Source organism: Anopheles cruzii, chromosome 3, assembly GCF_943734635.1.
Source record: "Anopheles cruzii chromosome 3, idAnoCruzAS_RS32_06, whole genome shotgun sequence".
Taxonomy (NCBI): Eukaryota; Metazoa; Arthropoda; class Insecta; order Diptera; family Culicidae; genus Anopheles; species Anopheles cruzii.
Window position 1 is genome coordinate 46,650,066 of NC_069145.1, and position 144,179 is coordinate 46,794,244.

At 44.7% G+C, this 144,179-nt stretch overlaps 3 protein-coding genes across 3 annotated transcripts; 2 read left to right on the plus strand and 1 right to left on the minus strand.

Annotated features, from left to right (window-relative positions):
- Positions 1 to 41,593: 41,593 nt before the first annotated feature.
- Positions 41,594 to 63,611, minus strand: LOC128275043 (neuroligin-2). The gene is made up of 11 exons (XM_053013416.1): positions 63,280 to 63,611; positions 62,948 to 63,111; positions 51,845 to 52,006; positions 51,569 to 51,766; positions 49,584 to 49,826; positions 49,356 to 49,506; positions 49,058 to 49,270; positions 48,718 to 48,856; positions 44,651 to 44,802; positions 44,108 to 44,214; positions 41,594 to 42,609 (listed from the first exon to the last, which is right to left on the minus strand). The coding sequence occupies exons 1-11, from the start codon at positions 63,600 to 63,602 to the stop codon at positions 41,594 to 41,596; spliced, it is 2,868 nt and encodes a 955-aa protein (XP_052869376.1). The 5' UTR covers positions 63,603 to 63,611.
- Positions 63,612 to 79,321: 15,710 nt separating this feature from the next.
- On the plus strand, positions 79,322 to 90,265 carry LOC128271304 (uncharacterized). The gene is made up of 7 exons (XM_053008766.1): positions 79,322 to 80,126; positions 83,570 to 83,722; positions 83,787 to 84,264; positions 84,409 to 84,576; positions 84,802 to 84,991; positions 85,075 to 85,223; positions 87,485 to 90,265. Exons 1-7 carry the CDS (start codon positions 79,400 to 79,402, stop codon positions 89,754 to 89,756), a joined length of 4,137 nt encoding a protein of 1,378 aa, XP_052864726.1. The 5' UTR covers positions 79,322 to 79,399; the 3' UTR covers positions 89,757 to 90,265.
- Positions 90,266 to 100,560: 10,295 nt separating this feature from the next.
- LOC128269722 (L-threonine ammonia-lyase) lies at positions 100,561 to 106,462 on the plus strand. Its single transcript, XM_053007115.1, has 9 exons — positions 100,561 to 101,032; positions 102,975 to 103,266; positions 103,386 to 103,553; positions 103,829 to 103,945; positions 104,100 to 104,336; positions 104,400 to 104,692; positions 104,787 to 104,879; positions 105,077 to 105,206; positions 106,188 to 106,462. The coding sequence occupies exons 2-9, from the start codon at positions 102,991 to 102,993 to the stop codon at positions 106,302 to 106,304; spliced, it is 1,431 nt and encodes a 476-aa protein (XP_052863075.1). The 5' UTR covers positions 100,561 to 101,032; positions 102,975 to 102,990; the 3' UTR covers positions 106,305 to 106,462.
- The last annotated feature ends 37,717 nt before the right edge of the window (positions 106,463 to 144,179 follow it).

Genomic DNA, 144,179 nt, shown 5'->3' on the forward strand with positions numbered 1-144,179 from the left:
TTGTTTTATTTTCGGATTACGATTTGATTAATGGTTCGTGCTCACGTGCAAATCTACGGCTTTATTGGTTGGTCGACCCACCACCGCATAATTCTTCGAAGCTACCGCCTTCGAAAATCATCTTTAACCGGCCGAAGCCCCAGGCAGTGACTAACAGCAACATACTCTTTCGACGGTCCCTTCATCGTTGGGCCACCGTTGGCGAAAGCATCGCACGGCAACGGAAGTACAACAACATTATCACCAGCCCAGCCTCATTTCCCCTTACTTTATTTCTTTGAATAGATTATCCATATTTAATGAGTTCGTTATGTTGTTGCAAAATTGAACTACTTAATTTTGTATTACAAGCACCATGCCGAATCCTGCAACAGCTTCTTTTACCAGCAGAACATTGGGCTTTTATTATCCTTTATCGTTTGGGTGGCTTTTACAAAATGCTGGGAGCTTTTGCGAGAACACATCCCCTGTTTCAATAATGCGTTTCATTCGACGAACATCGAAAAACGGCGCTACCAAAAACGTCGTTGGTTAAGGAGCCGCTTAACGTTTCACTTTTTGCTTGGTGTTATCAATATGCCAATATTAGCATTGAAAGTGCCGCTTGCCACAACAAGGACAACGCACCCTTTTTGTCGCTAAACGCACGCTCGTTTCGCGTAGTTTGAAGCCCAGTTTTGCATTCATAGCATCTTGGTGCCTTGTGAACGCATCTTGGTTCCTCGATACGCCGAAGGAAAATGGTTAGCTAAAGGTTAGTTGACTCGTCAGCTCGGTTTTGCTTCTATCGTGGCCTTCGCCTTGTGCTTTCGCCTTCGCCTTCGCGCGACTGTGTTTACTGCGTTAATTTTTTTACGTAAATAAACGCGCAACAATCATTCACAAAATTTGCTTGTACTGGTTGAGCGGGCTTTGGGAGTATATTAAGTCACACAATGCCTTATGGTTTATACGCTTTACGATGCTGATATTCTTTAATAGAATGTTTAGTTTGGTTTGAATAGCAATACTGAATATATTTTTCGTTTCTACGATTAATGTTGGCCATTTTTCGTGTAGCTGATAAGGTAACATTCATTAAGGCAATAAGGCATTTCATTCATTAAAATTATCATTCACATTATCACTATAAAACGAGGTGAGCAAACTTCACAAGTTATGTTTCGTAGTGCACAAAAAAGCATCCGTTTCGGATAATTTGATGTCATTAAGACTTGAGCAAAAATTGTGCGTGTGGCTAAATCTGGTCTTGGAGCACACTAAAAGTGTAACGTTACTTCAGTTTTAATTGTTGGATTGTTTTAATGATGCTCCGCGTTTCGCACTGGATGAAAAATCACTGCAATTTAAGGCTTTGAATGGAAATTAGATGCATCATTGATGTGCTGTTAAAATATTTGTTTTTAAACTGACTGCTGTGATTCGTCGTGAAAAGCATAATTTAAAGAATCAGGTTCAAAGATGTCATTCTTAAAACTATCTCACGAAAGTAACATTCTTTGAAGATTGGTTCACGTAACGACGCGTGGGAAAGATGCATATCCATTAATGTATTCCAAATTTGAAATTGATGGAAAAGCGTAGCCGTGACACTCTCGTTAATAGCCATAAAAAGTTTTTAATAGCTATGAGGCTTCTAGTAAGATATCTGTAATGATATAGTTAACTGTAATTTAAATCTATGTTTCAGATTCTATTTGAAATTTACCCAGTGAATATTTCAATTGTTAATATTTAAAAGTTACAGAAGAGCATCAGAGATTAACATTGTCTCTGGTGCCAGGCCAAGACTGCTCAGCGGTTGTAGCGCCAAAAGAAGAAGAAGAAGAAGAAGATATTTCAATTGATAATGATGATTTGATATTTCCGACATGAATTTCCTGTAATGAAGTACAACATTGTTTGCATGGATCGAATCGCGCATGTGTGAGATCGTCGTTAGCTATAAAATAAAATTAAAATATATTCATCCATCCGAATAAATCTTTCCGCAAGGATGTTCTTCGGAAACCCCTTTCCGCCAGTTCGCGAATATATTCAGCCTACACCTTTTTTAATTAACACGTTTGCTTTGAAAATAAGGACATTGAGGATTTGAAATTGTCGCCCGCCTCGAGCGTGATGCTGTTGCCCTGGTTATTTTGGGCTGCAGAGTTTCGGCAACTCAATTTCCCCATTAGTTTTAGGCTAGGAGTAATGAAATACAAACAAGCAAATCTGGTTTATGGGAAAAGCGTAGTGAAACTTTGCCTGTAGAAGGAAAACATGATTATTTCATTTGCTGAATGCAGCGTGGAATTACGTGATGCGTAGAATGACGGACCAAATCCTTAACTAACACAGGGCCAGTTGGTATAAATCTTTATGTATGTTTGGTGATTGTTTTAAATATATTGTATTTTCTCAACTTCGTCTACATAATTAAAGATTAAAAGGTACTTAATAAAGAAAAATGGTGTCAAAGAATGTGACAAAATATTACTGTTTATATTTTTACTTATCATAAAACATTCGGTTTGAATGGGTCAAACGCAGCTGCAGTCGATGGGGAAAATAATCACGTTCGAAAACACCATTGTACTTTCCGACTGCATAGTTGCACGTTGGGCTATAAATTGTATGCCACTCAAGGAAAGATAATTTTTCGCATATACTACATCTTTCGCTTGTTTCAGAAAGGCACGTTTGGAAGGATGAATTTGCGGCCGCGGTGTACGGTTGCTAACATTTACATAACATCACTACAGCATGTGTTTCGATGATTTTAACAACTCGTTTCTATTGTTCTCCGAGGTCAGAACGTTGCAGCCGTCCTCATCCATCCGGAGCAGGAAATGTCACCAGCGGCTACTGGGCACCTTGGGTGCAAAATTAGCGCAAAGGAGCGCAAGCAAGCAAGCGTTCTCGTTATTTCGTGCCTTTAATCTGATTCCCCCTGGTACTGATTAATTCTTGGGTTTCTGGGAAAAGTTGGAACAAAGGTGTCTTAATTGGACATTAGATAAGCTGTTTAAGAACGTACGGATTGCTGGTTTATACTAAAGGGATGAGTACCACGACTGCTGTTACTTATGGCCTCATTGACTGTCTTGTTAACTAATACGTTCAGACGTGTCTTCGTTGTGCTCTCTGTTACACTTGCGTTTGTCAGTGAAATACCGCTGTACTGTGCCTTGTTTCGAGTTGTTTTGTTGCCTTAGTGTCATTGCTCTGTTGCCCGCGTGCGTAACGGGTTCTGTGCGTCAGGGCCCTGTTTTTTCGTGGCGAACTGTTTTGGCGTCATCAGCTGATCGCTGTCCAGCTTCAGTCAATTTGGCTTGGTGTTTCGTCGAGAAGCTCTGACACCAATACCTACACTCCTGTACACTCCAGTTTGGCGACTCTACGACACCACTACGTGCACTAAACGCGTTGCTCCTGACCGCTCATCTCACCACTGAGGCGTGAACCGCACTACCATCACTTCACTGGATCACTATCGCATTAATTCACACAGCCCAAGAGCTTCAATTTATTCACCGGCCCTGTTTTTTCGTGGCGAACTGTTTTGGCGTCATCAGCTGATCGCTGTCCAGCTTCAGTCAATTTGGTTTGGTGTTTCGTCGAGAAGCTCTGACACCATACCTACACTCCTGTACACTCCAGTTTGGCGACTCTACGACACCACTACGTGCACTAAACGCGCTGCTCATGACCGCTCATCTCACCACTGAGACGTGAACCGCACTACCATCACTTCACTGGATCACTATCGCATTATTTCACACTGCCCAAGAGCTTGCAATTTATTCACGTCTCCACTACTACTAAACACTCGACCATTATCCATCATGTCCGGCTCTTGCTCTTCCTGCTCGGGATCCTTCGCCGCTGACGAAATTCCTGTGCCATGCTTTGGCATCTGCGGAGAGTCGTTTCACGGAAAGTGTCTCGGGGTCTCTGCGACTTGCCGAAAGGAGCTTGCTCGTAACCATCAGCTGCGGTGGATCTGCCCCTTATGTCTTGGTGCGCAGAATGACGGCAGTTCCCAGCGCTTGATGACAGGATTCATGCGTGACCTTGCCCCGCTGCTCGGTGAGCTTAAACGAGACATTCTCACCGAGATGGATCGCCGCCTCAAGCTGCTCATCGGCCCGTCTCACACGTCAAATCACCGGGACCCGGCCGGAGACTGCGTTAACCCAGTTGGAGGCAACAGAACCGCAACTTATGCGTCGGCTCTGAAGGAGCCGACAATTCGACGTTCTGGTGAGAACAGTGCCCCACGCCCCCCTCCGCTGGCCGTTGGCACGGCAGCAAAGATTGCCATAGGCACTGTGGCGGCACCCACACCAAAACTATGGCTGTTCCTATCGCGTTTGGCCACAGATGTTACTGAGGAGCAAGTCAGCGACATGGTGTCAAAAAGCCTCGAAGCCAAGGACGTGCTCGTTAAACGGTTACTTCCGAAGGACCGAGATCTATCAACTGTGTCGTTCTTGTCCTTCCGGGTCGGAGTGCCGCTTTCCTTGAGGGACAAAGCGCTCGATCCTTCCACCTGGCCAAATGGAGTGCTTTTTCGTGAGTTCGTTGCCAAACCAGCCCAAGATAGACGCCCGTTATTATGTTCATCACCTGTTGCCGCTCCGCTAGCATCCGACCAACTATGCTTTCCGGACCTGAGCATTAAGGCTAGGGAGCTTACCCCTCCACGATTCTCCGAGGTGGCTCTGCGGTATGGGAATAGCTCGTTCATGTCACCACCACACCAACGCAAGAGGCCTCGTTCTGACAATACCGTAAATATCTCGCCGAATAAATAGCAGATGTCCAGATCTTACCAAAACGTCGACCACGTCGATCGCATCACGCCACGAATAGACACGAACCGAACTGACATCTACAATCTTCGATTTTACTACCAGAACGTGCGCGGCTTGAGATCGAAGCTCAACTCTTTTAGCCTTGCTCTTCAGGAGTGTGAGTGGGACTTAATTGCGCTAACTGAAACATGGCTTGATGAGTCCGTCCCATCTTCATACTTCGGTGACGCGTTCCGTGTATTCCGTTGCGATCGTTCTAACTCACTAAGCGGCCGCTCACGTGGTGGCGGAGTTGCTATAATGGTCAATCGCAACCTGGAGTGCCGGATAATTGAGTTCCCTCCCGAACCGTTCGAACAAATGTGGATCCGAGTGAAGCTGCAACATCATTCCCTCGTCGTGGGTACCGCGTACCTGCCGCCTGATCTTAGCCGTGACGTATCCATGCTTCGTAAACTTATGGACTCGCTCACTCTTGTGCTAAACCAGATCGACCCCAATGATTTAGTTCTGTTAATGGGTGACTTCAACCAGCCAGCTTTAAACTGGACACGATCTGGTCTGATGGATGTGCAGGTTTCTTCTGTTTCTGGTGCTGCGGCGTTCTTTGTGGACGGCATCAACTTCCATGGCCTTCTTCAGCGGAATATGATTACTAACGTCCTGGGGCGTAACTTGGATCTGGTTTTTGCTGATGCTGAGTTAGCCCCTGGCATCAACGTGTACGAAGCTGCTGAGGCTCTCACGCCTGTTGATACATATCACCCTGCACTGGAACTAAGCATCGATCTTCCCGCAGTACAGCGAGCAACTGCAAGTGCTGAGTCTGAGCCATGGCATTCTCGCTTTGATTTTCGTCGTGCCGACTTTGCACGACTATCATCCTGCATCTCTGCTGTCGATTGGAAGTGTTTTCTGTGTGCTGATGACATCGATAGTAACGTGAAGCTATTTAGCGATAAACTCTGCAGTTTGTTCAGTGACTCAGTGCCGATGTTGCGTCTGCGTTGTGGACCGCGGTGGTCAACTGGATTATTAAGGCGATTACGCAAGCTTAAATGTCGTCAATTAAAACGGTTCCAGCGCAACCGCTCTTGTTATAATAGGAACTGTTTTCTTCGTGCTAGTTCGCTTTATAAAAACTTAAACAGGCGTCTTTATTATAAGTACGTTAGGAGAGTTCAGGCTTCGTTGATTGTCAACCCTAGGTCCTTCTGGCGCTTCGTGAACACTAAGCGTAAGTGTAACCGTCTCCCAGTGTCTATGTGTTGTGGTAATCGTTTTTTTACGTCTGCACGTGATAAGTGTGAAGCCTTTGCGTCTACGTTTTCGTGCAATTTTGACAACTCCTTTGTTTCTAACTCTGAAATGTTCGAAGCCCTGTCATTTGTACCGGCCGATCTTATTGACGTGCCTTTACCAACTATTTCAAAGTCTGTTATACTCGAAGCTATTGACCAGTTAAAACTATCTTATATCCCGGGCCCGGACAACATTCCTTCTGCCGTTCTCAAGGAGTGTGGTTCAGCGCTAGCTGTTCCACTGAGGATTCTGTTCTCAGGGTCCTTGTCCTCTGCTCGATTTCCGTCCTTGTGGAAGGAATCTTGGATGCTTCCCATCCACAAGAAGGGCAGTAAGGAATGTATTGAAAACTATCGTGGCATTTCGATTCTTAACGCTTGCAGTAAGCTCTTTGAAATAGTTGTTACAAGGCACCTGCAGTTCTGCTCTAAGCCTTACATCTCTGACCAGCAGCATGGCTTTGTCCCGCTCAGATCCACTTCGACAAACCTTCTCACCTTCTTGAATGGTTGCTACTCTAGCCTTGACAAAGGTCTGCAGGTTGATACCATCTATACTGATTTCAAGGCAGCTTTTGACAGAGTTTCGCATCGGTTACTGTCCGCCAAATTGGCTAAACTAGGTGTCTGTCCTTTGCTCGTGAGATGGATTGTGTCTTACCTGTCTAGTCGTGTCATTCGTGTTAGGGTTAGTCAGACCTTGTCCTCTGTTTTCACCAACGTCTCTGGCGTTCCCCAAGGAAGCAATTTGGGTCCGCTATTGTTTTTATTGTTCGTCAACGACCTGACTCTTCGGCTTCCTTCTGAGTGCTACTTAATGTTTGCTGACGACCTGAAATTGTTTCTACCTGTCTGTATCCCGTCTGATTGTGTTTATTTGCAATCATTACTTGAACGTTTTGTTCATTGGTGTGATTGCAATAAAATGACATTGAATGTCGATAAGTGCAATGTTCTCACTTTCTCTAGGAAAAAGTCCCCTGTCATGTTTATGTATCGCATTGGCTCGTCTGTTGTTCCGCGTGTAGATGTTATCCGTGATTTAGGTGTAACACTGGACGCGAAGCTGAGGCTTAACTTGCACTTCGAGGACATCATCAAGCGTGCGTACAGAATGCTTGGTTTTATTATTCGTATGTCTTCTGAGTTCCGTGACGTTATGTGCCTTAAAGCCTTGTATTGTTCTCTCGTTCGGCCGATCCTTGAGTATGCTTGTGTTGTTTGGCATCCGCACTTTCGGTGCTGGATTGATCGTATTGAAGCCATACAACGCAAGTTTACGAGGATCGCTGTCCGTAGACTTGGTTGGTATGCTGCGGATTGACTTCCACCATACAAAACGCGCTGCCTTCTACTCGGGCTACGTTCACTCGAGCATAGGAGACGGTCAGCACAGGCTCTGTTTGCTTTTAAGATTTTGACTTTTCGTATTGACTCGCCAACACTCCTGTCTCGTATAAATTTGTCTGTCCCTTTCCGATGCTTGAGACGACGACCCAACCTGGAACTTAGAGTTGACGCGCGGTCTTCCCTATCGGGGCATAATGATCCATTGCTTTCTCTGTGTCGTACTTACAACAACTACTCGTCGCTTCTCGATGTTAATATGTCCCTCGATCAGTGTCGTGATGTGTTTGCTTTCATGTCTTCTTGGTAAATGTTTCGTCCTTGTTATTGTCTCCGGTGTCTTGCACAAATATCGGTTACCAGCTTTGTCGTTGCGTTTCGTCAGTTTGGTTAGTGCTAGTTTAAGTGATAGGTTAAGTCTTTTTTGTCAATTAGGCTAAGCTGCCCGTTGACTGTTTTCCAATAAATAAATAAATAAATGGCGTATACAACCCGCTCGTAAAAGTACACCGTTACAGAAAAAATTAACATTGTCTCTGGTGCAGGCAAAGACCGCTCTGGTGCAGGCCAAAACCGATAGATGCCAGATAAGAAGAAAGAATAGTTGCTTTTGTGGTTCAAAGCCTACATTTTTCAATAAAAGATTTATTTTTTTGCTTGTCTGACTTATTTATAGCCATGAACATTACTCATCCCATCATGTAGAAGTATAATATCCCATCCCATCATGTAGGAGTAATAGCAGGAGTTCTTATACTTTGATATTTGAGATGGCAGATTTGATACAAGTTCGGGGCTAACCGGGCTAACAATCCCACCCGTAAAAACGATTCGTTACGAATAGCACCAGAGATTAACATTGTCTCTGGTGCAGGCCAAGACCGCGCAGCGGTTGTAGCACCAAAAAAGAAGAAGAAGAAGAATTGAAACAATGTGCTTGCTTCACTAATAATGCAAACACATCTTCGTTTGTTATTTTATCGGAATCGTATCATTAATACGAGCTTGTTTCAATTTTTCACAATTTAGTTACAAACTTATTGGCGGGAATTTATTTCAACAAGTTTTTGTTTAAGTTTATTAATTTTTTTTAAATTAAGTCACGTAGCATACTGGAAGATGGAGACGCCAGGTGGCTAACAAGAATATAAAAAAAAACTATAGTATGTCTATGTTTTATATTCGTTTTAAATGTTTAGCATTTTCTATTGTATTAAAAAAATATCAAAAGCCAACAAAAACGTGTGTAACAATATAGTCTACAAGAACTATATAATATTTGTTAATTAATAAACTGAATCAGATAAATAAATCAGATAAACATCTGATTTTCTTGTTAAATTTTTTTATCTTTTTCGCACTTCTTGCTGGAGATGTATTGTACCGCTTCATCACTGCAGTTTTCATGAGTACTGAATCAAAGTACTGACGCTAAGGAAAAGGTCATAAATATTAACAGAAATTGAGCAAACCACCACTTTACGCGATTAAGTTTAACATTTTTGTAGCGAAGAAGTTTCACTGAGTGGGTGAAGTTTCCCGTAACCAGACATTTATGCACGCATTTTCTGAGCGCTTCGCTCAAATTTTCGAATATATTATAAGCTTCGGAGTTTCTACACTACAGCGGAAGATAATGTTTGCTTATCATAAATTTGAATCCCGCTCAAATGTTGATGTTCGTTTTTCGGCGCAGTTAAAGTTGGCTTTCAGATAGCCATGCTTGATAAAATATAGCTACGCTTGAATCAATATCCTAATGCGCCCAATTTGCCTATATCTTCATTTCGGAATGGTTTCACAGATTAGTTACGATGAGCACATGAGCAGTATTTACGGCATGGAATGTGATTCGAGCCATTCTGTCAGGGGCAAAGTCGTATAAGTTTCGGACGAGTTAGTTTTATTACCTTAATCTTTAGGAGTTGGTACGGAATTCTCTAGAAAAGTTTACAATTTAATGTTTAAAAGTGACCACCTACTGTGCATTTATATATTGTGTATTTTTGTATATTTTGCACAATAATTCAATATATTTAAGAATATCTTAAATTCAAGGATTTACGCAGCTTATAGAGATGCTTTTTTAGCTTCCATCATCTGATGCACTGTAAGACACTTGTGTCTGGGAGAAAATGTGCACTCGACCAGGATCATTCAATACGGTGCGGCTTTTTGCAACGACTCCCATAACGGCCATAACGATAATACCGGTGGCAAGTCTGCGTACCGTTCTGAAACGATGTAGATATTCATTCTTCTCTAGATACAACGAGATACGATCTAAAACGGAGCTTTTAGTTTCATTGATTTATCTCTCACAGAAGTGACGGTATGTGGATACCACTTGGACTGGAGCCCTAATCCCTGGTTTTGGGTTGGAGCTCAAAGTAATAAATCTTTTTTACAGCTTCGTTGACAGTATCGATTAGAGAAGAAGCTTTTAAATATTGTGCTAAATGGCGTAATGCTTTAAGGCGAGTTGCAGCATACGTGTCGAGCAAATAGACGGAATAGAGGAACTCAACAGTTTCACAATGGAAAAAACTTTTATGCAATCGCATTTGAAGTTAGTTCGCATTAAGCGTACAGTTATTACAAAAATTTCAACGAGATGATCTTGGTCTTTGACAACAATTTAGGATCAAGCAAACAAATTTACGACGTGAGGGATGTTTGTTTATTTCTTTTATGGGTACTTTTTTGCTATTCTAGAGCTATTCTGTTCTAAACAGCTATTCAATTATAATACCAAACAAATACCTTCAAGCATAAGTAAAAGTAAACAAGCCATTTCAAGTAAGAGTTATTGTGTTATTTCTACTTGAGACAGTCTTGAAATCTCATAAGGCCATATCTAAAATATGATTTGGATTTACTCCAGGACTGTTCTCTGTTGGAGTCTAATCAGATGTGTGTTAGTAGAGTTGATCAAAACAAACAGACGAATGATAACGGTCGTGGTGGCAGTGTCAAAGAAATGCTCCGTTTTCCTCATTTGTCGTTTGGACGAAGTGTTCTCTTTTAATAAATTCTTTTTCTAGTGATAGTCCAAACACTTATGTCGCGCATCGCAATAGGAAAGGGTGATGGTGCACGCCGCGAACTTAGCAAAATATTTTTATCCCGAACTTCATTAAAAGTTTCGGCTCCATTTCTTTGCTCACTATATCGTCTTCATCTTCGTTTTCGAAGAAGGAAAAACCAGAAAAAACAGAAAATGAGAAAATGCCTGAAAAGACGTATTCGACGAACTATAATTAGCTATCGTTTGCATTTTCCATTGCAAAAAACTAGCCAAGCATCGTGGACACTTGAGCTTAAGATAGCTATGCTACTCTATTTTCTTCGAGTTGCGGAAATCGCCAAGAAACCGAGATGCAATAAGAAAGTACTTATAGTTTACGAAAAAGAGTAGCGGAAGAAGACCAAACTATTTTTCTTACTAATGATTTCATCCGAGTTCTTCACACAATTCGTTGCAGTCGGACAAATTAAATATCATTTGCTTTATAACGTTTTTTGTGCACAGTGTCATGGATTCTGTTTTGTGTTAAAGTCGCAAGGCTTTATCAGCAAGAGTTATACACATTTTGATTTGACAGCAATCTTATTAGACAATTTCAAAAGTTTGTCAAAGTAAGCATAAACTATGTACGAAGGAAACTATGTGCCGTACATGAAAAGAAAATTGAGTATATTAATCTAAGCCCTATATTTGAGGTGGATTTACCGCCCACCACAATTTCATTCAGGGTGATCTCAAGCTTCAATAGAGGTAAAATCATTTGTAACATTAATTACTAAAACATTTCCTAACCCCTGCAGTCGCATTAATGTCGCCATGAAAGTATAAAGAGGGGCAAGGGAAAACCTTTTACCTTTGCATCAATGGACTTTTCACAAGCTTCTAGGTCAGGTTTGAAAGAAGCGTGAATGAAGTAGCGCATGGAATAAAATTACAATTATTCAACTTTAGAACCATCCCAAAACCCACCACTTCCGGTGTGTGTGTTTGTGTGTGTGTGTGTGTGTCTGCTGTAGAATGCGTTGTTCGGTTTTGGACCAACGCAACAAACCATGCTTCCGTTCTGCTAGGCCTGTTGGGCAGAAAAGTATCGTCGGGAAACCGAACGGACACCTTAAGTTGGTGCACCCCTGGCTCCGTAACGGCAGGTTTAATTTCGTATTCAAATTGGCCACTTTGTTACTTACCGGATGGGACCTTTTCACTTCGATCCCCCGCCAAATCAGGTCTCGCTAACCAACTCTGTGGGTTGGGAGAGTTTTCAGCTTCCGTCTGGTTCTACGGAGAGCACACGAAGGACAGGTATGGAGAGCCGCTCGTGGACCACTCTGCACCAGTGTATTGTTGGATGAAAATTTCGTAATTATTTCGAAGTCGTTTCGAACTTTTTTTGTAATTGTACTTTTGGTTCTAGCATTGTGAGCAAAGCATTTCTTAACGGATTTCCAGGATGTTGTGACGGTCTCTAGCTTCGCGGTTCCTACCTGAGCTACTTCCGCTCTTTTGTCATGTGTTTTTTACGTGGTTTCCATTTGGTGGTTTAACGAAACGTTTTCCGGTTTCATAGTAAGTCGCTCGGGCGATCCTAAGCTAACAACTTCAAAATCTCTTTCGTTCAGACATAATGAGAGTTTTACTGACGATGGTTTAGTGATAGATTTTCATCCAGTAAATATTTTCACTGCTACATGGTAAATTTAGGCTTTTTCTTCTGTGAAAAGAACAAATGCAAAAAAACGTACATATCAGAATAGTTTTGTAATACAAAGATAAGTCTAAAATTATTAAGTAATGTCGAGATTTTCTTTTAACCATTGCGAAAATGAATTTACTACACAATTTTTTTTTCTTGAGGCATCCGAAAGAACAGCAATAGTCCACTTGAAACTGTGCTTGTTTAAATTTACCACGCTGAAGAACTTTGCTCTAGCTTTAGTCCTAATGTGATGATGGCTGGATTCAGGAGTTACGGCGCACGGTCACGTTCCGCAGAAAGTGTGAAACGACTATGTGAAACACCTTGACCTGCTTTTGTCGGCTGCATCTCTTTTCAATCTCGTCGGAACCTGACCAGTTTCACGTGCCGCATTTGGCCGCGTAGTCCTACGGAGATTTGTGCTCATGCCTTCCATTTTTTAAGTTGGTGGTGAAATCATTTTCACAAAACAAACTGGCTCGCAGTGTGAGCCATGCTCGGCCGATGCAACATATTGTGCTGCTGGTCGTTTTCCGTTTTTGTTGCCCTTGGTTTTATATCCGAAACGCGCGAGTTTCACTGGAACGGTGCTCTGCTCTTTCCATTACAAAGTTTCATTGCTATCGTAAAACATTGTTCAGGTTATACGGAACACACCACAGCCTGCCGAACGGTGTCCGTGCCCGTGCGGAGGATCCTTGGCACGTTGGCCATACAATGTAGTGAAGAATACAGCGAACCGAAATTAATCTGTGAATCCAAAACTTTTGCATTATTCTCTGAAGTAGTGCCCATCACACGGGATCACGGGGTTGCTGGCGAAGCAAAAGAAACGTTTTAGATTGTTTGGGAAACCGGACAGCATAAAATCTAACCGCATCGAAATTCCTTGTACCGACTCACTTTAGTGGGCAATAAAAGTACGCAAAATACAAATCTGCCAGAACACCAGTTCGCCGTTCGGTATTGAGTAAAAATGTTGTCATACCCTTGACTCAGAGCCCTGCCGGGTGGAGTCATTCAACGGGCGAATTTGCCGACGAAAGATAAAAGGCAGCTCTCGTTGGCCAACTCCAACTGGGCATTTTGGGCTAAGCTCCGTAAAGCCGAAAGGCTTCGAAAGGCCTCGATGTCAACTTTCTGAAGCCTTCACCAGGGGGTACGAACGGTACGGGAAGATTCAACATTATCTTTATTTTCCCATTTTGTTTGCATTCTTTTTCGGCTTACGGTGGATCTTCAGCTCGGATTGGTTTCACAGGGCCTCATCGGAAGTCGGCAATAGGATCTATTTCTTCATTCCAAAGCACCGCTTTTTTTTCTCTTAACAATAGCTCTTGGCTGTTCTTTTGCTTCATTCGTTCGTCGATATGTATTGGTTGTATTTCCATGTAATCGTCATATTCTTTAGAGGATGCAACAATCGTTGATCTAACTAGTAAAGTAGTGAGTAGGAAGCATATGTTAACCTAGATTGATAGTCTCAATTCGGCTTAAAATGTTTAATGTTAAAAGGGAATATTTATTTTTCTAAGCTACTGGCTTGGAAACAAGTGCTGAAAGTGTGTTGATTTGTAATGGAATGCGCACTGATGGCACAGCCGGTAAAAATTACGCTGCATTCGAATAAGTCGGCGATTGGTACACCATAAGTGAGACAGTTTCCTGGTACATTCCGGCCGTAGAAGAGTGGCAGCATGATTTGAACTTAATTGAATTTGATACGGTATTTTAACAGCCAGCAACAAACTGGCTCCATTGCCAGGGGTGCGCCATCCGGCGTTCCTAATAGATCGACGGCCTAAGAGAGAGCTGTCAGTCTGCGAGAGACCTCTGTGGAAAATTCATGAGCAGCGTCCGAGCGTCTTACGGCGTATGGCAGAAGAGTGCTTCTAAAGCATTGCACGTACGTTACAACGGTGAGGCTGTTGCAGCAACCATAAAATTGTAATCTAAAATCTAATATATTCTATAATGAGAATCTTGCCGCGGGTTTCCCGACGGCTCTCCGACTTCGGTTGCGTGATTTTGCTCGGTAAAATCGATTACGTCAGGTGACGACAGTTCCAGTGTATCAAATTACCGGATGAGCAGAAAAGCTAATGGCCTTAAACGTTGGATGGTAAAGCAAGGCAGCAAATTGGATCCCGGCTTCACTTGTTTGCTCTTTCGTGGAACGAACCTGCAGGAATGATGAAACTTTTCTTTTAAAGAGGCCCACTTTTCTAGTTAATTAGACTTCGGCAAAATAAATCAAGTACTCTTACTTCCATTGATACACTATACTACTATATACACTACTACTACTATATTTTCGATAAGATGCACGGAATTGAACACACTCGCATAAGCTTGAAAGTTAATGTCAGCTTTCGAATCAGCTTTAATTACTAGAGTCCGACTATTTACGGGCATGCTATTTAGGTTTACCATGGATTGAGTAATAGAGTGGAGTAAAAAAGCGATGGATCCGTGAATCACAGCTACGGACGATGCCCACAGCAATCAATTACTTCCACCATTTTACCCACTTCAACCCCGCGACGTATAGCACGGCAACTAGCCATTGAAGGCAACCTTGGCGTTTTCCTTAACAAAGATTTTGGAGGAAAGAAGGAGTGATCGATGATCTAGTGAGAATTTTCATCCAACAAGTCGTGTGAACGGTGAACCAACTCTTTTGTGACGTAAAGTCTTTCTTTCAAACACTCCCGTTGGGCAGTGGTTTCTCTATAAGATCATTAGAGCACATTAGCCGCAGCTCGTCTGTAACTGATGCTCATTCATTCGTTCGCCATTTGCAGGTTGGCAATGCAATAATTATTCGAAAAGCTATTTGAATCTCACCTTCATTCGATTGTATTGTTTCGAATAAAGCAGGTGTCGTTGGGAAAGGTTCGATGATATTATTGTACTGGTTCCCATATTATTTAAATTTCTACCCACTCTGACCGTACGCATGTTGAGCAGCGCTGTAGGGACCTTACCCACCATCACCACAATTTGTTTGCTCACTTTGACGTACTGCTGTTATGCTGCGAGCCATTTCCTTTCAAAGTAGTCCAAATATGAGGCTGATGGAAGATACGCTTCAGTGGAAACCGTACGATCCGTATCCGCTTCTGGATCCGATAAGAACCAATCATGATCGTGCATAATCAGTGTTGCGTCAAGCGTTGAAGGACGTTATGCTCGTAGATGTGTTCTTTCTGCCTTTTGCAACCGGGTTTCCTAGAACTTTTGGAAGCATTCGCTCGAAACGATGATTGAAAAGCAGAACCTTTTTGCCGCTGCGCTGTGGACATACAAATTGATCAATCCGACATTTATCATCTGGTGGGATTGTCCGTATGCTTGTGATTTACATAGGGCTACCAGAATCCATACCAGTAGTGAGAGCGATGTTTCGGGTAGCGACGTATAAAATTAGATTTTTAAATAAATGATATCCTTAATGATATTCCTCTAATGCTTTCAGAACAGCACAATGTTTCTCATGGAACTGGAATGCATTTGTAGCTCCATTTGCATGAAATTTTGGAAATCATTAATTTATCTGCCCCCGGGACAGGGTGTCTCTTTAATGGAGCCATTCCGTGGCATAACTTTGCTTGGATGAAGGTTTTACGAACAAAGATTACCCGTTCGCTGCTCAGCATCTCTGATATTGATCCAATGTTTGTTGTTTTTTCCAGTCCAAGCCCGAGAGACCGGGCCGGGCGTCTGAAAGTATCCCTTTTAGCAAGCCTTTTTTCGCTCACACCGAGTGACAAATAAGACCGCTTATTCTCAGATAATAAATCGTTCTGACCACCCTTAGATTCACCTTCGCAATTTGCAACGTATAAGCGGTGTTATGGTGCTGTGGCAGTAGCGCCCCGTGGGTAACGGTGGCATGGGCGCTAAGCACGAGTGAGTGTTTGAAAAATTTCTTCGTTAAGTTCCGCTCTAACAAGCTTCATTTATCACTTACCGGTTACCGGGCCCCGTAAAGGCATTCCTGCAGCACAAGCGCAAGGCCACTGGTGACGATGTTGGATTTAGGCAGTCAATCACTTTGGCAGGATGATTGTCGTTTGCGGTCACTCCACAGGACAACCTCCACGGGCTGGACTAACGAACCCTTGGGGAGTTCGAACAGTTTGCCGTTTCAACCCTTTCGGTGACGGTAAATTCCATTACTGCAGCGCTTGTTCAACTTCCGCACATCCCTGTGCATCCCTGTGCAAGTGCATCGCCACAATGAATGGATGGCGTTTTCGTGTTTTAGAAAAAGCGTTTTCTGACATTGATTTCAATCCGCTATCAGATAAGTCGCAATGATTTACTTATGCTGGTTAAAAACACTGTTTGAATGTTTGTTGCTGTTGTTTGATGGTTTGTTTTTTGCTGCCCAACTTTGACACGGCAGTCAAAACGGTCGGTTCACCGGACTGCTTTGATTAATTCGGCGATATTACAGCTCCGCTCAGTGTTTCATTATCATTTAAAATAGGTTATTCATGGTCCCGGTTTCCATAGGAGTAGGAAGCATATGGAAACGTCTGCACAAACGGTGTTTAAAACGATTCGATCAATAAACATGAATAATTTCATATGATGGTGGACAACGGAATCCATTTACTTGTCGTAGTTTTTTTAGCGCAGCTTATTGGCATTATAATATCTGTAACAGATCCGTTGGTTTGGACGCTTTTTGTTGGGTTCGATGCCGTGATTTGGACACCGCGATACCGTGAGGTGTACGACAACGGGTGCACTGAAGAACACACTCACAGGATGTTCGCAAATATGGTGACCGCGGAACATTGGTGTGGTCTAGGGTGGGTGTTTTATTACCGCAACAACCATAAACCAAATTGAATGACTAACTAATGTTTCACAGATTCAATGCTGAACGATGTGTTGCGATGTATTACGAATAAATATAAAATGCACCGGATGGACAACACCGGATGGTGTCGGACGTGGTGTGTGTTGCAGTATAGATCATTATTTCGATTTAATTTCGGCTACACCGCCAACTACACGGTGAGGCTCACAACAAGCGCAAGATTTATCTGATTCGATAGATTATAATAGTTTCGGGCGCATTGTATCACAACCAGGCTATATTTGTCGAGTGCAATAAGTCCTAGTTCATGTTGCGATATTGAGGTTTAAAAAAGAAAAATAATCTAGCATGTTTCTAAACATTTTGGAATTCGCAGTAATGTACATGAGTACAGCCCATGACAATAGTACAGTCCACAGTATGGAACATGTGTAGATTATATTTATTCTTTCTTTTGCCTGCAATGTTAGGCTTAAAAGAGTTGTTTTTTTTAATAAACTTTAGGCTAACCACCAAATAGTAAACCTTATACTGATATGAAATATTGCATCTTATTTTCGGTTCATTTGGTTTTATGGTGAATAAAATAGGTATCTCTTAACATGGCGAAAAAGCTGATATAGTGTTAACTACTAGCATAATACTGTATCATTATTATTCGTAGCATCGTGCAATAATCAGCTTTTAGGCGTTATCCAAACTAGTGAGTTTTTGCCGAAACTTTAACTGTCGAGTGCTTGAAGAATTATTTACATACAATGGAGAATACGATGACATTCCTTTTGGGTCGATGGCACCGATTCGAAGATGTCATGGTTGGCCCAACCATATTTTCATGCTGTGTAGTTTTGTTTCATTCTCACTCTTTTGTTTCTGCTGTTAACGGTGGGTGGGAGTCTTGTGTTTTTTGGAACGTTTCTTTTTCTTTCCAGTTGCCGATCGATATTTTTCTCATTTATTTTCCTTTTATCGCAAGGACAATCCAACATTGGCGCGGGCTAGCTTCAGCTCCTACGAGTCGAGCCCTGGCCGGGCGACAAGTTGCTCCTTCATCGAGTTGTTGCCTTTACTGTTTTGGCTTTTCGCTGTTCATTTTCTTCGTCCCAATGCCCACAGCGATGAAGGCAGCTCATGAATATTAAAATGAAAATAGCAGGACTATCCTCAAAATGTGCCAGCAGTATAAGGTAGAAAAAAAATACATTACCCCTTTCTTTTGCAAGCCGACACATTCTCGAGGTATGACATCCGGCACACAGTCTCAATCATCGAACAATGCAGAACATTGGTGAGAAAAGTTGCCACAGCCTACACGCCTCCATGCAGCTATTGTCGGCAGGGAAACCTCCTTGTCCTTGCGAGAGACCGGTAACAAGCCTATGGATTTGCATGTTGTGCCTAATCCTTGCACATGGTGGTTTGCGGCTTTTGGTGATCACTTTCATTTCTGTGCCATTTTACACATGACGTGTTTTGGCACACGTTAATAAAAGTTGAATGTTGTGAAATATTATCTAAAATGAAAAAGAATGTTATTGTGTTTCATAGACGGACGGGCCATGACCATGTGCCACTTGGGTAAAAGGGCATAACCTCTGTGAACATCGACGCAAATAAAGATCAATCATCGGGGGCTAGAATCATTGAAATGAACTTCTCGTGACCCACACACACCAGGTGTTAAGTGATTGAAAATCTGCCACGCAATGCGTTTGCTGGCATCGGATAAGCAACACAACTCACAAAGATTGTGCAACTGTATTGCACATGAGTGAAGGCATTGTTGGGGAGCGCCGCGACGCCCAATCAGACAGTCAGATAGACGACAGAAGCCGTTGACAGAGAATTGTCGGAGCAATTCATAAACAGGGACTAGACTCGTTCGTAAATGAAGCTAAGAGACGCAATGGCGGCTCAATGGAGAAAGGCGGAAGAGGCGCACAGAGAGTAATAGAGAAATTTTCCCACAGGATGGTTACAATGTTTTTCCAGCGACTCGGAAGCTCTGCCGCCGGCCCGGAACATGTCGGCCGGAAGGCAAAAAGCGAAGCATCATTCGCACAGTCTCGCCAAATCGTACAGCATTTGGCGTGCACCGCAACCGAGAAACGTCAGCCAACGGTTGCACACCATTGCCAGGCACCCTCGATGCCATTCATCATTATGTAGAAGCGCAACCAAAGGAGTTGTGTAGCTTAAAACAATAGCACATCATTCCGATACCTCTTCTCTGGACGCAGAGTGCCCCGGTTGGTTCCTGTTTCTCACTGGAGCACTGAATTCTGCCCGTTCGGGTCGAAGCGTTGTCTGTGCTCGGTGGGCCAGCCTAGAGTGAGAAACATAGCAAATGTATGATTTTCATTTGCGAACAGCTTTGGTGCGATGGCGACTGGTTTCGTCTGATTTTCATCAGCTTGTCTAGCGTGGCTGTAAAGTTGCCAAAACCGTAGAGAAAAAGCGTGGCTTGGGGCGAATTGAGGAATGATACGCCAGTTTAACGGGTCTGTGTTGTGTTTTTGTGGTCTATGAATTAAGGGATTAAATCATAGTTTTGAAGCATGTTTCATTACGGTAGATAGTTGAGTTTAATTTTGTTTCTCTTCACAATAATCCATTGCAAGTGCAATGTTGGATTGTGAAGAATGGTTTTCTACGGTTAAAAACGCAGTTAGTGCAGGCCTATTAGGTTCGCCGTGACTTGTTTATTATTGAAAAACACGGCCATTATTGAAAAGCACAGGAAATACTTTGACTCGCTCGAAGTTAATCGCACTGATTAGCACTGTGGGACATTCGGTGGGAACTCTTCAAACGTGCCGATAAATAGTATAAGCCGCAGCTAAAACATTGTTGTCTTGACAACAAGGGAGGATTCTTGCCTGTGCTCCTGTGCACTGAATTGTAACCAACACAGCGAAGTAAATGACGATCTCTGGAGCTTTCCGCTGGACATCCGGTTTCAGAGCTGTACGCTTCTTCCGCCGGTTGGTTGGTTGGCAAGCGAACGAAAAACAAAGAAACGGATATTCAATTACTTTACTTAATCCCTATCATTGGGATGATCGTTTTTCTTCTCCTTGGTCTGCTAGTACGCTGATTGGGATTCTTGACTCCTGAAATGGCAGGAAATTTATGATCACATTACGTGTTTTTATTATTTTCATTTACAATGAGCTTGCAGGGAAGCCTTGAAGAGATAATTGAAACGATTTTAAACAGTATAAAGTTTGTCAATGAAACATCGAACCCAATGTTCATACACAAAGACAATTCACTATTCTGAATAGGTTATTGCTTTCAATATCTCGCATCTCACTTGGTTAGAAAGGTGTAACATTAATAACAATTTTGTTTCGTATATAAAATAACATTTGGTGATTCTAAACCATTTCCCGTTATTTTGGACAGTAGCATAACCTTGAGCGGATGGGCCTTCTAAGTTGAGCACGTTTCTGCGTCAGCGACCGGGATATTTTAGTTCGCAATCGAAGCACATGCCGTCATAACTCACGAGCAATTTATCAGGAAAGTGGTTCCTTGCCGCGAGCCTTCTACTTAGGTCTCGACAATTTGAATATTACGGCTATGCCCGTATACCGCTGTTTTCTATGGTGCTGTAGGATTTTGGTCAATAAAAGGAAAATAAAATGCCAACAAACCATGAGCGTTTCATCTCGTAAAACCGATGCCGTTGAATAGTGGACAGGAGAGCCGCACTCGCCGTGACTACAACCTCACTGACGGTGTTTTTGGCCACCATTATGATATTACCGTTGGTACATCTACACCACGGAACGAGCGCTGGCCGTTGTTTATGTCAATGCGGAAGCATGTGAAATAAAACGGTTGCGTGCATTACAACCGTCCCGAGGTCTTCCGAAACCGGAAGACTCCGATAACAACGAGAGCGGCCGTTCGGCTATCATTTCCTCGACTGCCATAAAATGGAAGGACATGAATAAATAGGGGAAGAGAGAAGGTATGATGAGGAAATAAAACAAGAATAGCACAGCACGCCATTCAGCATCATTAGGATATCGTAATGTAAATTCTTCCGTAGCTTCCTACCGATTTATGAATGTAAGTAGCAAATATTTACTCTGTACAAAGAACGATCAATAAATACGGCCTCTCAAAGGAAACAATATGTGAGTGACCGTACTGACAATCTGCTTTGTGAGGTAGTATTCAAATTTATTCACATTGCATGCAAATTGTCTATTCTATTGTTCGTTTGTTTGATTGTTGTATCCTTTAAATTTTTTCCCTAACATGTTTGAACTGCAGGTAGACGTTGGTTGTTTATGAATACTATTTTATCTCGAATTTGCATAAAAGGGTTACAAATAATCAAAGCGTCTGATAATTAAAATTAATCACATATAAGTGTTTGGTTCTGTGTTCCACTAACTTTACACTAAAAACTCATGCTATAAACACACACCGTTTCTTCCTAGTCTGGAAAAGTACGTAGTCCAGTTGTAAAAACGCTTTTTCACTGTAAAGAAAGTCAACCGGATGTTGAAGCTCTGCAGTCGGCCCAGTGTTTGTTCAATATTTTATTTCATTAGTTACAACCTAAAGGCTACCGGTTGGCTTGCCGACAAAAAGGTACAGGCCGCAAACCATCTCCAGGGAAATCTACCACGTCGCAAAAAGGCTAGGAAAATGCTTCATTTAAAATCTGTTCTCAAACAGTACGACAACGGAAACAATCTGTTAAATTATGTATGCACTTCTGATTTTACTTTGTAGCCGTGCCAGCATACTTTCAGCCGGATCCGTGGCCGATTGCACCGTTCGGAGTGACTGTCCTCAGCCGGGGGCCAGCGAAGAGAACATCAAGCCCTTCTCAGACGACGAATGGTGAGAAAATTGAGATAAAAAAATGGTAGACAGATCGCTAGCGACGCCGAATTTATTTCACCAGGTCAAAAGTACCATAAATTTTTGCGAGTGCCTGTTCGGTGGACCGATGCTGTGGAGGACGAAGGATCTTATTAAATGTTGCACAAGCATGTTCGTCCTTCCGATAGTGCCGTAATCGTTGTTAGGTGTTTTTCACTCGACACTCGGCAAGATTTACGTTCTCCGGCCGCTCATTGATATCGATTGTGGTATGTTGCGGATCGTCCAAGGCTAACCATCTCAATAAGGCCGGATGGTAGTGGCAAAACATCGCCAGTGTGGCGAAAAACCTACCCAGCCGATCAGGAGGCTACATCGAGCAGGGACGACATGCCAGATTCCAGATTCTTGGTTCTGTCATTAAAGCGCAAAATAATTTACCACGATCCGCCTTACCATTAACACAATAAATGTCTGCTGAAAAGGAACCCATTAGGTAGGCTACACCCACCGGCTAGTGGTGAAGTTGCCCTATGGTGAAGGTGGAGTAGAGCACGAAACTGTCCAGTAGTCGGCAACTTTTCTCCCAGCGGCATATTTTACCGGTGATGCTTTCGTGAAAAATTGAATTTCAAAGGCCCTACTGAAAAATACTCGCCTCGCTACAGGGTACAAATTACCATTTTATCCCTTTGTACCCCTAACTCTGCTGGAAACGGGATAAAGGATGGGTGAAGAATCGGTGAACGATCTTAGGTCGTGAAGTGCGAACGGGGCGGGTTTTGGGATTTATTGATAAATTTCCTGTCTACTTCCGGCAAGGGGCGCTAGGATTTCACTCGAAAAATAACTTTGGTCCGGCTTTTTCGCATCCCTTTGGAGTTCATGAGTGCTGCATACTTGTTGGAAATGGCTGAGGTCGAAAGCTTTATATTAAAAATTTCCAATTTTTGCTCAATATATGAAATTTATGTTTTATACTTTTATGAAAGAATATTTTTAAATTTACAGTAACACAATCATTTACATGAGTAGTTGTGTGAACAAACTAAAAAATGCTGTTAGAATAAATTGAAAACACACCAAAGTTAAATACATTTGACGGGTTAATCGAATTTGTTCCCTCGTTAGTTTTAAAAGTTTTAAGTTTGTAAAATTAATCCCGTCACTTTAAAACTCCAGTTTTTGAGCTATATGAAGTACAATTTTGAAAGCTCTTAATCGCTCTGCATAAAGTCACGCTTTCCAAGAACGGATTGTGCCTCCCTTAGCAGAAGTTAAAACTAAGTAGAATAAATTTAAAAAGCATTTGGAACGTGAGGAGAAGTTGCGATAGCGTGAATACGAGCACAATTTGCTATAAGAATAAATTCCCGTCACGTCCTTGTTCAGGATTGTCCTAATTTTTCACAATTTTAATCTACTGTAGATTGCAAGCACAGAAAATCGGCTCGGCCCCAAGCTCAAATTCGTTTCCATCAACCCGTCAGGGTGTCATATCTCGCACAACATAAAATACGCTTGGTTAAATTTGCAAATGGTTTATCGACGCAACGCTAGTAGTGCTCCCGGCAGGGTCTCATTTAAAGCACCGTTATCCATGGTTGGGTTGGTTCGGGTCAAAATTTAAAGCTCAGCCCTCAGTTTTCTAAAATTAAGTGAGAACGCAGATCTGACGTAAGATAGCACGCGATACGAATACAAATCACAGTAATCATAGTTAATTTTAATTTATATCACACTCGTCCTAACAACCGGTACCAGCCACAGTTGCAAATTCCCCCGAGGCTCATACCGTAAGCAAACATAATTAAAATTGATTATCAACCATCGTCTTATCGTTTGGCTAGCAATGCACGGTCACGAATTTTGATTTCGTCGCGTTTCCGCTCGCCGAGAGTATTGATTCAAAAGTTAAATCAAGCTCGTATCCACGTTCCGGGCTCCGAAGTTAGCGATGGCGGTGTGCACCAGCATGCATTAGCTACCGACGATTGTACTTCACTGTGTCCAAGTGCTAATGAGTATCGATTATCTAATACGCTAACGTCAGGTTGGGGTGTTATGAATTTCTATCTCCTGGCTGCACCTGGTAAACTAGCGCGGTGCTCGTGCAGAAACTGCGAGCAGAAAATGGCATCGGAGAATGGTTCGTCCCGTAGGTTAAGCATTTTATAGTGGCATTATAACCATGCACAATTTATTGGCTTATATATTTTGCCACCGTAAAAGCATCGATTTTTTTGGCGTTTTAATGATTTTTTGCTTGAAAATTTTACGAATCATCCTCGAACCAACCATAAAAGTTTAATCTCATCATCAGACTCAGCTTTCAAGGTGCCCACGTACTGCAAACATTTTACGACACGCATCGTAAGCGCGAAATCACGATGATGTTAGTTTACGAGTGGCAGGCTTTGGAGTTTCCTTTTGCTGGCTGACGATAAAACAGTAATGATGGGAGACACCCTTCATTTGCATTAAATCAAACAAGTTTGAGATAAAGCACTCATCCTCTCGCATCCGAATTGAAAAGTTATGTTTGCTTTAAACCCAAAGGGCCCTAAACAGGTACTGTTTTAGTGTTATTGCACTGCCAATAATTTGCATTCTTCCCGATAGGTGTTTCCGGTGTTGTATGATTTCCGTAACAGCAGCAAAGGTAGCGAAACCGTAGATAGCAAAAGCAAAGCAAAACGAGCTGCAGTATAACAGTTGTGTTAGGTTAATTTTGAACTCTTGATACTGTAATATGGTAGATTCATGGTATTACTTTATAAGTATAATATCTGTTTCGATTGAATGCGTTGTTCAGTAACATTAACAGTTAACGAAAATTTGTAAATTGTTTGTTTCGGATCAGTTGTATTAGTTGTTAAAGTGTTGATACTTCTGGAAGAAATTTATGTTTTAAAAGCTCAAGTTTGGGTGTTGTAAAAGGACATTGAAGTTGAAAGAAATCTATCGGATGTAATGAATTTATCTATCGATGGATCTATTGAAAGTAATGAAACATTCTCCATGATGGATCGTTGTGCCCCAATGATCCCCAAGGTTGGCAAAAAATGTCCATTTTTGTATCGATCTACTGCCATTGCAACTGCGCAGGAGAAGCGTTTTACAAGCGGCCCACTGACGCTATAGTTGCAACAGAAATCATTTCATATCATAAGCGCCATTTATTTTATATGGCGCAAATGTTACAGTTAAGTACTTACAGATAGTCCACGTGCTGGCGCGTCTCCATTCTATCGGCTGCCGTCCAGCATACAGTATCTTTGCATCGACCAATAAGAGTATCGTTGCAATGTCGGCACCGATTGGGTTGATAGAAAGGTTTTATGTGCCCCCTGGCAGCATTGGCCGAGGCCACCGTCGTACATCCGGGTCGCGTCGTAGAACGTGGTTGTGGCAATGTTTTTCGGTTAGTAATACCCGCTCCATCGTATTATTGCTAACGACCTTCGTAACAACTTTCATAAGTTCATTATTACCGATATGAAGAGATCTTTGAAGGAACGGGCAACCGTGCCGCCAAAAATATGTTCCCAGAGCTTCAGGAGGTTAAAGGGTCTCACATTTTGTGGGATTCTTCATGTACCGCTCACTGCCGGAGAAACGGTTTCTTGGAGCCATTTTATTGATTTTTGACTACATGCTGCGAACGGTGCTGCTTCTGAATTTCGTAAAGCTTCTGATACCAGGAAAATAACGGAGCTCGAGCAATGAGTTCAATATTGTTTCGGTATTAAAGTTATGTGGGTTCTACAACATGCACAGCAAACATGTCTAATACATCAAACTAGTTAACCACACCCTTGAAAGAACATATAACTATTGTTTTTATTCTATTATCTTATTGAACAAAGCTGAAGATCTTTGTGGTAACTTTCTCAAGCTAGCATTTAACACAGATACGAGTAGTAACAGAATATTTACTGGATATCCCTCCAAGCCATACTTTTCGTTAGTTGTAGCTAGATAACCTGAGTTCCTTTTGCCTTTTTCGTTGAATTTAGACGACCCACACGTAGCAGCTCAACGAGTGGATGACCCAATTTTCGAAGCATACCGTTCTCTTGTTACGTCCAGAAATGATTCATTCTATAGAACTTTATTCTACTCGCGCAGTGAATATGTGAAGGCTGTACTCGTTAGTGGTAAGAGCATTAAACTTGCCTACCGCTTTGAAAGCACCGTCAAACATACCTGTGCAAAAGGAGAGGCGTATAGTGGAAGCTACGGTGATGGCGTTCAATGAAAACCACCGTCAAGTGGCGACCAATGGTTCCACAGATTAAACGGAACGGTAGAGGAACGGCAAGTCGAGTTACAACCTTGTCACCTCACCATAAAGGCCCAAATGATGATAAAAGAACGAAATGAAAATTAACAACCTTACTCAGTTGGCATCCGGTACGGGTTTTCAAATTGTGGCCCATTCTCGTGGCGTCGGTAGCAACCCCGAACCGATTTGAATAAGCTACAAAAGGTAGGCGAAAACGGCTACATCCGGTGGGTTCGAATAAACGGAGCGAAAGCGTGCCAGAGACCCAAATTTTCCATAGCGCTCTATATCTCTCCACAGCTGAAGTGCTAGCCTCGTTCGGTCCCTCTTAAGCGGCCGTGGCTATGAGTGTTTTCCATCAGCGATGAGTGCTGCCGGTACGTCACTTAAGCGGGTTTTCACCGCACACCGGATGTGAGATTTACACGTAATAACCTAAATATGACAAATGATAATTCTGCCACATCCCCTGTTCGCTCTATTTTTCTATCGTCCTTCTCCAGTTCCGGTGACATTGTCGAGCCTTTGCTCGGGGAGCTACTTTATTTCTCTGCATTTCAGGTGTCATCATTTTCGCTAAATTTTTCGGTTTTTTCATCTCCCGAAAATTTGCTCCCAGGTACATTATGGATGTTTCTTTTTCATTTCTCGCACTAATGCGCCATTTTAATTTGTCATCCTTTGTTGGCTCACGTGCGGGGCTCGCCACAGGCCCTCAGGATCACGGGAATACTAATTCGACCGAAGGTTATTGGGTTCCATAAATCAAGAGCATTATTACACCGGTCGAAGCGAAAGCCTGACGATCTCGTGCTCTCGTGGGCAACGTGTCATGGTGGATTGTAGTTCAGGGATAGTGTTAATAGACTAGAGTACTTTCTGTACCAAGCAAACTGTGAACTGTGTTGATATTTGAGTTAAACTAAAATTAAATTAAAGATAAATAAAATCAAATTTTAAAATTATTAAAATTAAAAACTAAATTCAAGTTATGTAGTAATGTGTGCTGGTATGTGAACGGTATGGGGGTAAATGAATAAAAAGGTTGTTAGATAAATCGTGAAACTTTTGAATAGATCAAATTAATTTCATCCAAAACTTAGTCATGTGACTGCAATACACACATGTAGATACGGCGTGGATGAACCAAAACAGACAATTTTTTGAAAAGCAAAACTAAAAACTCTAGGATGCCATTATTTGCCTCTGACGTTATATTAGACCAACGAATGTAAAGGAGCAACGGAAAATCGACAATTATTCGTTGGCCTGTGTTGCGTTGGGTGTTTTCTACGTTTAATTGCAACCCATGTGTCCAGCACAGTCCGAAAGTTCGGAGACGGTCTAATTGCTGCACATTGCCATTGCCGTGGGCGGCAGCCAAAAGTGTGTCGACCGGAATGCTTCCGCAGTCGGTCGGCATCCGGCAGCCGGTGATGGCATGGGCGTTAATCTGATGGAAAACTTACCTATGCAGGTTTGGCATCTTGCGCAAACAGTGCTCAACTCAACGGCAAACACAGCTAATGAAAAATACGCTCCCTGGCCTTGCACCGAGCAACACTTGAAGCAGAATGTAAAGAGCGAATGGCAAAATTACACAACTGTCTGAGAGCCAGAGTTCAAGGATACTACTTGCTTGTAACAGTCTGTGCGGGCTACGCCAAGGCTTTCAACTGGAATGTCCACGCACACACACACTCACACACAGGAACATGCACAAAATCCTTCCTGCTCCATAAAGCTTACGGCAAATCTTGGAACATCCGTTTCCGACATTTGTAACATTTGCACGGTTCCTGTTGCAGGTCCAAGCGGAGCATTTCGAAACCAGTTTACCTCACGAGGCTGCCGGCAAAATGAACAGAAACGTGAGGATGCTCTTTTTGGTGTTCTTTTTATTTCTTCTCCATAGCGCCACTGCCTCATCACACAATCTGTCTGTAATGGCAAAGTGATAGCGAGATTGCTGGCTCTTTCAACCGGTGTTGCTCATTTCTCTGTACGAGTCGGAGTCTGTGTGTTGCTCAACTGTTCTGCATAATCGATATATATTTTTGACAACATTCGTGAGTGGTAAACCCGATAACGCACACAAAACCGCACGACTGTCATGTCCTAGGATGTAGGGGCTGGGAAATGGATAATTCTATTCATAAACCGTTTTTACAACTGGGGCGATGTTATTGTGCCCATCGAATACTGAGTCTCAATTTTGCCGACATGTAGAGAACGTCAAACCGGCTTACAATTAGTAGGTTTTTCAGTAAGCTTTTAGGACCTTAATTTAAACTCTTTCATTTAATGTTTAAGAATAGCAAAAAATCGTTCTTTTTAAAACGTTATTAGTTTATTAACTGTTTGATGCCTTGTATACGTTCATGCCTACCATAGTAGTCGACAAACTTATCCGCGACGCCTAGTTCTGCTATGCTGTATCAATGCACATGAAATGTAACGGCGTGCGTTATTGTTTTTTCCCCGTTCCGTGTCATGATTTATGTAGGAATTAATTTGCATATCATATTTCGGTGTAACTATTTTTCACCTACTTTACATGCCACCGTCCCGCGAATTCGACGACGACAATTGGCCCGCGGCACGCACGCACGCACGCGGATAGGCCACGAGATTCTGGGAATAAATAAGCGGCTGCATTCCAACTGTACAGCTGCACCACAGTAGTTCGCAGCTAGGTCCTCGTGTGACATAGTGTGAGAAAAACCCACGTGTCAGGTGAAGCATGATGTTACCGGCGTGTGGTGCAATCCCATTTCCCAGCCCATAACCGTCGTTCGGACCTGTTTGAGCCGGGAACGAGATTTTAATTAATACGTATCCAAACCGAAATGGACTGTAACCCACAATATTAAGGACGCGAGGGCGCTTTAAAGCGGGTACGGGGCCCGGATTTGGTGGCCGGTGATTGAAAACCGTGTACGGGCGAGTAAATTGGGGCACCAGAACCGTACACACCTCAGCAACCCGGTGCCTGGTGCGCTATTGTAATTGTGGACAGTTTAATTAGATTGCACCATATGGACCGTTGGGGCGGCCCGGGGAACGAATGTTTGCTAAACACGCAAACCGTGGTCTGCGGGAACGGCCGACCAGACGCAACCCGGAGGGGTCCTTAAGTCTAGCATAACATTCGCAGCATGAAATGTTACTTATTCAACAGACCAAAACAGGGGTGGTGCACGAACTAGCACAACTTTGGGCAGTGGGTGAAGTACTGGCACCGTTCGGGATACTTCGGGCCATGGGAATTGTTTACTTAGTCCGGGACTGTCAGGACCTTCGCTGTAGTTTTGCAAACGAAACGGAATACATGCAAATGTAAGTCGAAGCTGGTCGAAACCCAAACTGGCCGCAATTTGTTTAATTACGATTAACGGAAAGCTCGTCATAATGAGAAAGGTAAACACATCATTTCAAAGTTATGGTTCCACCCGCATTAAGGGCCGCATTTTGAATGATATTGCTAATCCTACAGACACATTTTGGTCCAGCCCGAATGCGCAGAAACTAACCGGATGTGAGTTCTCAAAATGTTGACTCTACTAATGCTTGCTTCCAAACCGGGACACAAAAAACATGCTAACCTTCCGGCTTTTCCTGGCACGCAAAGAAGAACTTTGTTGAAACGAAAAACACAAAAAAAAACCTGGAAAATACCACGACATGCCAAGGGTTCAATCAACCAAATGATTTCCTTCATATTCATGCTTGATGGCACATTTTCAGTGAACACGAACTGTTCGGCTCGGTATTGGAGATTTTGGCTGACTCATTGTGGTGGTTTTGTGGTTGTTGGTAAAAATAAATCAGCTTTACCGTTCGGTTCTACGGTTCCCGAAGAATTTTCACGCCGGGAATTCAGGGTATTTATGTCAAATTATCACGAACTGCTACTCTGGTCAAAAAATAACAGGAATTTGCTTATAACTTAAAAATTCTTTATTTATTCTTCTAAAATCATGTCATCCCCCTAACAGTAGTCTCCCCGGAAGGCATATACTTGTGATACCTTTTTTCTTTCTCGTCTTTTATGCTTTTCAGACCTTATTTGAATATTTGGTACCACTTATAAACTCTTGTTTTCGATCACACTTGGTCATCGAAGGGCTTGTGCCATATTTTCAATGTTTTGGCAGAAGACATTTCCTTCTGCTCCTCTTGAAGAAAGCTGCTTCGGAATCGCACCAAATGCTTGTCGGGACTTGGTTTTGGAAGATCGCACTGCTAAAAGTGGTTTAAAAAATTCAAAATGGCGATTTTGACTTAAAAAAAACCTTTAAGGACTCCAAAAAACGGACTTTCTGGTGGGACAGAAAGGTGTGGTGTTTCACAAGCTTCTAAAACCTTATGCAAATGTTAATTCCGATCGCTACTGATAACAAATGCCCTATTTGAACCATGCATTGATCGAAAAACAACCAAAAAGCCGTTTTGTTATCAACAATGGGGGCGCCTAGTTGCCCGTGGCAACAAGCACTAGGCGCTCCAAAAACAAAACTGTTTCAGGATACTATCAAATCACTTCGATGGGAGAGGTTATTCCTCCCCGCGTTATTCACCATACTTGGCTCTTTCCGAATATCATTCTTTTCCATCGATGGAACACGTATTTGCTGAGCAGCTTTTCGTTTTTCTACGAGGACTTCGAAATTGAATGACTAACTAGTTTACTTTTGTGTGTTAAAAAATTTTGTGTGTGTTAAAAAATTTTGTGTGTGTTAAAAAAGTTACGATTCTCAACGTATAGACCTAGTATTGGCTAATCCGTATTTTGGCGTATAATTTGACACAGATATTGGTATTGGACAGTGTTGCCAGCTGAGAAATAAAAACATCTGTCTCTATAGGAATCACAAACAAGTTCGAGATCAAAATTTCCGTTACTTTTTTGGCCACAGTGTTAGGTGAGGTTGCAGAAGGTGGCGTGACAGGGTAGGCTCAACATTTCTTCACATCACTTGCCGTATCCGGTCGTTGGCCATGTTTGGCATATTTTAAACTTCCATCATATAATCCTGACGGAACACGATGCACACCTGTTTCCCGCAGATTTTAATTTGCAAACGGTGAAACACGAATTCCTTCGGTTGCGAAACTTAGCGTGTTTGGTATTGTGCCACGGAGCTACGGGTTCAATGTTTTAATTCTACGTTTTCCGCATCCCCTTCTGACTTCCGATTACTGTTCCCGAAAGCTGTGCAACCATGGCAACTCATTGTCGGTCTGGGACAGACCGCAACACAACGCGGGAGGGACAGCCCGCCGGTGAACCGCGCAAAGCCATCGGAGATACCACGAACACGACAGGCATCGTGCATTATCTCTAAGGAAAGATAAAATTTTCCGAAAATAATTAAAAGCGATGCGGCCCTCGGTGGATTACCGTTATCATCAGCAGTCGGGCGTCGATAGGGAGACCGCTGAAAAGTTACTTTCATCCGCAGTTTACATACACTGCTCGATAATTGAAAATTACAATCGATCTTATCACGGGCGGTCTCTTTCGTGCGGTTGGCCCCTCCCCGATGGGGGGAGGGTGGCGCTCGTGGAAATAATCGAGAGCTACTGGTGGAATCAGGGAATCTATCGATCGATGGAAAGCCCTTTTCTGTCATAGCTAACGTCACTAAGCATGAGCAGCATTAACCGAGCATTTGATAGTCGGTAACGTTAGTCGTCACGTAACTGGCCTGGGTTCGATTTCCAAGACCGGCGTGACAGAAAGGTTGGCGAGCGACTAACAACACCGCTCGTCAAAAAACAACGTTACAGAAAGCAACAGAGATTAACAGTGTTACTCCGGCAGAGGTCCGAAAAAGAAGCAGCAGCATTGAGCAGGAGCTCGTGGTCATGCTTTGGCTTGAAAACTTTTTAAGGTACCGCTTCGAATGTGGCTTTCAGGTAGATGGTTTCGTCCATTAAAGAGAAATGGTTAACAATAACGTCCATCTATGTCCCATGAATGCGTCATGGATGTGCACTTTGTGGAAGGTCGATTCTTTTCTGTGCTGCACCCCCAATGGGAGGGGCGGACCTACACAGGCACCTTAGCTGAGTTGACCGACGCAGGAAGGGTCACGCCCCACGCTAGATGACCCCTCACACGATGCCACGGCGAAAGAAACGAAGCTTTTATGCTGGTGACAGGATCAGGCCGCATTGGCCTACCCCGTCCCATCCTTCCTTGACCGGTGTAATTAATGATATGTTTATTAGCTATCAGAACCAACGCCCTAAAAACGGCGCGGTAAACTGTTTTGGCACCGACCAGATACACAGGGCAAATGATTGATGCCATCGGGCCGACCTTTTCGCTGTTTCCGGACAAGCAACAGTTAATGGAGCCGGGCCGGAGCCGACACGGACACGCACCGGATGGGCCACCGTGCGACGCAGTTCGATTTAATGATCCTGTTTGGACCGGAGGGCTCGGCTAAATTGGAGTACCGTCGTCGGAACAAGAAGAAACAAATGGCCACTAAAAAATAAAGGTCCGCCTGTCGATAATTTCGCTTAGCTCATGCGTTGGGGGTTCCGGGTTTTTCCTCAGCTGCCATCAATAGGGCCAGGTAATTAGGGCGCCACTTTGCTCGGCCGGTGTACGCGGGAGCCCCAATTTGCGGGCTTAAGCTGTGTCGAAGTAGAAGTTTGCTGCCAGGGGTTTTTTCGCGTTCGCCTGGCTCGATATCGCACTAACCTTTTGCTCGCCCTCAAGAGCTCAAGGACACTCGAGTGGGTGAAAAGGCAGAACCCCACCGTTTGAAAGCTGGCTACCCCCATGGGATAGGAAGGGCTCCGTAACGGGGCTCCGTAAGCTGGCAGGCAAGGATTGTTTTATGCTGCTTATGCTACTTGAAAAAATCTCATCACCGTTTCACGCGTGCTCCGGGTTTCTAGTTTTGCGGTTTGATGTTAGGCTCATCCACGTTTGAGCCCCGACAACCGTCGTTTCTCCCGGTGGGGAAGGCGAAGGGGAAATCACGGGGCCACGACCGATCAGCTAACCTGGACGCACGTACGCCGATTCGTTTCGATCGCGTTGCTCGGGGTGAGTGACTGGAAATTTCTTTCGAAAGGAGATTAATTAAACATCACTCCAGGCGCTTCTTCGCCAGCTTTTTCTTCGCTCTGCTCGTCCTGTGGATCCTCCTGATCCTGGCGGAAGGATTAGCGCAAACCGGCGTTGACTCGGCGACCACCGGGAAACGGCACTACGTAGTGGTGGATTTAATTAATTGCATTACGCAGCCGATCCTGGTGGCCCTGGGTTGTGTGTCTGTATGTGTGTGTGGCCTGAAGTGGAGTGGCTGAGCGCGGCTGGAGATGGATGGATGGCACCGGGATAGGCTTGCGATGGGTTTTCATCGTTTGAGCACGCCGCAAACCCGACACTAATGGTTCGCGGAACGGATTTAGTGTTTTGACGGTGGATTTGCTGCTTTCTTAATCTGGGGCACGGCAACCAATCGGATTCGGAGCGCGGATCGTGACTGATGTGTTTTAACGTTTTTAGGGCGCCACCGTTTGAAGTCAATCCTTAACGACGGGCCCAATTAGGACGGGCCGGGCCGCAGTGTGATTGTTTGCGGTTTGAAAACGGTCGGTGGACGGCGCAAGGACCTCTTAATCGCATTCACGTGTGACCTCGGTCCGTTGTTGCGACTCCCTGTCGACATTGGACGGCTTGCGGAATCGATCCGCGCAAGCCGTCTCACGTCACGGCTGACCTTCGGACTTTGGCGCGGCGGGACACTTGCGCGGGACACCCCACATATTCCAGACAAACGAGCAATTTGCACCGGATAGCTCCAGCTGGGAAAAGTGGCTGCCATCGCATGCATCGGTCGTGCGATGGGTTCTGTTTTCGTATCATTTGCTCCGCTCGTGCACGAGGTTCTGTGTCGTCAGGCGGTCCTTCTTCTTTGCGCGACCGCCTCGCCCTTCATTCGCCTCTTCGATCGAACGGGCTGCCTCAGCTCAGCCGAGTCTGGCTCAGTGCAAAAAATGGGAAACATTACGATGCAGCGTCAGTGCAGCTTTGCGCTAAGAAGCGCCTCTTGACGTCGGTTCTCAGCTGCGACGTCCTCGGCGTCGCGGCGTTAAGGACACTTACTCGTCGCGCAAAAGCTCTCTATCAAAATTATCCGACACCACGGTGAATGACGTGAGCAATGCATAAAAGCGGTGTGCTGGCCGTTGTTTCGCTGCTTGCGATTAACCTTTCTTCACGGTTTCTCGGAGGAACGCAATGAGACATAATCTATGCTTTACTGGGGCTGCAGCACAATATTTCCACTCGAATGGAATTGGGTCGACATTTTTGCGTCGTCTTTGCTGAACCGCCCAATCGGCGGCTCATTTGCCGCACTGTAGGTGGTTGCAGGTTGGTCCCGACAGCGCTATGAAGAATTTACTGTGGGACAGGCGGACATTGATGATTTCCAGGAAGAATCTACGGGCTCTTTTATGCTTGTTTGTTTGCTTTGCATGTGGTTTAACCAAATTGAACATTTTATCACTAGTATACGCGTTCAGGAATAGTAAATCATCCATACTTCGATATTTTCAAATATTTTAACGCCCGAAGTTATGCAATCCGCATGACAACTGTGTCAGATGTCTAACCATATTGAAAATTTGAATTTCTGATAAAAATCTCTTCCCTTACAAAATAATATTAATACAAACGGAATACAAAATAATATTAATTAGTTGATTACGTCATCAAAACTCATATCGATATTGTCCACTTCCTAACAAGTTGGGTCTGAAAATTGTATTCTTTTAACACCATTTTTCCTGCCAATTCCAGCACTTCTTCCTTCAATAAATCCCTCCAGTCTTTTAATAAATTGTCCAATTCACTTGTTCTGCGCCGCTTTTGACACTAACAAAGCTTCTCCAAGGATATCCGTGCTCTACTTGGGCTCGGATCAGCGTATTCGATATTTTCTATCTCAGAATTTATCTTCGTTTACATTGATGAATTCATAAGTGATTCAAGTTAGAAATCATCCACGTTCGTTTTACATATCCTAAATTAAACAAAGGACCAATGTTATGCGTACATTAAGTACCAGGTAAAATCTTTTTCCATGAATAAGGCACATTCGATGGTTCGAATGAAAGTTAAATATTTTAACTATTTTACCTCAATAATAGAAAAAAAGGATCGACATCACATTTATAAAAGTGAAATGACGGAAAATACAACTGCTGAAATTCATTACGGAAGGAAGAATGTTTTGTAGGCAAAAGGCTGAAAATTCGGAATGGTCACGCTTTTCCTACCTATTTTATTCAACTGAAATCCTCAAACATTGAAATTGCCCAATGTACGCCTTTTCTCCATATTTGACAGGAGTGTACAAAATTATTGAATCACTGCAACCGTCCGTGATCTCTTTGTGTGTGTGTCAAATGAATCAGCGGTGCCGTTCCACTCACGCTCAGTTTGTGGTTCATTTTAGTAGATAAACCACAATTCATAGTTCGCAAACCACAAAAACAGATTCGAAATGTAATTAGATTTTGAAGCCTGGTGGAATGGATGCTAAGTGTCGTGGTGACTGGTGATGCCGATCGATGTGGTCATTGTACGTGTAAATGCGATTTAATTCCTCTTGCGCTGGTCCGTCGGTGCTTCAGCCTCTAACGATAGTCTGTTAAGCGATATGCTGCCCAATGTGTCTCTTCTGGATCTACGTGTTTGTTGGTGTCGTTATGTTCGCGTAGATTGGATCCCTTTAAATTTTTATGCACGCGTACAAATGAGTGAACTTTTGAATAAAACTACTGAAATTATAACATTGGCAGCAAATGGGCGTAGATAATCAAACCCCAAGCTATCGTTTCACTTTCTCGGGTGATAAATTACCTTTTGCAGCCGACGAAGAATGTGCCATCACTTTTTGGAATCCACCGGGATGGCTTCACTCGTGAAATTGAATTGTTAAACATTAATTAAGACGTTCGCGTAAAGAGAAACTTCCGCAATAGGCAATCAAGTTGCGAACCTACAATAAACCCGATAATAAAGCTCGCCATGTGTATTTAAACACCATTTATCACCGGCTGTGGCAAAACAAACGACTCAACTTTATAGTCCTTTGTATAGTGCCTTCAATTGTAATCCTCGGAGCTTGCTGTGGGGCCGGTCGCGTAATCTCGGCGCTTTGCGCCGGCCGAGAGATAGGAAGATAAGTAATCGATTAGGGCAGAGGCCTGAAACATTCAACATTGTTTTACAGCGCGTCAAATAAAACCGGCTAAACTCTTTCGCCAACCGCAGGAAGCCCGCAAGGACGCAATTTAGAAGTTTGCCCACTGTCACGGTACGAAACAATCGTAAATCACGGCTTCGCCACCGGCACCCTTCATCTCGGGACCGGACCGGGGTGAAACCGGATTCACATCCCGAATTAAATGTCTCATAAAAAAGGAATAAAACTCAGCGCCCCCCGTTTTGCCGTGAGACGTTGCCACATTTCTTCGAAAGTAATTTTCCGCTTTTCTTACGTATGTTAGCCACAGCGTTTGGCGGCGGGAAGGGACCGAACCCGCGGGCGGTATGAATTTTCAATGGAACCACGCGCATCCCGTTCGAGGCAGTCCGTGTTGCTAACCCTCGGCACGGTGAAAACATTGTTATCGGAACCCCCTTTTTTGCCGACCGAACGGTTCTCTGGACGAATCGGTTTTTATGCTGAGCGGCCCCCCATTTCCGGCGATGTTGTATGTTGCCGCTAGCCCTTTTAGCTACGCGGTAGGTTCAAGTGGCGAAGGAATCGCGGCGAAGGAATCGGGCCGAAAATCGGGCCACCTGAAGCGGTGGTAGCTTGCAGAAAACGTCAACGATGAGCGGTGCCAGGCGCCAAATGGTGGCAGTCAAATTTACGAAGAAAAACAAAATAAATAATTCACTAGTCACCCGGGAAAGCATCTCTCTGTGTCGCGCGCCCATGGACGGAAAAGTTGTGCGTCACGCTCTCGAGGTCGATGCGTGTGTGGGTGGGTGTGTCCTCGAACGTGAGTTCGCGTCAGGCTACACCCCGGGGGTGCGCTGATTGTATATTTTGAGTTATAAGTCAGATTTCGGACCAAAACGTGTCTTATTTGCGTACGCGGTCCTTGACAGTCGGAGAGTTTTGCAGTTCAACGGCCAGCTTAGTGTCCCTTCGGTGTGGCCATTCGGACCGAAGTAGACTTGTAGGCTTTGAGTGTTTTCTAAATCACGGGCGGGCGAAGATTATACTTACGCGACGGAAGGACCCCTGAATTTCTCGGGACACTGCAAAGTTCAGAGATTGACAACACTGGGCGCGTGTGGAAATCGGTTTTAACGTTTGTTTCACTTTTATTTGGCGCAACCATCGCACACACGCACAGTGTTTGCTTTACCTTTTACCGGGGCTTCGGCACCCTCGGTGGTTAAAACACTCGTCCTACCCGTCCGTCGTGCCAGCGAATGTTCCGCGAAAAACAAGTATCCGCCACAGGGATCCGTGTGTGTGTGGTTTCGGTCGAACCTTTAGCACATCCGATCCGTTCGCTAGTGTCAACCGTGGGTTTTGTTTAGCTCGTTTAGTGAAGATTTATATGTACAGGTTTAAAAAGAAGTTGCGTAGCGCTGTCGTTACGATGTCACTCAGCACAACGCCTCCGTCAGCAAGACTTTGGGCTTTGTTTTGATCTACACGCATTCAATCTCTAAAGTTTGTTCAACCTCCACACTGCATCCGAAGTAATTTTCAACGATGACACACCAAATTAGCTATTTCCCAACTGCTTTTCGCATCATCTCGTAATCCGTCGAGTGGGCCATGATTTATGAGTTCGAAGGAGAAAACGGAAAACTTTTGGTCGTAAATAAGACAAGAAACCTAAACAATTCATCGGTACCTTCGAAGAACGGCGCTGTTTGTTCACTTTAGTTCTGGGATGGTGTTCGAAATGAGCGCCACTTCTACGTACCACCGAGTCCTCGGTACTAATCGGCTTGTTTACACTCCTACTCTTATGCTACTCCACTCCATTGTCTCCCACTCACTGTTCGCTTCGCCCTCAGAAGAAGCAGAAGTACGGCTAGAAATGTCAGTCTTTAGAAATTCTATTAAACTCAAATCGATCATATTCAACACAGATAAAACTTTCCTCCGTCAACAGCGTGAAACTTTCTGCTCTCTGCTTATTATTTCCGTTAGTTCGTCGCTAGCTGGTTAATTTGTTCTCCTACGGCGCGTCTCATCCCGCCCTGTGCGCCTTTTTCCGAACCACTCTCGTGCGCTCCTGCTGCGTGACCAGTGAATACTGTTTTAGTTTTCGTGTGATAAGGGGGTTTGCTGTGCCAAGCCAAACCCGATCGAAGTCACCCTGATTGGTGCTGATAACGTTCGGGTACTTTCGGGCGCCTCTACTCTTATGCTAGGTCGGAATTGTTTTATGTTCTCATGTCGTTTTTGACTTTAAAATGACCACGGGGACCGGGGTTTATTGGGGCTACGCCCCTCTAACGTGCGCCGTTTATTATACTTTGCCCGTCTTTCCGCATGACGACGACGACGTGACGATTCCGAAGTAACAAAAATAAGGACCAAAACCCCCCGAACCGAAGGCGATCTTCGAGAGTGTAGTGAAAATTCGGAAATTGCGCCTTGACGATGGCGCGAACGGGACAAACTGTTAATCGGCCGCGGGTCGGTTATGTTCCTTTTCCTAATTATAACGATTCGCGGTCGCCGCATGCCGCAACTCTCGAAACGAGACCCGCGGGTGGCATAACGGACGCAGAAAAATTATGCTGTCCCTACAACCCCAGGAATGCCCTCACGGGAAATATGTTGAGGCGCGAAACAAGAAACATAGCACTAAAAAAAGAAATGCTCTCCAACATTCGCCCTGCGCTCGTTATCGTCGGCTTATCGAATACTTAATCAAACGGGGAATCCACGTTGTTTTGGCGCCGTCGCCATCGCCATCACCGTGCGTTGTCACCGGAAGAGCCTCCGAGCCGGGGCGTAAGGGCTCACCGATCGGAAGGAGGATCGGATCGGAAGGAGTTTATTATGTACAAAGAGATTTTTATTGTTATCGTTATTATTTGCTACAATTTATGACGCGCCATCTCCTTGGTCCTATGTTCAAACAATGGGAGCATTATTTGCCTGCGCGCTCCGCTCCCCGCGCGTAGCACACCGCGGGCGAGAAAAGGGCGAGTGAGCCAGGAACCACCAACCCCGGGTCGGAGGAAAAGATCAAGATTAAGACAAGAGGCTACAGTGAGCCGGAAGCGAGCTCGCAGATGGATGGATGGGCGTAGTACCCGGGCCGGGCCGGGCCGGGGCCGGAAGGTAATGAACTGCGACCGGAGCGAGGTAAAAGAAAGGAAAACACCCCGCATAATGCTATCAATCATTCGCGGCACAACAACAATGGCGGCGGGTCGGTGGGGGTGGGGGGAGGGGGAAATAAATTGCCCGAGGCCAACCAAACAGTCCCCCAACGATCCCGAACGTGTGCCAAACGTCCTAACTTCGTCCTGCGAGCCCCACACCCGTTTGAATGGAGCCCGGCAGCAGCTTCCGGGTTCCGGGAAGGAGGCGAACTATTTTAACGCACTTCGATTAAGTTTGATACCGGATGTGGCCCCCGGGAACGGTCGCCACCCGGCACGGTAATGGAAAGCTGTCAACGGGATGCCGGCGACCAAATCATGCCGAAAATCAAAATATTTTCCAATTACCGCGCTCCTGGGGGGGAAGGTCACAGATCATCCGTCCGCATGGGGTCCTGGAGGCCGCCCGGTCTTCATTAGGGAAAATGTTTTAATCATTAATTTGAATCTGGCGACACTGCACAGTATCCCGGGCCGTGGTGCTTTTTGGGCATCTTTTCGGAAAGTGGGTAAGTTGCTGACCTTCAACCTTTACGGCCCAGATCGGTTCAGCTGCTCGAGCCCCTCGGGCCATGAGACGAAGCGATCTGAAGGGGAGCGAGTCCCCGAGCCACCAAGTGGCACCTGATTAATCATCGGCGAACGGGGCGCCTCTTTTGTTGTTTCGGGCGCCCCTTTGGAGGAGGATACAAAATTAATGTTTTAATTTTTAGTCATCTCCCATCGAAAGGATGGTGAGGTGGCTGGACCAGTCACTACTACTGGGGTGTTCATTAAGTTTTGCGGATCGGCACCAGAGGGCGGTGCTACGAGCCCAAATTTGTTTTTTGTTATATTGGTACACTCTTCATATGAACGTGTGTGAAGTTTCATTTCAATCGGTCGTCTAATTTTTCGGCATCATTCGGCAACATTTTGAGCTTTTTCGAAGTGGATTTTGTACGTTGAATCATCACTGTGGATGAGACTTGGGTCTATCACTATGATCCTGAATCAATACAAGAGGCTAAAGAGTGGTGTGAACCGGTCCGAAATAAGCTCGAGTCCAGAAATCGCCCAAAAAGGTGCCCAGCGGATTACTTGCAAACTGCTAAAACGAAAAATTTCGATTGTTGTTGTAACCTTTTGGATCAACTGCAAGAGAAAATTCGTGAAAAAAGACCAGAACTGCAAAAGAAAAAAAAACCTCTTTCATCAGGGCAATGCACAAGAGCATTTTGAAAATGGCAAAAATCCATGAATATCAACTAGATTTGGACTCCTGTTTCCAGATAAAAAAAATTCAAGTGTAGAAAGCGTTTTCCATCTAATAATGACGTCATAACAGCTGCGGAAGCGTATTTTGAAGGAGTTCCTGTTTTTCACTTCAGGGATAGAATTTATAAATTGGAGTCTCGTTGGAACAAGTGTATTGATGTTCAGAGTAGCCATACTGAATAATAAAGTATGTTTCTAACCATAAAAATATGTCCTTCTTATCGAGCCACAAAACTTAATGAACACCCTAGTACAAGAACGGTCCGGTGTGCCCGATTAATTACACCTGGCACCGGCGCCGGAGGACGAAACCTAAAACACGGGAACGACATTCCCCACCCCCGGGGGGATGTCCTGGACTCACTCAGCTCCCGGATCCCTCGGACCATCGGTGACGGTCTCCTGCGACGGGGTGGCTGCTGCTTACTATTCATAACCTATCGAAATTCATCATTAACATTCGCTCTCTCGGGGTTTCGCGTTGTCTTGCCCGTCCGCCGCGTTTCTCTCCATGTGTGTGTGCCAAGTCGTGTGCTGTTCGCAAAGTTTTTTTTTATTGTTGTACACCCCAGCCATTGTTGCCAACCGGGCGCGCTGTGGCGCGGCCCGGGAAGGGAACAAAAAACACCGTTTCCGACGCCGACGCCGGACGACTTCGGTGCGGTTAGAGGGCGGTTGTGGCACCGTCTAGCGAGAGCGCAGGAAGTGGCCCCACCCCGCGGCCGTAGTCACCGCTGGCCAACGTCCGGACGTCCTCGAGAGCGAACGACACTTAACGTCACACGCGCAGCTCGTCCATCGTGACGACGTTCGGTGTGCCCACCGGATGGCCACCGGGGGTCAGGTTGGCCGACTTGACGCAGCTCTTCTTCGTCAGCGTCCCACAGTTGCTGCCGATCAGTTGGAGCGCGTGCGCCGGCAGCATTCCGCCACCACCGCCACCGTCCGGGACCGACTTGAGATGTTTCGGCGGTGGTGGCGCCCTCTGTGGGAGATCGGCAAACTCCGGTGGCGGCATCTGGTGGTGGTGGTGGTGATGCTGCAGCATCGCCGGATGATGGTGGCCCAGGATGGTGGCCGGATCGGACTTGGCGTGAATCGTCAGGGCTTCCAGCTCGCCGCAGATGTTGTTCGGCATTTGGCCGTTCTCGGTGCGCTTCTTCGTCGTGATGGCACCCCCGGTGCCACCGCCGGCACCCCCGCCACCACCTGGGCCCCCTCCAGGCCCGGCCCCGGTGCGGGGCTCGTGCAGGCGCGTCTTGTCCCGCTGATAGTAAACCCCGGCGAAGATGAGCACGTTCAGGATGAGCAAACTGCAACCGATCGCTATCGTCACGCTCAGCGCCGTACTGTACGCGGCGAACCCATCCTCCTGGGACGCGGACAGTCCGGCTCCGCCGGCCCCCGCACCGCCGGCCACCGACCCGCCACCGCCGGCCGCGTCGTCGTCGGGAGCCTCGGATGACTCCGCCATCACGGGCCGGTGCCGGGGGATGGCGGTGCCGTGGTGAACCCGGGTACCGTTCGGCAGGATGCCGTAGGACGAGAAGTTGAGCAGCGAGAAGACCTGGGTGGTGAAGAGCGAGTAGTTGCCGGAGTGGGTCGGATCGCGCTGCGGTGGGTTGAGCGGTTTCACCGTCGGGAGCACCACCGTCGGCTCCTCGTCGTCCGCTTCCAGCTCGTGGTGGGCGGCCGGCACATCGTCCGTCCCCGGTTTATGCAAATCCGGCACCAGGTTGAGCCAGAACGACAACCGGTGCGCCCGGTAGTGGTTCTTCAGCTTCGGTTTCGTGTCTGCCGAAAGTGGTGAAAGATGACAGGGGGGGCAAGGTGGAGGAAGGAGAGTTCCATTAGGCCGACGTTTCTTTGGCATCGTCTTTTTTACCACCACACTAACGATGCCATGAATATTCGAGTCCGCCCGGGAGTGAAGTTCCCGGGGCTCTTCGGGCTCGGGGAAGAAGGACACGGGGAGCCACGATGGGATGGGACGCGGTTCTAGAGTCGGATTTCCCGGAGGTTGCGTGGACCCCTTTTCGGACACCCACAGAACGTGACGATCCGATGGCACCACATCGGGGCGTTGGGAATTGAGCGAAAAAGGACCTGCCCCCAAAACGACAATGCATTCGACAACGCGCGTCTCCCCCGCAGGGAAGTGATAAGTCCACCGAATTGTCCCCGTGTGGCGTGAAAATGGTGGCCAAATCCTGGCCGACCTACGTGGTCTGATCAAAAATTTTCGCGAAAATTATGTTTGATTTTCGATTTCTTTTTGTGGCATTATGTTGCTACACATGTCACTCACTTATGGTGAAAAGTTCGGCCATTTTGAGTTTGACAAGTGACAGCTGTTGTTGACAGCAGTAAATTTTTGACAGCTGTTTTGCTGGGACAAGTTTTGTCTTCGATGCCGTTTTTATCTCCTCAATCGAAGCGTAGCGTCGTCCTTTCATGGCCTCCTTCAGTTTCCGTAATAAGAAAAGTCACAGGAGACCAGATCTAGCGAATATGGTAGCATCACTAGAGTGTTGTTTTGACCAAAAATTCAGGCAGAAACCACGATGTGTTAGCAAGAGCGCGACAGCTAATTTTGGGTTTCCCAAAATCCGGGCGTTTGTCACGGATTGCTTCGGCCGAATTGCGCAAAACTTGCATGAAATATTGTTTTTTGACCGTTCTATCCTTTGGCAACAACTCATGATGCACCACGACCCTCTAATCGAAGAAAACTGCAAGCAAAACTGTTCACATCCGACCAAACATAGCTTTTCGACGTTCACATCTCGGCATCTCGGCCCGCTGAAAATATTTTGATTCAATACCAATTTTATTTTGGTTTTAATAGCTTCACCATAAACCACAGTCAACATTTCAATTGCGTCCGAGCTCTTCATTTCGTTTTACACACAAAATTTTATAAATATTCTTTGCCATCCATTTTTTGGAAGAGTCAAACATCGATGATGAGCCAAATCTTGCCCAAGCAAAACAGCTGTCAAAAATTGACTGATTACTCAAAATGGCTGAATTTTTCACCATAGGTCACTGACATGTGTAGCAACCTAACGCCACAAAAAAATCGGAAAATCGGACATACGTAGCCCGCGGAAATTCGAATGTCGCGAAAATGTTTGATCAGACCACGTACGTCAACGTGGGTTTCCGCAACGTTCCGCCCGTTCCTTTGGGTCGCATCAAAACGCGACCTTAAATTGACGCGAGTCGCGAACGGAAAAGATGCTCCCGATTCGCCTGTTGGGACCCTCGGTGGGTCATGGGGGGTACTTACCGAGATTGAGATACTTTTTGTGCACGCTCTCGTACGGCGTCCACTCGATGTTCTTGAACCGCGTCCGGTCCCGTACGTGATCATTTTCCAGTTGTTCATTGGGGTTCCTATTAACACGCGTATGAGCAATAAACCGAACCCGAGGCCCGAGAGAGAAAGGGAGAGAGCGAGAGAGAGAGAGAGTGAGAAAAGGGAAGAAAGGGCAGCAAAAAATGAGGGCGATGAGTCAGTTGAGAGTGCTCCAAAACGCTCCGAGTGCGGAAGAGGAACACAAAGCGGACATTCGAGTGCATCCGGTCCAGAGTCTGGAGTCTGGGGCCGACTGGCCGTGGTATAGAGTTGATGGCGATGTTGGACACGAATGCTTGCCATAATGCTGACAGTGGCCAGAGTTTGATGGACCCAGTGGCTGGACCGGAGTTTTTGCGAACCCACCCGCCGCCGGCCATTCGCTGGTCAAGTGAGCTGAACCGGTCGTGGGACGAGGAAGTGAGGGGTGGGGGTTGATGGGGAGGGGTTAAAACAACAACTGCGAGCACATACCCGGCGCGGATGAAGTTGGACCAGTAGATCATGACCGCTTCCGAGAGCGCAATCTCGGACTTGGTGTAGTTCCGCGTGAAGTGATTGAATCCTCCGACGAGCGGCGCCCCGAACAGGTACGGCAGGTCCTCGCCGTGGATGCAGCCTTGGCGCTGTGGAAAAACAAAAAACCGGGGGCATCGTTTGAAACATTGTCCGAACGCCGGCACGGTTTTCGGGGCGCATAAGTTCCGATTACGAGGCAGGACCTTCTGCTGCCGTTCTTTGTGGCCTTATTGGTGCCGCGTGCCATTTCATGCTGTGCGGTTATCGCTACGCTAGCGCGATGATCAAACGAACGGAATGCGAAGCGACGGTGGCCCGGACCCTAAGCCACCCGGTTTTGAACATCGAACGAAATCGATGCACGGCGCATCGAAGAAAAAAGCTCAAACTACCCGGCCGAGGTCACGCGACCGATGGCAGGAAGGCCCCCCCGGGGGGTCCACGCACCGCTTCCGGGCGACAGCGAGGAAAAAGAAGGATTATTAACCCGGAACGGACGTGAGATTCGCCTCACGCGGGTGACCTTTGGGCAACACGCGCCCCGGTTCGTATTTTATTTCGCTGAGGTTTCCCGTTATCCTCGCTATCCTGCTGTGCGGGTTGCGGTCACGCTAAATCCGCAAACCGCCGGTTCAAACAAACACACCACACACACGGCGGGGAGCTTCGATTGACATTCAAACTTAGCACACCGGGCGCGGTCAGGCCGAGTCGATTCTGGGAAGCAAAACACCGACCACACAAAAAAAGCGATGGCTTCGAATTTTCCCTCTCGGGTGGCCACGGTCAGGACGTGAATTCTGACCACTGACCGGGACCAAACAAGGGCGGAGAACACAACTCCGGTCAACCGCCTGGACACAAAAAATCACAACGGGCGTCCGGGTTTTTGGTTGCAGATTAGTTGGTCGCCGTGTTCTCGGTCCTTGTCCTTTGGTTGTAGGATTGCGCCTCGGTGGAGAAATAAATTCGTTTGTTTGCTCATTAAATCGAGTAAAACAAAAGAAACACGAAATGCACACGAAACCATGACGATGAAACTGCGCTCCGGTACCGGTTGCGATGGGAATGGTAAAGCGAACGGCAAATAATAGTTTTCCCGGCGGAGTTTCCATGGAGTTTCCATCGAGATGCCAGCGCGGAACTGTAAAATGGCGGTCGGTCGGACGAAGACGAAAAGACGGCGACTCCCGAGGCAACTGGCTCGCTGGCGTTGGCTTCACGCAGGCGTACATTCCGGTGGTTTCGGTCCGATCTAAAAAGGACACGCGGCCACGCCCGCCGGCCCCGAAAGGATCCGTGAGATGGGAAACGGCGTGGGCGAAGTTCTGTTGCCGTGGCAGCAATCGACGGTGGATTAGCTCGGAGAGCTGCTGGACAGCAAAAGTATTGCCCGCAAACTGGATATTTAATCACGGCGTGTCCTCGGGCGTCCTGACGGGTCACGCGGATGATGCGTGTGGTAGTAGTGGGGAACAACCGGCTGCCGGATAACATTTCCCGACCGAATCGAACTTGTTATTTTCGGCCAAACGAGTCGGGGGCGGGGACGTTTAACCCGCCGGCGGTGGGGTCAGTCGGCGTCGGTGCTGCGAACAGATTCGGTGTAATAATTTATGGAAACACGAGCTTTTTTGCGGGTGCCGCCTTCCCTCCCCCTGGGGGGAAAGCTCTTGATTCCAGCCCCGAGGGGCCCGTTTGACAGCGGGGCCCCGGGGCGGGGCACGAAACCCGAGGAATTCCAATATCTTGCGCTCCCGAGGGACAGCGACCGGGCATACTGTGGTTTGACTGTGTGTTGAATTGTTTCCTTTACAAGAGATTGAAAAATAGCTAATCGGGAACCAGCGTATCGGTGGAATGTTTTCTCTATAAATTGTGGATGCTTTGCGGCGTGGTCCGAAAGTGGCGCGGGGGAGACCCGATACTGAGAATGTGATATTGACTTTCTAGGGTCCACTACGCGGCACTGCCACTACTAAATATTTCAGACGTTTCAGACCCTTTTTCTATATACTACACTCACGCTCCACTCAATCAACGTGTTCTGCATTTCGATCAACATATGCACCAGATTCTACGTTTCGAATTCTCAACAATTGACTGTAAAAGGTGTCCTCGGATCTGCCTCTTGAATTTTGCGAACAGTCAGAAATTACAAGTCAGGCGAATACCGTGGTTATATTATTGAACATAAACGAAGAATTATAGTCCAAGAATTGTCTCTCCACGAATCTGGTCTTTTTCTCCACGGTCTCCATCGCGGCTCCACGGCGACAAAATCTATAACTATAATCTAAATCTAGGCAAGGACTGCAAACATCCTGCCACCCTCTGCTATGCTGTGCTCGGATCTTTGCAATGAAAATCTTTCTGGAAAAGAGGGAAACCCTTCGCCGGAAGCTTTGGAAACACCATTTACCGTTCTAAAACTTAAAAATGTTTTCAAAAAAATCAAATGTTTATAACATTGAAATGAAAATGTCTATTTTATTCAAAATATGTGCCAACGCTAGCTATACATTTCTCCTATCTCTCTTTTAAATCGTGGACTCGCAGACGAAAGAATTCTTCGTCTTTTAAAGTAAACTAATTAGTCATCCAATTTCGACTTCCTCGTAGGAAACGAAGTGCTACTCAGCCAATACATGTCAGATCGATGAAAATGAATGATATTCGGAAGGGGTCAAGTCTGGTGAATAAGGTGTGGCGAGATAGCAGCTTCCATCCAAGTGAATTGATAGTATTCTGAACTAGTTTTGCATTGGGGGTCATGGAGACGCCAGGTTTAGTGGACATTGTGCCCCACCCGGCGTCTCCATTTCGGACAAGAAAAACGGCATTTTCGTCGTTTTTCGATTAAATGGTGGTTGGATCAAACGATGGTTCAAATTGATCATTTGTTCTCAGTAGCGATTAGAATTAACTTTTTAATCAGGTTTCAGAAGCTTGCGATAAATCACCACTTTCTGGTGCCATCAGAAAGTCCTTTTTTGCAGTCCTTCGACGCTCTTTATTTGTTCGGTGAAAGCGAACAAAAATTTGAATTTTGAAATTTTTCAACCACTTAAAGCACTGCGTCACTCCAAAAACAAGACTCGACAAGCATTTGGTGCGATTCTGAAGCAGTCTTCTGCAAGAGGTAGCAGAAAAATAATAATCCCCGCCAAACGTCATTTTCATGTACAAAAGTTGACAATGTCTAACCCTTTCAAAGATCGGTTGCAAACGAAATTAATTTGTTTTCGACCTGAACTCATTTACCTGATGTCAAAACAAGGTAGTGATGTATAAACAGCAAAACTGGGAAGTCCAAATAAACAGGTAGAGCTATCTTTTTAACAATCTGAAACTCAAGTTTTAGACCTGTAAGTCCTACGATGATCCCGTCTGATCAGAAAAAAAAACATTTATTGAAGAACGGTACACGTTTTTTAAATGTTGTCAACGGTCCAATTTACTGTTGTGGCATGTGGAGAGAACTAGTACATAGCACAAGAAAACGATCAGCAGCAAAACATATTCCATCTATGGTAAGGTTTAGTCGAATCGAGCTACGTAGTCACAACTATGGTCTTCTAGGACATTTTCCTCTTCTTCAAAGAAAAGTTGAAGTCATCGAAGGATACAATTCAGTAATGATGGTTGTGTGAATCAAAGGCATGTTGAACTGATGCTTCAAAGGCACCTTCTACTTTTCGAAACTTTTGCTAAAACATTCTATTATTCTGACAGGTAATTCTTGTAGCTTCAGCTTCAAGGACTATGCTAAATGAAGACACGACCAGTCACAGCCAATGGGAAGGAAAAAATAAAAGACGGTTGATACCGTCCACGACCGTACTGCATCATTTTGGACACTGAAAAACCTATTCCCACTCTGCACTGGGAACGAAAGTGGAAAACAGCCCAAAACCCCAGGAAACCCGGTCCCCTCCTCGTGATTCGTGCTCTCCGTCGAAGACGTTGGAGCTAATGAAGCAGATCATTTGCCACGTTATCGGCGGTGTGGGGCGCCTTACCTGGGGAAAATCGCCAAACTTCGTCTGGTAATCGAACACGTACAGGAACGAATTGCGATGGTCGGCCGAGTGCAGGTCGGCCGTCTGCACGGCGGGCGCCACGTGCCGCGCGTCGCTGAGCGCCTCCAGCGTTTCGTCCCTGTTCCGGTCCGGTGGCCGGCCCCCCGAGATTGATGGCGTGTAACGAGGAAAATAAATGGCTTAAGTCAGACCTGGACCTTTCGAGAATTCATCCGATGGGCTGCGTTTCTTGGTTCTTGGAAAACGCCGGACACCCGCCGGAACCCGGTGACACGGGTGGGGATGGGCCAGCGGGATGCCGACCTCACGTCGACCTCACCTGATATTGATGGGATGCTGCACCGGGCGCTCCCAGTCGGTGTACTCGTTCACGATCGTGGCCAGGATCTCGTTCAGGTGGAAGCTGTACGTGCTCTTGACGTAGTTCTTCAGAATCTTCGTCCGCCGGTCGGCCTCGATGCCGTACTGGACGTCCTCCGAGTTAAACGCAAAGTATGCTTCGGCCCTCGTCACTCCCACCAGCAGGTCGTACCTGTGGATGGACCGCGTATGGACATAATTAGCCCGACGGTCGACTATGAGCGATCCCCCGAGCGCGCTCCCGCACGGAGACTTACTTGGACAATTTGTTAATAGCTAGTTTGCGCAACAGGATCGCGTTGATGGTGTTGAGCGTGTTGTGGATATGAGCGGAAGGCTTCGCCGCCGACGGCATACCGCTGTAGTCGCTGTAGTGCGTCCCGTCCATCTGCTGGATCTCGCCGGTATCTAAGGGTCGGGAGAGAAGAAAGGGCTTGCGTAAAAACCCGGCCCTCAGAAGCCCCTCGTCCTCGCCAGGCGCTCACCTATAACAACACCGTCGACGCTGGGACCGAACGCGTTGCCAAAGTCCGGGGCCCGCACGCTGGTGGACAGGATGTCCTCGAGCGGCTTGTCGCGCAAACACTTGAGCAGCAGCTGGTGAGGTAGGTCCGGCGAGCAGTTGACGTGGTGCGAGACGTACGCGGCGAATTTGGCCGGTTCGCCGACCAGCGACCACGGTGCCAGCCCCGAGCCGGACATCATGATTGCGCGATGAAACAGCAACCCTGAAAAGGACGGCAGGACATGCAAATGAGCGCGCTCCTACGGCACAGACGGCACGGATCTGAAACTGACATTCCGGGGCCCCGTTCCCGGGTCACCGTTTGCTGCAGTCTAATGCATTTGGGAAAACATTTGCAAACCTAGTTACTGGCGCAAGCTTTGATCATAAACGATGACACGCCACGCGGGTCAGGCACCTGGTCAGCCCCAAAGGCCCCAAAGGGACCACGACCACTGGGGTGTGCGCCAGGATTCGGAATCGAAAAAGAAGCGTTTCGCTGGCAATGGCAATTGAAACGTCACTCAAGTGCACGCGCCATCGCCATCGACCCTACAGAGGACGAGCGAACGAATGTGTGTTTGTTGTTGATCAAATATTAGCCAACCGTCGGGCGCATTAGGGTCGCTTTGGGGTGGGAGCGCCCGAGCGCCATCTGGCGGGTGTCTGAAAAACAACTTTAATCATAAATCCTACATAAGGCTCCCTGCGGTGAACGGCGTGCGGCGTTCCCAATCGTTCCGCTCCATTTTCCCAGCCGGCTGCTGCCATAATTTGCATGTCAAGCGAAGGACCGCGCCTATGCCGCCGCCATGTTGGAACGCACACGGGTACACCGGAAACTGGTGCTAACTCCTGGGCCCGTGGGGTCACATAAATCAAAAGCACCAGGATCGGGAGTGCAGTTAATGATGGCAAATAATGTTTTTTTTTTATTTTCAGGTCACCCTTTCTCTACGGCCAGTAGTTTACCAATCAAGCGAGGCGAGCGACACTCGACACCGCTTTCCCTTCGGTCGAAGGGTTTCCCAACGCACCGTGTGATGGATTCGATGCGGGCAAAAAGTGGAAAATAGTTTCAAATTCCAAATGGAAAATGTTACCGTAGTATCGTTCGATTTTCCACCGTTCCATGCTACTTGTCGAACAGTGCCACTCGCAGGACCATTAACGAGTATTCGCGGAAAACATGGCGGCAGAAGTTATTGGAAAAATACTTTGCATGCATTTGAGGGGCGAACAGTAGCGGAATGCTTTCTGCACTCGCTAAAACTATGAAATATGGCCACAAAATGAATGGACACGCGCGTGTTGCTCTGTGGTTGCCACAATTTCCTGTCCATTTGAACTGGCGTGCCCCGGTTACCTATAAATGATCAGAATGAAACAACAAAGTATCTCCGCTACGTGAGAAAGCGCACGGCTCAGGGTGTGAAAATTGCAATCAACGATGTGAAGTTGTTGTTCGGGAAAACGGCTAGAAAATGCTGATAGAGAATGCTTTCCAAATTAATTGAAATTGAATACCGTTGCGTAGAGCTTCGGTCGGAAGCCATCGACAATGCAGCAGTTAATCGGATTTCGAAACCGGAAGTATGCTGCTGATATCTTGAACGGGGCAATCTAATACCGGGCGATAAATAAGATCGAAAGAGCAAGCCCACTGAGCAGGCAGGTTACGCCTTGCTGGGAACTGGCTTTCCAAGGGCTTGACCATGGGTTTGACCAAAATACTCGATAAATCTCGATCGGTGCCTGTGTGCGGAGAACACGCGGCTGACGGGGCTGCCGACAGCGGTGGTTGCAAAATTGAATTGGACGAAGAAAAGTGTCGGCTTCTGCGAATGGCATCCTTATCACTGGGGGCCGATCTGCCACTACCGGTATCCAGCGCCCCCCGTCGAGGCGCAGAATGATGCCCAGGAACCCCCCCCCAGGAATTCGTGGGAGTCAAACACAACCTACCCTCGGGAACCGCTGCCGACGCTATCAGAAAATGAACACATGCGGCCCCGGTACCGTGGCCGGCCAGGGTCACACTCTTGGGGTCTCCACCGAACGCTTCAATATTCTCCTGTATCCAGTGCAGCGCGGCAATGACGTCCATCAGGCCGTAGTTTGCCGGAGCCTTCGAGAACCGGTCGACGTTGGCATTTAAAAATCCTGCAAAGTACAAAATGGGTTGTTTGTGTGAATAAAATGTATTGTCTAGTGCTAGAAAATTGTGGCATTGGGCCTTACCTAGTATTCCTAAACGATAATTGATTGTAACTACTAAAATTTGTCCAAAACTGGCTAGAACGGACCCGTCGTACGGATTGCCGCTGTTCCACGTGTACGACTCGCCGTGGACGAACACCATCACGGCGAACTTCTGCGAGTTGGAGCTTTCCCTGGAGCCGGCTGTGAAAAACGGTGAGAGCGAAACACAATGCGCCACGTTAATGGATCGCCGCCGATGAAATTCGATTCACGTTTCTGCAATGATGGATCTTCTGATACTTTTATCTATGCTCCAGTAATGGCTTTTCGCCGTTTCTTTATCGTTGCCGTTTAAATGTTCGTCGGTGTTGGAAACCCCCCTCCCCCCCGTCTTAAGTGTTTGAAGAAGTGCTCTCTATGTATGTAGTATGTAGTAGAAGTAGTAGTAGTAGTAGTGGAAGAAAAAGCTATAAACCTAAAGACCAATGGAGCAAACATAATATAGATCTATGCGTTGAGAATCGGGATGTTTTTAACACACAAAAAACGTTTATAAAATTTTAATGCGATTTTCTATTTTATTCAAAGTATGTGCCATCGCTAGCTATACATTTCTCCTATTTTTCTGCTAAATCATGGATTCCCAGACGAAAGAATTCTCCGACTTTTTAAGTAAACTAATTAGTCATTTCATTTCGATTTCCTCGTAGAAAAACAAAGGGCTGCTCAGCCAATACGTGTCCCATCGATGGAAAAGAATGATATTCGGAAAGACCCAAGCCTGGTGAATAATGCGGGGAGGAATGGCAGCTCCCATCTGAGTGATTTGATAGTATCCTCAAACAGTTCGGCTTTTTGGGGACATGTCAGGCCACGGGGCACCAGGCGCCTCCATTTAGACAAGAGAAACGGCTTTTTGGTCGTTTTTCGATCAATGCATGGTTCAAATTGATAATTTGGTCTCAGTAGCGATCAGAATTAACGTGTTCATCAGGTTTTGGGCGCTTATGAAGCATCACACCTTTCTGTCCCATCAGAAAGTTCGTTTTTGGAGTCCTTCGAGGCTTTCGTTTGTTATGTTTAAATCGCCATTTTGAAATTTTTTAAACCACTTAAAGCACTGCGATTTTTCAAAAACAAGTCCCGACAAGCATTTTGTGCGAAGCAGTTTTCTGGAGAAAATGTCAAATTAAGGTAATGATAAATGAAGAGCAAAACTGGGAAGTCCGGCAGTCCGGCAAACGGTAGGTACAGCCATCTTTTTAACATTCCGATTCTCAACGTATAGACCTGAACATGGAACATGGGACCCCATTTAATTCTGTAGAATTTTATGTATAACTTAGTTCAATCCGCGCTCTTTAAGAAAAGTTGAATTGTGTCCCCCCGGGTCCGATTCGAGCCTTTCCAAAACCGATTACAATATACTTCAAACATACTTTCCTGCTTCAAACTCGTTCACAATCCCCTATGCTTTCGACGCAAATATAGACGAATATTTTTGACAGGCATTAAGCCGGAGGGGACACGCCACAACCAGACCGGTGCTCGTGTTGGTTTTGTTGCCTATTATGACAGGTGAACAGACATAAATCACACCCGGTGTGACGGAAAATGCGAACACGCTACACCGGGCATGTCATGGACACAGAGCTCGGCAAAAGATGGAGAGTGTGTTTTTTGTACGATCGAAGCAAACATCGTCCTGTTTTCGCCGCAAAACACTCGTGTCGACCATTGCGAATTGAATTTTCCATAATCTGTATCGAGTACCTTGCGGCAATCCGATGCCGAGAGTAGGCCGTAGCATGTCGAGCGAATCACTGGATCGGGCGGCACCGAGTGCGTGTGCCTGTTGACCCTAGGGAGCGACGTGGGAGAAATCGAAAGAAAATTCAAAACTTCCGAAGGCCCGCTAGGTAAGAGGGTGCCAATACCACCGTCTATTTGCACAGTTATTCAGATTGTTGTCGATTCGTTCACCGTGCGCCGTGCGGAGTTCAAAATGTTCCTCGCTTCTGCTCGATTGTGGCCCGGTGCGCGTACACGAAGATTGGTTCCACTTTACGTTACATTATGCAGCATTAGTGGCGACGAATAAATAAAACGCAATTCATCACATAGGCCCCTCATGTTGGACCCTCAGGCGCAACACAATAAGAACGGATGCGGACTTTGGTACGGTTGAAAAAGTCTAATCCTTTTCAAACAAGACGACGGTAAGATGTGCCAAAAAGTCCTCTCGAATTATCGTACGCGTGGTAGCGGCAGGAACATGGTCTAAGACGTGTGTGACAGCGGATATCGCACCGACCGCATTGTCTTGTGTACCGGCGACGTGCCGGCGAACCCCTTAAATCCTGGCCCGACAAAGTTGTCAAGCGACATGCGCGCTAAGGTCTAACAGCCGACTGGCGCGCCCCGACACACTTACAAGGCTTTTCTCCAAATGAGCTTGTCGTTCACATCAATGAGAATTAAGCGTCCGATGGGAAGGAAGTGAGCAGCCACCGAAGCCACCGTGACCGTTGCCATTTCCGTCGAAGATCCTCCAGATGGAGGCAAGCGACGGCAAAAAAAAGCAAACCTATCTGTCAAACGAGATTCGAAGGTATGCGAGCTTCGGTAAGCTTCTAATTGGATGCTTATGTCGTATAGTAATCCGCTCCTTCCCGTTTTGCTCCATTGGGACCGGATTTGCTACACGTTTAATCCATTAGAATCTTCGTCTGTATGAGTGGCACCGTCCGCTGCTCATTCGCGCTGTGTTGGGCGGCATTCGAATGTGTTAGTTTTTGGGGTCCATTCGCCCACCCTTCTTTCCGCCCGTTCGACGACGATAAGCCCAGAAACATGATATCTTTGCCCAGGAGTAACTTGATACTTTGTCTGATGATTTCTTTGTCGACTCTTCGATACACTGGCGCTGGAGGAGTGGGAGTTTCTGGACAACTTGCCCCAACGGTCGTCGTTGGGACACTGTTGTTATTCGGTTTTTCTCGATGCCATGTGTGCAGGGTGTTTAAATTAACGCTCGTTGTACTGGCTGGCTCCAATTCTTGTTTTTTTTATTCTACTCGTATTTTAAAACTTGCATTCCCTGAACGTTCCGCCCCAAACGAGGCCAACGCACACAATATTTCACTAGAAAGCGCTTTATATTTACCATAAATATTGATACAACTACATCAATGGTTGTGATTTTCGACCGTGATTTAGCTGACCTTGTCAATATTTCATAATCTTGATTCAAAATGTAAGCCTGACGTCCTGAACCTGCTTCGTCTCTGCGTCAACTTGCGCCGACCCCGTGACAATGCTCCCATTCGTTTCGGGGGATCGGGTGGGGCTAAGCCCTAAATTATGCCGCATAAATCTGCACCGATAAAGATTGTTGAATATTTGGTCTATAAATTTCAATATGCTTCCCGCTTTGCTGCCATTCGCGAACGCGGATGTAGGAATCGGGCTTCACTCTTGGCACCGGTCGGCACGGTCGGTAGCGCGACAAAATAAATACTCTCCCAGCGCAATAACCGCAGGCGACCGACGATTGTTTGAAGAAGTTGGCCTTTTTCCGGTGGGCTTTTCTGGTTTCCTCGCAGCCTACGCCCTAGCAGCCCGGTAGCATACGGTTCGGATATGGAAGAATTTATGATTGGCATTGGCATAAACGGTGCGACGGATCACGATCGATCGCTAAGAAGGTGACCGAGGAGGTCACCGTGAGTGGATGGCAGTAGGCACACCAGCACCAGTGTGGCCAATTCCCCACACTAATACGCGCAACGTACTCGTCCGAATTCAATTTATCTCCATTCAAGTACGGATTGCGTCCCGTGTGACCGGCGGCCAAGCACTGCCACTTGAACACGTCCTGCTGGTTCTGCTGCTGGTTGCGGAATTTTGTTTTGGCGCCTTCTGGCCACGGCGGCCCCGAAGATGCTCGAACCGGAAGAGGTTCCCCCCTGGCCCCTGGCTGAATGCTAAATTCGAGCCGCTGGCACACACTTCTCGCATGGCTGCGGTTTTTGGGCGTTTCGTTGCCTCATTCGCATTCCCGACCGTGCGTTGCCGTAATCAAAATTCATCTTTATTAAATTGCTCCATTAATAAGATATTCCACTGGATCGAATTCAATTGCTTCTGCTGGCCGTATGGCTGGCTGAGGTGGACCAGAGTGGCCGGCTCGCCGCTAAAAACCCGCCACAGGCCATCATCTGGCCAACCTTATGGGCGGATCTATTTGGACGCCAGCTAGCTTGGCAGCTTGTGGCCGAATAGCAATTTAGGCACTGCGGAGTGTGCCGCCTTCAAGTAGGCGTTTGTACCTTCGGCCAACTATCAGAAGTGGTCACCGGTCCTGCAACGGAACGGGTGGGCAATTGACAAAATTTCAATAAAAACACAACAACGGCACAGCATGTTTAATAAGTGAAGCGTCCATGTGTCCGGCACAGGTGTGTCCTTCGAAGGAGTATTTAGTTCTTAGTTTTATCGATGTTACAAGAGCAAGCCAGCCCCGGCGAGTCGCCTCATCCTGTTGTCACAGCATGGTTCCGACGGGGCACCATCCGGTCCGCACGTGCTCACACACACGCGCAGCGTACGATACGGAAACGGCCGAGCATAAATATAATCAGTGGCCGTAGGAGAAAGAAGACCTGGTCGCTGGTCAGGCGCTGGTCATTTAATATTTATAAGACTCTGCGGACCTGCCTGAAACCGGCCCCGTTCGTTGGGTATTGTGAGAGTAAATAGGCTGCGTGCCGGTATCTGCCAGCGCCAGCAGCGACTGTGGAAACACGGAACTGATAGCATGCATTTGGCAGGAGGTCAGAAGATCACACGGGCCGTACGTGAGAGCTTTGAGAAAAGTTTGATTAATTTGGAATTGCCGGAAAAAGCCGTACTCAGTGTACTGCTCCTACGGGGGTTTTCGGTAAAATGAGTGTTTCCGCGAAAGTTGTACAGGGTGTCCAAATTAGCGATCTTTTTTTCATTTGGCTATAAAAAATAAACAGCCTTATATTTTTCGATGCTTAAACATTTATTTGAAAGGTTGATTCTAATTTTTTTTATGAAAACGTTCACCACGATTGGCTTGGCAGTAGCTCATTCGATCAACCTATTTTTGAGTACATTTTCGATTGTATCTGGTTCTATTTCGACAGTAGAAACTTGAATTTGGGTCCTGCGGTCGTCAATAACACATCGCTCAATAAGTCCGTAGGATAGCTTATAAAACAACAATATTTTGATATAATTTGTATTTATTCATGAACATAGTCTCCTTTTAAGGCGATACAGTCAGTCCAACGCTTTTCTAACTTTTCGATATCATGTTTGTAGAACGATTTATCTTTCCCTTCAAAATATGCCTCAGTTTCGGCGATGACCTCCTCATTCGATCCAAATCTCTTTCCCTGGAGCATCCTTTTGAGATCCGAGAACAGCCAATAATCGCTGGGGGCCAAATCTGGTGAGTATGGTGGATGGGGCAACAATTCGAAGTGCAATTCATTCATTTTCACCATCGTTTTCATTGACTTGTGACACGGTGCATTGTCTTGATGAAAGAGAATTTTTTTCTTCTTCATGTGCGGTCGTTTTGCGTCGATTTCAGCCTTCAATCGTTCCAACAATGCCATGTAATATTCGCTGTTGATTGTTTTACCTTTCTCAAGATAGTCTATGAACAATATACCATGACTATCCCAGAATACGGAGGCCATAACCTTGCCAGCAGAAGTTTGAGTCTTTGGGCGCTTTGGGCGGCTTTCACCGGCTGGTGTCCACTCAGCCAACTGCCGATTTGACCCAGGAGTGAAGTGGTAGATCCATGTTTCATCCATTGTGACGTAGCGACGAAAGAAATCCTTTTTATCACGGTTAAATAGGGCCAAACATGCCTCAGAATCATCGATTCGTTGTTGTTTTTGGTCCGGTGTTAGCAAACGCGGCACCCATTTCGAACAAAGCTTCCGCATACCCAAATGTTCATGCAAAATGGTAAACACACTGCCTTCTGATATCTTTACGGCCTCAGCAATCTCCTTCAATTTCAATTTGCGGTCGGATAAGACGATTTTGTGGACTTTTTGTATGTTTTCTTCAGTAACTGCCGAATTTGGGCGACCGGAACGTTCAGCATCATCGGTGTTCGTACGACCACGTTTAAAGTCACCAAACCACTTCTCAACCATTTGCCTCGATGGAGCAGAGTCATTTGTCAAGCCACTGTTTAGTTTGCACGGTATTTTTTCCCATCACAAAGCAATGCTTAATGAGCACACGAAATTCTGATTTTTCCATTTTTTTCAATTTACAAAAGTTGATTGAATTGTTCACACTGTAACTTGGTAAATAATAGTCCGAATGTCATGAAACTTTGACAGATATCGTTTGAAGGTTGGTACTGTCTAAAAATCATAAGGATTTTGTATTTGTTTCGCCATCTATATGTCATCCTGCGAACTTATTGAGCGATGTGTTAGTTGCTGGTTTGTACGCATAACATAAATATCGATTGTGTCTGTCGCTGTATGGCACGTGGCGCCGTCCTGTTGAACCCAAATGCCGTCCAAGTTCTCAGCTTCATTTTCGCCAAAGAACCAATCGGCCAAAATCCGCAACAGTTACTCGTTGTGGGTGCATTGGCTTCTCTTGCACGATGTGTGGGTTTTCAGAATCACAATACTGGTTGTTAAAGTACAAACTGAGGTGGAAATGAGCTTCAATGAAATGTGCTTTTGACGAATGAGTTGACGACCTACCACTTTGGAAATATTTTTTTTATATTTCCCAATTTTCTCCAACCGAAATTATATATGATGCATAAATTTTAAAAATCTTCCTTTCAAATAGAAGTTCAAGCATCGAAAAATATTTGGCCTTTTTTTATAATAACCAAATGAAAAAAGAACGTTAGTTTGGACACCCTGTATAAGTCTTTCAATTTCCTCCAACAACGAGAACAAAATTCGCCTTTGGGCAAAAATTTACAGTTTGCTGTGCATATTTAGATAGTTTGGGTTTGCTACGAGTTTATGGTGCTCCTTTATGGCTTGTGTTGTAATCTGGTTTGAAGTTCATGCCCCGCCCGTTGGTTGCAGAACACTTTTCGAAGTTCGGCTCAAATCAAAACTGGCGAAGAGTGCAAAAAAGTTGGGTATGCATCAGTTTTCCATTTACGACACAGTCCTTGACTTCCAGATCAAGAATGAGGCCCCAAGCTAACCCAGCCACAGGACGGGTTTCGCCTCGTGCCGGCAAACTACTCTCCGGGATAAATCAATCAGTATCCGTCTTGTGTGGGTTCGACCGATCCGCTGCGACCGTGTGCCAGACCGTGACTCGAACCGCATCTCATTGGTTTTTGGTTGAAAAATATGTAAAGTGTGCTTATTTTTCACCACTCATCCGCCCAAGCAGTCCGCACAGCACATCCATCATGCCGTGTCCGGGGAAGAGCACCGACCCAGAACACGCACACGCACACATGCGTCGTACGTAGGCGCTACACACGCAAAACGTGTTTACATACGCCAGGCGGGAACAGGCGGGTGGCGGAAGTTTTGAAGCATCACATCGTGAAGTGGTCCCGACATCGTGTTGAGGCTCTCCGGGCCCTGGACGGGGCTGGACGGATGGACGTCACGTAGCAGCGATTCGAGCCCGGCGAACGGGCAGTTCCGTCCTTTGGTCTGGCCGCCTGCGCCAGACGTCGAACCCGGGGCAGGAAGTGTCAAGTCACGGCGTGCGAAACAATTTGGCGCCTCCCGGTCCCGGCGCCTCCCGGTCCGACGACTCTGTTTGTCCAGGGAGTCTGCCGGACCGCCGATTGGCAAATGAGTTCTGGTACACAGACCGGGGATGTGCGTGAAAAGGATAAGACACCGGCGGGCAAACAAATCGGAATCGGTTTGGTCCGCGGGCCGCCCTGTCATGGGCCGCCCCCCACGCCTGCCCCCGGGTGAGATTGAGTGCTCCACGGAGTGCTGGGATGGCGAAGATTTATTGATCAATCAAACAAATGATTAATTGTTGGTGGAAACTGTCAGTTACGGGCAAATGCGTTCCACCGTTCGTCGGGCCACGGGGAGGGACGAAGCTTCCTTCCGCCTACGAAGGCCATCGACGAGCGTGCGTGAGGGGATCGCATACCGAAGCACTCGAGATATTTGGAAATTTAATTTATAGAGCTAATAAGATGAGACGTCACATTGGCCCCGTTAGCCAGGCGGCACGTTGCCGTGCAGGATTTCCGCCCAATACCCGAAAGAATCTCAGGCAGGCAGGCAGGCGGGTCTCCAAGGTTTATTTCCCGTGGCCCAGGACCCTTATGTGTGCGTGTGTTTATACCACACGTCGCATTAGGTGCTGGCTCATCAAAGCCCTCGCAATACCACGCGTGGCACCGAATGGCGGGTGTATAATTAATGGCGGGTTTTATGTGTGTTATGATAGCCCGGAACATGACGGAAAACGGAAGCGAGTCCCAGCTACAGCTCGGCTGGAGCAAACGACAACTCCGTCTTCAGCTTCGTCGCCATCCCGGAAGATGTCACCGTAAAAGACACATTTCTTCGCGAAACGCGGGGGTTGAAGGCTTTTAATGGGGGAACCACCGGACTATGCTGCCGGTGTCCCCTGGCGATTAATACGTTTCCATTGATTTATTGTGGCCGTCGGCGACGGTAAAGGGTAAGTCGGCCCTTCGTGGTTGGCATCGAGAATCGTGCCGGGCGACATCCATCACCGGAAGCACCCCCGGACCCCGGACCAATGGACCCCAATGGAGCTAATTTTATTTATTCGGTTTGATTTGAAATACTGTCCCGGGCTTGTGTCGGCCAGGGACCGTCTCTCGTGTGGCTTTTGACATATCCTGTCCCCGGCTTTGTGCCTCCGTTATGTGTGCGTGAGGCTCGTTTGGCTTGTCAACTTGTTACGCCGTCCCCGGCGTTGTTGATTGCTTGGAAACCTTGCCCTATTCAATGTCTAATAAATATTGGACCAGTTCCGCAAATCCGGGCCCTTTTGCTACCCAGTTAATAAAGTACGGCGTGTGTTTTCCCCAAACGCTTACCTTGCGCGATCGACCGTTTCGTTCGTTTTTTTTTGCCGGTGCTTAATCTAAAATTCGCACGAAATCCAGAGAAAAATGGGAACCCACCACATCAACGGTTCTGGCTGAATTTCGAAAAACATTACGGTTTCTGAGATCAAAGATAGCCGTGCCAGGGGTTGGTACCTGCCAAAGTCGGCCCGCTGCCAAAAGGTCGGCCATCGGCATCGAAATGCAATGATTCATTGACTCCTACGGCAAAGCACACATGGGTCAATAAGTCCACATGATGGCTACCACTGCTCCATAGACAGAAATTATTTTCACAAAATCTTTTTAATTTTCTTTGCTACTTTTGCGGTACCACGTTCTCTTTGGCAACGTATATTCGAGCAGTCGAGCAGTCGAGATTGTGAAACGTTTTGATAAATCAAAAAGCCCTGTTTTGTGCACTGAGATGTGACAAGGTACACCATAGCATTCCAGAGCCTAACAGATAATCTTCTGGGCCCGATGAAAACCACCTGAAGCGACCATAGAAGGAAACATCGGTTGAGATTTTAATGGCTTCCGTTCGTGGGGTGTGTTTTTATTGCTGAACGTCTGAACGAACTTTTGGACTCATTGGCCCGCACAGTACACACACACACACACACACACCCACACACACACACACACGTCAGTTTCAACATTCTCCGAAGAATGTTGTTCATTAAACGGGGATGCGAGCGCGGAAAACTCTCGGGGTTTTATTTTCCCGCCACTTCCCGCTGCTGCTTGCCACGTGCAGGAATTTCGTGAGTTGATTAGGAATCACCGGCATTTTAATGTCGATTGAAGAATGTGTGGCATCGGTCCGCCCTTGCCCTCGCCCGGCCCGACCTGCTGCGATGATTTCCGGCGCCCACGGCTGACGGGCACCGTCGTCATTGGAATGAAATATATCCTGTGGTCGGTCTCGTGTGTCAAGGATTTTTTTGCGGTCCTGCCTTTCGCTCGCTCTCTCTGTTTCTGTTTGCCTCTATCTGCCTCTCTTTTTGCTTTATTAGGACTAGATTATGATTTCATTGGGGCCCACCCGAGGGAAGGGTCCGCCGCCGCCGGCCGGAAGAAAGCCGTAAAAAATACATGAAATGAACATGAGCTTCCGCCCATTTACGGGTTCGGGCGCGTACGGACCCTGCGGGGTAGCGCGCCTATCAAAAAAGGATTTCGGTTTTATTCGCTTCCCTAACCACCCGCTGCTGCTGCTGCGTAGGGTTTCCCATTTTTTTTTCCCGAGGGCCTACAGGACGGAAGTGGTCAAATGTTGGTTGGGTCGCTACCGATTAAGCATGACGATGACGCGGACGCGCGGACAGCGAACGATGTCCTTCCGTTGGGTTTTGTTTTTTTTTCTTCTGTGTTTCACCCCCTAACGGTGCGCGCGCGCCAAAGAGGGTGGGTGGGTGGTGGATTTTGCACTCCAAACATAAGAAAAGACCCTCCGACTTTGGGCGTGGTGATGATGGCCCAAATGGCGCTCTGACGAAAAGCTGCTGATGCGCGGAGCTCGAAGTTTTTTCGATCGCTTTTCAGTGTGTGCCAAGTTTTTCGATGTCACAAAATCGATACGCTGGGCCCGGGAGCCCGGGAGTTGGGTTTGATATATTAAAATATAATCTCCCGTTCTTGCCGCCGACCATTCGTCCCCTTCGGGCGTCTGATGGCTGAGGAGCTCAAGATGATGAAACGCTTCAACTTCTCCGGAGCACCGTGGCCGACCGAACGAAGTGTCCCGGGGTGCTCCCGGGGACTGCAAATGTTGCTTGAAATCGCTTTCACTTCAGACGCCCGCCCGGTTCGGTTTGTTTCATTCGGTTTGTTTGTCTTTCTGTTTTGGCCATCCCACGAAAACATCCAAAGTGACACTTGGCAACGACGCGTCGATGTGTGTGTGTGTGTGTGTAGGGAAAGAAGATCCTTTGTGTGTTTGGGGTTTCCTTCTATTTCTTTTGTCGCACTTTTTGATGGACCACGGTGAACTTCCTAAGGATGCGAATCGCGGAGATTCGCACTGTCACTGTACGCACCTTGCGTCGGGACGTAGATATTCAGATAGAGGCAGTCCTCTGACTGATTGCGCAGGTACGGCAGCAGACGGCGGAGGTACTCCAGCCGGCCGCGCGGCATTCGCTCCAGGGCCGCCGTTTCGTTGTAGATGTCGGGAAGCCACTGCGGGCAGACGGGGCTGAACCTGGGCATCGGGTGGTGTGTGGTGGGGAGGTAAATATAGGAATAAAAGAACATCCGGTTAGCACCGCCCAAAAAACACCAACCCCAACAGGATGGTTTTTTTTTTCGTCACTGCCACTGTGAACGGCATTCGGCTTCCGGTAATGATCCCGGGCCCGGGGTGTCTAACCTGTCCGCCTTCTTCACCCCCGACCACAGGGCACCGGTGACGGGGGGCATGAAGCGCAGTATGCCGACCGGGGGCGACGCGTACGGGATGCCGCGGTACGCCTCGACCGGATCGAGGTGCCGCCCGTCCAGGTGCTCGATGGTGCCGGAAACGGCCCCGTACTTGGTGTGGACGACCCGCGAGCTGGTGGGCTTCTTCGTGAGCGCCGGCTCGCCGCCGTCGTCCAGGTGGTTGCCGGTGGGGCCGGCGGTGCGGATCGGCGCTACGAGCGAACACACGGCAAACACAACCACAACAATCATCACCGTGGTGGCGGGCAGCATGATTATTTGATGCGTCGCGCCGTCGTTGCGTCGCGGCCGTCCCTGCCGTCGCCGTCGTCCTTGGGCCGTTGTCGTTGCTGCTGCCGTCGGCAGTGGGCTGGCCACATCGCACTACCTAGCACCTAGCACACGCTCACGCCACCCACCCGCGCACGGCTCCACGGCACGGCCGCGAGCATGATTTCATAATCATATTTGTCGGGCGTCGCCTCTCTGGTCACACGCACACGTTACACTGTGAATTCTGCTCCTCACGCGGAAGAAGCTGTTTCCGGATAGACGAATTACTTCCGCGCCCACTCACTCACACCGGCCCCGGCACTTGCAAACCCCAAAACGGCTTTCAACACCCGGCCAAACCGCGCTCTGCGGTCTGCATCCTTGCGGCACTTTGACGAACACCGCTATTCTGCTCCGTAGAGCTTGCCTCACTCACACACGCACCACGCACTCTATTCACGGTTGGCAACACGGATTTCTTTCTTAAGAACGGCTTCGACTTCTTTCAAGGATCCGCCCTTTATTGAGTGCACTGCCGTGGTTCGGGCACCGATGACGTTGACGTGCAGGACTTCCGGCCTCTTTGAAGGAAGTATCATTTTTCTCACCAACCCACACACACACACACATGCCCGATGGCCACTTCAACGACTACTCGGCCTTATTTGCTTTACATCACTTCACGGAACCGGATCGGTTGCATCCGGATCAATACCTGGTTCTAGCACTGCACTCGAAGTGTCCTCCAGTTAGCGCCCCCTCTCCCACCGAAAGCACCCGTTTAAACGGTGGGCCGATAATCCAATCCGTATCCGACCCCTATCCGTAGCCTCCGTAGGTTTGTATCCAGCTTGCGGTAATCCTCGGTGTCACGGGTGCCATCGCACGGTCGCCAGCCAGAACCACGAAGCGCACTAATCACAAGCTTCGCGACGCCACCGATGCACCGCGGTCGTTCGGGCCGTTCGGCTGTCCCGCCAGGCGTCGGCCACGAATGGCGACTGGCGCCTCATGCTGATTGCCCCCGACCCGCGGCCTCAAACGCTTGATTTCTGCCCCGTCGGTCTAACGATAATAATTTGGCTCCATTCACAAACACAAACGGTACCAGGCGATCGACCGCATCGACAACGAGACGGAGTACTTTTTATGCCGCACGGGCCATCACCGTCATCAGGATCATCTGCGAGCCCGACAGCGCCGCCGACGACGACGACGTAATCACCGCCGATGGAGACGCCTAGTCCCGCACGGACAGCACGGCCGATAATTGCTCGTCCTTCCGCCTAAAAAGCGACACGCTCTCGCCTGCCGTGCTTTCACTTGTGTCACATACACTCGCACACACACACACGCCGTCACTGTGACGTGCCGTTGCCGTCGCCACTGACCACCACCACTGTTTGCAGATGATTAGTGCGGTATCCTGCGACGTACGGGACAACACCCACACGGCACGTCCATCGGTTGTGGGTAGTCCAGGGACCACGGGGGCTGGGGGTGTATCGAGGTGCGTAAGGTGTATCCGTTAGTATCCGTCCGTAGGGCGACCGAACCCGAACCCGAACCGCGAACGTAATGCGTGCCTGTGTGTGCTCGATGCCGTCTCGTGTCCCAACTCCGACTAACGGTCCGTGCTCTAGTTACGCGGATGGCATCGCAGGCGAGCCGGCGAGAGGTCTACGCCCTCTACCGGTGGGTACGGCACTCGCCGGTGGCCGTCCGGCGCATGTCCGGCGCCTGTGTGAGGTCGTGGGTCCTCGCAGCGCAGCATGCCGAGCGCGCGGCTGAGTGACTTTTCAGCTGTTCCGTGAGAGGCACTCCAAACGGGGGTTGCCATAAAACAGGCAGGGCTGGGGCGGATCCTGCTGAGTCGAAAGTGTAACGGAAGTTTTCGAATATTTAAACCACAAATGAATTTTGAGCACAGTAAGCGGTGAGATCGACAGTGAGCGGTGCGAGCTGAAGGTGGCTTAACCAACAGTGGAAGTTAATGAAAGTAGGAATCCGTCCATTCCTGACGATTAATTAATTAGTAACATCTGGTTTTATCATGTTCCTTTGAGGACTGGGCTTCATGTTCTATTCTGAACCGATAGCTGTTGAACCATTCTTCTCGCTTTGATGTAGATTGGCTTCCAAGTCATTTGGTTTTGTTTGTTTTTATATACCGTTTCTATGTTTATGCTGTTTTAAAGTTTATACACGTGTATAATCGATTGATTTTATGTTTTTGTAATTCTCTTTTGTGCTGCAGTTGTATGAATGTAATTGTATATTTCATCGCAGACATATAATCTTCTCAGTGCATGACTATTTAATCAATTTAACGATCATTTAACTAAAAATAACAATATCGATTTAATGAAAAATAGTGTTAAAATGAGGAACACATATTGTTTTTGCCGTGTTTTTCTATTACAATGTACGATAGCCGTGACATCTTGTATTAGACTTGACTGTACTTTTCTTCAAAAATCCATACATATGGTCATAAAATACCCGTCTCTAACAAAGCAAATGCGTTTTTTGTGGTCAAAATTGGCTCTTTTCATCAACGTAATATCCATCAAGAGCCACAAAATCATTACAGCGCCGTTCCATCATTTCAATACCACTTTTTTGGAACGATCTTTATCCTTTGCCTCAAAATAGGCCTCACTTTGAGCGATAACATCTTCATACGAGCAAAATTTCTTACCGATGAACATTTTTCATAGGGCTGCATAGGTAGTCGTTGGGAACCAAATCTGGCGATTACGGTGGATGTGGCTGTAGGCTGGTCTCCCTGAGCGAGGTGCATCTTTCACAGCAAGAATGCCAGCACGTAATCGAAGAATCCGAATTTTGCACGCAATTAACTGTTACAGTATTGGCACCATAAAAACTATTCACAATTTCAATGACCTAGCTTGAATTTTCCCCTTTAACAACGAAAAACTGCAAAGTGCACTTAACTTTCTCTTAATTAACTTCCGTGGTGAACACCCTGTAACTCACAAACGAATGAAACAAACATAAAACAGTCGAAGCACTTCCTACAACTTCCTGCAACAGAGATCACTAAAGCAATTGTCCGAGAAAATAATGAATTTCTTTTTAGCCAATAAATAATACAGCACCGAGGACACCTTTCCAGCCGATTTTTGTGCTTTCGGGCGCTTTGGATTTGGTTCACCAGTTGTTCTTTACTCAGATGACGATCGTTTTGATTTCACAGTAAAGTGATGAATTCATGTTTCATTCATTGTCACATAGCGAAGCAAAAAATCCTGTTTGTTTCGTTTAAACATACTCAAAACTGGTCAGAATCATCAACACTTTCTTTTTGTTTATCAATAGGGAGCAAACGCGGCGGCCACTTTGAACAAAGCTTTCCCATAGTCAAATACTCATACAATGTCAAGCCAACACGTCCTTTTGATACCTTGATAAAGTTAGCTAAATCATGCAACTTCACTTTTCGATAATTTCGAACGATTTTGTGTACTTTTTAAAATGTTTGCTGTTAGTTTTCTCTTTATTTGGACGTTCACTACGTTCTGCTACATCCCTGTCTCTACGACCAAGCAAACCAACGAGTTATTGTTCTTTCTGATAGAGCGGAGAACTTTTCAAAACTATTACTGCGCTGGAATGGTCTTTTTTCCACTTAAGAAGCAGTGTAAAATTAAAACAAGAAATTGATTTTGAACCATTGTTTAGAAAATAAGACCAGCGACATCTACGGGTTTGGCCCGAGACTTTTCAGCCCATGTGTTATAACGTGCACATTATAATGATCATTGAATTAAAACAAGGACTTTAAACTAATTTTTGAAATTTGATATCGAGCAATTTTTATTTCAGCCAGATCACAAGTCAAATGAACAGACCACGCCACGCCGCAGAGTGCTGAGTAGGGTTGTGGAAATATTTCAAAGTTTGTCACCGCGCAAATCGGGACGCGCCAACGCGTGTCACGACAGCACACGCGGAGCACGCGAATGGCGTGAAATAGATTGACACTGAACGGCACTCCGTCGGCTTCGCGCATAAGTCAGTCTGTGACCGATCGTGGCGTTGTCAGCACGCGCACCCGCACACGGGGCCGTAGATCCTCGCGCACCAAGTGTCCCTCGACAGGAGCGACATTCCGCGTCAGGCTCGCAGAGTCGAAAAGTGGCCGAATAAAACCAAAAAAGAAAAAAAAACACGAGAAAGCATAGAAACAATCTTAAGCGAATACAACACCGAAATACGACGACGACGACGGTGTGTAAAAATATTTCTCTTCTTTCGGCGACCTTGCGGCACATCGAAGGAAAACGAAACGAACCGAACCGAAAATTTCGAAAAATTCCCATTGTGCGTGCCCGCGTGTGTGTGTGTTAATGCTGCTTGTTAGTGCTCCTAACGTGCCTTAAGTGAACGGAAAAGGTAGAATTGCAACAAACGATCGGTGCGTGGTCAGGATCGAGCGTTGGGTTCGTGAATCATAATCTTCCGGAGCGTGTGGAGCGATCGCTTGACGCGACCTTTTGGTGACATTTCGGGTATTTTACATTTACGGCCGTTGGTGATCGCATTGTTCGGATCTGGACGACCGGAACTGGATGGGCGGAACGTGCTGAATATTTAAACATCGGTTGGGATCGCGTGTGCGATAAGGCGATTGAGCACAGCGCATCTGCTTTCGTTGTTGGTTGCGAGCAAAAGATCATCTCGACTGAGGAGGCACGGTCCGTAGTAGGATCGGGTCTTAGCCTAGGTTCACTCACCTGGTGCACGGATCAGTTCGTGTGCACTTTCGCGCTACATAGTTATGCGCGCCCCCTCCCTGCGTTTATGGGAGGAAGGCCGATGTGAGGCGCACAACGTGCACGCATAAGTAACGGCCGCCGCCAACGACGACGACGACAACAAGCGGGCAAACGAGGGCGCACTATGGCAAAACAAGATCGGCCTCTTCCCTTACGGCGAGGCATTTTATAAATAACACACCAAACGATGTACGAGGTGTCTTGGGTGTAGTTGTTGTTGTTGTTTTTTTTCCTCTTTCCTTTCGAGTTTTCCCCGAGATGCTCATATTCCGAGAGCGCGCGCGTTAATGTGCGCTGCCGAGGAACGATCGCACGCGCATCGCAACGCGGCGATGCACGACGGAAGAACCCACCTCGGAAGGCGGTCCGCATCCTCGGATGTGGCATCTGGTAGGCCAAAGTGTGTGTGTGTGTGTGTGTGTGTGTGCGTGTGTGTTGCCAGTACACACCTTTTTGGCCTGGCAGCGTCCGTCCGTTGAACGCGCGTTTCGGGTTTGGGCTGCGCTAAATTTATAAAGTGTCACACCGTCAACTCCCCGATGCTCTTCGATGGCGACGTATCGAAGACGTGAAGACACCACGGAACGGAACGGAACGATCGCTCTTAGCAAAGTGGGCGAGAGAGAGGGCTTATCCGGATCGTGTGCGCGATGTACATATTGGGCCTCGGATGATGCCGGTGACACTACAGGAAGTCGGTGATTCGGGAAAGGAATCTCGGGCATAAAATGTTTTCTCGGTGCTCGGGCCCCGGCTGGGCTACCGATAGATCCACGTGCTTGTTATCGGCCACCGGGCAGCACGCAAGTCAAAGGTCGATCGTGTGTGCTGGGGCTGAACCCCGTTTGCCGACGTAACGATCAGGAATGCAATCACGCGGACGTCGTTTTGTTTCAACTGTCATCAACATCGAACGACCACTTTCACCACCGCGAACTGCGAAGGATGTGTTCAACAATCGTGACCCGCAACGCAGCAACCCTGGCGCAGCCCCCGTTTTGTGGCCCGACCACGGTGACAATTATTTTTAGTTGCCCACTACAACTACTTTCGCTCGGTACGCTGCGATTGGTTTGTCAACAGAGAGAACTTGCCGTACCACCACGGCCAAAGCCCAAATGTCGCAGCGCCCGTTGGGTGGGACATCTGGGGTAGGACACGCTCATTGCGTGGCGCGAAAAAGGAGTCAGAGCGTTGTTCGGTGTGAATGCACGCGCCTCGATGGGAAACTTTTACAGCTGCCCGGTTTTTCGGTGCGGTTCCTACAGCATAACGGCCGTCCTGCTAGGTGTTGAAGGTTAGGGAAGAAAAGCCGTGTGACTAACGAGCAAAATATGCCGGGAACCGGGAATTACCGGGCGCTTTTGTGCTTCTTTTGTCACGGCTCCTGATTATTGACTAGAAGTGGCGGTTGAATTGTGAAAGGCTACGAAACGTTGAGGATTTTTTCCATTGGTGGCTGACAGAACCGCATATATTTTCAAACATTTGCAAGATTGTAATCTATAGAATTGTTGACGGAATGTGGAAGCCAGACCATTTTTTTACCCATGCTTAAGTATTAGTTCATGTGAACATTGTGGGGCTCTTTTATTCTATTTATTATTTTATAATTTGAACATTATTTTAGTCCAGTATCTTATTACAATTATCACTAATGATCTTCGTGATGTTATGCCAGCCACTACTCCGAAAGCGGACCTATGATGGATTATTACCGACAATTTTCTTTACTTTGTCAATTTTTTTTTCAACAAGACATTTAAAGAAAGGAGTACAACATTATATGGTTGAACATATTCGCTGGATGTGGCTCAAAACCAAACCACATTTTTTTTAATTAATTTAAAGTGATTTCATATTTTGAAATAGATAATTTAAAGTATTCTCAAAGTTGGTCATTACTTGTATTAAAGTAATGATATTTTAATTTTAAAGTTGGTCGATATTTGGTATTAAATTTTTTTAAACGAAACGAAACAACTCGCTTTTGAACTTCTTTTTGATAATAACAAAAAAATATACAGGGTGTTCCATAACAATCCAACTATTTAAATGTTGAATAACTCCGGCATTTGTAAGTCGATTTTGACAAATTAGCCAGATTGTAAAATTTCAGTCTATGCCGTTTTAGTTATGGATTTACAGTAAAACAGCGGGCTGAAATTGTAGCGCTCTACATTGAAAATAGTCGTTCAACTGTGAAAACTGTGAAAACTGTGCGTGCCTATTGATAAATAATGTAAGGTTTGTGTTAGCCAACCGAAGACCATTGAAGAACTGAAAGCTAACATCACAGCGGAAATTGCCGCTATTATGTTGTCGATTACCGGAATGTTGTCAAATACAATGTAAAATGCCCAAAAAAGGCCGCTTTTTGTGTGTCTAATGGAGGCGGTCATTTGATTGATATTGATATTGGATGAACGGCATTCTATACCCCAAATAAATCATGTTCATTTGTCAAAAAATGGACTGACAAATAGCGGAGTTATTCAACATTTTAATACTTGGATCGTGATGGAACACCCTGTACAATTTTTACATAGCATAGTTGACGTGTACTCCTAATGTGTAGATGACTTGTAGACTGTCTAGACAGCCAAACTAGTCTAATGATTTCATGGTTAAGGAAATATTTCAAAAGATTATTATCAGATCGTTGTGAGCACATTAGCGTTACTGTGAGCTTAGCTAAAATGTATCTTAAGTTTGTTATGAAAATTTAAAAGCATAACAGATTGTAATTTTTTTTTGTCGAAATCTCCCGCCGTTCATCGTTTTGCAATTCTAACATCACAATTGGTAAGGCGTTTGCTGTGTTAGCTTCAATGGATATTAAGGAATTAGAAATCGGAAGCCCCGCACGGTATGCGCTGATAGTTCGAACTGTATGCACGCCAAACGAACGCCAACCACCGGCATCTGCAAAACTGCAAAACCCGAGGAAACATTGTACCGTAAGGTCATAGGTAATCATCGTGATGCGTTCCCGTTGATGCGTTCCCGTTGATGGGCGGCAGCATGAATGAATGATGGAACGTTTCAATCACGTCTACCGATAATTTTAGACCATCAAACAACCGGCGGGAGGGGGGGGGGGGTTCTGGACATGGTCCCGAACCGGGCGGAAGAGTCTTCCCGCATCCCATTGCTGGCTGGGAAATGCTAACGCGTACGCCCAGGAATCGTTGCCACAGACATTGCTCGAACGCATAGCACACGAACGTTTCACTATTAGAGTTGATGATCGCCAACCGACGAAGCGGGCCTGGCGTAAGGTGGAAGCCATTATTTTTACATTTCTCATACTTCCGACAAATAGACGCGCAACGAACAGATGTTGGCATTCCCACCCGTCTTGTGAGGCGTCTTGTGGGGCGAAAGCTAAGCGAACGACAGAGGACAAGACATGCGCTACCGATCCGAAATCGGGATGGTTTTGGATTTCCGTTCCGAGTGCAGGGAGGGGGCTGCCGGGGGGGGGCGGTGGTAATACCCCCCGCCGTGAAGGGCTGGGCACTGGGAGGGCTGGACTGATTTTGCACCGAACACTGACAAACTACCCGGGAAAGGTTACGGGATATTAATGACCAACTAATAGCACCAACACAACACCAGTGGTCCTGCAGATGACTGGCCCCCGATTCGATTCGGTCGATGAAACGGTGGATCGCACATGGACAGAGGGTACCGCAGTGCGGACCGACTGGCAAATGCCTCCGGTTCACGGAAGCAGATGATAGCACAGGCACGCATTAATTAGCCGGCCGTCTAGCCGGTCGTCATATCTGGTCTGGGCTGGGCGACATCTTTCGGCATCGTTCGAACCATTTCTTTTTTGGTCACCCGTACCGGTGACCAGAGTCCCGTTCCCCCGGGTTTCCCTACCCCGGTGGGGGGACAGGCCAAAGTGATGTCCGAGCCGGGTAACGTTACTTCCGCCCATTAGGAGCATCTGGCAAGTTGGGGCGTTTTCTTTTCGCTGCGCATCGCCGCCGCGGCACGGGCCGGAATGTCACTTTGCACACTGTCTGTCTGTGTGTGTCTGTCGGAGTGTGCCGTATGCCCGACCGGGATGATGAGCATGCAGCACGTGCGTGCATATCTGCAACCGTGCTAATCCCATAAAAAGTTCCCAAGTCCCCAAATGACGCATATGGTACCGGGACTTGGAACTGGTGATTGGGCGATTCCGCATCTGCTGTCCTGTCCCGGGCAGCTGCTGCTGCATGGTTCCCGTGCAGTTCACTCCCGAAACCCGGAATGGAGACCCGGACGAAACGACTCCCAGAAGGGGTTTTGCCATTTTCTTGTCGTTGTGGTTTTTTGTGTTCATTTTCCCTTACATCTCGGGCATCCATCCCGGGCCGGGTTCCTCGCGTGCCAATCAACTCCGAATGCATCGCTGCGCTCCCTCTCGGAACACATTCGCCCTGCGGTAATTAAAGGAACAACGGCGCACAATCGTAACGCAATGCATTTGCTCCAGCACGGAACGCGTTTCTTGGAGGAGTCTGCCAGAATCTGCGGACGGCGAAACACGTATATTGCCGCCAGGGGACACGATCCGGGGCTGGCCAGCATGCGGGTCTTACAGCGCACCAGGTACCGGCTGCGGCTGCTGCGGCAGCAAACCGGAGACGAATGGTACCTCCGGGACTTCTTCGACTGCGGTTCGGACGGGGACAGGACGGGGACAGAGAGACGGGAACAGATGTTTCTCGGGTGGCTAGCTACCAACGCCATCAACGGATGCCGGTACCGATGTACCGGGCGGTGTTTTTCCTTCACGCACCGCAGCTGGGTTCGGGCCGGGAAGATGATGGATTTTGACGCGGAACGTTTCCAGTGGCGAAAAGAGTCCGACGAGCGCATCCCAGGGAAGGAGTTTAATTTTAGTCCTTTCCCTGCGTTGGACGGGGCCGGCCATCAATGAACAGTCTCGGGCCCGGACTCGGACGGGCTGCACTCGTAATTAATTGCTCTCGACAGGCGCAGTTTCGGGCGCATCGTCCGACGGGACGCCCGACGCATTTGATCATGAGGATGAGAAATGGCCCCGCGCGCACCTCGGGCCGGCCCGGTTATCGCCGGCGTGACATTTGCCGGACATTTCCTCGTACGAAACCGTCGTACGGAAATTCGGTCACTCGAAAAATGCGTCTCCTGCCATGGCGGAAGTCCCGGTCCGCATTGCTCGATCCGGTCGATCGGAACGGTCGGACTTCTTAATTAATAAAGTTTCGTAGCCGGAGCGAGTGTGGCGCTGATTTCCGGTCGGGAAAGTTGACCGGGAAAACGGAGCCTGGCTGCAGCGTTGAGGTTGCTGGTGTTAATGTCTTTTTCTGCAACTCTCGTTACCATCGGACCGAACTGTCCGGATCGGGCCGGGCCGCGGCGCTAGGATGAGCTACGAGCGCTCCCGCCGGGCTGTGGCAATAAAACTCCAAGATACGCTCCGGCCCAAGTTATGTGACCCCCGGGGGCGTATGCGAGGAGCGAAGAGCACGATGTTCCGGTTCCTCTTACGCCTCGGCGCGGTGCGGCACATGCTGGTTAAGTATGTTTACTACAGAACCGTTGGCCGGAGCGCCGCCGGAGATCGGGCGCTCTTTTGTGGGCCGGGGCGGCCGGGGGGAACGGGTGTTTTTCTATTTATACCTGGCCGTGTCGGGGTATGTCGGGAAACCCCGGCAGCGCCGCCTGCGGCACCAAGTGCGATAATCGGTGTACGGACGAAGGCTGGCAACCGTTGGCAGCCGGCTCGCCAGCTTCAAGTATTACGACCCCACGGAAAGCACTCGGAAGTAATTGAAATAAGTCCACCTCAAATCAATTGATGCAGCGCGATCGGGATGCGTCTGAGTAGCAATAAATAATTACGAGCCGCAAAACTTTCAAACCGCCGGGCGAGTGAAGAGTTTTCCGGGTTTTTTATGGGCGATTAAACGGGACTCAAAATAAGTATAGTTTGGCGAGCGAGCGTAACGTTTGCTGCTGAAAGTGTATTACTTGACAAAGAAGGACCACTTTTAGGGCTTGATGTTTCTATTTTGCACTGCGTCCAACTTTACTTTCATAACTCGTTTGCTCAACATTTATCAATATTACTTTGTAATGCAATATTGCAGAACGTACCATATACGAAAAGTTCAAAAACATTTTTTGTGGGATTTGGTTCGCTCCTGCGTCGATGCCGTCTTTATCTCCTCAATCGTAGCGTAGCGTTGTCCTTTAAAAAAAAGTCACAGGGAGTCCAATCTGGAAAATAGGGTGGGTGTGGCACCATTTGTGTGTTGGTTTTGGTCAAAATTTTGCACACAAGCAGCGATGTGTGAGCAGGGTCGTTATCGTGGTTGGAAAAGCCTTTTTTTATTTTCCCACAAATCCGTCCCTGTAATCGAAGAAAACTGTAAGCAAAACCTGAAAAAAGTAAAAAGCAAAAGTAATCCTTACTGTATGCAGTATACAACTATGTCTACATTTGCATCCATTTTCGAAACGGTTCGAAAAGTTTGTTTTAGGAACACTAGCCTTCAACACATTCTACGTTTTGGCTTCTATCTCAACTATTGACTGTGAAAGGTGTCCACGGAGCCTTTTGAGCTTAGCGTAAGTCATGAGGTAAAAACTAAGAATCGCCCCGCTACGAATCAGGTCTTTTTTGACTCACAACCCGTAAATAGTATTATTTGCTGAGAATCAAATCTGTTATGTATATGAACTCTGTATATCAAATCTGTATTGTTATGAGTGGATTTAAATATAACATATCCAACATAACATATCATATTTATATTTATAATATATCCAAAACATCCAACATAACCTTTCGTGTATCGTGCGAATCGTAATGTCCTCCCCTATGTTTCCAATGGATGACTTTTTTATTGTTTGACGTTATATTGTGATGTCTATTTTGTGTCTTCAGAAACTGTTAAAACGTATATCCGCAGACTGGATTCTGCAAAGGCGGATTATTGGCTTTCTAAACATTCTTCGACATTCTAAATTCTGGTAACGTGCCAGTTTTTGGCTTTGTGGTTTTCCTATTGGGAATGTTTTCCTGATGAAAGAGTTCGGGTCGAACACCGGAAGACGAAGATCCCGGAAGACTTCTCGTATTGATTCGCCAACACTCATTGGTCGGTTTAACTTATCTGCTCCTGCCCCATGTTTGAGTTAACGACTCAGAATTGATGCGCGGTCCTCCGTTACCGAACGTATGACTCGTCACTAGCTCTCTGTCGTACGTATTTTTCGTCACTTATTGACATTAATATCTCTTAATAAGTTCCGTAATGTTTTTGCTATCATGGCTTCTTAGTGACTGTTTCTTTCATGTTACTGTTTTGTTCGTGTATCTCTTTATGTTCGTATCTCATGTGTATTCCATTAACTGTGTTTTTTAAATGAATTAAATAAATACTAAACAGGATAGATAGTCATGAACTGAAATTTCTTTTGTTAATCGCTGGTGAATCCCAACAACGTTAGCTAGGTTCTGCTTCTCCTACTCCATACAAAAATAATAGAATACTCTCGACATTTGCAAATATAGCTGATATTCGTTAGTTCGCTGACAACATTAACGTTTCGTGGCATTCGTGGTGTTGGACGCTACTAACTGGAATGTAATGTTTTCTCACTGTTAGAGGTTTTGGTTAGGAAAGGAAATTCCTTTCAAGAACTGCGGATGGTGGCTGCTGTAGGTGTTGTTTTAACGATTAGTAAACATCTTTACCGCAATGTCCCTTTATTAGATCAGTTCTACTTCAGTTTTATGCCCAACCGACGCCGTCCCACCAGCGACAACCTTCGTCGTTTCTGGTGCGACTGGGTGTAAGGTTCACAGTAATTGAATATAACATCTTAATAATTTCCGTGCCAAACAAACGACTTAATCATCGGCAGCATCGTTTGCCGCGGTCCCGGCCGTCCGGCGGCCAAGTATATGACCGCATCGTGCGGTTCAGCGAAAAATAGCTTTATTCATCCCCAACATTCCTCGGTGAAGCCGGCCTAATTGCATCAGCGCCAAAGAATGTCCGCTGGGTCCGTGCGGGTGTCCGCTGGGTGTTTCGGGGCCGGGACTGCTGGGGTGCTGCTTCCGAGAGAAAGTGTCTCCCCGTAGCAATTGCGGGTGCCGGCGAACGTGGGCACACGTGGCGCGGATGGCGGACACTTTATTTCTATCGGCCTGATCGGTGCCGGCAACCGACACGCCAACACACTCCCATCGAGTGTCCTTCGCCGTAGCATCCTGTTGCCGATCGGGGGGAAAACTATTAATTTATCAAAACAAACGTCACGGCCGTGCGGGCCCACGTGCTTCCCAACATCAAAGATCCGGCTAACGACATAGTTGGGTTCGGTGCCGATAGATCTTCGGGTCTGGCTTTATGGATTGCAACTGAACTGTTAAATGAGTTGTTTTTCCGAGCGATGAAATTAATACACTTCTCGCGTATCGCGCGAAATCGAGAGATGAAACACGCGCCAGTCATCGGCAATCGGGTATATAGAGGGACATTAAACGCAACAAAATGGCCCGGGAATGGGTTGTCGGATCGATGGAGGATGGGTTCTGCAAAACTTCTACGCAATACTCCGGCCGGCCGGCCCCTCGCATCTCCCAAGAAGTTCTTCGCGGCCCGGGGCCGGGGTGTGCGTTACCGTTTGCGTTCGCTCGTATTAGGTGTGTGAATTAATTATTGCGGTTTTACAATAGATGGCATTACTCACTAAATATAACAATTTTTTTTAACGCCTTTTATAAACATCTGAAATTGTCGAGTTTTGATCCTGGTAAAGTGTTTTAGTGGGGGGTATTTCTTCATTACTTTATTATGAAGAAAACTGAAGAAAGTAATCAATTTGTAATGGAAGTTTATGGTGAACTTGCTGTTATTAACAGACTGTGTCGGATGCACGGTTAAAAGAAGTGATTTTGGCTTCCAAGACCAAGAGCGACCAGAGCAGTCAAAAATGTTGTTGATGAAGAATTGTTAGCATTGTTTGATCGCAATGCATGTCAGATGCAAAAATAACTTGCAGAAATGTTAGGAGTTAACCACACGACAGTTTCCCATCGCCCCTGGGTGCCGTGCGAATGATTAGAAAAATGTCTTATGGGTTCCACATGAATTGGTAAAAAGAGAAATTAAAAGAAGGAAAACCATTAGCGAATTTCTGCTTGCGCAGCTGAAAAGAAAGGGGTTGTTGTACCGAATCGTCCCTGGTGATGAAAAGGAGAGTTGTTTTAAGAATCCTAAATGCAAAAAGCCCTCGATACAGCCTGCTGAACCAGGTACGTTGCTACTAAAGCGAAATATTCACTGCGCAAAGGCTATGATGTGCATGTGGTGGGATATGAAAGGTGTGGTGTACTATGAGCTTTCAGAACCTAATGGAATTATTAAACAACAATCACATCAACAACAAGTAATCCGTTTGAAGCAAGCTTTGGCCATAAAACGACCAGAATGGGATAAAAGACATGATAAGTTGATTTTTCAAATTGACAACGCTCGACCCTACATCGCAAAATCGGTCAAAACCTATCCCGAAAATGTCGAATGGGAACTGTCAACCCCCCCGCTGTATTCACCAGATGTTGCTCTTTCGAAGTAGTATTTGTTCTGTTGCATGAGTAACGATTTGGCAGCACAGCGGTTCACTTCTTATGAAAGTATTGAAAAATGGGTCTCTGATTGGATCGCTCCTAAAGATAAGGAATTCTATCGACACGGAATCGAGGAACTACCTAAAACATGGAAGAAAGTAGTAGCTAACCACGGACAATACTTTTATTGAGGTTGTCATACGTTTTGTCGTTGTAGTTAGGTCATCAATGTCGAATAAAAACGGCATGAATTAATTCAAACACCTAATAATTTCCCAAGTCAAGAGCACGAGGTTACCGGCGACGGGGCCGCCCGGTGATGGAGAGCGTGGAGCGCGTCGGCTTAAAAATAGTCCACACGCTAGATGTGGCCAATCCGTTTTTTCCGTTTCGCCTTTATTTTGGGTTGTCTTCCATCGTTTTTTTTTTCTTCAATATCTTCGCCCTCACTACTTTGCTTTCAATTTTAGCGACCATTTCCCCCCCACGACCACGGTCCTTCCAATCCGCCCGTCAGCTTTGTTTATCGCTTGCCACACGTCAAACGTCGCGAGCGCCATTAGCCGCCGCCTCCTTGCTCACTTACGTCCGTCGTGGCATAAACATCGGCGGTTTGGGGATCGGATTTTATGCTGCGGTAGTCGGTGCGCCGAGAACGGGGTATGTTTTGCCTCTGGGAGTCCCGTTCCCTGACGCCTCCCATTGCCGCCATGTTTGACTTCTTAAGAAATGGGCAAAAAAATGGGGTGGATTATCATGTTGTGTCATCCTGGGTTTGGCCCACCGTGGGGAGCTCTTCCTGCCTGCCCGACATTCCGCGTCTGCCAGTTGCCCTTTTGGTGGTGCCCGTCTGACTGAGCAGCGGATTGTCACCTTTCTCACGATGTTCGCGTATTGTTATCGTCCTTTCTCTTTTCGCCCTCAGCAGGTTAGGGCGGCGGAACAGCTGCGACGGCAATAAAAACAAAATTAAAACGATCGCCTTCCGAAGCGATCGTGCACCTCCCGTGTGACGGAATTGCGTGACGGACACGGCCCGGACCCGGTGTTGCAGTGTTCGTGAACGATCGTCGTGCAGTGTGCCGTGAGTGATCATCACGGGCGGTGCGTTCTCGTGCGTGCCCCAGTCGATGACGTGTGTTGTTGAGGGTCGATGTCACCGCAGGATTGTGTGGTTGAGGATCCTTCGGCCATCTTTCGGTGTGGTGTTCTGGAATCCGGCGAGTGATGCGTCTGGTGTAACAACGTTCGTGACCTTGTAGGACGGGTGACCAAAAATTCCCAAAATCCTTGCCGTGTCCCGAGTGTGTGTGTGCAAAGTGATATCGGTACTTCTCCATGGTAAACAGTGGTAGCGGAACGCCGCAATGAGCAAGTTTCTCGCGGTGCTGTCGCTGGTGCTGGTGGTCTCGGTCAGGCGATGCCACCAGCAGGTTGAGACCATTCTCGACAGCAGCGAGTATGACGATCTGGGGATGCCGGCGACCACCGGCCACCAAGCGCAACCCAAGCCGCAGGTCGCCGGTTTCCTGGCGAGCGACGGCAGCGACCTCTACCCACTCGCCATGGCCAATGATGGCCCGTCGGTACCGTATCAGCGCTCGTCCGGATCAACCTACGGTCAGAATCCGTTCCTGGCACGGCCCGACTACTACCGGAAGCCACACGGCTCGGTCCGTATCCCTCAAACAACGCCTCAACAACAGCAGCAGCAGCAGCAGCAGGGATACGATCCGCGCGATGGAACCCCCTATACTCGGGACATTGGCGTCAAGCAGGGGATCCTGCGCGGAACCGTGCGTGTAATGCACCCCCAGTCGGGACTGAAAAATGTCGACCAGTACCTTGGCATACCGTACGCGGAGGCCCCGGTCGGATCGCGCCGCTTCATGCCCCCGGGTGCCCCGATTCCCTGGAACGGGCTCAAGATGGCGACGAAACTGTCACCGGTGTGCCCCCAGAACTTGCCCAGCTTGAGCAACACGAACAACAACTACTCGAAGGGACGGTACGATCAGATCAAGCGGTTGCTGCCGTACCTGAAGGTGGAGAGCGAAGACTGCCTTTACCTGAACCTCTACGTTCCCAGCTACGGTAAGTTGCCACTCCGATCCGCTCTGATCCGCGGTACGTGGGAAGTCCGACGCGCACCAGGGTGCACCAGGGTGTAGGAGCTTCGCGCGCACATAACGTGGGAAGTCCTTGAGAGAGCGTGTGTGTGGACGTAAACGGTGCGCGTTGCGCGGAAAAGTGGCGCCAACTAGTTTTTCTCGCTACCGACGAGTCCGACGCGATTTGACAGAAGGCCAACGGGCCAACTGAATCCGATCGGGGGCTGCTCTTGGAACGGTTCCATATTTTATTCTCCGCTCGATGGGATTTCTTGTGTTAATTGGACCAACCGGCCATTAGGGCGTATTTTTTATTAATCTTTTCACTTTCAGGGCGAACGGGGTGTAGTTATTAGGTCGACGAAAGAACTTGCGGAATTTTATTGGTTGCCTGGTCAAGCGCTGTGTCCTGTATTGCTGGACTGGATGAGGTGCTATTAAAGTGTCGACCTTCACGTTGAACACCTTAAAGCATGCAGTCCTGAAGTCTTCTCGTATACAGGGCTTGTCGCCATCGATATCGAGATGTTTCCGAGGTTCCTTCACTCACTCGCTCTCTCGCTCTCTCGTTCTCTCTCTCAAGCCGAGTCCTTTCGAGCGGTTTCAACGGAAAATCAACGTCAAGACTTTGGACCTCACTTGGCCGGTTTCGGGAAGCGCTTAAAATGTGGTTCAAGTTGTAACAGTCACGCCGGTCGGGGTGGGTCGCCCATCGAACGGAAGCCACCTTCGGTGACGGTCGGACGGTCGTCGGGTGGGGCTGGGGCTTGTTTTTCCACTCTCAGGAGTGCAGTTGCAGTTGCGGTGCAGAGGCTGCCAGAGTGCCAGAGGCTGCAGCTCGACGCGCTGCTTCTATTTTGATCTTTCGGATGAAAATTTATGTCCGTATTATTTCGCCAGCAGTTGCAAAATGAAATTAATTTTCCCCGGCGCCCTAGGCTCCCCCCCCCCCCTCTCTGTCTGTCGCGCTGTCACTCGCCCGGTGTTGGCCCGGTTGTCCTGGGGCTGCGACGGGTGCCGTGGAGCGAGCGGGAAAAGTGTGAACTTTTCAACACGGAAAGGAACCTGCATCAAAACACAGATGCAAAAAAAAAAAAAAAAGGAGGCGAGAGTCATGCCCACCGGGCACTCTACCTTTGGGCTGTAATGAGGTTGCGGGTTTGACGCGGAGCGCTGCGCGAGAAATGCGCGCGCAAAATGGAATTAAAATAAATGAAAAACAACGCGCCACGGTCAATTTTATTACGACGTGCAAAATTCAATTACTGACCCGTTTTCGCTAAACGCGAAAACGATCGTGTGCGCCGCGGCCCACATCGGAGGGGGGGGGGGCACTCTCGGCTGCTGCGGAGAAGAGCAATTCGACGGGGAAACTGTTTAAAGTATGAATGAACATTGACAGGGCCCGAGCGTTGGGTTGGTCCTTTTTGTTTTTGTTGGGCCGCAACGACGCAAGGATGAGGACGCAACAATTTTCGTAGATGGAACTGCGCCAGGCGATGGACGATGTGATTTATTGAAATACTCAAGCGAACGGTAGCGCGAAAATATTTTTATTGCATTTGGCAAAGTTTATATTCATTTACTCGCGATTCTCTATTCTGGAGAAAACGGTGTACCTCGCTTTACGGTGTACGACACTCTCGGTGGCTACCTGGTGTAGAAGTTGAAAAGGAAGTAGAACTTACGGGGTTGATGTTGCTGGCCCGGTTTTGTGCATATCTGTTTTCATTTGACGTTACAGAAAAGTTTATGTCACTCGAGCAAAGCGTGTCAAACGACGACGGTGATCTTGGTCCAGCAAAAAGGTTTGAGGACGACGAATGGCAAGAGTTGTTGGATGTAGACCCAACCCAACACAACAACAACTGACAACTGAATGTATCCCGAGCTGTGATTCTCAAACGTTTAAAAGCTATACGAATGATCCAGAAATGCCCAAAATGCGTACCACAAATAATGAGCGAATTGTCGCTTTTATAACGGTCCTAAAGGAAGTAGGTTTTGAATCCTATTATCACTGACGATGAAAAATTGGTTTCTGGCATCTGTTGAAGCCAGCCCAGTTAAAACGTTTCGGTAGAAAGGCTCGGTTTGGTGGGATCTGACGGGTATGGTGTACAATCTATTAAAACCAGGCGAAAAGTTAAACACAGATCGCCACCAACAAGAAATGGTAAATTTAAACTTTGCATTGGAATGAAAAGGATCAAAGTAAACCTTAAGACACGGTATAGTGAAATTACAGCACGACAATACACTGGTGTATACCATTGAAGCCGTGAAAGAAGCTATAAAAATTCCTGTTTGGGAAACGTTATTGAATCCGCTGTATTTTCCAGGCCAGGCCGCCGTCACATTATAAGCTTTTTGCATAAATGGGACATGTAGTTGCAGGGCAGCACTACGCCGCAATATAAAGATGTCGAAAAATGTGTCGACGAATGGTTTTCGGAGAAGCAAAAAAAGTTTTATTGAATCCGGAATCCGAAAAGGAATCCGCAATTTACAGCGGGCGCTGGGCGGAATGTGAACCATCAAACGCGGATTGCTTCGAACAAAAATATTTTGAGGTTCGCCTGAAGATTGTATGTTTTTTTCGACAAACAAAACCGTGTCTCTTTTCATCTTTTGTACCTGTCACACGATGAGCCTATTGAGCTAGGCGCCGCCGGCTTCATTTGAACAAATCATCAGACATACATTTAAACAAATAAATATAACACTTCAATTTAGTTGAAGCCTGCCATAAAGCGCATAAAAAGTCAGTATATGACAGCGTTGAGATGGTTTTTAACACATTTTAGCGTGTTGAAAACAAATTGCAACAACCACTGTTTGACTCTAAAATTAGTTTTGGGTCTCATTAAATTGTTACCCACCCATTGGTTAATGGACCTTTGCACATGGCTAATGGTCAAATCAATGTCATGGTTTTGTGCAACTTCAAACGTCACTCAGCATCCGATAAGTGGACGCAAAAATTATTGCCCCGAACGAACATTCCGAGCCTGTTTCGAATGAAACCCTCCCGATGATATAGGGATAATGGGCTACAGTTTCCGGCACTTGCTACATTGTGGTTTGTAAACTTTCAGCTATAAGCTGCCACGCCCCGTGGTCAACGGTGTTGTTTGCAGGTTCGATATAATGTAGTGCTAGTGTTTTGGGCAATGTTTGTGTCGGCAACGCGATATCGGCAGCTTCCGGGAGATTTGCGCTTCGCCAGCACACGCTGAAGGGCCTTCCGAGAACGGGCAACTCAAAGGCACGCGCGCTGCATTTGTATCGAATTTCAATTAGGCCGATTGTGCATAGCCCAACACTTTCGCCCGGCGGCGGCGCTTTTCCGGATCGCCCGATTTTCCCCGACCACACGATTGCATAATGCACTGCTCGTTGTAATGCTGTTATCCGATTTTCCAGATGGCATTGGACCGCAAGCTAAATACCCCGTCATTGTGTACATCCACGGTGAGTCGTACGAGTGGAACAGCGGCAACCCGTACGACGGATCCATCCTGGCCAGCTACGGCCAGGTCATCGTGGTTACGCTGAACTTCCGCCTCGGCATACTCGGTGAGCTCGCCCCGTTTCGCCCCTTTGCCCTCCAAAACTGATTGATTTTCTCGGCCCGCCGCAGGTTTCATGAAGCCCGGCATCAGCGATCACACGACGAGCAACTTCGGGCTGCTGGACCAAATAGCGGCGCTGCAGTGGATCAAGGAGAACATCGGTGCGTTCGGCGGCGACGCGAAGCTGGTGACGGTGATGGGCCACGGGACGGGAGCGGCCTGCACCAACTTCCTGATGGTGTCGCCGGTCGCGAAGGGTCTGTTCCACCGTGCCATCCTGATGTCCGGCTCGGCCCTGTCCGACTGGGCGCTCACGCAGCACCCGCTGCAGTCCACGATGCAGGTCCTGCAGGGCCTAAACTGTCCGCTGAACGGCGACGGCGACGAGGTGACGGCCTGCCTGCGCCGCAAGCGCTACAGCGAGATCCTCGGCGTCAAGACGGCGTCGCCCCAGTTCTCCACCCGCTTCGGCCCGATCGTGGACGGGCTGGTTATCCCGAACATGCCGCACAAAGTTATGGGCCAGTACAGCGACATTTTCAGCGGGTAACGTCCGTCTCCGGCATGATTTATCTCGACCGCACCGGCCCCGGCCCCGGCCCTGGCCCCGGCCGACGGGAGGATAAAATTATTAATTTTGATTTATTATTTTTCACGGCCACCCGCCACGGGTCCCACCCCCCCAAACAGATACGATCTGCTGTACGGCATGACCGAGCTCGAGTCCTATCACATCCTGAATGCGGTCGCGCTCACGTACGGCCTGCTGGAGAACGAGCGGGACAATTTATTGCGATTTTACATGCAAAATCGTTTCGAAATTCGACCGGACCTCGCGCTGGCCGCCACGCTCCGAGAGTACGTACCCGGCACTCCCCCCAGGTCCACAGCATTCCCCCCCTCGGCAGTCCGGCGGTGCAGCCATGTGCATGTCCCACCGGGTGGGCCGGACGCTGTGGGTTGGGAAATTAAATTAAAAAACGGCTCAATTGACTGTCGGGGACAGCAACAGGGGAAGCCCACCGGTTTTGGGGAAGCGTTTTCACATCTCGATCCCGTTTCGTTTTTGCTTGGCCCTCGCAGATACACCGATATCTATATGGACCCGAACAAGGCACTGGCGGACGAGCACCGGGACAATCTGCTGGAGATCTTGTCGGATGCCCGGGTCGCGGCCCCGATGGTCCAGACCGGACTCTACCTGTCGAAGGTCAACCCAAAGTGCTACATGTACGTGTTCGGCCACAACAGCGAGGCGGGCGAGTACGGGCGGGTAAGTTTGCGTGGTTGGCCGCGCCAGGACGATGCGCCTAATTTGTGGTCCCATTTGTGTGGCGTGCGTGACGCGACACGCAGCTTTCGCAGAGCGTGGTCGGCGAAGACCTGGCGTACGTGTTCGGGGCCCCGCTGGGACAGGTGGGTCCCTTCCAGCACCACTACAACGCCCGCGAGCGGCTGTTCTCCGAGGCCATCATGAAGTACTTCAGCAACTTTGCCAAAACCGGGTAAGCAGAGGGCAGACGAGACGCGGCAACATAGAGTTTTAGTTCGTGCGATAACGGCAACCTCTAGGTATTAGACGAAGCTGCTGGACGATTTTTTTCCGGTTCTGAAACTTTGTAATGCTTAACCTAAAGAGGGTAGGAGCCCAATCAATAGTGATCTTTTGAATCAAATGTGTTTGTTGGTGTGTTCTTGGATTCTACGCCTTTTCGAACAGAGCTACAACATAGTGGCGGGAAATGTTGTCGCAGCTTTACTGAAAGTACCATACCTCAACAAATATAATATTAGGTTGGCTAAAAAGTAATCCATCATATTCTCGGTAGTTGCCTTTCTCGGTAGTGATCGATATCTCGCGAAGTATCGATTGTACAGTTTCAACTTTAGGCTCGTTTTAAAGCTGGAACTTTACACTTAAAATAATGCTTTCACTGTTTAGTGTTTGTTCCGTTCGTTTGTGCGTTACAGGCTGTAAAAAGAGAAAGTTGGTTAGATTATAGAGTTTTTCTTTGAAAAAGGCGAAAATACAAGCTAGGCCGCTCAAATTTTGCATGGTGCTTATGGTGGTGATACTCTAACAGATACTCTACGAGAAATTTTGGTTTCGTTTAAACGGTTCAGTTATTTTTTATGTTAAAGATACACCTCGCACTGGCAGACACGTCGTCGAAAACGTCGATAAAATCACAGAAATAATCAAAGCTAATGGGCATATTAGTAGTCAGAGCATCGACCAGGAGCTAAAGATTAAGCACCAAATAGGTTTAAGTCATTTGCACAAAGCTGGATTCACAAAGAAGCTCGATGTTTAGGTGCCACACAAAAAAAAATGATCGAATTTCCATCTGCCAAGTTTTGGCCAAACGGAACGAAATCGACCCATGTTGGATGGGATGGGGGATTGGGGATGAGAAATGGGATACATACGACAATACTGGTTGAAAATGATCGTGGTCTAAGCGTGGTGAAGCATCTTGAGGCAGCACCCGCTGGTCAAACCAAGACTTACGGTCAGTAAGGTTCTAGTGGGTTTACGGTGGTTCTTGAAAGGAATCGTTTATTATAAGTTGCTTCCATGTAGCCAAACACTAAATTCAGATCCCTACTGTCAATTACTGCACTGTTTGATGCTAGTGATTTACCAGAACCGACAAGAATCGGCCAACGGAAGAGGTTTTGTGTTCCACCAGGACAACGAAATGTTACGCACGTCTTTAATGACTCGCCAGAAAGTCCAGGAGCTTTGTTGGGAAGTTTAAATGCATCCACCGTATAGTCCGGACCTTGCACCAAGCAATTGACACCTTTTTCGCGCATTACAGAATTTCCTGAGTGATGAAAAACTGAAATCAAAAAAGGATTGTGAAAAAAGATTGTTCAAATTTTTCACCAATAAAAACTAAGTCTACAAGTGAGGCATTATGAAGATATTTCTAAAAAGGCAACACATTTTCCAACAAAATGGTGCATATTTGACGCAAATCGGGTCATTGCAAACCTGTTAAATATAGTTTTGAATTTCACCCAAAAATAATGGATTTGTTTTTAGCCAACCTAATATTCAATGGCAAGAGACTAACTTAATTACCGGTGTCCATCAACAACGTATAACGGACTATTAAACTAGCTACAAATATTAGAAATGTAGTATTTTAGAATTCAGCTTGTACAGACTATGGGCAAGCAGTTTCTGAAATAGTTTCACTCCAGGAAAGACTTGGTTATACCTTGTTTGGGTATACGCTCTTTGACTTAAAGTAAACGAGGCCCCAAAAAGGTGGGATAAACGTACTCTTTATGCCAGACGAATACTACATCTAAATAGCGTTAAAATGGTGAGCATCTGAAGCCCGATAACATGATACGCGTCGGTTCCCAGTTACAATATCCGCACCGAAATCTGCCTGCAGGGCTGCTTAACTTCAATCCATTAAGTAATCAGTGAACGGTAGCCACGCTGACAAACAACTCGGTCGACCATGTAATCACTGTAAAATGGGTCGACGGTCGTCTTCGGGATACGTGCCGAGTCCTGCAGTCAGTCGCTCGTTTGGGCACATTCGATCGATATTCACTTGTTTATGCTTCGTGAACTGAAAATCCCCGTCAGTTATGCCTCCGTCCATTAGGACAAAGAGCCTTTTGAGACGCCATTGCATCGGGTCTTGTGTTTCGATAATGAAATCTCCCGGTTTTTCATTTGAAACCAGTTTGTCTTCTGGTGCTGCAAACTAACGGTGTTCGTGCTTTCCTTACTTGACAGCAACCCGAAGGCACCGTGGAAGGATCTGTTTCTGAACCTCAACCCGGAGGACTGGTCGTACTACGACGTGGACTGGCCGGAGTACAACAGCGTCAACCAGAGCTACCTGCATATGGGCGTCACGCCCGTCGTCGGTCACCGGTACCGGCAGAAGTACATGAAGTTCTGGAACGAGGAGCTCCCGGAGGAGCTGAAGAAAATTACCACCTCCAAGTCGTACGCTCCGTACCCGGACTTTTTCAACCCGACGGCGGGCACCGGTTTGGGGCGGGCTCGGGGAACCACACCGAACCCGGAGTTTGTCACCGGCCACATCAACATGTACCCGCTCAAGGTCGAGGTCGCGCGATCGACCGAGGACCCCTTCAAGGCGCTCGTCTACCGCATGAAGGATCCGTTGACCGGGCCCGGGATGTACAATGCGCCCGCTACTTCGGCGCTGCCGGAGAAGGGCGCCCCAGGTCCGCAGGCCGCCAACGTGGAGCTGACGCAGCGCCACGAAAGGCAGCAACAGCAATCGGCCAAGGAGCACCGCGAGGCCAGCGGTGCCGACGAGGATGGCAGTGCGGAGATTATGAAGAGTGAGTCCACGCTGACCATGCTGATAGCGGTGGCAATCGTGTTTCTGGTGTTTAACATTTTCGTCATCGTGGGATACGTCGTACGGCGCCATCTTGGAGCTACCGGAGCGGGTGGCCGGAAAGCGAAGCGCAAGTACGATGACGTAATGCTGGAGAGTGCTGCAGTCGTCATGTCCGGTGCGGTGTCACTTTCTGAGAAACCGCTGGACGATGCTGCCCATCATCCGGTGCACCACGCGCACCACCATCACCCGCACCACCACCATCACCACCACCATCAGGGGCAGCCACACGGAGGCTATGGCTTCGATGGCGATGGCCTCACCGGGCGGAAGTCCAATTCGTACGAACCCGTGGCGAAGCAGTTGCTGAATCCCATTGCGGTGGACACGGTCGATTCGCACACCAAAGTGTACGACTGGATGGCCGGGTCCGGGTGTCGGATGGTGGCCGAGCCGACCGCCGAAGCACCGGCGGTTCCACCGCACAAGATTAGCGTGGCCATTGACGCTACTCCTCAGGCACGTAGCAATAGTGTCCTGCGACAGGAACCCATCGAGGTCACGAAAGCCAAGTCGTTCGAGTACAGCGATGGCGGCCCGGACTGTCTCGAAAGTCCCGATGAGGACGACGAGCGGCGGGCGCTCGAAGGATCGTGCTCGTCGTCGGCCAGTGCCAGCACCGGTTCGTCCTACTCGTCGGGCTCCTCGCTGGGAACAGCCGGTCGTCACGGACTACCGCAGGCGCAATCGGCAGGATTTGGTACGGCTCCGGTTTACTACAACTACGCCCCGGACAAAGGCCATCACCGAGGAGTGGACGTCGCCATCGGGGGCGAAGAGGAGGTCACCAGCTTTATCGAGCCGGCCGAGCGGATCGACAACGTCAACGTCACGTCGAGGGACGACAGCATCGAGAAGGATCCGCTGACACCCGAGGAAGCACTTCGGGTGATCCAGCGAAGGAACTTTCCCAAGGTGCTCCCGGACCATCCGCGCGGTGGTGCGGCAACGATCTCGGGTAACTCGGTGAAGCGACGCTCGTTACCTCCGCAATCGCTTTACGCACCGCTCCACAGTACGCACAGTTTACGCCGCGATCTGCCGCCAGGACTCGGTGGTACGCCAGGTGGGCGCTTGGTGCCAGCACCGCCACCAAGGATTTGCTCTACGCTCGGCCGACCGGGCACGGGACGTCAGCGGACGAGCCACAACTTCATTAGCTCGCCACCGATCGTCGCCGAGGAACCACCGGTGACCGAGGATCCTCCGATAGCCCTCAACACGCTGCACGTCGGACCGCTTTTGCCGACGCACCAGGAGAGCACCTACATGACGATGTCTCGCCAGAACTCGACGGAAGACGAACCGTCTCCAGAGTCGCCAGAGGCCGGAGACTGCGATCTTGCGGAAACACCGACCACGCCGGTCGACATTATTTGCATCGAGCACAAGCCCGAAAGTCACTACAGCTACATCAGGCCTGCCGGGTTGATGCGGACACCGTCGTCCTTTAAGTGCCCGGTCGAGCTGCGGTCGTCGCAGGGATCTCAGGCGGTGGAAGGCGAAGACACTAAGGATACACCACCACCGACACCCCTGTGGGAGCTACCGGAACGGGACAAACTGAGCTCCGAATCGTCGGCCACCGACACGACGTCCGGAAGCACTGGCACGATAAAGAAGCTGTAAAGCTGGGTAGCAAACCGACCTATTTAGAGACGCCCACGCGGTCCAGGTCGGTCGGGTCTCAACGAGAGTTACGCCACTGGTTGGACCGGGTGTGGTTGTTTGTCATTCACTACGAGTTGCGAGTATTTAATTTAAGGATCACGTACAGACACGGACCATATCGTCCAGATATGCTCACAGGGCTTCTTCCGACACACGCAGTCACACGTAGACACAAGCACACACACGCACATGCAACCGGTTCCTCCGCCGGCCGGCCCCCCGCCTGCGGGAGAACTCGGTACATAAGCAGTACGAAGATTCCATTTATTGATTACATTAATCCAGAAAACTAACTCAAGATTCGCACGGCTCGCTCGTCCGATCCGGCGATGGCGGCGAATCGTTTATTTATTTATACTATATTTGTACAAATAAAGTAGGGCGCTAACGACTTATGTAGATGGTAAGCAACATTTGTAGTAAACACGTCGCCGGTACGCTATTGTAAGACAATAAATATCACTCCTACGGACAGTACGGAACGGAACTTTCGGTCCGTCCGTCGGTTGTAGTCTCCACATCACTAAACATTAATGTAATGTTTTGTTTCATAAGGAGCTATTGAAAACCAATCCTGAACGAATAAACAGAAGCCTCTTTGGTACTAGGCCGATTTTTTATGTGTATGGAGGATTGAATTTCGCTAATGGCGTAATGAAATATGTTTTAATTTGCTAACCTATCTTCGCATGGTTGATGCTTTTCAACATGGGTTCTCTTCTAATATTTTCATATTGTAATTAACACTTACCAAATCTGGGCTCCACTTTTTCGCTTCCACCGGTAATACTATTCTTCAACGGCCAAACCAAAAGAATTACGAAATCTCCCTTGTTTCTCACAAGCTTGCACACAATCGTAAAAGGCTGAAATATTTCCTAATATGCCCGCTGAAATCTTTCACGAAACAATAATTATAGCTGAATATATTTGCTATAAAAGTAACATGCGGGAATTTTTGAATTATAAATTTCTCCGTTTGTTTTAGGGACACGAAACCGGAAATAACATATCAATATTTTCATAATGCTTTGATAAATCGTCGAGATCGTTGCATTATGGGTTATCCTTTCAATTCATTCTAATACTTCGAATTACTACAGAATCTTTATCCTGCATTCTTGTTATGCACTTGGTACATGCTAAAACTCACTGCAAATTAAATACTTTAACATATAAAAAGGGAAACATAAGGCAGAGAAGAAAACGAAAATAACATTTGCTTAAGCGTTGCAAACTATATAAGCCGCTTAGATGCATGTATACGGCATCGTGGGCTACGGGTTTAAGGAAAGGTATTAAACTCGCATTGTGGTTGCGCTGCAAGGGGCTATTGTTTTACATTTTCTTGCCAGACTGTTTCTAGGGAAATCCTTTTTCTGCACACCGTTTGTACACTTTACCGACTTTCTCACTCACCTTTTCAATCCCATCTCAAGTCCGTGGGAAGAAATCTTCTGCGGAAACTTTAAACTTTACTTCACCGTCCGATCGCACACCGACCCTTTCACAGTGAGCGCTTTAAATTAGCTGTACAACAATTCCACCTGCGATACGACGTGCCCTTCCCGTGTTTTGTGAGTTACATTTCGCAATTCTCGCACACAACAGCGAACCGAAGCGTAATAAAGCAAAAGTTTGGCACGAGGAAAAGTTTTTCTTTCATTAGACTATCGCAGATGGAAAGTTGGGAAATTGTTATGCGTACGGTGTGGTGGTAAGTTATGTGCACAAAGTACTGTAACAAAACAACAACCAAATTGCTTAGCATGCCGGAAGATGCGGTGTCTGGTCGAAAGAATGCGAATCGAAAAATTGGGTCAAACGAGATTTGAATAGTGTGTATTAGTTGTCGCAACTATAAGATGTATGTCACCAATCAATTAAGGTTCCGAATATGCAGGACCAAGCGCTGTAGTCCATTTCACCACAGATCATTAATTCGCTGTAGATCACTAATAATAAGCGTCCGGTATGTCGCCATGTAGCGTAACTTTCGGTGACGTAATGTTAAACATGGCGCTGGTAAAGTTTTCAAAAACGCTTTAGGCTCTCAAAGGACACCCTTACAGTTCAAGAAAGAAGAGGGAGTGTTACCGGAAACGGGTGGCCGCTATTTTTCAGTGGTTCCGCTTGGCTTAATACGCAACTTCTAATTTAATGAAATCAGAGTCAGCCTTTGCAGAAGTTGCAGCAGATCGTAGGTCGGACACGGCGGTGACGGGTGAATAATCCTTTCCCAAAGCCGACATAAAACTATTCCCCGGGATCGAGTGCTTTCGGAGGAAAAGTTGATTACCGACGAGTATTTCCGTTCCGTCTGGGGAATTCTTGTTCATTTGTTCTCTAGTTGCTCGCCTGGCACGGTCCGATCTTGCTGCTGCTCTGTACCTGCCGACCCAGGCCGTATTCCCCCGGCACATCTTTGCACTCCACCGAGGGCAACATGCAGTGAATTAATTTTTAATTGAGTTTTCCCGATTTTCTCGACAGACCGTTCTTGATACCACCTTCAGAGCCATCCGTACTCCACAGAAGCACTTGCAGCCGTTGGACTTTTCGTTGCTCATTGTGCTTAGTTACTGGAGCGAAAGAATTCACAGGACCCTGGCGACTCTCACTTTTTGGCTGCGGTTTTTCTTTATATTTCCCACACCATACCACCAGACATACTTGGCGCTCGGCACATGTTTATGACTTGACGGAGCATTTGGGCTACGGCCAAGCATGCGAACAAGGAAGCGGATCGAACGAAGTTGCGATAACTGTTCCAGTTTATCGATCGCACACAAGAATGGCAAACAATAGGAAGCTAAAAACGGAAACCTCACCAATGCTGGAAACCAGGCCAATTAAACGGTTTGAAGATATTGGCGTTAATGGCAGTGGTAAAGAAGGACCTTTTTTGTGGAGAAAACAAATGGTTTTTGTTGCCTTGAGTTCCATAATTGCGTCATACATATTTTCCTTTAGGCACTACCGCTAATGATGTGAAAATAGCTTTAAAATAGGGCCAGTTTTGGGTAATGGCTTACGTGCCAAGTGGAGCAAAAACCGATGCACTTGAAGGCGCGTGTGGCAATAAGTAGAGTTGCCTCTCCTCCTATGAGTAACGTTGAAATACGAAGAGCGGTCGTTTGCTTCCTCTTGAGATTTGAAATCGAATCAACCGTAACGGAGGCCTGGCAAACATGTCACAGCAATTTCCACACCACTCAGCCATCGAAGGTGCGATGTGGCAGATCTGGGAATGTTTCACGTTTGGATATCCAAATTTGACTGAAAGAATTTAATAGAGATTGTTGTCAGTCAGTGCCAGCCTTACGGTGGGAAGTATGTTTTGTCCATGTTCGTGTTTTTCTTTTTAGTCATGCACCGTACAATCAGTAGATCAACGGGTAAAACACGGTAGACCGATGATGAAGACATCATTAACACTAGATATGCTTACTACTGACATAACTATTACGTAACTATTAACATAACCACCGAGGCGGAAATGAGCTTCAATGGAATGAGATTTCCAAATATCGCACCGCTTGAGTTGAAGACCTACCACTTTGAAAATAAATTTTTCATATTTTCCAATTTTCTGCAATCAAAATTGTATTTTATACATAAACGTCTTGAATGAAACTTTCAAATAAAAGATCAAGCATCGAAAAATATCCAGCCGTTTGTTTTTTATAACCAAATAAAAAAGTGTATCATGATCACCCTTGTACCAGGACCAGTGAAAATGACTGGTGTGGTACATCTAGTGTTAATCGAAAAAAAAGAACCACGGACACGCTTGATGTGGCCGTTTTAATCATCTTTCCCTGACGTGGCCCAGATTAATCGAACGTTATTAAATTTTTATCGTAATTAATTTTTCGCTTCTCGTTCTGGAGAATCATTAATATGTGGCCGATTCTGCGAAATTCATCAACCTTTCATCTGTTTCTCGCTTTCGATATTTAAAAGTGCAATCGGCTGCGCGAATGATGCGCTTCTGTTCGCTTAAGACCGTTTTGGCAGAATCGTTTCGGTTTGTCGTGCTTGAGTGTATGTCTTCCGTCCGTGATACCTCGTCAGCGTCGATTACCTTTCGCATTATCGGAAGTGCACTGTTTTTCAGTGTCCGTCCGATTCTGTGATCCGTTGTGCTGAAACATAGATCAAACTTTGAATATTTGTTGCAGGGTATTTCGAACGATCCTTGGAGCGATTCTCGGATCAGTGGACGTTGCTAGCGTGCGGCGAATGAATTGCAACTCCAGTTCGTATCGCCTGAAGTGTAAACAACTTCTGCTACACTTTTGTTAGTTGTCACTTTGCGCTGGAGTGCTTTGGGCCAAAATTTTGTCCCGACGCTGGCTGCCCGTTTCTGGTACGACACATTGGACTGTGATGCGGCAAATGTGACTCGTGAGCAGATCGGATCGGTGTTTGAGTTGACTTCGGGCTATCCAAACACACGCGGGCACACACACAGATATGCAACACACGGTGAAGGATGTGTTTTGGCTATCGCCACAAAAACTATGCCAACGGGAGATAGTGCAGACCTTCGCTTCGCCTCCATGGCTGAATGCATCGGATTGAGTTAACGTTTGTGGTACATCGAATGGTGCCGAACTTTGGGTACGGACGGTGCAGGGAAACACTCTCCGAATAAATTTAAGATGTTAAGATGTTAAGGCAAACATTTTAGCTCATACCACTCCCGCCGACCGGCGTCCATTTGGCTTCGAGAAGTGTTGCTAGTGGTTCACTTGTTTGCATTGCGAAAAGTAGAACCTTTCGATTAAGCAGTCACTCGGCGCGGATTTGGGCCATTTTCTGAATGGGAATGAGATGCTGGAGGGAGGAGCAGTTATCGAAGCTGATCGAACCCAGTGCTGGGACCGCTTGCAGGCATCCGTTCCAGAGCTTCACGTTTCAGATATGGCTCCATTATCTGGCCGATGAACTAATACGTGGTCCTTGGGTTGGCTGCCACGAAGCGAGACGTGAGGGATTTCATGTTTCCCACAACTCGTTCGATCTTTCACCGGGCTCCACGGACCACGGGTGCCTGAACCGTAAATGCACGCACGCATGTGGAAGGAATTTTGCCGGAAGGCCTGGACAGCGTGGAAGGCGATCGAATAAATGATGTTTCCAATTTTCTCAATCATCACCATCGTCATCGTCAGCGTCATCGTCGTACTGCTGCTCGATGCTAACCGAGGGCCAAGGCTCGGTGAGCTGCCGTTTATCGATAAGCAAAAGGTCAAATGACGGTGGAATCCATTCTGTAGTGACAAGAGGCACGGCATCGATGAATCGCACGACCGGAAGCGGAAGTAGCACGAACCGGTCACTCATTTTTCTACCGTTGAGAGCCCCGTGACCAGCACCAGACAGCGAGAGGCTGCTCCCCGCTGAGAGCAATACGAATACGAAAGAACGAGAGTTTTATACCAGAAAGAGATCATCGGTTCACTGTAGTTGAGCCAATTGGAGAGTTCCAGTTCCAGTGTGAAAAGTCGTGGCATTCGACGACGACGGACGCTGGCTGGCCCCTGCAACGTCAACATAATCTATCGGAAGTGATGCCGAGCAGACGTGTAGATGATTGCGTTAGCATAAAATATGGATCATTTTGTAAAAGGCGAGCTAGAGCGCTAATGAAATGTTCGAAAGTTTGTTAAAGTCGTGCGAGTCGTGAGGTCCTGCTTCTTTTGATTTCGCCGGGTATCGTGTCATTTTGATTCTGTTAGCAAGCATCGGGAAAAATGGTGGTTGAATAAGTAATGTATTATATTTCAGGGCATAGTGGAAAGCCACTATATTTACATTTTTGATTCAATACATTCAAATCACATATGAGGTCTGAAACATGAACAAGAAACAGTATTCTGTTGGCAAGATATTATTTTACACTTCATTTACTTACCTTTTTAATAGGTAAACATTGAAAAAATGAAACTATTTTTAGTGTTGCTTGAAAATAGTAACCTGTAAGCCCGTTCTTGATATTAAAATTGTCATTCCTTCAATGACTACCTTCCCTTACCGTTTGAATCATCTATACTATTGAAAGCAAAGTTTAGAATAAATAGCACCTTATGAGTCTCGATAATGCATCGTGGATCCTCCATTACACGACACTTTCGAACGAAAGACACGGCACTTTCAGATAGTTCAACTCCAACATCCTTACAGCACTAGCCGCGGAATGGATTTTAGTGTCACACGATTTCTGGCGGCGTCTCAACAGAACCGCAGACCAGTCGCCGATGTATAATATTTCCGTCATTGAGCTTCGTTCGACCTTCCGCAGTAGATGCTCCGGTAATGACAATAAGCGCACGCCCAATCACGTCGAAGCTAGAAACGCCGGAAAATAGAAAACCTTCCAGCAAGTCTCCCCGAAGGTTTTATCACTCGGTCTGGCTCGAAGCGTAGCTATCAGGCTGATGGACTATTGTTTGCACATTAAACGATTCGTTTCGTCCCTTCCATCGAGGGTTCCACGTTTAGATCGTTCAACACCACTTGCTTTTCTAAAAGATGGCCAGAAGAGCGGTTCGATTGCTCAGAAGAATAGTTTCTGGTGTAGGTGATGGGAATCAATGTTTGATGATTACGCGAAAGACGATGTTGAAATATCAATTGGAGGCGATAAAAGTGTTTTGCGGACGAGCAAACCACACTGGAACAGCAGCTGAGCGATGATTGAATGGTTAGTGTTGATTTTACGGTTTTCAAGGATCGCCATGGTGGATCGTTGCTGACAAGGGAGATACAGCCAGGCTTCGGTTCACTACCGTGATAGTGAGCGAGGATTTTTACAAAGTATTTACATAAACGCAAATCGTGAAATTGCTATGCATTAATGAACCGTAATGAGTTATCTTGAATTAACGTTATCTGCAGGAGTGCGCAGGACACATTGAAACTGTCGCTGATTAAAACCGAAATGAACATTTGTTTCATCCACTTCGCGGTGTAATGTGTTTTATTATGAAATTAATTTCGCAACAGTTTGCGTTCGCAATCGATTTGTGGCGCTCGTTTTGTTTACTTATCCAAATTTTCTGCCCCCAACAGTGATTATCCGATTAGCGGCACTGTCACCGGCTCCTAATTGGGCCGTGTTTATGAGAACCTTGCAGTGATCTTGCCATCATCGCAAACATCATTATCAAGTTGGGCGCCAGCGTGGGTCAGCATCGTTTGCGGCGAATGGCGTTCGCAAATATTTTACGTTCGATTATCATTGATTATGTTTATTTTTCGGCCACGAGTGCGAGTGTGGGTTGACAAACATTTTGTCATACTTTCAGCATCACACCCTCATGCCGGAACAACGGTGTGACACAGCTATCGCCAAGCTTTAATGAAAACTAAAAGCATCGCCCACATTCCTACCGTAGTGTTGTAGCCCGCATTTGTCAGAACACTGCACTTGGCTATTCGCAAGAGTAGTACGCCCTTTTGTGTGAGCAACATTCAAGGCATTTTTGGCTTAGGCTGTACATTGTTCTCGTTTTGACAGAGCGTTTCCCAGAACGAAGGAGAAATTATTCTGGCCAGCGGCGTTCGCAACACTCAAGCATGTGGTGACAAAAGTGCTTCCTGACGCGCAGAAGCTTGGTCGACCAGCTGGGACCACTGACAGCAGGGAAGCGATGATGGCCAAGCGGACATAACCCTAAGCATCAGAAGCACACAGGCGTTCACCGTACAAATTAGCTCGGTGTAGTGGCCGCTCTCGGCTTTAATTTCAGCTCAACGTTCGGGCGTTAGGCACCTCACATGCTATTGCTCTAATGCTCTGGGGTGGCAAAAAACCTCCGAAACCCCTCCCCCCACACACACAAACTGGTGGCTGGGTGTGTTCTGGTGGCCGGCTGTGGGAAGCATGCTGAGGTCAAACTTTCTTTGAAATTTTCAATAGCTATAGCTTCCCGCACGGTTCTACGGGGCACCCCGGTCGGGCGGCCACAACGTGAAATCCAAAGCCCACTTTTAGGTCCTTTGTTTTATACCTCAAGAGCGAACCGGCAACCAGGACTTTCGCCGATGTCGACGTCTCGAAAATCTGTGGCCTTGTTTTTTTTTTGAAGCGCAATGCCGACCGCACCATTTGTTGGGAACGGCCACGGCTGTACGATTAAAAGTGATGATAAAATACACAATTATTAGAAGAATTTTTTTTGAAAACCTGCGCGATTGACGAACGAACGTTGTTGGAACGAGCAAACGAGCGCTGGTAAATCACGTTACCTACACATCCATCCACGGCGAATCCCGAGTGGCCGAAGCAACATTCGAAGCATAACAGATGAAACCAAATTAGCATTGTTTTGTTGTGTATTTTGTTGATTTCGGTCTTCCGACACGGGACTTCGGGGTTCGGGACGGGTTTCGGGAAAAGGGGACCAGCGTTCGTTAGCAGGACTTCCGCGCCGTCACTGGAAAATTGCTTCCGGAATGGTCGAGTGGTATTGTAGGTTTAGCGGTGCGGTTTTTGTGTTTTTCGGCTTCGGATTCATTCCCAGCTTCCGTTCCAGGGGGGCGGCATTCTTACGTTACACTGACAGGAGGTACGACCACATATCTGACCCTCGGTTTCGCGGTCAATACAATTGGTTTCAGCGCCTGCCGGCAGCACTCCGTTTCGATCTTGTGTGGATCCATCGTGGTTGTTTGCTCCAGAACATTGCGCTCTTGTGTTGGAACCTAGCAAGCGAAGCAAATAACAAAAAGGAATAATATCACTTCGCATACTTTCGTTGACTCAAAACGGTGCTAATGTTGACCTACTTCCTGTGTAACCGCTGCACCGATCACGATAAGGCACACGGACACGAACAGAGCTAATCTATGGCAAATCATGCTTAACCACTCGCAACGCAGTTGTCTATTCGAAACCGGAACGAGTGGAAAGGCTTTTTATAGAAAAAGTTTACCCTTGGGCCCTTCGAACTATAATCAAGCATCGATATTAAACGAGTGATTAGTGCGAGTGCTTACGGTGCACATAGTTGCACCGAGTGCAGTGAGTGCGTAGCCGGGTTTCTGGTCTTCGAGGAGATGATGCCTTATCAGTGTGTAAGCACGTGCTTTCGTGTTTATTCGTACAGATGCTGTGTTTCACTTGGCGCCTTGACGGTCTTCTTCCACCCTGAGAATCTTCCTCTGTGAGATTGTCAGTATTTCATCGGAGAGTAAAATCTCCGCAAAATCTGTTTTTCTATGTGAGAATGTGAAGAGTGTTGAGCCGTTTTTTTTAAACATCAACACTATGCTTTCTTCCTTGCTTCGTCGGTTCAAAGATGGCGTCAAGACTTGGCGCCATACATTAAAGTTCGAGCAGTTGGTTCTTTGTTCAACTTTGCAGTCGTCAAAAGGAGCGCCGGACTCGGGCGGTTTGAACAAAGTTTTTCAATTTTGGATCAATCAATGATGGCTTAAGTGATTCGCCTTTTAAACACAACACCACCAAGGACCTCGCCATTTTATCACTTATCTTTCAATGTGGCGATTTGAATACTAAGCGTTTGATTATTTATTTTTGTTTCAGACAATGGAAAATATTCGTTCCATTTTTGCACGACTTAAAAGAACCTAAGGTGCCATTTCTACGGCGGCCCTATCTCTCTGGCAGTGTATGGGTGTGATTCGGGAGACGGTCGGTTTTGGCGCCAACGGTCGAAGCGTCCTCGGATGAGAAAGGCAAAAGCGGAGCCATTAAAATAAATCTCCGAGAACTTTAGATGAGCTGCCAGAGATCAGCTAGTACGACACCAAAGAGCTCACGTCACTGTTGAATGAATAATTTAAAATGTTGCTCACTCGGCAACACGAGAAACCAAAGCTTAGAGATGGTCTTGACGCGTCCGTGTCGGGAGTGAGTTGCTACGTACTGTGACACGCCAGCTTGGTCTATGCAATATCAGCTGTTCCGTGCCTGACGCACCAAGAAGCACTGCAGTAAAATTAGCTTCAAAATATTTGACGAGAAATTTGCACCCAAACGCGAAGTGACGGTGGCAGGTGCGGTGAATCGCTAATTCCCACATTGCTGACGTGCCGAAGTGCGAGACGTTTTTTGCCCACACTAAATGCAAACTCGTCTCAAAGTATCGTGCTAAATGCGCTGCTCAAAATGTACGAATGAAAACATAACTGCCTGCTACGATGACGAGTAACACACGTAACACTCGGTTCAACGAGATGAAAACGGTGACGTTGATTGCGTTGGACTACACGCTTGGAAGAATTCAATTTCATTATTCATTTTAGCGACCCGGCTGGGCGAACTACCAGGGAATCTATATCTCGATCCGCGCTGGCCGACCATAACCATTCGGAGCCATGTTTCCCGATGAGTAATGCGCGGAAACGTCAAACCAGGGATCGGCACTGCCGGATGATTGATGCTCCAAACATCTCACCTCAACGGCTCGTGGAGAGCGGCAGCTGTAGGTCATGTGAGTGATAAGAAGGGCCGTTACAAAGGTTTTGCTGACAGCGTCCATCACAATCTACCCAAGGGCGATAGAGCATTGTTTGAACGCGCCGCTGCAGCTAGAACTGCCAGTTGGAACTGCATCACCGAGCCGACCTTTGCTACGAATGCGTTCAGGAGTTATCAGCCTCCTGGTCTAGATCACAGCGTGGTGGTGCGTGGCCTTCGAAGCCGAGGTTATAGCTTGCTGATGCTAACCGCCCTGACCAGAAGGGTTCCTCAGTCGAAGGCAGATGCTGTGGGGTTGGTGAGCTACACGTCGTGAAAATTGTTCCAAAAAATATTGGCTACTGGTGTCCATACGTAACCCGTTTACACACACGGGTTCACAGCTACCGTTCCGAACGGCACCGGCGGGCTGCAGCCGTTGCGAGTTTCAATTATCGAATTTCAGCTCAAATTGGCCATAACAACCGGCATAGTGATTAAGCAGAGTGAGGCTCGGTGTGCTGTGTGTGCTCCGTGTGTATTCGAATTCAAATGGTCTGGCAAGTTTTCGCATCCCGCCGATAATCAAAGCCCCCGTTTTCGGGCAATATTTGGATCGGACCGGACGCCATCCTTTGCCGGGGGCTCTATCTCGCTCTATATAACGGGATTGGGACCGGATTAAGCGGTTGTATAAAAAGCATCGCCGTTCCAGCAACCAGTCGGTAAAGTGGAATTTGCTGCCAAACGAAGCGCCTGCCGCAACCGTAGTCAATTTCCGGGTTCCAGTTCCTATAAGGTGCGCGCTCGATATCTAAAGACAATTTGAAGGTGAAATGAAAAAAAAAATGGGTTATGTGTGACTTTTTGTGCGCCACTCGAACTGTTTGGATTATTTCGAAAGTGATACAACTTTTGTGGTTAACTTTGCCGATGAAGTTGATCAATGGAACCAGGCCAGTGCGTATGCTAATTGATTACCTGTATCGCCAAGTTTGAATATGCAACGAATAGTTGCTTCAGCACCGTCAATATAGCTGACGTATCGTTGAGACAAATGATCAGTAGCGATTAGCACTTAGTAAACATCCGTGAAATGCCTATGAGATTGCGCTCGATGCTCGAACTTGCTGATTTACACGTGGAATAGTTTCGAAATTATGTTTAACGTAGCGCTGTCGATAAGGGTCTGCTGAAATTGAAGTGCATCCGGATGACATTTGTTTATTGAAATTGACGGTGTTGATACAAAATTGATATTTTTCAGACAAAAGATTTGCAAATATGGTAAAATTGAAATGAAACTTGTCGTAGAATATCAGCACTTGGTTAAGGTTTGATAAGGAGGATCTAACTTTTGTTTAAATTGACACCTAGACTTGTTTGCCTCAACAGAGTCTTTCCATTTTACTAATGTTTTTAAAACTGAAATAAAGTGTTACTCTATGTCATTTTGATTGGGCCATTTTGCTCTTTTTTATTGTTTTTAATGCGATGTTCTTTAAAAAATAGTATTTTAGCTTATTAGATTATCCGTAGTTGATAAGTAATTATTAAATAACTTTTGTGAGTGAACCGATTGGCTCCCACTAACGTACTAGGCTGCTCATTAAATTCGAAGCCTCGACAACAGAGAGTGCTGCTACGAGCCTGATTTTTTTGTGATATTGGTACACTCTTCAAATGAACGTAGGTGAAGTTTCATTTGAATCGGTCACTTAATTTTTTTTTACAAGCCATTTAGTATCGACATGTCACAGTATTTTTTACAATGGAAAAAATCAAGTATTTGAAGTGATTTAATTTTTATTTTTGGAAGATTTAAAAGCAAAGGAAAATTATGAGTGAATGTTGAAAGTCTATAAGGACTCTTCGCCTTTAATTAGGTTAAAAGGGGGTTAGGGGTTAAAAGGGGGGTTTCTGAGTTTAAACGTAGTCGTAGTAGCCTTCAAGACGATCCATGTCAAAAACGTGAAAAAAAGACACAACACCTGAAATCGTAAAACAATATACGATATCGTTTTCGAAAATCGTCCAATCAGTGATAGAAATTAAATACAAGACCTAGCCAACTTATTGAGCAGTATAACCAATATTTTGACTGAAGTTTTGGGTTCGTGAAAGCTGTTTGCAAAATGGGTGCCGCATTCGCTAAAAATGGAACAATGCAGAGTAATTTGAAAATGGCAAAAATCCATGAATTAAAGTTCGAATTGTTGAAGTATCCACCCTATTCACCAGATTTGGCCCTTAGCAACTTCCATCTGTTTTCAAACCTAAACAAACCCTGCGCAAAAAGCGTTTTTCATCAAATTATGACGTCATAGCAGCTGTAAAGCATACTATGACGTGACAAAAATACTGTCGATACTAAAAGGCTTGTATAAAAAAGTAAGTGACCGATTGAAATGAAACTTTCCATACGTTCATTTGAATAGTGTACCAATATGACAAAAAAAAATTAGACTCGTGGCAGTTTTCGTATCGTAGCCCTCTGTTATCGAGGCTCCGAATTTAATGAGCAGCCTAGTATAAAACGAACTGGACATGTGAAATTCTCTAAAAACAATGTCAAAAGCATCTTCATTCATGAGACAGATAAAGAAATCAAACAAAACAACAAGGATGCGTAATGCTTTTCCTTCACCACAAGCACACCACTAAAAGCACTCTTAATAAACGCAGCACTATAGCATTGTTATCTGTTACAATAACACAAATTATTACAAATGTAATTCCAGATTCCCCACCATCGCAATGCAAGTGTCTGCTGTGTCGACGCAGTTACGGTCCGTACGGTTGTCGGCGACCGCGTCGGAACAGGATTCCGACCCTAAACCGTCGACGAATCATGTCGACTCAATGGAGAACACAGCGCTCATCGCAATGCCGAACGGCCGACCGGCAACGCCAACGGAGCCGGAAGTCGTTGATCCATTTTGCAACGCGGACACACCTCAGATAATCAGCTTTCAGGATGTGACGTCGGCTGCGTTTAAAATACGAAAAGGCGTCGAGTTGACTCCCTGTGTGGTATGTTCTGGTTCAGTTGATGGAGATCCATCCATTGGAGACCCATTTTGAGGCAGCGTTCACGTTGGTAACAAGTGTACGTTTTTGTGTTGATTTATTTCACTACCCCGGCTGTAAAGAAATCCCACTTCTCCGATCTGATTGACATGGATATCTACCTGAAGAAGGAGTTTTTACAGTTCACCGGCAGCTTCAAGGAGCGTGGCGCTCGCTATGCCCTGCTCATGCTGTCGGATGAGCAGAAAAAAACCGGAGTAATCTCTGCCTCACTCGGGAATCACGCTCAGGTAAGTTTCGCATGCCAAGACACTGCAATTAGCTCTTTTTGCGGAACCATTCCGCGGGACCGGGAGTAGAAGAAACACCAGATGGGGCACGATCCGGGCCACCAGAGTGTCGGTGTCAGTGTGTGTGTTCCGCCAACAACCCTTCAAAAGCAGGTCTGGGTGTCTGTTTGTTGGAGTGCATTCATTCGGAGTGGAAAGATAAACGAACGAACGAAGGCTTAGATTTTTTCACTTCATGTCTGCTGTTCGTGTCTTGTTTATTTGTCCTTTTGTAGGGTCTGTCGTACCACGGCTGGAAGCTGGGCATTCCGGTGACGGTCGTCATGCCGCTGAAGGCTTCGCTGATGAAAATCCAAAAATGCCGCAACTATCATGCTGCTGTCGTTGTGCAGGTAGGTCCGATTTGGAAACGTCCGTTTCACAAAGTGTCAAGATAAGCATCCTTTCCAAATCAAGTATGGGTTGATTGGCCACCACCAACTCGCCCGTGTCCGATTATTCGCTGTTTGGCTTTGTTTATATCTTCATTTTACTCCGTGATCCTAGGGAAAAGATATGGGCGAAGCGAAACGGATCGCACTGAAGATGGGTCACGACCGTGGCCTCACATACATCAACGGGTACGACCATCCGCACATTATGGCCGGTCAAGGTACGATCGGGCTGGAAATCGTTGACCAGGTGAGCGACATCGATGCCGTGGTGGTTCCGGTCGGAGGTGGTGGTCTCATTGCCGGTGTCGCAACTGCGATAAAAAATCTCAGTCCCAGTACCAAAATCATCGTAAGTTCGGGGGTCCAGCAGGAATGTGCTTCGGTGACTTCCATGCAGCACCTTTTTTTTCAGGGCGTAGAGTCCGAGAAGTGTCCCAGTTTTACGCGGGCTCTCGAAAACCATGGGCCAATCTTCGTGCCAAACCGGGAAACGCTGGCCGACGGATTGGCGGTGCCGCAGGTCGGCTACAATGCGTACGCCACCACCGTACCGTTGCTGGACAAAATGGTGGTCGTTAAGGAGGAATGGATTGCATTGGCCATTTTGCGACTTGTTGAGCTGGAAAAGTGCGTCGTGGAAGGTGCTGGTGCTACCGGGTTGGCGGCCATCATGGCCGGTCATCTGAACGAATTCCTGGGAAAAAGGTACGCTTCGCGCGGATGATCGCGCACTTCAGGGAAGGCTTGAGACCGTCCAGTGTAATGATGCAAATTCCCATTTTCATTTCTCACCCATCAGAGTGGTGCTGCTAATTTGTGGAGGCAACATCGATACGACGATGTTCGGCAAGTGCCTCGAGCGTGGAATGGCCGCCGAAGGTCGCTTGCAGAGGTAATTACCACGCCCGGTGCTGTGCGCTGGCTGGAACGTTTTATGATGGCATTCTCGTCCCGACATCTGATGGTAATTACCAAATTGTTTCTGCTTTGCTTCTCGTTCCGATTCTCTTGCATGCTCGGTGATGACCCTGTCGGGTCGCTGGTCAAACCAATGGAACAAAAAAACATTTAAAAAAAAACCTGTCGCAGATTCACTGTCACGGTGAGCGACGGTCCGGGCGGCGTAGCCAAACTGTGCAACCTGATGGCCGACCTGGGTGTGTCCATCAAAGATATAATGCATGAACGTGCTTTCATTCGTGATATTCACCACGTCGAGGTAAGTTACCATGCTCGAGATACCATCGTTGCACGGTGCGTGAGTTCCACATAGCCCCGGGAGGGGTTGGATAGGCCACATCAAGGATTGACGAGAGCGCGGGCTCTTGCGCCGAGTTTCACGCACACCTCCCCACAAATGGCGTAGCTGAATTGCCTCTAATTCTCACATTTGTTGAAATGACCACCGTCAACTACCGGCGAATGACAGCGAACGATGACCAGCGGCCTCTCGACTTCCACGGTCCTTGTGGAAGCTGTATAGTGATTATACTGATTCCATTTATGCCCCGACCACTCACTTGTCAGTGCTTTTTTGTGGTAGTTGGTGGCGCATGTTAGCACTTACGACATGGTTAAAGAGACAACCGTGCAACCGAGTGGGTTACTTCAGCGACGTACCATGTTTGCTTGATTGACCATGCTACAGTGGGCCTGGATTGACCCGGGAGAAGCCACGGGTATTGATGGGCGTGAATTGTCAATTTTCGCTTTCTAAAGTTGGTGCTCTGCCTGATTAGATCTCTGCAGGTAGGGAAAAAGGGGTTTGCCTTATTGCTTCTATCCTGTGTGCCAATGCTTCCGTACATTCTAGGAGGCTCTGTTTTTGCTCGAATGCCTAAATTTGATTGAGTTTCCAATTTTTTAATTTTTTAATTTTACTAACCAAAGTTTAGTATTGCCCCTTAGTCCCTGGAGCAATTCATTTTTGATTGGTATTAGTTTCGTTTTACGTTATTTGATTCTAGTAAGTAATATTCAAACAGCTCTATTTTGGGCATGACAATTATCAAACAAGTAGCAAAACTGTTGAATTTTCTAATCTTCAACCATGATAGTTGTTTGACATTTTATAGGTTTTTCAGAAAGGGTTCACTGTCATACCGTGGTTTGGTTTGTTTTGTTTCCTTTCATTACTATAATCCCATCAATGCTTGAAGCAAAACAGACAATATATTTTTGTCTTTTACGATACTTTCAGGTGAAGGTCATTTGCGAAACCCGTGATTGGGAGCACTCACAAGAGATGCGCAAATCGTTGCAGACAGCTTACGACAAAGTTCAATTTTACGACATGCCAATGGCAATATCGGAATAGTCGTCCAGGTTTACCAGTAACTTCGTCGCACTACCGCTGGTACGGAAAAATGTGTATCGGTTGGATGCCGACCAAACCTGAGCTTGGTAGGTGGAGCTGTGGAGCGATCCTTGATTCTGCAGCGGGCTTCTGTTCAAGCCTAAATAAAACGAGCTACTATTCACGGATGACTGTGTCGTGATGGGTAGCGTGAAGCAATATTTCAATGAGTGTTTTGGTATTATTAAACCTCCCTCGAAAGCCACCGCTGCTTTATTTATGGTAATGTAACCGTACCATCGCGGATAGTTGGCAGAACAGCAGCAAAGAGCACATAGAATTTCATTTGAATTGCTACGAATCGGCACATACTTCAGCTGCATATTCGCGACCAATGCATGGTCATCCAGTCTATCGATCCGTACACCATGAGCGTAATTGCTGGCTTGCTAACCCACGGGACACGCAATAAAGCTATAAATTTTCTAATTCACCTTCAACGTTTTACGACGCGACACGCAAATCAACCAGCTGTATTCAAGCTGCTTTGGACAATTTGGTTATCTTACTAGTCTTAAGCAGATAATAAATTCTCTACTATGCTAGGTGAAAAGGAAAATGTCAAGAATAGCTGGCAACTTTAAAAATGATTATTTTTTCAAAATGAAAGTATGCCCTACTGTATTATTACATAGCACCTGTGCACTGAATCATAAGTAGTTTTTGATTCATTTGAGGCTACATGAACGGTAGAACATATAAAAGAAATGGTAAATGAATCAAAATCGCTTTGAATACGCAACCATCACCTGAACTTTTTATTTTGACGCTAATCATTAAGGTCCAACGAAATCAATATCACAGCGGCCGACTACGCTAGACTACAACAAAATTAAAGTGAATCAGAACGGTTTAGCAAGGATGCTGCGCTCAGGCTGGGATCTAATTGGAAAGTGCCGAAACTCTCCCCAAATGTTGCTAATCAATGCACGGCACGCTTCTACAGCTGATTGTGTTAGACGCATACCTAAAATGAAAATCGACTATCGATAAAGGACCGACGGAGGGTTTTACGATTTAACGCTCAGGCTTTGTGTTGGCTCATGAAATTCTTTTTATTGCCAGGAAGACTCAACGAGATACTTGATGCTTAAGATGCTTAAGTGCCGTGTTAGGTGAATGGTGCCAAGTTTTGCCAAGATGTGTTGAAAGAAATTGATTAAAATGCCAATCACTGTAAATTGATTTTAAAATGTAATCGATGCAAATCAAATTCAAATGATGATAAATTTTTCTTCACTGATTATTCGATGGATTTGTTTAACTATAATTTTAACTGTTTGCAATTTGAACTATTCGATATTAAGCTGATATTCTTTATTTATTAATGGAGACGCCTGGTCATTGATGTTTTTCACAATTTACCTTCGTCACTCTCTGTACTAGTTTCGGCAAAGTGGTGTTTTTCAGCCAGAATTGAAAAAGGTTCCATGTAATGCATAAGAATCTTTGTTCGAATTCTACTTGCTTACGTAGACAGTCTGATAAACCAGAAAGCATCGATTGGCTTAGCTTACAAATAATGATCGACGAATAATAATAAACGACAAACGACGACATGTGTAGCAAACGACCACAATAGTAATAGCATCGCCAGTTCTGAGCCTATAATGATAAGTTCGCAAATCAGGAAAATCGTTAAAAGTTTTATGACAATTCTTCGTAGCTGAAATTATTATTGTTTTTAACTTCCCTTGTTGCTTATGAATGAACCGATTTGTTAAAAGTATGTTGTTGAGTTTCGTGCACGTTTTCAGATTTCGGCATAATTCGGAAGACTCAAACGTGACGTGAATATAAACATTATCCAGCCAAAGCAGATGGGACTTGCAACGTTTCAGCAAGAAAGTTTATCGCAGTGTAGAATAGAAAAACAATAGAATCTTTCGTCCGTTTCCAAACGTTCCTTTTTTACAGATTTTCGGAATTAATTTGTATTGTATTGTAGATTGCAACATAGCCCATGCTCAAAGCAAAAACCACTGATGGAAAATAAAACCTCTGATATACCATCTGATGTGCTGAGATAAAGATTCCCCATGTAGGTTTTGTTCGATTCACTGTCACACTCGTGCGTATACATTTACTATTAATAGAGAACAGGAATTGCCTGAATTCGCATCTCACTTGTGCGAAAAGTAACTTTTTTATTTCTCTTTCATGTGGATCACTTAAAACTGAAACCATTGCACTGATCATTTATTTAGTTATGTTTTGGTCGGTGTTGACGTACGTGTTTGTTATATAAATTGTGGTTTGGTAGGTGTTTATAATATTTTAATTGGTTGTACAAAACACGTCATAGCATTTTGGCTACGTCGTACTCTTTGAACTAACGAGCACCTTTCTTAAAACTAATTTTTATTTGACACGGCATAAAAGCCCAAAACATATCAATTGCAATAAAGCTGTTATGGAGCATAGTATATAACTATTACTTAATTTCAAACACCGAGATGAATTGAAAATAGAAAATGTAGCTGTAATGAATTTCTTTTTCATTAAAAATTGATTGATGAACGCTCGTTACTATAATGACAAGCCGTTTCTTGTTGGTGGATGTCAGCCATTATCATCCAGCTTGAAAAGAGCAAACGACAAATTTATCCGGCAGACGTGTCAACAAGGGCCACTGCAAAGTCTATGATTGATTGCAGTTTTACAGTACTCGATGTATTGTTCCCGTTATAAGTATTTGTTTCATCAGTTATGCTACGCTTATGCTTTCGGGATCGTGGGTCATTGATTCGCGCGATGTGCATGCTCTCCAGATATCAAATTTGTTGTTGGCCTGTTTCATTTGTTTTAGTTGATTGAGGTTCACCTCATTCCAACCGCAACAATCAATCAAAGCAAATTAATTAAGCATAGAAAGAATCTAGCACCCGGTCGCGTGCCATTGGCCGTACTACGTTTTTGCCATTCGTTCCTATTGAACAGGGGCATCTGATAAGAAAATTAACAATACTTTTGCGGTAGCCGTTTGCCTGTAATACTTTTCTGGTGTGCCCCCTTTTACTGAGGCAATACGATGTAGGCAATTTGCGTTGATTCAAATCTGTGCTTCGAAACGCATTGTGGCGCCCAACGACCAAATACCCATTGTCTGACGAAGCATAATGAATTGCGATAATCGTTAGCAATAATACCGGAACGGAGCGTATCAGGCGTCGGTTATGCTGATGGCAGGCAATCGAGCATTAAGTATCGCCTAATGATTAAGGCGAACTGATTGGACGTACCGGCAGCCATCGTAGCAGTTCCCACCACCGTAACAATCATCGTCATCGGGTCCGTTGCTACGAGGACTCTTGTAGTCCTTGGGTCAGGTATTAATTTCACGCACACTTTGGGCATCAACCGTTCTTACTTTTCTCACACTCTGCGTGACCCTCCCATGCATTTCTTAATATATTAACTCGAGCAATGGCCAGCATTTGGGTCGACCAATAAGAGGAGTAGGACCGACCTTTCAGAAGCAATCAGTTTTATGGAGCCACATTACTGCCCTTTGGCTGAAGTCAATATTCGAGAGGAAAGAAGCCATATCTCTGCCATCTACTTGCCTGAGAAGCGACAATTGAAGTCCTTTTCTTCTGCCTGCGGTGTTAATAACCAGCTTTCCCACGATGTTCGTCCGAACACGTTGCGCGCTAGATACCAAACAAAGAAAATTGCTTTCGCCGGCTCCTGGGAAAGTTTTTTTCCGCTAGGTTTTGTTTTATTGATTGACTTGACGTTGATGCTTTATTTCAACTGCGACCTAGCCTATCAGCCACCATAAGGCGTATATCATGTTGCTCAGGTCTAGGCTGCGAGAGAAATAAACTTCCCAAACTATGTATACTGTACTCTGAAGTCTACAGCCACGGATCGTTCTAAATCATAGGTGTATCTTCCAGTTGGCTACCTCAAAAACGATTGCTTTTTTCAACGGTATTCCTCAATCACTGTTGCTTCAAGTAGGATTTTAGTAATAGACTTGGATCACGAACAAGCCCAAAAATCCGAAGTTGGGGTTCAGGACGACAGGCAAGTCGTAAAAATAAACAAAGTTCCCATAAAGCTGACAGAAAACGGCAAAGAGCACTTCCTAATGAACGGAACGGCAACGGCAATTTATTGCTTCGAGTCAGTTCTTGTTCCTCACATTGGCACATTCTTCCGTTCGATAAACAAATATCGGTTTCAGTGTTCTCTTGTTTGATGCTCTGATCGATATGATTTAGAATGGCAACAAAACGGGAAACGAGTTGGGCCGAAAATGAGGCCATTTTTAGCTGATAGCAAATTGATGGTTTGATTGATGGATTGATTTGATCATATTTGACACTGCATTTGAACTGGACACATAAGGACAATATAAAGGTTGCAATGTGGTTGCTCTAGTCATTTTATGCAATTTCGTTATATCAACACGAACACATTGCCAAATGAGTGCACAAGTGTCCATTCGGAGGAGTTTTAAATTTCTCTACAAATATTGCTTACAGTTTGGGTTTGGCTGATAAGTTTTGATGGCTGATATTTTTTTGTATTATGCAGCTGTGGCGGCATTTCACTAAATTCGCTTTAGGACGGGTTGGCCCTTTGTCATTGTTAAGTTTATCACGGTTCCCGATCGAGCATGTTACAAAAATAGAGATCTGATGCAAAGGCAAGTACCATGCCTACGTATAAAATCTTCACATTCTACATGCTTTGGTAGCTACAACAGTGGCGGTTACTTTTATTAAACTAATTTCTTTTTCCTGTTTTTTTTATAACGTCTTAGATGCGGATTTGGTAGACCAAATGACCTTTAGTATGTTTCTCTAATTGCCTTAATCATTGTAAATCACTCACATGAATTGCACTAATATTCTTTCATTCTAATATGATGTATAAAAAACACTCAATTATCAGGGCGCCACTGCGCCAAGTGCAAACTGCTCCCAACGTTACCATAGAGATTTGCGTGCTGGTATAGTTTGTGACGATAGGAAGCAATTTTAAACTCCATTTACCACATCAATCGACATTTGGTTCGTGTTGTAGCGTAAAATTTGATGCTGAAAACTAATCATACGGTAAATCCATAACCAGTGACGTGATTAAGTTATGTTTCTGTTCAATGTTCAGCAAATAGAACTAACAACGCGAGGGTCGATGTGATAAAATAAAGTTCAGGAAACAGAAGTACGGTAGCAACGTAATACGGTGCCTTGCTTCCGTTGCATCAGAAGAGGACTAAGGAAGTGCTGTACTTTGTATACATTTTTCCCACGAACCACACCGATGAACAACAGGCTTGCGTATGTGCATGAACATGCAATCTAAATTCGAACGAACGAAGGATGGTTCAGCTTAAAAAACATTAGCTTCATAGCAGAGCACAGCAACTTGTGGACTCCTTCGACGTAGAATAGATTACGGTGAGTATTGTACGCATCAAAGTATATTCGCTGCCGCGTTGCTTTGTGTTATTTACTTATTCAGGTTTCTATACCTAGGTACCATTTAACAGTTAGAGAGCAAACAAACGAAACCCGTTTGATAAGGATTAGAGTAGTTAAAGGAGTAAGTAATGCAAGTAAGCCCTTAATAGGCCATCTATTAAATTTATTGGCTATGTTGCTGCCACTCGCACAAGTGCCGTGAAACTGCTTTAAAAACCTTGCTCATCTTAACGATTTATCCTTCGCGCCGGTTATTTGGTATGTTATGCATTTGAAATTAATATTCTTCACCATGGTTGTTTGAATACATTTTACATTGTTGTCACCCAATCACCCATAAACGATGCAGTCCTATGAGATTCTATTCGAGGTCATGTCAATGCGTCAGAGAATTCATTACCCTGAAAGCAAATTCTCGCCTAACTACATCATAGCTCGCCGATTGAACTTAATCGTATCTGCTGAATGGGCAGGTTAATTGCTTCATTTCTGTAAGGTTATCTACTCAACTGTATGAAGCTCAGTAGCTGGAACAGTTTCCAGTAAATCCTTTCGAAAAGGGCCAATGCAGACAGTATTAAATTTGCCTCGGGTGCGATTCGCAGTAAAATAAAGATGAGAAGGGGAGAATTTCCAATATCTCGAGGAAAATCTCGATCCATCTCATCTCTCTTTTTCAGCAAAAAAGTTTGGAGTTGGTAAGCCGGAGTCAACCTTTCAATTTTTAATATATCCTTTTTCACAATTGCGATTTCAATCTTTTTTAATCTCGGCAATAACTCTGTTGGAAGCTGATTTTTAATGCTTTTCCCGTGGTTCTTTTCAGTTGATAGTCAAGAAGAAACACAGAACGTTGTTTACATTTGTTTATTGATCTTTATGGCGTTACAGTATTGTTTATGTTGAAGTTGAAAATATTACCATAATACTAAAAGTACATTAGTTCTTATGATAGTAGAGATAAACTATACTAACTGAACTAAGAGATAGAATTGCTGAAATTTACTGAAAAATACTTAATTGTAGATTTTGAAAAAGAATCTAGTAAATCGACCTGGACAGTAATCACACGTAGCAAATTTTTTAAACTAACATTTAAAAGCTATTTTTGAATCCCCATCCAATCAACAACAAAAGGCAACATAATCATAATAATCATTCAACATAGAAACAGTGTGGTTAACCTATTAAATTGATTGTTCTTTATAATCCTTGACGATTCTATTTTAGTAGCTATAGTGTTTCTTTGGTTCTAACTTGTTAATGCTTGTATCCCACGAACATGTTTCAAAAGTATATTCAACTAGTTTAAAGTATTCCTCGAATGACGAGCAGATGTCATCTTCTTATCAACCTCGGGCAAATTAATTGAGTACAATGTGTTCCGCCCATTTGCTTCGATAGAAAAGCTTCGTTGACCATCGCCGTAAACATGTTCACAAACTATTACACGAAACTAATCGAATCAATTTACATGTTAATACATAGTCAATCGAGAGGAAATCTGTGCAGTGAAGCATGTGAGGATCTCAACAAACTGTCGTTTGAAACGGCCCCAAGCAACTTACGTGGACAATGGCCTTTCACAGCAGGATTAATTTGCATTAAACATATTCTTAACTTGACGCTTGACTAAATAGCATTACTTTGGTAAATTGGTGACTTCCTTTGTATTGTTTATTACAATTATTTTAGGTTAAATATTCGTAATACTGTGCTTGATAAACGAGATTTGTTATTGTTTTCTAAACGCTCATCCAACACACTAGGAAAATAATGTTTGCCTATTTCATCTTTCTTAGAACTAACAGGACTATATTGGGCATTATTAATTATTGCTGTGTGTAAATATTGTCTTTGGTTCTGAACCTTAAAGATGAGATGAAAAACAATTCTTGAAATATTTTTATAGTTTTAATTTGGTTTCAAGCTTTAAACTTGGCAAATTTTATAATAGTATTAGCACACGTCAAATTAAGATTCAGATAAAATTGTCTGCCAACATTTGAATAATGTATCGATTAGTTACGTCGTATAGATCCTGAGGCAAGTTTAACGATTCTGGATCTTTCTCGCACACATTTTAGGATTTTGGCTGTAGATGTTTTATCATAAATCATTCTCAACGCATCGTTGGTTTGGAGTGTACGCTAAATCAATAGTTATTGGTGTTTGGTCAACGTACACGTGTTGGCATTTCTATCGGCTCCGAATAATCATTCATCCAAACAGTGCGTGCATGCTGGGCTGGCGTAACCGCTGCTAATGCTACTCAAAGTTCGTAAAGGAAACAAAATAGATGCACGGAAGCACTAATGGCTTTGTTTACGGTGCCGTATTTTGACGCAGAATCAGCCGATTATTGATCCTGGTTTCGTGACGATGCATTTCTGGTTCGTTGTCGCTACTCAGCAAAGACCGCAGAAGCGGCAGTTACAACGCAACTGAAGTGCATGTCGAACAAATAGTGACAACGAGAAAGCACACCATTGCCACCGCAAACTTGGTTCAACGGAAAAAGGACGGCTTTCACTGACGAAACGTTACACCAAGCGGGTTGACAGAAAATAGATGCGCCCACAAAACGGAACTAAAGCTCACACGCTAACCATCGATAGGATTCAGACAAAGTACATTGGTCATTCTGGTGAACATGTTGGTAACATTGGAGCTAAAAAACCTTTCTCCGCTGCCGTGGCTGCATGGGTTGGCTTTCACCTGCGACGTTCGCATCGATCCTCGCCTTTTCGATGTAACTTTTCTATCAAACATGGAACGGAAACTTATGGCACTGTTTCAAGCGAGAAGAGGAGCTTCACAGGCGTCATTTAGCAACTTGGCTTTCGAGACCAAGGACAGAGTTACAGAATCGCACGAAAAGTTTTCGATAATTTATGGTTGGATGGAAGAGCAAGTAAACGAACAAACGAGGGTGGAGCAAATCAACCGAGCATTACCCACAATCGTTACACATTTTGTTGTAAAATAAGCGTAAGATAAACGTAAAAATAAATGAGCCAATATATTTGACATGTTACTTAGCTCATAGGTGAATAACATTAACGCTAAAAGTTGTGTTGACAGCAAGTAAAAATGTACATTTATTGATTATGATACATATTTTGTTTGCTGTTTGTTATAATCTCAAAAATTGGCATCTTTCCTTTTTATTGGCTCGCTTTTGGAGGCAATGTTTTCAAAAGACACAAAATACGACACACAATAGACTCGTTACAATAACATTAATGATACTGTCTCTTTTATTGCCATTACATCATTGTCAGAGTTATTTGGGTACTTGGTATTTGTTAATAAAATGAGTCATTTTGTACGTGCTAGTTTAAAAAGTTTTGATTTAAAGTTTAGTTAGCATAGTTTATAAGATATTAATTTTTTTCTGTAAGCAAATATCCATTTTTCCACGTAACGCACTGACAAAAGAGATTTGCAGAGTCTCATTCGTAGTTTGTGGCTTGTTTGAACTGGTGGTTATATGAGGATGTTCCGCGGCTAAATGTTCTCGAACGTTACACGCTAAGGGCGGGTGCAAGGTCTGCTGTGGCCTAATTCAATATTCGTGGTAGCAACAGAACACCGGTACGATATTCGACCTCGTTGCAGGACCTGAAGGCTCCTATGGCATTTGCATTTGACGTTGCCATTTTCGTGTAGAAGGATAAAAAACATTCTGAGCATTCCGCGGTTGATGGTGCAAAGTTAGACCACGCCGACCGGTCTTCGTAAAGGGGGCTACTGCTCTTGTCGAGTGTAGGCGGTTTGCAAACGGAAATGAAACTAACCTGCTGATACGTTGGTCAGGTGGAGCCCGGAAGTAAGATACCGACCTGTAACAACTTATCTTGAGGGTTTAATGTGCAAACGAAATGAAGGACGATACCAACATCAGCACCGACGACATAAAGTCGGAATGCAGGCCAGAGTGTTACGTTTCATTTGGCAGCGTTACTAAATTTTTCCCGTGTGAACGTTTCCTAGTTTTGTTCTTCTCGTGATTTTTTGGTCTTTTGCCACTGGTACTTATAATATTCACAACGGATAGAATACCGTAACTCGATATTTTGAAATTTGCAAGGATTTCTTTCTGTACAAACGAGTGCAATAATTTTTCATAAAATCAATACGCATGTAGTTTTTACATTCTTATTGTGGCTTTTATATTTACGGTACCTCATATGTCATTGCTTGACATATTGTTGTGATAGTTGTGTTTGTTTATATTATGTTCTTTTCCAACCGAGTTTAAGTTTTTAATTGTTACACTGCGCTTGATTGTTTATATATTCATTGGTTTGATGGCATTTGTAACCTTCTCCCTTTAGTCCAAAAACGAAGCTTATTGTTCATCATTGAAGGTTTAATTCACGATTAGCTGCTACGAATTATATCGCGTATCGTTAGTCAGTCACAACGTATGTAATGAAATTTCGCATCTACCATATAAAACCTCTTTGTGAAAATCAAAATACTTTAATCAAACGATAGTTTGCATTTCGCTATAGAAAATGATTTTGTGATGTACAGACAATTATTTGGTTTCAGCATCTGAGTTGGAAGCGTAGTTCTCGAGGCGAGGATTAATCGAGGTCCATAAATAATCACCAGATGGTCCAGTAACCACTCTTTAGGCACACCGGTTGTACAACTCCAATGGTGCAATCTCGTCGTGGCTTCTTCGTCTCCAACGGTTTCAGTACTTCGTATGCGGCTTATGCAAACGAGACGGCAGAGTAAGTGAAGCAAAAAAGCCAAATCATCGGCAGAATACTGTAACAATTGAGATTTTCAACGTTTTCCTTTTGTTTATCATCAGAAATATGTTTGAAGCATTTTGCAAACTGCGTAGTGTTAAAATAAGGAACATATGGAGGCGCCTGGTCACTCGTTTTCGCACAATATAAAAATGTAATTACTACTTCTTGTAAAAACTGTGAGTTTCTTGTGATACTAGTTGGTGCATTTTCTAGGATTTTACATTCAAACCGACCATAATACAATAAATTGCGTTCAACATATCTGATAAGGTATTGCGGTAAGGTTATTCAAATGAATTATCATTTTATTAAATAGTTCTTAAGGGACTTTTTCTAGTTTGAAAAATACTGTTAAGCCGCCAAAGCAAACGATGCTTGCTCCATCGATGCAAATCACATGCAAATAAACAAAATTTTGTGCCAGAATGGGAGTGAATTATAGATCTTATGTTAATCAAATGGTTTTATAGATTTTGGGTAAAACTATGGTTTTCTTATTTAATCAAACAAAATTTACTGCAATTAACTTGACGATTAAATTATACCTTAAATCAAATTCCGTTCTAAAATGAGAGAAAACTATGTTTTTTTATGGAATAATTAATCAAACCAAATTCATTGCCAATTTATACCTCCTATGGGTCATTAGGGATGATACGAAATAGCGTCTAAGCGATGCTAAAAATGGAAAAAAAGCATAAAAATATCCATTGCCGATGTTACGAAAGATTGACTTAAAACATAATACCTGCAACTGTAAAATATGACGGAAAACTTGTTGGATTCTAATCCCAGCAGGTATTCCTAGTTAAGATATGGATCTCATTGAATCTTTCTTGAAACCTGCTGAAGCCCATCTCTTTTCTTCCTTTACTCGAAAGAAAAGTTAAAAGTTTGATCTTTGCAATAGGTTAGGTTTCGTTTTTTTTTACTGTGACAAACTTATTTCAGTACTCATTCAGGGTTTCTTCAGACGAAAGTGCTGCGGTTGTGAACGCGTCGTCATATGATAGCTTGTTGTCGGCTTACCATGACGGAAGCTGTCGGGAACGGAAAACTGCAATCACCTTTAGATGTCATCACTTATGGGCCGTCTATCTTTCGCTGGCCCCTATTTCTTAAGTGGTATCCAGTTTCCTATTTCGTGAGGGAATAGTTGCTCGCTTTGGAGAGATACCCTTGATTTAAGAGGGCCGGTTGACTGCTTTACACTTTTGGCGTACAACACACCCAACAGAGACCGCACTTGAGTCGTATTATGCGTCACTTTGTCAGCGACCTGTATACGAGAGTTTCGCGAAAAAAATTTTCGTGTAGTGGAATTATGAAACTATAGTTCGGTATGTTTCAGATATTTTGCCAAATGTTGGAATCCAAAAACGGTAGTCATTTAAGATCGAAAATAATTTCAGGTTTTGCTTTTCAATAAACGGTGTGTTCCATCTGTGCATTGATTGTTTCTATTTACAATCAATACCTTTTTTGTAATACGCAGGCTGTTTACTGAATTTCGTTACGCGACGATTCATTATATAGTAAACTGTTTATATATGTACCACATATATACGTATTATCATTTTCATTGTTTCACACCATAACGCCTTGATATTGACACTTAATCAGCCATCGTACTGTAGAAATGTATCGTTCTTGCTTTGCTACCGTACATGTGATTGAATTTCAACTGTGAATTTCTAATTCATCCAATAGGTCCGTCGAAACAACCACCGTTTGCTTTTAATCAACAACTCATTTCAAACAACTCCAAACAGCCTCATTTTTTTGCTCGCAGTGTATGGACATAACTGACGGTTTACACATCAACACCAAGAACACAAACAACAAATTCAATTTGTAATAAATAACCAGTGTTTGGCATTGATGTGATGTTACGTGTACCAGTGGTTTCTTCTCAAGTTAACTGCCAGTTTCATGTAGGCTACATTGATACTCTAGAGCACACAGCAATTTTGAATGTTTGGGAATTGCTTTTGAAACAAGAGTTCGTTTCACAGAACACTCAATATTTGCAATGGCAGGTTCGGCAGGTTGGGTTAGAAAGTGCCACGAGGTTTTTTTTAATGGGTTCATTATAGAAAAAAACTGTTTTAACGGAAATATTAAAGCTATTGCTGCTGCACAGAATGCGTAGAACAAGAATACAGACAAACATGTAGAGTTTCTAAATTAGCTCTTATTAGTTGATTGGTTTTCCCAATTAATGAGTTAAACAAAGTTTGCTGTATTCAATAATAGCGTTTTTAAAACCAGATTTTCTTGGCGACTCACAAATATCAAGTAGCATCATAAATACAAATGATGCAAGAGGCATCTTGCAAGCAAGAAACCATTGCTGTGCCGTAAAAATTCCCTCAGAAAGAAACGGGCAGAAAAACTGCTCAATTTGTGTCATAAAAGCGAATGGTTCACTTCAAAAAAGCTTTAAATTGCGCTTATTTCCGCTCCATCGCAATACGGTCTCCATCGACACAACAACTATGGCTTCCGCTTTTTATTCTTGTGGGAGTTTTGTGGGTTTCTGATAATGGGTTGAGTTTGACGCAAAAAATATCAACCGAAAATCTCCTCTAGAATGGTGTAGCGACCTACTCGTTGTGAAGCATTACAGAAGATGATGGATCTCGTTATAAGGCACCAGTCGCTCGGTGGGTGTTTTGCGGAATATTAAACTAATTGGCACAAAGTAAATTAAATGGATTCAGGTATGCTGCCGTAAAAGGACACACAGTTTAGCTAGTTTCAGTATGCAACAAGTTTGGTAATGGAAAAAGTACGAAAAATGTTATAATACGTTACTAAACGTAAAAAAGCGCAACAAGCGCTCATGAAAATTAATGCTCATGAAATCATGTTCTTATTTGTTACTAACAATTATTAGGTAAAGTCATAATAATATGACACCGAAACGATCAATTTCCTTTTGTCATTTTCTTCCATGAATACTTATTTGTCGCAAAATGTTGAACACAATTCGCTCTCACAATTATATGGGTTAAAGTAAATGCTTTGCTATATCTGAGGCAATGCCAAATAAGGATTTTGATTATACAGAGTGATCAATTCATCGGTATGAGATTCTTATATTGAGGTGATTGTTATTATTGGAATAAATAATTATCCATTTTCTTTCGTTTCATCGCCTATATTTCAAAACAGCCTAGCTTATGTTTAATGAATTATTGTGGACCTTATTTATGTGCCTTCAGTTAATATCAGGCTGGGGAAAAAGTAATCCATTATTTTCTCGGTAGATGACTTTAGTGATCGATATCTCGTGAAGTATCGATCGTACAGTTTTAATTTTATGCTTGTATTAAAGCTGATACTTCACACTTAAAAAGATGCTTTCACTGTTTATTGTTTGTTCCATTCGTTTGTGAGATATAGGGTGTAAACAATGGAAGTCACCAAAGAAAAAATTGGGTATATTTTACAATTTTTGTCCGATAAAGGCGAAATTTTAAGCTAGGCCGCTGAAATTTTGCATGGTGTTCATGGTGCCGATGCTCCAACGGCTAGCTACATTAAATTTCAATTTCGTTGACCCGTTTCAGCTATTTTTGATGTTAAGGCCTAGGCAGACACGTCATCGAAAATGTCGATAAAATCACAGAAATAATCAAAGTTGATCAGCTTGTTAGTAATCAGAGCATCGGCCAGGAGCTTAAGATTAACCACCAGACAGTTTTAAGCCATTTGCGTAAAGCTATATTCACAAAAAAGCTCGATATTTGGGTGCCACCCTATTTACACCAAAAAACATGATGGCTCGAATTTCCATCGGCGAAGTTTTGGCTAAACGGAATGAAAACGAACCATTTCTTAAACGAATAGGTACTGTGGATGAGAAATGGGATACATACGACAATACTGTGTGAAAATAATCATGGTCTAAGCGCGGTGAAGCATCTTAACCGGTGGTCAAACCAAGACTCACGGCCAGGGAGGTTCTACTGGGTATATGGTGGGACTCGAAAGAAATCGTTTATTATGAGTTGCTCCCGTGGAGCCAAACACTAAATTTCAGACCTCTACTGTCAATAACTGCACCGTTCAAAGCTAGCAATTGACCAAAAACGACCAGAATCGGCCAACGGATGAGGTTTTGTGTTCCATTAGGAAAACGAAATGTCACGCACGTCTTTAGTGAATCACCAGAAAGTCCGAGATTTTGTTTGGGATGTTTTAATGCATCCACCGTATAGTCCGGACCTTGCACTAAGCGAATGACACATTTTTCCCGCATTACAAAATTTCCTGAGTGATGAAAAACTGAGATCAAAAAAGGGTTGTGAAAATTGATTACTCATTTTTTTCGTCAATAACGACTAAGCCTTTTACAAAAGAGGCATTACCAGCCTACCTTTGAAAAGACAACAAATTTTCCAACAAAACGGTACATATTTGACGCAAATCGGACCATCGGAAGTATCTTAAATAATGTGTTGAATTTCACCCAAAAATAATGGATTACTTTTTCTCCAACCTTATATTTTAAAATATCAATCTACCTAACCATGCATTCCAAGGAAATATTCTAGGTGATCGTAACAACTTTTGTAATCAAGATGAGCCTCTCTCAGGATCGTATATACTGGCGATATAGTCGTAATGAACTACAAGTTCAAACTAAATATAGCGCATCTAAGAAAAAGCATCATCACAAGATACAAAATGTTCGTAAATATAAGGCCTACGCACACATGGCGTTGTCACATAGCGTTGGCAAGAATCAAGCTGACAAGCATGTTGTGTTCCACAAATAGCCAAACAGGGAAACCCCGTTACCCCCGTATGTGCATTCCTCTAAGCTAGTCTCCAGTACTAGCCTTGTGACAAACCTTCGTTCAGTACAATTCCAAAGAACCATAAAAATAAACCAGTACCGACTGTTCAGCTTCAGAAAGTACAGAGCAATGTGCGACAGTCATTGCGACAAACGAGCTAATGCGACAAGTGTGAACTCTAGTGCAATGATTTTTTTGCTGCAATGCCAGTCCAGGGCTGGTTGGTGACTGGCGTGACAGGGTGGTTGACGCGGGACTAACCATCCCGTCCGTAAAACCCACATTGTTACAGGAAACAACACCAGATTTGAAATGTTTCTGTTGCAGGGTGAGAGCGCTCGGCGGTTAGAACCAGGTAAGAAGTATAAGAAGAATCCAGTCTTTCTTTTATTTATTTTTATTTGTTTTATATTTATAATTTGTGTTTCATGTTGTACCGATAACTACCTTCGTTCGCCGTGACCGTAGAACCTTGGGCTATGATTTAGTACTAATTTCGATAAAAAACATTTTACCAGAAACGTAAATGAGGATTTACTTCATTTTTTACATCCCTGATATCCTTGTTTTAGATTTATTACGCTACTTTGCACACTGATAATTTCGCGAAAGAACCCTGCATAGCTAATGCCATGAATTCAAGATTATGGATTGCCTTGAAGCCGTGCAACCTTCTACAAGCCACGCGAACCCGTTTCTAAGACATGGAAATAGATATATTATCTTTCAAAGGGATAAGAAAAGGCATGCAACATATTTTGCAGCATTCAATTTTGTAACCATCACTTCCTCCAGTTCCTAATACCTTTTACAATGGATGTCTTTGGAGAGTAAGATTAATGGAGGAAGGCAAAAGGAAACTAAACTACTGGAATGAGTAACAAACATTTGACGGGCATAAAAAAGAATGACTTTATTGCTACTCGTAAAGTTGCTTGAAAGGTTTCGCGAAATAATTCTTGGTACTAAACTAGCAGTAATGACTTTCTAGAAAATGTATGTACGTGCAATGCCAATTTCATCTGGTCAAACTGTTACGCCCCATGTGCATTATTTAAACACCGTTAAAGTTCTTATGCGAAGTATCTCCTCTACATTGATTCCAAGATTTATTAAACTAACTAATGCCAGCAATAATAGATGATAGAGTGACGACGACAAAGCCTTGGTTTTTATCATTTTTACATCATTCATCAACAGTCTCCACCAAATGATAAATCAATCTTCATGTTGTAAAGTATGTAAAACATTATTTACCACGCTCTGATGTTGATATTTGACACATCTTACTATAACGTACTTTGAGTGATCATGTGTATCTTTGGTTGGGTAATATTATGATTGATGAAAGCTGTAGTGAGATGAATCAGATTGTGCTCGTATTCAGTCCTAACCCAGTTTTGGTAGCTACAATCATCGGTTACCCGACCCGTCGTGATCAATTTTGAAAAACCAAACTTTTACTGATCGTTAAAAGCGTAGATCTCCTCGTTTTTCAAAGACGTTAGTCATAAATCTTTTAAGGATTTCTTAAGCTGAAATGTGCATAAAGCTATTTTCATGTACTAAACTAAGATAAGAAACATATAAACAATGCATAGCATTAAAACAACAAGAAATGCTTCTTTTTCAAGTTAATTCAATGTTTAGAAGTGCTATCCACCAATTCTTGCTACGCTCAAGTTGAAATTAGAGAAAAAAGCATTGCTCCAAAATTATTCAAACATGTTTGTCAAAACTGGGGCAAGGATTTTCAATCAACAAAAAGGAGCACTGGTCTTGAAATATACATGTTCCACTTAGATTTTTTGTGTAACTCTCACGCAAATTTGACCAACGGCGCCAATTCGCGTAATCGTAAGCCTTCAATAAGGCTTAGCCTAAAGCCCACCTCTCTTTTGGATGCTTATGCTATTGGAGATTTCGTGTGAAGCTAATTCCCATGACTAGGCCTTAAGCATAGGTCCCTTTAGACTTCGAGGAAGTCTATGCATCGTAATGAGTAATGGTACTCAGGGCATCTCCATATTTTGTTGTGTACCAATATCACTATATTTATTAAGTTTAAGTTAATGTAAGTAATTTTTTAAATATAATAAGATAGATATTGTAGAGATTCACCCATCCGACATTTTTGGATCATCGCAATTTATCATATAACGAATAATGATAACAATAATTTATTAAAGATACTTTCTCTCAATTAATAATATGTAGTTGAATGATTTCCACAAGCAATCTGTTGTGTTCCCATGATGTGCGTGAACCTCATTGTTGAAACGCACAGTGTTTCTAATTTAACGAAGCTCTCCAATGTTTAAATAATATTTAACGAAGTGTATTAGTATCGTATTGAGTTAAAGCTGCCATTGTTTGCAATATTTTTCAAATTTAGATACATTGAAAAACCTAAAGAAATGAAGCAAAATACGGAAAAGATTTGGATCCTCAGCAATTTTTCATAGTTGTGGTACATTTGCGTCATTAATATGCATTTTTAATACTGTTTTCTTATCAAAAATGGCAGTATCAATTACTCATTTCGTTCGTTATGTCACTGCAGAATTCGAAAAAAAATATCCAAACTTAACTTAGTGTGAGCACAATATTTCCATACAAGTACGATAAGTGTAAAGTGTGTATATGATTCAATTATTATTTCTTCCCCAGCAACACAGCTATCGTGCCCCTTTAATGGAATTTGCCGTACTCTCAGAGAGACAGAGTTCACAAAAACGGATTACACTGCCAATGGTGTTGCTAAGTGTGGGGTTGTAAATTGTTTCGTCATCCTTTTTATATTCGTGGAACAATGCATAGCTTTAGTTTTTTTTCTTATTGCCACCCAAAGCGAACCGACTGACCGGTGGTTTTTGAGGCCACTTTAGTTTTGTGCGATTCTCGTGATTAGCCTCCATGACATTCTAACACCTCTAAATGGATGATGATCATTAATTACGTGAATTGTGCTTGGCATTGTTCTCCCGTTCAGGCATTTTTGCAAATTTCCCTCTCATAGATGCCATAGAGCTTTCGTTTCAAACACTTATTTTTTGGGTTCCTGTTCTGCGCAGATATATCTACAGCCATTTGTCAATTGTTACGAAACAATGGATTTTTACTTCATTTCCCTTTGTTAAAGAGAAACAGAAAGATCGAAACGTAGCACGATAGAAACGCAGAAAAATTGAAACGAAAAGCGTGCCTGGTTTTTTACAATCACTTCACCAACATAACCTTGATGAAACCCGTAAATAGAAACGTGAGGTTCCGTTAGAAAAACTAACTTCAGAAGGATTTTCCGAGTAAAATCACGCGTTTCACCAATTCAAATTAATAATCATTTGGTTCACTGCACTTGTGACCATAATGCTGATGAAAATTATGAGTGGTTCAGTAAAGCTTTGCTAATGCTTTAAATAATAAACAATGTTTATTTTTCATAGAATATCACTTTCCATTCATACACATGGTATATTTATAAAAGTGTCTGACTATAAGCCGAATTTGAGAAAAATTAGAATGAAACTATACCTTTTTATGGTTATTTAGTTGTAGTTTTTCAATCAACTAGTTGTGATAAGTCTTATAAAATAGATAGGTTAAGTTTATGAGTTTCATAGAAAACTAGTTAGTTAGACAAAACGGATACTCCGTAAATGAAATCGCATTTGAACATTTTTGAGCTGACTTATGAAAATAGTGGCCGGCATTGCTTTCGTTTCGTGTGCATCAACCAATGTTTGCATTCTAACCAGGGCTGTGCGGTCCTTCTTCCGCTGTTTTCCATTCCTCAATACGCCAAATCAGACAGTGGGTTGGAGCATTCAAATTTATTTATCAAATATTACCATACGACGAGGTTTGATTGCTCAAACTGTATCCATTCCAGGGCCAGACAGTAAGCAATGGCATTATATTTACATTCATGTTTCGAGTTGTAATATATTACGCCTTATCAGGTACTGTGGAAAGGTGGCAACCCTGAATACGGTTAAATGTTAGAAGGTCTCTAATCAGCCATGACACCATGTACTGAAAAGTGAACTTTATTTGCAGTGTCACAACTTCGTTTTTATCTTTGTTTAACAACAAAAATGCAAAGAAGTATAACAAATACTACAAATTCTTTTAGAACCTTTTATATTATTACATATTTCTTGCAAATGCTCAAATTGTGACCTTGTAAATGTTATCACGTATTTATGCTTGTTTGTGCGCAAGACATCATTTGTTCTCTTTTCATTTTTTTGCAAAAACACTTTCGTTGCAAAAATTGCAAATGCGAAATTCTTTGAAACGCTGTACGTACCTATCATACGACTTGCCAAGGACTCTGAAAGGGACAACTTATTTGCATATAAATTGAAGAGGCATAACCCAAAACGAAGCGGTATAGCGTATGGATGTTTATTTGACAATGGCAAAGTTTGGCAATTGTTTGTTTGCATGCGTTTCATCTTTATCGATGCTGGTGTCTGTTCACTTCAATTCAATGAATTCAAGCCAGACTTTCACTAGAAGGCACTAGAAGAGCAATTCTTGCAGCAATTCATATTTTTGAAAATACATATTTAAGGGAAATATTGTATGTTGGCATATTGCAATGAAATAGTGCCAAATTAAAGAAAATTTGAGAACTTCTTTCTAACAGATGAGATTTCAAACAGATGTGGTGTTTTAACACTAGAGACAAGAAGTTGAACTGTGTGCCGTCACAATCGAAAGTCATTTCCACCATCCAGAGTTTAGAAGAAGCCTCAGGTCCATACCAGCTCAACATGATAGAAGCATTATTTTCTCGAGTGTCATAAATAAAGCAAAATGTAATTCCACTCTTGGCAAAAATAACTTTTTCCAGTAGGAAGTTCTGCTAACATCATAGACGAATATGATAAGAGCAACCGTTTGGCTAGCAGCGATTCGTTAGTTGCGTCACTGGGAAGTATTTTTTCATGCCTAGAAGAACTTCATTCCACTGGATTGTGTCTTTATCAAATATTTGTGATAGCTGCGCATTGCAATGACGTGGTGTCTTGAAGCCCTGTGTTTCTTGAGTTAAAAAATTGGAGGAAACTCAGATATTTTGCATTTACTATAGAAATATTACAATGCCATTAACAATGATTTTTCTCAGAAACCCAGGAACTTGTTTTAAACAAGCCAAAATTATAAGTATCATTTGCATATGCAGTACACAATATTTGTTTCATCATCAGACTTCAAACTCAAAAGGTGAGTTATGACAAACATTAACAAAGATGGCACCTGACGATTTTGTTTTACACCGCTTGGGAGTTTGCAACTTGATTGTTTTTATTTTCTAAGCTTATTTACACAAACATCGGAGCTGTCCGGCAGGTTTGACATTTAGTACATCAAACAATAGTATATCTAATAACAGTATCTACATTTTGTAAACAACACGCAAGCAAACAGTCAACCCAAGCGTCTTAGATCGTAAGAAAGCGTGGGTTCTTCCTGTTTTATTGAGACTCCGAATTGACGCTAATAGTGACAATAATACTGATTTACAAGAACAGAGTGTTTTATGTGGCATAAGTTGCACATTCCATTATCATTTTCGAAGTGCATTTTCTATTGGAATTCTGCCGTAGTACCGTTCCAATTGTGCCAATTGTTCATGTAGTTATGTACAATTTCAAAAAGAGCTTAAGAACTAAAAACCGCATCATTCTCAATAAAAAAATGATCCAAAAGTAAGCAGTGACGCATGTTTCGGTATTATTGCAAACACTAGGACGAGAACAATGCGGCGCATTTATCTGTAGCTTCTTTTATTTTCAGACAACTTCGTCCTTGCAGGTCTGTGTCTTCGCTTTCCGTCGTTTCTCTTTTTTTTTACTGTTCGCTGAAGTTGATCGTATCGGACGGACCATCGTTCAAGCACTGCGCAAGACGGTTATTAAAACCACCCGCAGTTTGAGGTCTTCTGAGACGAAATCATCATCCGAAGTCGTTCCCAAGTACCATGCATGTAATGATTGAGTTGAATTGCAATCATCGGCTAATAACGAAAAAACACCTCTTGCTTGATTCACCGCCGTCATGCAACCCACTTTTGCGCCTCGTGCGCTTCCCCTAGCTGTCACTTGTGGGACCCCGGTGAAACTTCTACCACGATTCCCACACGGCCTCTCCTGACCGTTCATTCCGACCCGGATGAACGCACTAATAATTACTGGCTGCCGTTGCCGTCTGCTTCGGCCCTTCCTTATCGCGCTCTTTCTTCTTCTTCTTCGCGTACGTCAGTCGATCAATCTGGTCTTCAATGTTATAATCCCCGTCGGAATGCCTGACCACGTTCAACACATCCGTCAACGTCCGTTTGCCGCTTGCGATGACCGAAGACACTGGGGACACTTCCTCATCCCTTTGGCCGGAGTCATCCATCAGCTCCGTCTCGAACGCATGTCCCGCTTCATCCAGGTTGTCGCTGTTTTCGTCCTTCAGCTCCGACTGGATCTTAGAAACTTCGTCATCCTCGTCCTCGTCGTCTTCGTCTTCGTCATCTTCGTCGTCATCGTCTTCGTCATCTTCGTCGTCGTCTTCCGGCTGCTCCATGCGCACATGCTTTTCGGATTCGATCTGGCGAAGCTTCGTAACCTCTCCCTGCAGCTGCACGCATGCCCGTATGGCATTCTCCTTCGCCCAGGTGATCGACTTAAGCGTTGCCTTCATGCGCATCAGATCACCTTCGAGTTTCTTCTTTTCGGCCACTGCCGCTAACCGCTGTTGATGTTCTTCGTCCAGCTTGGCTTCCGCAGCGCGCAACGCCTCCAGCAAATGCCCGTGTCGTTCATTGATTGTAACGCCTTCATTGGTAACTGCGAATTCTTTTTTCCGTAGAAAATCCATACCGAGCAGTAACGGAGTGTTTATCGCGGACGTCGGAACTACCTTGAAAGGTACCTCGCATTCCTCTTCATCAACCATTGCCCGCACACACACCTCTCCGGAACTCGTCACCTCATTGCCGCCCAATCCGAACAGGCGTAGCGATGAGTTCCTCCAACGTTGTTCCCGTCTGGGGATTTTTTGCAGCACGTCTTCCCGCAGCAATGTGACTTCACTGCCGGTGTCCACCGCTGCGTCATACCTCATAGCACCGATCCTCACCGCGACGATGGGCATGCTAGTCATTGTGTATACCTGTTTTGGCCTGTCGCTACCGGCATCGTTTCCGTCTTGCGCCGTACATTGTTTCGCCATATGCCCGAAACTATTACACTTGAAGCATTTCGGGCCATTGCCCCTCTGCGGGCACTCGCCAGCGATGTGGCCTGACATCCCACACCCAAAGCATTGTTTCGGTTTCAGCCTCTCATATGTCGTCGTTGGTCGCTCTTTGTTTCGCTGGATATCCGTCGTGTTCGCACTTGTTTTGTATAGCTCTCGTTCGTTCGTCTTGCTTTTACACGCGGACTTCGTTTGCGCCTTCTCAAAATCGCTCAACTTATCCATCAGAGCTCGGACATTCTTCGTCCCATACAACATCGAACGATGCAGCTCGTTTTCCGTTACACCGTCGACAATATATTCGCACACGCTAGCGTCGTCCAAGTTGATTACGCGGGCTATCTTCTGCATCTCGTACACGTAATCTCTCGTAGATTCGGTCGTCTTCTTCTTTCGCTTCGACAATTTGCGGTGCACTTCGTTTGCACTGATAATTGGAGCAAATTCTGCGATGAGCGCATCTTTCAAGGCACGGTAAGTTAGGAAGTTGTGTTGGGCTGACACAAACTTTCTAGCGGTGCCGACCAACTTCCTACGGCACATCAGCATCCTCTGGTCGTCGTTCCACTTGGCCGTCTTGGCCATCAACTCGAGCTGCTGAATCCACATCTCAACGTTTTCACCATCTTCAGCGCCGAACGTATCAATACTGTCTTCGACGTCTCTGAACGAATATGGACGCTGTTCCGCCATCGGCGACTTAGATGCGGAATCCATTTTGTTCTGGCCCCTCATTGGCGTGAAGTACTGTGCATTGCTGTTCCGTCGTTGTCTATCCACATTAACACCTTGACCGTCATCATCATTATCATCGTCGTCGTTATCATCATCGTCTTTACCGCTTCCTGCTTCGTCGCTTCGTCGTTCCACGTTGGAATCCGGATTTTCACGGTCGTCGTCTTCTCCCGTATGTAAACCGGCACTCCCGTCGTTTGTGGCTCCATTTGGCATCGTCATTTGCAGGATTTGTTGGGCCAAAGCTCGCTTTGAGCCTTCCGTTGATAACCCCAGTTTTTCGCACTCTCGCACCAAACCAACTTTTGTGAAATTCTCACACAATTCGCTAATTGTCGTCATCTTTACCGTCTTCACTTCTCTTGGTGGATCAATTTTTAGTTGAATCCCGGTTGAGCCCCCATGTAATGATTGAGTTGAATTGCAATCATCGGCTAATAACGAAAAAACACCTCTTGCTTGATTCACCGCCGTCATGCAACCCACTTTTGCGCCTCGTGCGCTTCCCCTAGCTGTCACTTGTGGGACCCCGGTGAAACTTCTACCACGATTCCCACATGCATATGCATTACGCCGTAGCATATTTGTGCATTATGAGGATTATGAACAACCCACTTGCGGGGACGTTTTTTGTTAGATGTCTCCTGACTGTTATCGAATATTGTTAATGTCAGGGAAACTTTGTAACATGGCAACATAAGTTTAGTAACGGATACGTAGCATGGACTCATGCAGCACTCAACGCATAATAATTGTCCCATTTGTTTATAAACAGTCAACTGTACATGACTTTCCATCTATTCGAGAAGCAATGTTTTGTTTTGTACTTTTGGTTTTTTAATTAATCATTAGCCTAAATTAACTAGAAATACGGCATTACTGCAGGAAAATTGAAGGCTGCGGTTTTTTCCTTCGCATACCACGGCAAAAACGCTGTCACTGCAACCAGTGACATATTAAATTGAATATCGATTGCTTCAGCAAACGGTCACTAAATGCCGTAACATGCTCATTTCTGTATTACAATCAGATGTGGGGGACCGCGATGCTGATTATTGTTTTTGCATCATATTTAAACTTAATCAGCATGCACGACCGGTGGCAAATGTTTATTTCCCGGGCGTTCCACATTTCGAGCAACTGAACCGATTTCAACCGTTGAATACATAAAATATGCACTCATTAACATCGCATTGATTCCCCCACCAGTCACTTCAAAAGAGAATCCATTATTCTGGCTTTACGTGGCGTCAAACGCTAGTGGGTTGTTTGCACGTAGGCATAAGTAGCCAATGCGGGCATTCAGTTAACCGGTGCCGCTTTGGGTGGTGAGACCCATTTTGTGTCGTGGTACTCTCATCAGGTGCGACAAACGGTTTGTTTAATGTTCCATTTATGGCTCGTTTTCTTTCGTTGTCACATATGGACCCGCACGGCTGCACGTTGCAAACAGCGATCTGGGCATTGTGATGGTTTAATCTGTACATTTTCAAATATAGATCAATGCATGTTAGGTAGTACAACAGGGGCACCAATGATAACAGTTGGTAAAACTGCCACAAATGAATGAGAAAGTTGCGACGAATGAAACGAAAGCTCGTTTGATGAATTTAATGCAAGTTAGAGGGAGCCTGAGCCTGAATAAAAATTCTTAGCTTAACATTCGTTGAATTAAGAAAATATATATATTTTAATTGTTCATTAATTCACTAATGATCATTAATTGAGCTAAACTAAATTAGTTTTATAATAATTAATTGCATTGCGTGCTCTACTTGGTTTACTGTTTCGATTTTTGCAACCCAATTACATACCAGTTTGATATCATTGGATTATATTATGTTGCGATTTCCACATGAATTACCGGAAGATGTGAAGTATAGGATGATAAACTCTTATCTTCAAAGTGTAAGTAAGTTCTAGGATCGCGTGCCAAACCCTCAGAGACCTTCAAGCAAATCACATCTCCGCACGTTCTGAAGGAATTGCTTTATTTTTTGAGCCCGAACTCCCAACGGCACCATGCATTTTCGTAAGCATATTTACAGTGACTTGACAGTGTTGTCACAAGATTAGCTCCCGAGGATTTGGAAAAGTGGCGTTTCAACAGAAAAATCACTACCAAACATAGCAACCGCAATCGCGAGCAAAGACCAGAGATAAGAAATGGACTCTCAACAGGTATTTTGCAATACCATGATTTTAACGATGAATCTGGCAGATGTTTCATCTGTAGAAATTCTACAGAGAATTGTTCTTTCAAATCCTTTGGCATTCTCACTTGCTCGAGCTTGAGCACGTAGTTCATTGTGTTTCTTTGTTCGAAAAAAAACTTTACAAACTCAACAGGCACAATTGCTCGCTCCGTTTATTCCAGCTCAAACTTTCTAGTATAATTTAATTTTACGCATGTCCATTAATGACATCATCTTAGCGAAAGCGTGACTAGCACAGAAGGCACCTGATTGGTAAGCCAAAAATAAAACGTAAGAATTTGGGCACTGGGCACTTTGCCATGAAGGTTTGTGGAGAGAAGCCATGGTTTTGAAACCAGTTCACCAGTCGCTTGGTTATGTACAGCTCACCGTCCACATACGGGCCGACATTTCCAGTGGGTATGAATGATTTATAAGGAATAAAACTTACTGAGGCACAAACTCGAGCATCTATGTTTCATCGCCCAGTGTAGTTGAGATGATGTTTGTCGAGATGGCTGAGAACAGCAAGCCTTATTCTTCGTCAACGTATATATCCTCATCAACAACAATTTAGAAGAAGAAGAAATGTTAAAAGCACGTTCCAAACTGAGGTTGATGAGCATGGTCTTTTGCTATTCGTCTGTGTTTTTTAATTAAAAGATCCGTGATAAGGGAAAGAAATGATTGTAGCTAACCAGTCAACATGTCTCAACACAGCGAAAGATGAAATTGCTCTGTCGGTCGGACTGGACATCTTTCAAGCAGTAAAACGCTGCATCTATGCTTCCTTTATGCTTTTAAGTGCATTTCATCAAGCTACTACCTTGACTGCGCAGTCAATGGAAAGAGCAGTTTATATTGAGGTTTAAAAATATGCTATGTTGACGAGCGTGGAGTACACATTATGTTGTGGAAGAGTCATTTAAGTTTTTCAGTTGTAAAGCAACACCTACATATGTGGTCAAAATTTGTGTTTAACCTGCCGGCACTTTTACCATGATGCTTTATACCTCTTCACCTTTGATGCCTGGAAGTCCCTGTTCATAAACAAACTGTTTGGACAGTTCCTTGTAATGAAATTGAGACAAAAATAATTTTCAACAATGTATCTTCAAATATGATTTGGAATACACAACAAAAAGAAACTCTTCTTGTGATAGAAAACTTTTGCTTTGCAACAATTTTATGAAAGCCACTAAAAATCATTTGATCGGATCGTGGTCTGCAGTGGTGACCAAATAAGATGCACTTTACGCCCACAGCCTTACATTCGCACAGCCTCTCAACGCACCAGCCTTACTTATGCACAGCCTTACATTAGTCTTACATGAAAGTGCGGTTTGGCAATTATGCACAAGAAAATTGTCACATTTATTTGTACCAGGTGCGTTTATATTTGTACACAAGCATTTCCAAAAGGATATGCCGGTTACAAATATGTGACCATTTTCCCATAAAGTTTCCAGTATCAGTTTCAGTTATAAATTTCAACTCATTTGAATTTCAGAATTTGATCAGTTTAAATACTCAGACCGTGCAGACGCCGTGACCAGAGCATTAAGCTCTTACTGTTTATTTAAGAATTAGTGCGAAATCGATAAAGGCTCAGTGTGGCGAAGATCTACCGCAACAGTTTAAGCTATACCATCTTCAAACATTTCTGTTGGCCGTGGTTGGGAGGAATTTTCCTGCCGTGCTTAGCATTTGGTGTATTCTTACGAAAGTTGCGACTCCGAGTAGGTTGGAAATATCAACAAGAAGTATGAGCGGCGAATGCTTATCGGTAAACGGTCCCTTGCTGGGAAGGCTTAGAAAACTGTTGCCATTGGGGATAAACACAGGAAGCGTGGATACTATAGAGCTGTCGTTGTCAAGCTGTTGGAAGCATAACAGGGCGTAAGTATTGAGACCCTTGCGAAGCTACAGCTTAGACTATTCGGATTGACAGAGGCAGATCCGACCCAATCCTTTTAGTGGCTTTAGTTTCGGAGACACGTTGCCAGTGTTCTTTAATTTTCTAGTGGTTCTTAAAGGATCCAACTTTACAATTGAATTAGTGCGTGGTTGGTTGCACAACAATCTTTAATTACTTTATCGTGTAAGTCTGATTTCTAGGGTTAAATCGAGAACAGTCCCTCTCCAACAGCTGACAACTCGCTTTCATAGCTATTGTCGATAATGACGCTCCGGTTACGCTATCTTAACGAACAGAAACGATGGTAAGCGAACTCACATATCCTAAGAAAATTGAGCTCATACCGAAACATTAGTTTTCCAGAAGAGAATTGCACTTAGGAGAGTACTGCTGCAGGGATGTATTAACAAAACTCAAAATAGTGTCTGAATTTGCTTCGTAATCTAAGCCTTAGGCAGCATAGACACACGAAGGAAAATATGTACGAGGTTCAACCTGACTACAAGAATTCATGAATACTATAAACGATAATCTGAAAGGTCAGTTACGAATTTGCCTTGAGCATTCTGTTTTGTAACATGTATCTAACGCTGATATCGGTACACATTACGTTCTATTTTCCTCATCAGTGTGTTGTTTACATAATTTACATTTGGTATTCATAGAGCTCGATCTTCTTGTTTTGGAATCTTACCTGAAAGAAGTGTAAATTACTTCAAACACGTACAGGATCGAATTTATTAACTTCAACTTACTTAAGAATGTATTTGTTCGGATTGTTCCGTTTACAGTAAGAAAACGAAAAATAAAATACAGAGAAAAGAAAAGAAATACATATGCACTTTTACAAAACTTTAGACATAGCAAGCCTTCGGCCAGATCTGCTTTGGGACAACTACAAACAGTGTTCATGTAACAACAAGTAACACTGAATGGATTGTACGCATACCTTTTTGGAAACAAATATTTCTTTCTGTAATAGCGGTTTCTCCATTTTATTTGCATGTTAAACTGTATCACTGATTCAGATGATTTTGAATATCTGTTTGTGTTCTTTTATGGAGCCGATACGTACTATCGAACCTACCACAGTAAAATGTCCAAAGAAAAGGCACAACTGCTGCGACAGGACCCGGAATAACCTTCAATCGTCAGCAACCTGTTCGCCATTTATCTTCGCCTAAAGGAAGATTTATAGCTAGTGGTCAGGCTCGGCTACGGCACTGGTGTACCAGGTTCCCACGTTTTTCCAGTTTAATAGAGCGTCATGCGCTACAGCAGGGAAGAAACATCGGGCCACCGATGTCGTGTGCAAACATCAAATACGTGAACGCGGAAAAGTGGAGGCAAAACTTAAAATTTTATACCTCACTTCCATTACTAACAGTTTCTCAACGGGCTGGGTGAAACTTTTCCACGGTCCCTAGTTAAACCTTTCCTAACGAAGAAAAAATCTACGGTTTTACAGCCGTAATTCCGAGTTTTCCACAAATGGTTATCTTGCAAAAAAGTATTGCACTTTACTACAATGTTTATTCTCTAGTGGCAGACCGACAGACCGACGAACAGAAAAATGTCCGTCGGTGCTGGACGAGAATAGTTTGACGCGAAACGTAATACATTTTGCTTTCGCCAACAGGTGTTTACGGCCACGAATTAAATGAAAAACCTAATGTGCTCTACTACACTACCACAGTACTACAAGCGAACGTGAAAGAAAACATGAACAAATGCAACATATTTTCAAATATCTTAGGCATTGTTTGGTATTCAGGTTTTAACACAATCTGTAAGAATTGTCATGGATTCAAAGTAAAATAACTTTACTAAGAGCGTTCACCAATGTCAAATAGTAGTTACTGTACAGTTCTTACACGAAAGCTTCAATATTCGTTTTGGTATCAAAAAGCCTCCCCTTGGGGCCTCAAAACTGAAACCTTTGGGCCAGCAGGATGTCCAGCAGAACCGCAACAAAACGAGGCAAGTCCCAATTTTCCCTGGCTAACAGTTGGCGGATTATTTGCGCGTAAAATGCACGAAAACTTTTTCACTGTTGTAAGCCTTCGATGAACTTGTAAATTTACCCCCGTATTTACGTGCCTGATTTTGTGTGTTGTGTATGGTACCGCGATGGTTTCCTATATTACTGTGTGGCGAGGATCAGCATCCCTGCCGAAAGTGGTCCCTCGCCGAAAAGTTAACCTTCTACTTACCGCTCACGCTAATGCTACTGAAAGTGGTCATCCGCGTTATCCTCGTGTCTGTGCGGTGTGGGTTTGATTCAACAATGGCGTATCCTGCTGATCACGGGTCTAATTGAAGTGGTTTTAGCCTTAAAGGAGTTTTTGGTTAGTAAAGCAGCTTTGGCTCTTAGTACAAGTATAAAAATATGGGGGTAGCGATTGAAGGCAAACCGAGATAAAACTTACTGATTTACAAACACAATATGGTTCTTCAATAGGTAATTCTTCTTACTATGAGTTTATTTGTTTCATAATTCATAACAGTTGTGGTTAATATGTGTTATTGTATTTCTCACGATGAAGAACTATTTGCTCAATTGAATGACGTTTTAATCATATTTATATTGAAAATTAGCTTAATCGTGAAATTGAAATCGTTTTTGGACCCGCCGTAAATTACTTTGTTGGATATTATGGCTCAGTTATTGTTTATCTGAAAAATAATTTAATAAGTGGTTATATTTTATGAGTGCTCTAGTTTGTTTAAATAAAATTTAACAAGCGGTCATTCGCAATGTACATTATATTTGTACCAAGCCGCTTCAAAAAATGGCATTGTTTAGATTACGTTTTGGTGTATTTTGATGTTGCGGTTACTGACGAAACCATGAAGAAGTGAAACGGGCGATAGCTTGCGGCTACATAAACCAACAGCCAAAGATAATACATTTAACCACCACACCGCGAAAACACTTCACATCCTAAATTGAGACGCTTATAAATGCATTATGTAAATTGCCATGGAGTTTTATGAGTGTTTCTTTAAGTTTTTCGTTCGTAAGCAAAACACCTAATGTTCATAATACCCTTTTCCGTACACGTCTCAAATGCTTCTCGCAAAGCAAATTATTTCCAACGGACTGCTTTATGTCGGGAGTACATAATAGCCGGAAGAAACGTGAACCTTGTGCCTCGCGTATAACGGCCTACTACACAAAATATGTGTTTAATGTGAAGTGTTGTATGAAGACTCAGAGTACTTCTTATTTCCCCAGCAGTAATTAAAATGGAGAGAAAACTCAAAACCGCACTACCGCCATATTGTACCCATGATTAAAGACATACATTGTTACTTTCGGTGAGCGATGATCGTTGATGTTACGGAAAGAGTGTAAATTTGAAAAAAAAAGATTTTGGAAAAAGAAAAGTGTTTTATTGCATAACGTTAATAGCTTACAAAAAATTGCAATACACTTGCAACTAACACAAATCTTTTTACACAATTCTTATACATGAAAATCTCTCTACGCTGTAATGATCAATTAAAATGTACAGAAATCAATATACAGAACATCTTTAAAAGAGTTACTGAATATGTAGGTTTGATTTTTGACTGACAATTTTCTTCAACGCCTGTACTGAAATATCTGCTGTTATCTGCTGCAAGAAATTGCTTTAACTCTCTAGCATGCCAAGTGCGACACAACCATTGTTGGATTGGGTTGCTGTGAAAAATGGTAATTATGACATTTAAAAAGATGCCAATTTATAAAGTTTAACTAGGAATATTTTAATTTTAAACAGTTTTTTACTATTGCCAACTATTATGACGTATGGCTTGGTATACTGTTCGACCCTTTGCATACGGTAAAGTATCGAGGTTAGAGGCAACACGCTTTCGTGGCGATATACTTCAATTTGTTTGCTGTGGTCCATAAAGAAAGTAAAAAAGGCAATTCTGAGGGTAATGGAGCAGAATCTATGACAGAACGTCGTAATCACAGGAAGGTAAAAGCACGGTATTTTCCAGCGACGGTATTTATATACTTGAAATGTAACACCATGATACGTTGCTAAAGAAATGTGCATACTGTTCTCGGGCTGATGGCGGTGAGGTCTGCGACCTCCTACTCCATAAGCAAAGTGCAAGGAATTTATTGCACTTTTTTACCATTCCACCGTTTTCTGCTTACTCGCCATTCAGGATGTGACCATTTTCCGTACACCTGCCCTTCAAGTAGAGGTGTCTTATTGCTTGGGTCTTGGGCAAATTTACTTTGTAGTATGTTGTATTAATTACGCAAGCATTAAGTCATGCAACTGTGAGTTTTGAGGATGTTGCATCTAGTTGCAAAATCCCAACCAATCTCCATGCTAAATAAAAAGTAGCGCAGCAATTTAAAAGCATTTTTAATCCTTTCAAAAATTAGTTGAACCATTTAATCATCCATTGAAAATGATAGAAATTGGAGAAAAAAGGTTTTCACAATATTGTTATATTATGTTTCGGTTTAACTGAATCAGATCTGTAATCAGGAATCAGGAATCAGGAATCAGGAAATCAGATCTGTAGTTTGTCCGAAAAAGCACGATCGCATAAAGGCAGCGCAAACTTTCAAAGTACACTGCTGGTCAATGAAATAGGTAATTGTGTGAAGCTGATACAATTTGAACTGTACTCAAGCCATTACTAAACCAATGATCACCAAACTAATACTGTACTTAGATATACTAGTTTATGTCATTTTTTTGCTATGTTGGTGATACTTATGTCAAAAGTGACAGGTGTGTTACCACTTATTTTGACAGCGGTCTGATTTGGCCTGGTCAATAAAATAGGTAATTCGTTGTATACGCTGCGATTTCACCAGACTTCTTGAACGAAATTGGTTTAATTGGTCTTGTTGTAATCAATTTTCAATTGTGAATCTAAAAAAAGGGTTATTTCCTGGTAGAACATCTAGAATGGTCAGAAGAACTCATTGCAATCCTTGAGGAGAGAAAGATTGTGAAGAATCTACGCAACGAAGGCGCGAGGTACAAAAGCAACTCCGAACTACTAGGAAAATCAGTAAATTTTGTGAGAAATGCTTTGTTGTGGAAAAAACAAAGGAAACGCGAGTTAGACCAAGAAAAACCAAACCAACGATAGATCATCGCATATCATTTTTGTCCAAAGCGGATCCGTTTGGTGCATCCAGAGCGATTTGCTCAATAATAAATAACATTATTAACCCAAAACCTGTCCATAGGCGGTAACAAGAAGCTAATCTAGCAGGGCTAATTGCAAGAAAAGTGCCACTATTGATTAAAAAAAAATTACAGATGAGGTAACAGTTTGCTGCTCAATATCGTTCATGGGAAGGTACCGAGGGCTACGAAAAATTGGCATAATATTTTATGGAACGACGAAACCAAAGTAAATTTGTTTCGTTCGGATTCTCAGTGTAATGTTTGACGACCTGCTAGCAAATAATTCCATCCCAGATTTACAAAAAAAATTTTTAAACATGTAGGTGGAAGTATCATGATTTGGGGATATTTTTCATGATCTGGTATAGGTCCCTATTTCAGAGTAAAGAGCACCATGAAATGGTTCCCTAGGCCAAGAGTCGGTCATCACCACGACTGCTTTATCAAATTGATGCATCGTCCAAGTTGAACGATGTACTTGTATACGCACCACAGCGCTCCACTAAAGTCAGCATCTACCTCAGATGAATCTTTTACGATAAAACAGAAAGTAAATTTATCCTATTTTTCAGTTCATTTAGCAGACGTTAGGGCATTCCAAATGAGGGCAGTAAAACCCCAGTCACAGTACCTGGTACTCTGGCTTTCAGTGGCTGCTCTTAAAATACTTTACACTTTTTTGAGGCAAGCTCGATGAACATGACTAAACTAGATGAGTTTAGTCTCAAGTCACATGCTGATGAAAAAAATCAATTACCATAACACAGGGTCATTGAAAAAGATTTAAGAGTCTTCTTAGATGAGATTAAGACACATAAGTGGTAGAATCAATATTTTATTATGGATTCGAAATGTATTTTAAAGAATAAAATTATGTATTGGAAATGTTGACACCAAAGTGCTTCTTCTTCTACTTTCATCAGGCTCCAAATGTTTCGGCATCTTTTTGAAAAACAATGGAAATGAAAAAAAAAATTATGGTGAAGATATGTTACGCATTATATCGGTCTATAACTTGAGAATCGGACGGTTTTTAACAAAATCAAATTTTAAAAAATTAAAGCAATGAAAAATTCTATTTTATTCAAAGTATGTGCCATCGCTATATATACATTTCTCCTATCTCTCTGCTAAATCGTGGATTCCCAGACCAGAGAATTCTTCGTCCTTTTAAGTAAACTAATTAGTCATCCAATTTCGACTTCCTCGTAGGAATCGAAGTGCTGCTCAGCCAATACGTGTCCCATCGTTGAAAATGAATGATATCCGGGAGGGGCCAAGTCTGGTAAATGAGGCGGAGGGATGGCAGCTCCCATCCAAGTGATTTGATAGCATCCAGGAGACGCCAGGTTCAGTGGACGATTAAGCCCCACCTGGCGCCTCCATTCGGACAAGAAGAAACTGTATTTTGGTCGTTTTTCGATCCATGCATGGTTCAAATTGGTCATTTGTTGTCAGTATCGCTCTGAATTATCGTTTTCAGGTTTTTGGTGCTTGGAATGCATCACACCTTTCCGTCCCATCAGAAAGTAAATTTTTTGGAGTCCTCTGACGCCCTTTCTTTGATAAGTCAAAATCGCCATTTTGAAATTTTTTGAACCACTTAAACTGCGCGGCGATCTTCCAAAAGCATTTGGTGCGATTCTGAAGTAGTTTTCTTCGAGAGGTAGCAGAAAAATAATAATCCCCGCAAAACGTCAATTAAAGTTACAAAAGTTGACATGGTCTAACCCTTTTAAAGATCGATTGCAAACTGATTCAATTTTTTTTTCGACCTGCACCCACAACGATTGACTGTTTGGTGCCGATTTTGGCTGATTGGTTCTTTGGCGAAATTGAAACTGAGAACTTGGACGACATTTGGTTTGAATAGGACGGCGCTAGATGCCATACAGCGACAACCACAATCGATATTTATGTTAAGCGAACAAACCACTGACGACCTCAAGACCCAAATGCAAGTTGCTATTGCCGAAATAGGACCAGATACAATCGAAAATGTACTCAAAAATAGGTCGTCCGAATGAGCTACTGCCAAGCTAATCGTGGTGAACATTTGAGCAGAATTGTTTCTTTTCCAAAAGCCTTTTTTTAAAACCCGTATGAAAAGTGCACGCTAATTTGCTCACCCTGTATATACACGAAGATATATTCGTATAGATTGGCCAAAATCCGCAGAGGCAATGTATTGCTGTCGAGCGTGAGACCTGACGCCGAAAATGGCAAACTGTTCGACTAATACACAATCAGACGTTCGACAAATCTTCATTCATAGTTGATTAACAAAATATTTCATGAATAAAGGTAGGCATCTTGACCACCACACCTCAATGTCGTCCCATGTTGACATGGGTCGTCCGGGCTTTACGCTTTAGATTTGAAGGGCGTTATAAAAGAAGAGGTGCTATAAGGTTAAATGGTTGTTGAAGGTCGTGGGATCAGAATTGATTAACTTTGCGAGGCGAGTGTGGGACCTTTTGGACATCCATTAACACCGACCACGTCATCTTAATACAGCGCACGTAAGCTTTTTGTTAATGTCCATGTCCATTTTTAGATCAACGAGCAGGTTAAGTCGGACTGGAATAAAAGTCGGAGCGGGAAAGTAAACAGGAACGTCTGTTTGACGAGATAAACGATAAAGGCGTATCACTACAACACTAGACCAACAGATGCTTTGTTAGATGAGTTCTTGATTCTTGATTAGACGGTTCACATGGCACGTGACCATAGATTTAACATAATACTAGATCTCGTGTCACGCTACTATATGCAAGCTGGGCATGGCAAGTCTCTTGATCTACTCTAACACATCTAATGCCCTTTGGTCGGAGAAAATGGTTCAGGGAAGAAACATAATTATTCATCGTCACACCACATGCCAGCATGCCAACGCGCTTGAGAGATGCAACCTGAATGCTAATGTAGAGTAAAAGTAAATATGCTTCAGTTCCAGCACTCAGCACAAAGCACATGAGTGAAAAGCATGTAGTATGAGAAATCCCAAATAAATCATAATTTAAACAGAGTAAGGGAAGATTGTCACTATCGTTTCCTACAGAGAATTCAAACCCCTTGACACTTTATCTTACATTCTCTTCTCAAACAAACTCTTAGGGAAACGTATAGCGAACATTAAACAATTAGTTCCAGCAACTTCCAACGTACAAGAAAAGATTTGTTAAAAGATATTTCACCATATGGTGCACATCTGTTATGGTTGTCTAACAGCTTGTACAAAACGTTTTCAACCGTTATTTTGAACCACGACACTGACTCGCTATCTAACTAGAATAAAATTCAACGAGCAAACATTTCTGCAAAACCTGGTGCGCATTGTTCGCGATCGCTGGCGTCATGATTGCGATTTCCGGTGATAATTTGGTCCGGTTATAACCTAAAGTGAGTTAACCAACGTGAGCTTGGCGAGTGCTTGATGCGAATGCCACTGCCTTTATTAAAAAAAAATCCGCTGTTTTTATTCAACTAAATTGCAGGGAAAACTGTTTTTCAACCAAAAAGTAATTTATGTACTTTTGTCAAGAAACAGAAAGTTATTCGCTAATCCATCTCAATAAAGTGAATGACAAACAACATGACCAGATTTTAGATACAACATTGAACTTATGATAAATTCACCATACAAATAATTAAATAAACTATAACCATAGCCAATTAAATAAATAAATAAACAATATTCGATGAAAAAGTGAACAAAAATCTTTGAAGTGAACAAAACCTAAGGCGTTATAACATTGAAGTTTAAAACCGTTTTCGAAATACGAACAATCATATGGAAGGTGATTTCAGAAGACAGCGGAATCAAATTTGTACTTTGCATGCTAGCTTGTTAAGCACTTGCGTTGGTTTGACCAAACTATTTCACTACTTCTACGGTACGAATTTATCTCTCTTATTAGTCAATAATGTAGACCGTTGTTTGCAAGTAGAATTATTTTGATTTCGTTGTTATTATTGCATTGCAAATGGCCCTAAACCCAACAGCAAAAATATATACTAATGAATTTTAAACAACGAAAAACATCGATATTTCGATCGAAACGATGTGGAGGTGCTCGTTTATTCATGGTGCAAAACAAGTTTTGTTGGCTCTTCGCACAAACGTTGATGCTTCGCGTGCAGTTTGGTGCAATCTGGCAGTGGCTTACTCTATAGCATTGAAGGAGAAACGGAAAATTCTCTACAAAACTTTCATATTTTCACTATACTTTCCAAAAACATTTGCATAGGAAATTGACTGCTCGCGATTACGCAGGCTGCAATGAAATGCACCCCTGCAGTGAATGACAGTCTGTGTGTGGACACCGAAATGAAGTTCCGATTCTGGCACCATCCGAAGGGAAGCCGCAAAAGAAAATATCGAACATACTAAATTTTGGTCCACGGTTTGGGCCACTGAAACCGCGCTCCCGTAGGTTAAATGAAACAGATGCTTCGGGCTGAAGTGTTTTCCGAAATGCCCGCTGTGTTTTGGGTACACATATTGTTGTTTGTTGAATACGTATCGTTGTTGGAAACATTGGAGTGTGCTTGCCGTTTGTTGATGAAAAAATATAAACAACCCACAAAATAAGGCTAGCGCCGGCGACTCACATGCCTCACTTTGTTCGCATTTGTTTTGTGGAATTGTGGTGAACACGTGTCGGTCGTAGGTAATTTGTATGATTGCCGAGTCCCAAGAAATACGCGCCGATAATTGAATATTGCACACAAAGCCCATAGCGAAATGTTCGAAGGAACAAGTTAGTATTTAATGAGGTATTTGAATATTTGAAACATATGCATATGAAAACAATAAACCTGGAATACTGAAACAACTTTACAAATTACAGGTTTTTCTTCAGTGGCCTGTTTTTTTTTCAAAGATATGTGGCACTGATAAAAAAATATGAAGAAAACACCACTTACGGTTATTGGAATATTTGGAACGGGCTTTGGACAGAAATCTGACAAAAATTGTATAAAAATGACTCATTAAACACTCTTTGGAATTCCTCATTTAATTCCCGACCCTGGCGCATGCCAAGAAATTCTTAGGAAGACATTTTTAGTAGATTCTTTTCATACGATAAAGGTAAGAACAGTCCAGCATCACTGTCTAAGGATGTATGATTTTGTAACTCGGCCTATCCGTTCAATGTAACCTTTGAATCGGTTTCCCATGCACAGTGCAATAATTTCCTATTGCACAAAATACAATAGGAATAATGGAAATGGAATGTAGCGCATGGAATTTATAGACTGGAATGCAGTTTAAAAAAAATAAATTAGTAATGATGAAAATCATCGAATCAATGACAAAGATTTTCCGTCAGCAGTATTATCATTACCATAATTTTTATGTTCATCATTTATCAATCAGCATCATCTGAGAGCTAGATAATATGCTTACTACCTTCATTAGAGAAACTTCTTGGCAATAAAAGCCGCAATAATTGCCGTGCTCACTCAATGCTATATTCACTCGGTTCTTGTTTTTATTGTTCCCGAGTCAATTCATACAGGACCGAGTCAGCTAGTTGCTTGGCAAATA

Excerpts from the sequence above, each read along its gene's own strand:
- LOC128275043 (XM_053013416.1), bottom strand. The coding sequence starts at position 63,602 with ATGCTGCCCGCCACCACGGTGATGATTGTTGTGGTTGTGTTTGCCGTG. Across the intron at positions 63,112-63,279 it reads GGGGTGAAGAAGGCGGACAG|GTTCAGCCCCGTCTGCCCGC; the intron begins GTTAGACACCCC and ends CCCGATGCCCAG. Across the intron at positions 52,007-62,947 it reads TATCTACGTCCCGACGCAAG|CCGGCTCCAGGGAAAGCTCC; the intron begins GTGCGTACAGTG and ends CGTTTTTCACAG.
- LOC128271304 (XM_053008766.1), top strand. The coding sequence starts at position 79,400 with ATGAGCAAGTTTCTCGCGGTGCTGTCGCTGGTGCTGGTGGTCTCGGTC. Across the intron at positions 83,723-83,786 it reads CTTCCGCCTCGGCATACTCG|GTTTCATGAAGCCCGGCATC; the intron begins GTGAGCTCGCCC and ends GGCCCGCCGCAG. Across the intron at positions 85,224-87,484 it reads AGCAACTTTGCCAAAACCGG|CAACCCGAAGGCACCGTGGA; the intron begins GTAAGCAGAGGG and ends CTTACTTGACAG.
- LOC128269722 (XM_053007115.1), top strand. The coding sequence starts at position 102,991 with ATGCAAGTGTCTGCTGTGTCGACGCAGTTACGGTCCGTACGGTTGTCG. Across the intron at positions 103,946-104,099 it reads ATGCTGCTGTCGTTGTGCAG|GGAAAAGATATGGGCGAAGC; the intron begins GTAGGTCCGATT and ends CCGTGATCCTAG. Across the intron at positions 104,337-104,399 it reads GTCCCAGTACCAAAATCATC|GGCGTAGAGTCCGAGAAGTG; the intron begins GTAAGTTCGGGG and ends CTTTTTTTTCAG.